This window comes from Ambystoma mexicanum, chromosome 3p, assembly GCF_040938575.1.
Source record: "Ambystoma mexicanum isolate Mex_15411 chromosome 3p, UKY_AmexF1_1, whole genome shotgun sequence".
Lineage (NCBI taxonomy): Eukaryota > Metazoa > Chordata > Amphibia > Caudata > Ambystomatidae > Ambystoma > Ambystoma mexicanum.
Window position 1 is genome coordinate 843,381,171 of NC_090925.1, and position 144,179 is coordinate 843,525,349.

The 144,179-nt window shown below is 45.8% G+C and overlaps 1 protein-coding gene across 3 annotated transcripts; it reads left to right on the forward strand.

The window, feature by feature from the left end:
* Positions 1 to 11,837: 11,837 nt before the first annotated feature.
* Positions 11,838 to 79,193, forward strand: LOC138580979 (beta-2-microglobulin-like). 3 transcript variants are annotated; one of them, XM_069651953.1, is made up of 4 exons: positions 11,838 to 11,982; positions 65,755 to 66,030; positions 68,890 to 68,943; positions 78,727 to 79,193. In XM_069651953.1, the coding sequence occupies exons 1-3, from the start codon at positions 11,916 to 11,918 to the stop codon at positions 68,901 to 68,903; spliced, it is 357 nt and encodes a 118-aa protein (XP_069508054.1). In that variant the 5' UTR covers positions 11,838 to 11,915; the 3' UTR covers positions 68,904 to 68,943; positions 78,727 to 79,193. The 3 variants fall into 3 exon arrangements, with proteins under 3 accessions (XP_069508054.1, XP_069508056.1, XP_069508055.1); XM_069651955.1 differs by lacking the exon at positions 11,838 to 11,982 and adding an exon at positions 13,122 to 13,317; XM_069651954.1 differs by lacking the exon at positions 11,838 to 11,982 and adding an exon at positions 14,523 to 14,670.
* The last annotated feature ends 64,986 nt before the right edge of the window (positions 79,194 to 144,179 follow it).

Below are 144,179 nucleotides of genomic sequence, written 5' to 3' on the forward strand. Positions count from 1 at the left end.
CTTGCAATTCCGGTCCCGGTCCCTCAGGCCCAGTAGTTGGTCCAGTCCTAGGGCGTCTGGGTATTGAAAGGGAATGATTTCGGGGAAGGGGGCTCTCCCATAGATTGGCAGATGCTATTAAGAGAGACAAGCGTCCGTCTACCCTGAAATCCTATTCCTGGCACTAGGGGGTGTATCAGTGCTGGTGTTTGCGGCATGAATTTCTTGCTGCCAGTTGCCCCATCGTGGGAGTTCTGCCATACTTACATGATGGGTTTGATATGGGGATGCCAGTTTCTGATCTGAGGCTGTTCGAGCCTTTCGAGGCCCCTCTGGTTTCCCTCCCGCAGATTGCTCCCTGGTGGCTAGATTATTGAGGAGTTTCTCCCTGGAGCGTCCTGTTCTAGCCTCGGGGTTGCCCCTGTGGGATCTTTCCCATGTCTTGAAAGCCTTGGAATCTGCTACTTTTGAGCTTCTGGGGGACATTTCTCTGAAGATGCTGTCCATTAAGACTGCCTTCCTGGTGGTGATTACTTCGGCAAGGAGGTTGGGGGAGAGTTGTGCTCTTACTTGCAGGCCCCCTTATTTTCTTGGTCAGGAGCATGCATTGTGTCTCTGTTGTGACCCTTCCTTCCTCCCCAAAGTTGTGTCAAGTTTCATATGTCTCAGAAGGTGGTTCTTCCTGCCTTCTTCCCAGATCCTGTCTCTCTGGGGGAAGTAGGCTGGAGTCATCTTGACGTACGGCGGGCTGCCCTTATTTATTTGGATCGTTCTTGTGCCTTCAGGAAGGTTGACAATCTTTCTGTCATCTTTGGGGGTAAATGGCCTGGGTCTGTAAACTCTGTCCCCACTGTGAGTCAGTGAATGTGCAATGCAATGCCATCTCCTTAGCCTCTCAGTTCTCCAGTGTTCCTTCTCCCCTGGGGGTTCAGGGTAGGTCCACATGGTCAGTGGTGGCATCCTGGGCAGAGAGGCAAGGGCTGTCTCTTGATGAGATTTGCAGGGCGGTCAATTGGGCCAACTCCAATACGTTTGTGCACTACCTGAATCTTCACAGGGCAGGTGAAGGTGCCTTTGCTACTAGGGTTTTGGGGGTTTGTACAAGATGGAACCTCTGTATTGGCACATTGTGGCTCCCAATAAAGTGGTGCTGGGTGGTGTGCACATTATCTCATTGGGCCTCATTACGACCCTGGCGCTAAGTGAAAAACGATGGCGGTAAATGGTTACCGCCATCGTTTTCCGCCAGGTCCGATCATGACTCGTGACCGTAAACTACGATGCCAATAGCGGCATCGTAGTTAACGCTGCCGCTAACTGCGCTAATGGTGCGCGCACGCGACCGCCCACACCGTACTTAGCGCCATGGCGGAAAGGTACGCAAATGCCGACCCAAGCGGACATGCACCTAACGCCATCACCGAGGCCGCTAAGTACCTTACCGCCATGGTGCAAATAACGCCATCGCGAACCAACCGTAAAGGGCCATGTCAAGTGAATGCAGCTGCCACAGGTGCACAGAAACAGCACAGGTGAAGGCAATACAGACTCAGGGGAGTACAAAAAGAGCACACCCCACCCCTACCCACACCCAGTCACACTCCACAATGATGCCAATACGACTAGCAATGTTGGGGCTGGAGGACCTGATAGCAATGCATGTGCTACTACAACAGCAACAACAACAACAGGCAGCACAGAGGAGACGCAGGAGGAGAAGCCCTCCTCAAGCACACAGACGACCACATCTCATTACCACGGACTGCCCAGGAGATTGCAAACACCAAAGTGGGTTTCCATGCACTAGCCAGCATACCCGGTTGCATTGGTGCCATCGACTGCACCCATGTGGAATTGGTGGTTCCACGTGCCATGGAGGTACCGTACCGCAACCGGAAACAGTTCCACTCTATCAACGTGCAAATGGTCTGTGACTCCAACAAGATCATCACACATTGTTGTGCCCGATTCCCCGGATCAACCCATGATTCTATGGTCCTGAGGAACTCCACAATACCACGCTACATGGAGCGACATGCAGGCCCAAGATCCTGGCTACTCGGTGAGTGCAATGTCATGGAAGTGGGCATGGGAATGACGTACCAGTGCATACTCCACCTGGCAGAAAGGGGGGGGGGGATGATGCATACTCCACCTGGCAGAAAGGGGGGGGGATGATGCATACTCCACCTGGCAGAAAGGGGGGGGGGGATGATGCATACTTCGCTCTCTTCGGCGCAGGGGTGTCCTGGTCCTCTGGGTGTGATTCTGTGCCTGTGGTGGAGCAAAGGTGGGAGGGCGTTATTGATGGGTCTACGGACTTTGGAATGACAATGGTTGACATTATTTTGGCCAGTGGATGAGGCAGATTTCAGGCAGTGCCATGCAGGTTGTCTCCTTTTAGTGTGGTATGTGGATGCAGGTATGCGGGTGCCAGCAGTGTATGCAGGGTGGTGCTCGCATGTGGCTATGGGCAGTATTGATTTGTGTTGCATTTACACTCTAGGGCAACCTTGTGCTACACATGATTGGACTGCTGTGACTATGGCATGTCTTGTATGAGGCACCTACCTTCATCGCCTGATGTCGGGGCTCCCCTTTCCATCCCTCCAACGCCTTCGATGGATTCCATGCCGATGGTGGTTGCACAGATCTCCTCCCACGGTTGGAGTTTCAGGGGGGATTCCGACCCTCCACCGGTTCCCTGGGCAAGGTTGCGGTTTGCTGAGATGACGGCTCTGACCCGTATGCGCAGGTCATCCCAGCGCTTCCGGCACTGCTGTGGGGTGCGGGGTACGGTCCCCACCGCGCTGACGTGCTCAGCCACCAGGGCCCAGATGGCCTTCTTCTTCCCGATTGCTGTCCTGGTCATTTCAGGGGAGAAAACAACACCTGCGTTGTCCTGCAGGGTCTCCGCTAGCATGCAGAGTTCCTCCCGGCTGAATCGCTCCTGGCGCTGGCGGTCACATGCCTTTTTCACGGATTTTGGCATTTTCGGGAACTTGGATGGGTGGGTGTTTGGTTGGGACAGGTGTCAGGGTTGGGTCTGGTGTTGTTTGGTAGGATGGCGATGGATTGTGTTTTTAAAGATGGCCGACGGGCTGCTTCCCGTTCCGGCGCGATGACGCTATTTCCGGTTTTACGGCCGCCGCTAATTACGGTGGCCGTAAATTACGGTGGCCGCTACTTACGCTGGCGGAAGGGCACCTTGCTCGCTTAGCGATGCCGGTAGGGGCCTTTTCCGCCATGGCGTTAATTGCATTACCGCCATGGCGTAATGCTCGTGCGCGATGGGTCGTGATGTGGCGCTCTTTACGCCATCGTCCCACGGCGTAAACGCTCATTACGCCATGGCGGTAATGGCGGGCGATTACCGCCAGGGTCGTAATGAGGCCCATTGTGTGTTTATTGCTCCTATTCAGAACGTCCAGTTTGTATAACTCACATTATGTACTGGGGCGAGGAAGAGGGACGTGGAGGTAAAGTGGGGATTACTTACTGGTAATCTATATTACTCTGAGTCCTACTCTTCCTCGTCCCAGTACCTTGTCCTACCTCTCCCGCTTGGCCTGGCTGAATGGGTTGTGGCTTGGTTACATGTAACTGAGGTCGAGTTGGGGGTGTGGGGATTATATCACCAGGCTAGGGGGACACAGGGTAAATAAGAAATAGAAAAGGCTTCCTGGGCGGGGTAGGACACCTCACATCATGTACTGGGACAAGGAAGAGTAGGACTAGGAGTAAGGTAGATTACCGGTAAGTAATCCCCACATTGTCCAGCCCGAGAGTTCATTTAGCTGACCTCCTGAGAGTTCATTTATGTTGCCATACATCCCAAATATACTGTTAGGCACTAGAATAGGCGCTAAAAATACTGTTAGGATAATAAAGTAATTGTGCTATGAAGATCCACAAGTTGGCGATGTTGGAAAAGGTAGAAAGGGTTAAAGCACCGAATGAATACTAAGCAAATATTGAAGTGAAAAGGGTCCATTTGGTGTAATACAGTGGTGTTGAAACTTGTTTATAGCGAGCCCCCCATGAGTAAACATTTTTCTGCCCCCCCCTCCTAATGGTTGGCCCCCCATAGGGCCCAAAGGATGTCCAGGGGGCCCCACGCTCTTTAAAATATAAGCATATTTTCTACTGCTTATATTTTCTATTAAAAGCAGTCATCTTTATCAATTTTTTAAATATTAAAAACAGTCATATTGTTCCCATGTGAACGGAGGATAGCATAGGGGCAACGCGCTAACGCGCTTGTCATGAAATTACAGAACAATTGCTGGTTAATTACAGAACATACGGACGCACTTTTTAAAGTTAAGAATCTTTAACAAAGCATGTCATTTACAGAGGACTCTCAATATCCGACATTTCACAGGTCTCTTACCAGTGATTTCTGTGGTCTTGTGGTTAAGTCTCTTGCCTCTCACCTGTCCCACCTGGCTTTAAATCATGGCCGTGGCGTTATTCTTTAAAATCCTTAAACACACAGGGGACACAGCAGCTGCCCTTTCAAAAAAGTGGGCGAATGACATCCACCAGCACGGTATTTTGACTTGAGCCCTATACTCTAGAAGACAGGAGGCGTGACAAGAGGCTAAGTGTTGCTAAGTAGTACAGATGGAGGTCTCCCAGTGTCACAGTCACATGGAAAGCTAGGAAATACCACAGTGAAGAGTAAATAGTACACATATCCCTAAGCAAGAGATTTAGGCTGTGTCTCGCTCTCTGATTTGACCTCATCAAGTTAGGAGGAGGGCAACACATTTCAGTCGTCAGAAAGAGATTCTGACTAAGCCTCTTTTCTTTGCTGTGACCATTGACAGTGGTGGAAATGGACATTTTTTCACTGGGGGATCCCACCTACCGCAAGGGTCAGGAGCAGGGGTTTCTGCGCAGGGCGGGTGGGGCTATTTTAGTCACCCCCATAAACATTTTACCCTCAGTATATGAATCATGAACACCTGGAAAATAGCTGAATTTCTTATAATGTCAATAAATACAACATTTGCACACCTTTTAAAGCCCCCTGAAAATGCACATCAAAGTTTCTTGCACAGTGCAACATTGACATGGTGTAAAGGAGTGGCAGGGGCACTCTTGGCAGCTACCCCGATTACCAGCAAGAGGGTATTTGGGCCCCAACAAAATCAAGAATGGAAGACTCAACCATAGGGTAAGAAGTACTGTCTTTATTATCAAACAAAATGACAAGGATCACACTAGAACAGCATGTCATTTCCAGAGCTCTCATCCGCCAAACATGCGTCATGCCATTTTAACCATACATGACGTCACAAGAATAAGGTGCGTCCCCTAAAACCTACTAGGAAAGGGGATTGGCCGGTTTAGGAAAATGATATATATAATACAAAGGGGTTAGTTTGGTTATTGAATCGCCATATCTGGTGGGTCCTACGAGACCATCTCTAAATGTAACAAAACGAAAGTTGCAGGTTGATGGGGAAATTATTGGCTGCTGCAACATAACGTGCCTTAACGTGAAAGGTAGCTAAGGATTGGACAGAACATGTCTTCCCAAACTAAACAGACCCTAGTACTTAGGAGAGAGTGGTCTCCGTGGGTCAGATGTGGGTAGGTTTGTGCCACATAAAGCAGAAAAGCATGAAAGAACAATCTAGGAGGGATCTTCCATTCAGTCTCAGATTCAAAAACAATTCTAATGAAGTACTCCTCAAAGGTTGTGTGCAGGTAGGGAATCATGTATTTAAAGCAGTCCTTTAACTTTCATGATAAATACCTAGTTTGAAGAAAAGATAGTGTGCCTCATTTAATTGTGCGTTTTGTCCTTCCCTAACTCTAGCCATGGACTGAGTCAATCATTGCTGTGCTTCGTCTCCTTCTTTCATCAAATCGTCTTAATTCTGGCGGGAGAAGGACTCACCTCGACAGGGCTTGATGTCTCCAATATAATTCAAGGCCTTTTTGCCACTCAGCTTAACAGTGCGATCAGTGGCCTGCTCAATGAGATGGGGTGCAGCGAACCTTGGCTTGAACCAAGGCCTGACATCATTTTGCAAGAAAACATTGTCCCCTGGATAAAGTACTGGTTGTTTCAACAGTTCATGGTTCGTTTCTGCCGTGTTGTCTTCCTCAATCTTCTTCGACCCCTCCCGCTGGGATTGCAGCTGTCAAGACACAAAAGAGGCACTAGCCATCATTGAAGCAAGGCACTCATGCATTTCATCTCCTAAAACAACAGCAGAACTGTGGGCATATGTCAGTGCTCTAGTGGTAGGAGCAAGTGGAAGTCGCATGTGTCGCCCTGTCACCACCGAATGAGGGGTTAAATGGTGGTTGCGCAATACGATGAAAGCTAGGAGCAGGCAATGAAGCCATCCCTTTTTCAACATGGCTTTAATTTTGCCTATTTTCTCTTTCAGCAGGCCTTTGAGGCACTCACATATTACATTCACTTATGGTTAATATGCACAGGAGAACTTGTGCTTGATCTCCAGTAGACCTGTTATATGCTCAAAGGTCTCATTCATGAAGTGAGGTCCATTGTCAGACCGCAAGACCTCTCACACCCCTATCATGGGAATACCTCTCTAACGAGGAATTTCACAGCTCTGAGGGCATCAGGGTATCAAGAGGGAAAAGCTTCGATCCACCGGGAAAGTGGGCATACAGCTACTATCATGTAGAGGTAGCCTTGGCATACTTGGATCATGTCTACATAGTCTACATGGAGGTGTTGAAAAAGTCCAACTTGGTGGGGCATTGCGACTCACACTACGCGTAGTGTAAGGCTCACAGTGAACATTTTACAGACAGTAGTTTTCCATAAATGTGGCTATATGCTTGGCTTTATTTGGACAGAACCACTCTTCCCCAATGTATGTGGCAAATACGTCCCTACCCAAATGAGTGGGATGATGCAATTGCGTGAGCACAATCTGAAACAATGCTACTGGGATCACTAACTTGCCTGTGCTCTTCGGTGACCATAATGCATCTGTAGAGGATATTGAACAACCACTCTTCACCCATAGTTCCTTTTCTTCTACCAGTGTTTTTCCTTGAAACTCCATTATTTGCATGGCAGGTAGTGAACTATACCCTTCCTCCGATATCATATTGCACACATGTATATGTGTGTTGGATGGAGCATCAAACTAATTTATTTATGCGAAATATGGTGTGCGCTTCGCGTCTGCGTCTGGGGCTTCATTCCCACTGGAGACTAGGTCCTTCCACTTCATGTGTGCTTGGTACTTCATGACCGCTATGGCTGATGGGAGTTGTAGCACATCTATGAGTCTGCCCAATAGGGGTGCGTGATGCACCGGTGTGCTGTTACGACAGTCCAGCATGTACTGTAGACGTCACATATGTCGAATTGGAATACACTGTAACTTTTTTGACTTCCAGTGCTTTTAATGCCATTATGAGAGCCACTAGATCTGCTGCTTGCACTGAAAAATGCAAAGGCATTCTCATGCTTGCTACTACTTCGGCTGTCCCATCTGATTTCAGTCTCACCACTGCTGTCCCAGTATGCCTTTCTCCTGTTGTCTGGTATATAATTGATGACCCATCAATGAAAAGCATATCTACCCCCTCAAGGGCATTCTCCCCCACTTCAGAAATGTCCTCATATTGTTCCCCATGTATGTAGTACAATCGTGCACATAGTCTCCCTCTTCCACTGGTTCAGCTAAAAATGTCACTGGGCTTACAATTCTGCATCTTACTAAGTTAGCGCTGGATTTGAGATAATTACCTCATATCCAGATGCTATCTGGGTGGTCAATGTGCTTTCAGGCTTTTCGAGGATCACAAAGAGGGCATGCTCCACATAAAGTGTGGTGCTGCACCCCATTGTGATACTAACCGACGTTTCTACTGTGAATGTAGCAGCTGCCAAAACTTGTTTTCAAGGGTAATGTTCTCTCATCACTGGGTCTAAATGTTCACTATAATAGGCTATTGGTTTGTGTCTTAAGGTTGTTTTTTGTGTGAGCACCGCTGTCATCACTACTCTGTTGGAGTGTGAGAACAGGTAGAATTCATCATGGTAATTGGGAATCCCTAATGCTGGAGCTGTGCATATTACCTTCTTCAACTCCTCAAATGCTTCAGTGATTGCGTGTGCCCATAATAGGTTACCCTCCCATCTTTGTGCTTCACGAAGCCTGCTCAATAACGGTCTTTTATCTGTGCTGTAGTCAAATACTGGCTCTCTGCAATAATTACAGAGGCCCAGAAAGTGCTGCATCTCTCTCACTGTCTTTGGCATCAGTGTTCGGAAGATCGCCTCGGCCCTTTTCTGGAGTTACCTTTTTGGCCTTCCAGCAATATCAACTATCCAATGTACAACACTTTCTCATGGCAATATTGTAGTTTTGCGTTATCTACCTTGTAACCTTTCTCTGCTAATACCGTCAGCTAGTGTACTGAGTCATTTCGACACTGCTCTTCAGATTTGCTGCAAATCAAAATGTCATCTAGATACTGAATGGCGGTACTCTCCATCTGTATGTTGCTGAGGTCCATTGGAGGACCCTATTAAAGATAGAGGGTGACTCGCAGAACCCGTGTGGTAATCTTGTGTTTTTCCACTTCTGTTTTCTATATAGGAAGGAAGTCACGCCCTGTGTCTCTTCATGGAGTGGTATAAAGAAGAAGGCGTGATTCAAATCTATTACTGTGAAATGGGTAGCCTCCGGCGGGATACTACATAAAATTGTCACTGGAATGGGAACTAACGGAAATTCTGCTTCAACTATTTAGGTCAAAGCATGTACATCTTGAATTAAATGCCATAATCCCCCTGTCACGTTCTTCATCGGGTATATAGCGGTGTTACACTGTGACTACGAAGGGACTAGAATGTTTTGCTTTACTAAAGCGTGACCGTCTTATAGATGCCTTCGTCTGCCTCTCTTGATAGGGGATATTGCCTTACCCTCTGTAAAATAGCCTCTGGGCTGAGCTTTATTTTAACATTTCCTATTCCCTTTAACAAGCCCAGGTCATATGGACTGCCAGTCCATAGAACACTGGGTACTTGCCCCAAGTCTTCCTCGAGAAATGGTGGTGGTGCCTTTTGCAACAAAACCATTCTCTGTGGTACCTCCCTGCAATGTATCCTCACCCACTGGGTAATGCTAATGAAAAACACTGTCTCGTGATCTGAGCGATTGTCTCAAAATAGTTCCTCATCTGTCAAGTTAGTCAGCCTGTGCCGTTCCCCCATTGCGATTAGTGTCCTCCATGATCATCCCGTGCGTCAGTCTCATGTAATACTACTCTCTCGTCCTTTACTTTAACCGCTTCTAGTTCCATTGGTATCACTTGTCTTTCCTTCTCGTCTAGGGGAAGCTATGGTCTGACTAAAAACTTGTTGGGTATACGTAATAATTTCCCTTGTACCCCTGGAAGCCATGTTATCAGCACTTCCACTCCATATTGAAAAAGCTTGAGATTTGCTGGCACCCTCCTCTGTACAGTCTGCCCGCAATATGCTTGGATGAGTTCCCACATTTTTATGTAGCAAATTCCTGCTGTCGAGCACATTATCCCTTTAGGGTCGGACTGAGGCATCCAATTGGCTCGGGCACCAATGAAAAAGTGGCCCACATTCGCAAATGCAATTCAATCTTTTTGTGGTAGACTATCTGAGCAGTTCCCGGGTGCAGGGGGCAGGATGCGGGCATAAAGTGTTTTGTTTATAAGTGTTGCAAATTTGTGCATTTTAAAGAAAATGTGTTCAGTAAAACTGGTCAAAACTACTAGCAAAGTTGAAGTAACTCATTAAACTGGCCCACTTTGGCTCAGAAATGGGCCCACTTTGGCTCAAAAACTGGCCCACTTTGAACAAGAAAACTGGCCCACACAAGCATGTTGGACCTTCAATTCGGGCATTGCAGTCTGAACCTTAATCCGTTGGTTAGTGAATGAAACGGTCATGATAAGTCAGCTCATCATCTCCCTACCCATTATGTTTACTGGTGTCTGTCGGGAATATAACAATGGCATAGTCAGGTAGTGTTCTCCTAAGTAATTCGAAAGCTTGTCAGGGAAAGTAACCAAATCTGTAACCCCAGAGAATCCTTGCACATTCATGGCAATGCCTGACATCGGATATCTTCCTTCCCTAATACAGGATTGAGTCACCCCGTATCTATGAGAAAGGAGAACCTCTTGTCACCCCTATACGTGGTTCCTCGTTCAGGTTGGGTGTAACGGATATGATTGAACACATCAGGTTTGTCTGTGGGCTGTCCTATAACAGATATAATGACATTACTGTCCCTGTAAACGGATTTCTCCCCACTGCAGTCTCACCCCTCCCAGTTTTTGTACGGGAGTCTGCATCATGAATCTGTATGTGCCGTTGCAACAATGTTCTGCTGTGTCAGAGGTGGATGCATGTGTTCCTGTGCTTGCGGTGCATGTGTCATGGGCTGATATGGCTGCACTTGCACGTTTTGTGTGTGTATCGGTTGTGGCACGTATGCCTGCGCTTGTGTGTGATCCTGGGCATAATAGTAGGTTTGCTCTATCTGATATGCTGGCTGATGCGGCATCCCCCCATTCTGTTGCATTCCTCCCCTGCTGCACATTCGAGATATGTGGCCTATCCTTCCACATTGCCAGCCTTGTATTTGACCCCCCCATTGGGCTTAGCTGTGCCCATTAAATCCATCTCCACCCTGCTGCATTGGGTGCCCCGAACCCTCTTTCTCAGGGCACTCCTTCATTTCCCCTTGGCCAGTGGTTTGCATCGCCCCCTCCCTATGAAGCCTCCTCCTATTGGCTGTGGTGGGCTTTGTATATTCTGAGTAGCTACTCCCTCTACACCCATCAACATCACCCCTTCCATTGTGCCCTTTGATAACTTCTCTGCTCTTACTTTGCCTATTCCTGCTTTCTCTCCTCCCGCTTCGTTGTTGCATTCGCAAAAACAGGTGTAGCCAAAATAAGTGTTCTGCCTAACTTGTAGCTAACTCCCTAGCACCAGCTACGAGTTAGGCAGAGCACTTATTTTGACTACATCTGTTTTTGCACATTTAGCCATAGGTTGCTGCCTCACATGGCTATGGACATAAGTCCTTTCAGAACTGGATGTATTGTTTAATCGTTTGAGTTAGTCATGGTGTCGCCCCCCCCCCTTTTGTGTATTTTCTGGATATATGTGATATTTTTTCACGATTATAGGAAAATGCAGTTGTTCCTTTGTCAGGATATTGATACCTTTTTGTGCAACACACATATATATATACTATTTTGTCGACAACCACTAAGTAGGTCGGATTATTGGAAGAACAAGTTGAAGCCAAGTGACGGGCAGCAGCATTAATCTTTTTTAATCAGGACAAAGCAGCAGCATTCTGAAACAATACTCTGACAGAATTATCTATCTCTGTCATTCACCCATTTATCAATGCCTACTTTTGTATTATTCCATCCACCTCTTGCACCCCCCGACTGTCTGCTTTCACCTCCACATAGCCCTCATTTACCAAGTGTGTCTGCGTGCACGAGTTCGGAAAATATTTTCAGCATACAGCCATCAAAACTTTTGGCGTTGTCAATGCTTGTTCCGAATATATTCATTCCCGGATTGTTGCACTTGCTGTCTCTTCTTGAGCAGTGCAGTAGGAAACCCCCTTCTGTCCTTGGCGAGTCCTCCCAGACCTCCTCCCCTCTTCTGTGGTCGCTTCTAGAATCCTATGAACCGAAAGTGAAACTTGGGTTTATAGTGTGCCTGCCTAGGCGACTGAAACGCCCAACGGGCACTGAGCCATCTCACTCTAACGAGGTGAGCGGACTGCTTTGTTGCCAGAGACAGGTGATGCGCCTGGCGCTGCAGCCTCTGATTGGCCAGTGATGCGAGCTTATAAAAGTGCTGCGGTCGGACCAGAAGGCTACAGAAGGCTTATGCTGTTTGGTCCGACACCATGGCTCGTGTTTTGCCTCTCGCGGTTGTGTTCCTGTCGCTGTCCGTGCTGTGTAACGGTGTTCTACGTAAGCATTGTCTCCTCCTTCCTAGAACTCTGCCTTCTAAAAAAAACCCGAAACTATTGCTGTATTTTTAATGAGGCTTTACTTGAAAATACGTGTTTGTGGTTATGGGATCGTGTGCATCTGTAAAAGTTGTTCGTGACTTGCAAGGGGGATTTAGGGCGTACTTTGTATCTACTTGGTTGCATACAGCACTGCCGCTCCACAATACTTTCTCACCCCAGCCCCCTCTCAAGGGGTTCACGTGCTTACAGCAGGAAAAATGGGTTCCAGTGTACTGGCGAAGTCTCTGAAACGGGGAGCGTCGAGTGGTATCTTATTTTATTTCCAAATGTTCCCACAGGAAATGGGTTGCGATTGTACATGCGGAAAATGTTTAAGATAGCCACTTTGAACATTGTTTCCAGGGCCTCTTTTGGTTCCCATTCAATATCAATAGCCCTGATTGCAAGGTGAACCAGAGAAAGGGAGGGGGAGTGGGGGGGGGGGGGAGAGAAAGAGAGAGAGGGAGTGGGAGGGGTGTGGGGAATAGAGAGAGAGAGGGAGAGAACCAACCTCCATCTGGGTGTTGACGATTGTCTAACCAGGCAGCCCCCATAGTGTCAGTAGTCCATTAGTACTCTACCCTCAACCTTGGGGTTGCCACAATAAAGTGCATTTAATAATGTTAAAATGTTAAAGGTATTTGTACCGCGCACCGTCACCAACGGAATTCGTCCCCAGGCGCTCTGGCGGATCTGTAAGCGATACGGTGGGATGGGTTAGTAAGGTGAAGAGGGAGTAGGATAGTGAGAGGAGTGGTGCTCTGTTGGCAGCTTCAACTCGGAATACACCGGGTGCTGAGCTTTGGTGTGGGTATTGGATCGGTGTCAGTCCGCGTGTGCTGTTGCTAATGCCTACCCATAGTTTGTTCCGAATATATTAATTCCCGGATTGTTGCATTTGCTGTCTCTTCTTGAGCAGTGCAGTAGAATCCCCCTTCTTTCCTTGACAACTCCTCCCAGACCTCCTCCCCTCTTATGTGGTTGCTTCTAGAATCCTATGAACCGAAAGTGAAACTTGGGATTATAGTGTGCCTGCCTAGGCGACTGAAACGCCCTACGGGCACTGAGCCATCTCAGTCTAACGCGGTGAGCTGACTGCTTTTTTGCCAGAGACAGGTGATGCGCCTCTGGCGCTGCGGCCTCTGATTGGCCAGTGATGCGAGCTTATAAAAGTGCTGCGGTCGGACCAGAAGGCTACAGAAGGCTTATGCTGTTTGGTCCGACACCATGGCTCGCGTTTTGCCCGTCGCGGCTGCGTTGCTGTTACTGGCCGTCCTGTGTAACAGTGTTCTACGTAAGCATTGTCTCCCCTTTCTTAGAACTCTGCCTTCTAAAAAAAAACACGAAACTGTTGCTGTTATTTTTAATGAGGCTTTACTTGAAAATACGTGTTTGTGGTGAGGGATCGTGTGTATCTGTAAAAGTTGTTTGTGACTTGCAAGGGGGATTTAGGGCTTACTTTGTATCTACTTGGTTGCATACAGCACTGCCGCTCCACAATACTTTCTCACCCCGGCCCCCTCTCAAGGGGTTCACGTGCTTACAGCAGGAAAAATGGGTTCCAGTGTACTGGCGAAGTCTCTGAAACGGGGAGCGTCGAGTGGTATCTTATTTTATTTCCAAATGTTCCCACAGGACATGGGTTGCGGTTGTACATGCGGAAAATATTTAAGATAGCCACTTTGAACATTGTTTCCATGGCCTCTTTTGGTTCCCATTCAATATCAATAGCCCTGATTGCAAGGTGAACCAGAGAAAGGGAGGGGGAGGGGTGGGGGGAGAAGAGAGAGAGAGGGAGGGGGAGGGGTGGGAGGAGAGAGAGAGAGAGGGAGGGGGAGGGGTGGGAGGGAAGAGAGAACCAACCTCCATCTGGGTGTTGATGATTGTCTAACCAGGCAGCCCCCCATAGTGTCAGTAGTCCATTAGTACTCTACCCACAACCTTGGGATTGCCACAATAAAGTGCATTTAATCATGTTAAAATGTTAAAGGTATTTGTACCGCGCACCGTCACCAACGGAATTGGTCCGCAGGCGCTCTGGCGGATCTGTAAACAATAAGGTGGGATGGGTTAGTAAAGTGAAGAGTGAGTAGGATAGTGAGAGGAGTGGTGTTCTGTTGGCAGCTTCAACTCGGTATACACCGGGTGCTGAGCTTTGGTGTGGGTATTGGATCGGTGTCAGTCCGCGTGTGCTGTTGCTAATGCCTACCCATAGTTTGTTCCGAATATATTAATTCCCGGATTGTTGCATTTGCTGTCTCTTCTTGAGCAGTGCAGTAGAATCCCCCTTCTTTCCTTGACAACTCCTCCCAGACCTCCTCCCCTCTTATGTGGTTGCTTCTAGAATCCTATGAACCGAAAGTGAAACTTGGGATTATAGTGTGCCTGCCTAGGCGACTGAAACGCCCTACGGGCACTGAGCCATCTCAGTCTAACGCGGTGAGCTGACTGCTTTTTTGCCAGAGACAGGTGATGCGCCTCTGGCGCTGCGGCCTCTGATTGGCCAGTGATGCGAGCTTATAAAAGTGCTGCAGTCGGACCAGAAGGCTACAGAAGGCTTATGCTGTTAGGTCCGACACCATGGCTCGCGTTTTGCCCGTCGCGGCTGCGTTGCTGTCACTGGCCGTCCTGTGTAACAGTGTTCTACGTAAGCATTGTCTCCCCTTTCTTAGAACTCTGCCTTCTAAAAAAAACACGAAACTGTTGCTGTTATTTTTAATGAGGCTTTACTTGAAAATACGTGTTTGTGGTTAGGGATCGTGTGTATCTGTAAAAGTTGTTTGTGACTTGCAAGGGGGATTTAGGGCTTACTTTGTATTTACTTGGTTGCATACAGCACTGCCGCTCCACAATACTTTCTCACCCCGGCCCCCTCTCAAGGGGTTCACGTGCTTACAGCAGGAAAAATGGGTTCCAGTGTACTGGCGAAGTCTCTGAAACGGGGAGCGTCGAGTGGTATCTTATTTTATTTCCAAATGTTCCCACAGGAAATGGGTTGCGGTTGTACATGCGGAAAATATTTAAGATAGCCACTTTGAACATTGTTTCCATGGCCTCTTTTGGTTCCCATTCAATATCAATAGCCCTGATTGCAAGGTGAACCAGAGAAAGGGAGGGGGAGGGGTGGGGGGAGAAGAGAGAGAGGGAGGGGGAGGGGTGGGAGGGGAGAGAGAGAGAGAGGGAGGGGGATGGGTGGGAGGGAAGAGAGAACCAACCTCTATATGGGTGTTGATGATTGTCTAACCAGGCAGCCCCCCATAGTGTCAGTAGTCCATTAGTACTCTACCCTCAACCTTGGGGTTGCCACAATAAAGTGCATTTAATCATGTTAAAATGTTAAATGTTAAAGGTATTTGTACCGCGCACCGTCACCAACGGAATTGGTCCCCAGGCGCTCTGGCGGATCTGTAAACAATAAGGTGGGATGGGTTAGTAAAGTGAAGAGTGAGTAGGATAGTGAGAGGAGTGGTGTTCTGTTGGCAGCTTCAACTCGGTATACACCGGGTGCTGAGCTTTGGTGCGGGTATTGGATCGGTGTCAGTCCGTGTGTGCTGTTGCTAATGCCTACCCATTTTTTTGTTTGCCCATGGCCTTGCTAATCCCTATGGCTATTACCACCTAGTTCCTGCCTCTCCCAAAACAACACCTCATGAGAATTCTTTGAGCTCGCTTTAATCAAGCCTTACCATTAAACTTTGCACTCAAAGTGCCTGCCAGTTTTTTTTCAAAGCAGTGTTGTGGGAGTTAATGATTTAATTGAAATAGTTGGGCTGATATCGTACAGTTTGGACTGACACCATGACTCGAGTTTTGCTGCTCGCAGCGTTCTTGTTACTGGCCGCCCTGTGTAACACTTTCTACGTAATCATTGCCTCCCCCCCCTTACTCAGAACTCAGCATTTTAAAAAAGTAAGAAACAGTTGCTTTTCTTTTTTATTGACGCCTTTTACAGCGGCAATTTACAAGTAAAATTAATTAATTGAAAATACGTGCTTGTGGTATGGAATGGCGTGTATCTGTAAAAGCCGTTTATGACATGGGAGGGGAATTTAGGGTTATCTTTATATCTTCTTTGTTGTGTACAGCACTGCCGCAGCAGAGGGTGTGTATGTTACTATATATATAACCATGTAACCAGCGCCAGATGCCCCTGGGTTTGGTGAGCTTAACAAATGCCTAAATAAATAAATATTTCGTGGCGGTCGCCACACTAAATTTAAGGTGTGTACCTAGTTCCTTAGGAAAATGTTAACATTGAATTGATAATAACTTTTGAATCGCAGGGTGGATTTGGCTGATATTTTACAAACAAAGTTTGTCCCGGGCCAAACTGGACATTTTGGTAAAGACTTGTCAAAAAAATTGAAAAGTTATTAAAGAAAAAAAGGCTTTTTTCGGCCTACTCCCATTGAGAAAGTCAACATGTTTGCACAGGGCAAACCTCGCTGGATGGAATTGGACCAAATAGGAACCACTTGGGCACGAAGCGTTGACTCGATGTCCAGAAGGGGCCTGGAGTTATTCCATCCAGTCGTTTTTAAAGTATTTGAGGGGGAAGGGGATGCCCCTTCTCCCACAATTATAGCTCGGTCTCCCATGGTGCTTTGCAGCAGAGGCCTTGCAGGAATGATAATTCCACCATTTGTTTTTGCTCTCGATGCGAGCAATTACAGAGGTACTATCATCAGCCTAATTGCTGGAATTTGTGCATTGCCTTCTGGACAACTGTTCTTGCAGGTAGATGTGACTTTTAATTCCCCAAAATGTTTCAAGACTTTACATAACACAGATAATTTGCTACTGGTTATTGTAATTCGCCTAATCCCAGACTGTGGGATACAATGTATGTACTGCACATACTATATGTATGTAATTTTTCTACAAACCCTATGTAACTAAGTTCATTACCTGTAACAGCACCTCGATGCCCTTGGGCTGTATGCGTGCTTTATACATTTAAAAAATAAAAATAAATAAATAAATAAGGTGGATATGTATTTATCCACAAATGCCAGAAAAAGAGCTGTGCTCACATAAACTAATCTATGCCAATGGGTGTATCTCATACACTGGCTCTCGCCACCTACATCAGCCAAAACAAATACTCGTTGTAGACTCACTTGTAATTGGCTAAAGATGCTTGTTATCGATTCCTTGCCTGACCTAAAAAACACCTGAAATAAGTAAAATAATACATGTAAATCAGCCCTCAGTCCTTCAAAATGTCCTTAATTCCCAGGGAGACCAGCAAATGTAAAATGACTCCACACCACTTTTAGACGCAAGATTCCGCTCCTTCCTTCTCTTAACAGGACAGGGAAGCTATAGTACATGTAGATAAGGGCAGAAAAGGCTGGGCAGCCCGGTCTAGGGCATTGCTCCCAGAGGTGCCAATGTTTATAGCCCACCCTCATTTAGAAAGACCCCTTATCTCCCCCAGCTTAACTGCCTATAGAACCTTGTTGTCTGGGGCGTAAGACGTGGTTAGGAGGGTATGTACTTTCCTTTCTCCAAGTCATTGCCTGAGCACAGCACCAGTGGCGTATTTAGGCTTTTTGCTGCCCTAGGCCCAAATAAGTGCATGCACCCCCCCAACTTTACTCCACCTCTGCCAGACTCTGCACCTTCACCAGATTCCACCACTTCAACAAACTCTGTCTGCTTTGTACAAACTACACCCCATCACCCCCATTTTGGCTCCATAACAGAAGGATGTTTTTATGGTTGCAGGGATTAGAAACGTATTGCTTCCTCTCTATCAATTCAAGCTTGTTATCTTCTATGTTATGTTAGTTGAAAGAGCATAGGGGGTCATAAATAATGGGGAAAATTAGATGTTTGCATCGTATGTGGAAGTTACAATTGCGGAACCCTATTTGCTAGCGCCTCGTTCCGCAGTAGTAGCTCCTGGTCACTGGCTAATGCTGGATAACCAGGATCTTCTTTTAGCTCCTGCTTGTCCAATTAAACTGTGAGCCACGCAAATGCTGTGATCCCATTGAAATCTTCACAAAGGCCACTGTTCTAACATTGGCCTCCATGTCGGACCTCCTTACTGGTACCAGTGTTCGAATTCTGGAACCCCTCTGACATCCAGGGACCACTGTTCTATTTTGTACTTATTTGGTACCATCTAAGGGACCATTTTCTCTAATTCTGGCATCTATCTGATATGGCAGAGGGCACTGTTATAGTTCTTTGCTCCCTGCTTAACATCGCTGGGACCCTGTGGCACCATTCTGGAACTCTTCTGACATCCCAGGGACCACTAAAATGTCCCTCTGTTTGACAGCACTGGGTCTATTTGCTCTGACTCTAGGATCCTTCTCACATCCAAGTCACCCTCCCTGTCTGACACAACTGTGACCCTTTGTCCTGTTTCTAGAACCCTTCTTACATCTCTGGGACCACTGCCAGGCTCTCTGTTGGGCATCACTGTGACCATTTGCTCTAATTCTGGATTCCCCCTGACATCTCCAGGACCTCTGTTCTTGTGTGGTTCTCCCCGTTTCACACATTGGGGACCTTCTCTCTAATTTCTGAAATCCTCAACATTACATAGACCAGGGTTGTCCAATTCCAGGCCTCGAGGGCCAGAAATCTGATGAGTTTTCATGATATCCCTCATTAATACTCCTGAGGAAAAATGTGCATGGATTTAAAATCCTTGTATGTTTATTTCATGAATATTAATGAGGGCTATCATGAAAATCCGACATGGATCTTGCCCTTGAGGCCTGAAGTTGGACAACCCTGATGTAGACTGTAGTTCTAATTTTGCCCTGCCCGTTTGACATCACGAGGGACGTTTGTTGTTTGCTTATAAAATTGCTTGAATCGATGGAGCCGTAGTTCTAAATCTGGCATCCCTCCCACATAAGATGCGCCCTTGGTTGCCACATAAAATTGTCGTTACAGTTGGTGCTAGAGGTCAAATTCGAGAAAGCTGCTGGGGACGTTTTCTTTGTCTTTCTGCAGGTACTTTCCACAATGGGATGCCACGCCTTGCCGTGCCTGTCTGGCTGAACCTGTCTGGGCAGGTATTCAATCGTTCAGAGTATTTATTCCGTGTGGCGAATGTGGTGTTTCCTCTAAAAACAGTCCCACCGCACCATTCACAGTGGAAAGATATGGAGCTTGAAGTGAGCAGTGGTGGCATGAGAACATCTGTAACCAAAAAAGGGATGGGAAGAAGGTTTTGCATTGATCTTAAACCAATGGCAGTGCCCTGGGCAGCCTTCCACATCTTCATTTTTTAGCCCATCTGCACCATTGCCGATGGGGGATCAGCAGCTGCGTTTAATGGGAGCAGTCCAGCATGCTTGCCACATCCCCTCTACACGGAAACACAAGCACCCCCAAAAATGTTGCGGCCTTGTTTGGCCTCATTAGAGAGGTGCAGCTTAGTTCCCTAAGGCGCAGCAAGCAGTAGACCCACCTCTTGGCATACCCCCACCCACGTGAAGACAAACTATATAAACAAAAGAAGTGATGGGTGGAAGGTTTGGAATTAATCATAAACATTGGCAGTGCTCTGGGCAATCTTTCACACCATCATTTTTTTACCACTCTGTGCCAATGCAAATTGGGATCAGCCACAGAATTCCTCGGATATCAGAGGAACGGCAGTTCTAAATCTGGCTCTCCCATGCATGACGGCAACCCACTGTGGCCACATCAAATTGCTGCTACAGTTGGTCTCGGTCAAATTCAAGAAAAGCTGGTGTGGAGGTTTTCATTCTTTTTTTGCAGGTACTTTCCACACAGAGATGCCACACCCTCTTTTTCCAGTCTGGCTGGTCCTATCTGGACAGGCCTTCAATCTTTCGGATTAGTTACCGTGGCGAATGTGTTTCCTCTAAAAACATCCCACCGCGCCAATCACAATGGAAGTATATGGGGCCTAAACTGGCCAGTGGTGGCAGTAGAAAATCACTGTGCAGCGGTAATTGAAGTGTAATTTATATTTTCTGAACCACACTGAGTTGCCTCTATTTGTAGAATAAATAATTTATTTTTCTCATCCTCGAAGCTGAGAAGGCCTCCTAGGGGCTCAAACCCATGGTCTGCACGTGAAATGCCGACCTCTGTAGGGGAGCTGCAAGTCATCAACTAATCCTATTCTTTGGCCAATGGAATTTCTGCTTGCTAGTATTATCTTCAATGGCAGTCTAATTGCCTTCTGTATACATTGGGAGGCAGCAGCGGACATAGTAAATTCATGCTTGTTGTTGATAAAAGGTTTAATTTACTGGAGGCCTTTTCAGGCTTGCAATTTATATCATCTCGGCATAGTTATTCCCTGAAAAACATCATAATACATCAAAATAAATCTTGACACGCTCCCTCTGAGAACAGTAACAACCAAGACAGAATGCCATTGTCCCCCCAACACCATCTTTTGTTCTCCTTCAACCTTCCTCAAACTTTGATCTCAGGTCCACCAGGCCTTGACATGGCCTCTTGGCCCCTTTGTCTAACGTTTGGTCGCATTTCCGCTTTCTTTCCTTAAATCCACCTATTCTAGACGGAGCACTCCCCTCTGCCACCTCGCCTATTCATGGCAAGTCTATCACTTTTCCCATCCAATATTTTAGGGTTTTACTTTTTAACTTGAATGTTAGCCTTTTAAGTAATCGCCTCATGAAACCTCCCTTGAGATGATATGATAGGTTATTTATAACGCGCTTAATACCCAGAGGTTTCTAAGCGCGGACCCAAGGATCGAACCTGCGTTACTCGTGTCGTCTTGCTTCCCCCCCCATTTGGTGATCTTTCTGTCACTCAGAAAAAAACCTCGACGGATGGTGTTATTTCTGGTCCCCCTTCGCCAAATAAAGTTAGCTTACCCTTAATAAATTCCTGCCACCCAATCAGTTATCTTATTTATGTAAATCTCAGGCCCTAGTTCAGAGCTATGCAAAACTCGCTTGAATGCAAATGAAACCCAACTTCCTTTACCAGTGCCTTATTTCCCTATCCATCTTCCGGGGAGCTCTTAGTCGCAGATGGTCTTCTAGCACCTTTCCAAAATATCATTGGGAACAACACAGACCCAACTACTAACTATCTTGCCCCCCACCCCACCTCAAACCTTCATATCTTTTCTCGCCTCCCTAAACATGCATCCAATCGTTTTCAACTACATGTATAATAAGCATGTCTGGCTCCAAGGCATTAACTGTCCACAATGCACCCCCCACCCTCTAACACACTGTTACCTCACGTGGTCCATCCATAACTTTGCCCCAGCTGTTTCCCATAAGACTTTGCGTCTGCGTTCATGCCTTCTCGCGTGACGATGGCACGGCTATGCATCCAGATCAATCTCTTTGGTGACCTCAAGTACTTTTTCTGCTGCTTCTATCAAAATAAAAAAATGAGACCTTCACCCGTGCACAATAAGCCACTCAGAACCACCTCCTACCCTCCTGACCTCTCAATATTATTATTCCATCTCAAACCCCTAATCTGCCTGATCTCCGTACCATGCCTTTCTAAACCTAATCCCTCAGTGGCCGTGCCCACCTTAAATGAGTGTGTACCAAAACCCTTTTTTAGAAAACCCCAGAAATCCTTCACATGTTGGCAATACTATTAGCACCTATCTGCTCTTTACCACACTGCCATCCTCCTGCAACAAAAACCTGCCATCCACCAAACCTGTAAATATTCCCTTACTGTCCTGGTATTACCCAAATTGACCTTTTACAATTGACCTTTTGTCCTAATTGACCTAATTACAGTGGTCCTAATTGACCTCCTGCACAATTGACCTTTATATTATTTTATTATTGTATATATGTAGTGGGTTGGTTTTGGATTATAAATTATATAAGGAGATTGGGTGGGGTGTTGTGAGGTTTTTTGGATTGGGGGGCGTTGCGGGGGGTTTCCCCTCGCATATATGTACTTATTGACCTTTTAAATTAGGTCAATTCTCCCGAGGTCAATTCTCCCGAGGTCAATGGTGAAAAGGTCATTTAGTATACATCGACTGTCCTTACTGGACAGATCATTTTGGCTTAATGCACAAAAAACCCAGACTCGTTTAAAAGTGGAAAAGGTCGCTTTAATGTGACAGGCCAAAGCTTACAATCAAATGCTTAGCTGGCTCCATGGCCTAACAAACTAAAGGAATATTTTAACCACCACTTAAATAAATTAAACATTTTCATTTTCCCCCCAACAATTAAATAATTAAATAACCCAATTCCTCCCTAATGATCCCTTGGATCCTACCGTCTCCTTGCCCCTTTTCCAGGCGTCCCGCTTTCTCCCAGGGGCCATGCCCCTCCAGGCTCAATACCTGTTCCCCCGGGGTGACCTGCTTGTGCAAACAGCGCCACCCCATCCTTTCCCGTGTCATTCCCTCATTGTGCTTCCCTCCCCCCACATCAAAAGGGGCCATGCCCCCGGCGCCCCGACCCACTTCAAACACCCTTCAAACTCCCCTCTACACCAAACTCCCCCTTTCTATCACCTGCAGCCAGCCTGACCTGCCACATCAGCAACATATATTACACACGCTTTCACAATGCCCTGACCTGTCACACAAAACCACCAACCCTACCTTCCTAACAGACCCCAAAACTCATGAAACTCGCCATGTCATCTAAAAAACCCCTTGCATAATCCCATGACCAATGGACCCCCCCATATTACATAACCAGACCCTATCCTAACGAAAGTGAAAAGGGGGTGGGAGGGCGGGACAATCATCAAGTCCTAACTGTCGCCTGCCTCCCGAACCTTCCCTGAGCCATTAAATACCCCCCCCCTGCGGCGCTCTGCCCCACGGCCACTCGCTGGCCATGTGCATCGCCAAAAACTCCCCGGGGGGAAACGCTTTGCGTTCCCCCCGGGGCCCCCCTTTTGGCTTAATGCACAAAAAACCCAGACTCGTTTAAAAGTGGAAAAGGTCGCTTTAATGTGACAGGCCAAAGCTTACAATCAAACGCTTAACTGGCTCCATGGCCTAACAAACTAAAGGAATATTTTAACCACCACTTAAATAAATTAAACATTTTCATTTTCCCCCCAACAATTAAATAATTAAATAACCCAATTCCTCCCTAATGATCCCTTGGATCCTACCGTCTCCTTGCCCCTTTTCCAGGTGTCCCGCTTTCTCCCAGGGGCCATGCCCCTCCAGGCTCAATACCTGTTCCCCCGGGGTGACCTGCTTGTGCAAACAGCGCCACCCCATCCTTTCCCGTGTCATTCCCCCATTGTGCTTCCCTCCCCCCACATCAAAAGGGGCCATGCCCCCGGCACCAGAAAAACCCTCCCCCGAGGAGTTCTTTCTGCCCCACCCCCCCCCAAACTTTTCTACCTCAAACTTTTCTACCCAGTCTCCCCGCCCAGAAACTCAGAAGAGCCACCCGTATCCCTCATCAGATCATTTTCCCCAGCAAAACTAATCCCCCCCCCATCTGAAGGCCCATAGCTTTCCCTCACCCCAGCCAACCTAGGACGCAACTAATCCCAGCCCAGCCTCCCAAACCCGGACATCTTACCACAACATCTTATAGTTGCACCCCGGTTGCCCGCCAACAACCCTTTTCTCAGCTTCTTTCCCCGCCCACTTAACCCTAGAATGTCCCAAACCAATATTTTTGACATCTGACCGGACCTCTTAGCAGCATCTGAAAAAGAAATTACAAAATCACTTACAAATCAACAACATCCTAATAAATGCAACACTCTTGCTACCTACTGAAAGAATACTATAAAGACATTCGGTTGGCCCCGGTCCCTGACATACCCTTTGTATCTCCCTTACTCCCAGCGTCCCAGCCTATTCACCTACTCCTCTTAATAGCCCAGCCTGCTACTTTCAGATGCTGCACCCCTCCTGAATGAATGAGTTCCAACCTCCCACCTTTCCCCACCACTAGTAACACCTCCTCAGTACCCCATCCTCTCTGGCCATCTCCTTAACCTACTCCGCACACACCTCAGGTCTTCTCCTACCGTCCCCCAATATTTCGCCCCTTTTCCTAACCTTTATACCGTATACCTAAACCCACTTAGACCCCCTCTTTCCTCTAAACTATTACCCCCTTGCTCCCCCCTTTTGCCCCCCACCCTCCATCACCTTATTAGTCTTGGCCCTGCGTTGCCCCCCCCCCTGCACCAGGGGCCCACGTGCACCCCCGTCCATGCAGGCTTTTTGCTTATTGCTCCTCCCGCCCCTGCACCAGGGGCCAAACCTGCACCCCCGTCCATGCAGTCCCTTCCTTATCACTCATTTCCAAAATCCTCACGTCCATTACCACCTGTTTCCCCCTGCACCAGGGGCCCTAGTGCACCCCCGTCCATGCAGGCCCCCTTTTTTTTTTTTCTCTCCACCGCTGCACCAGGGGCCAAACCTGTGCCCCCGTCCATGCAGTCCATTCCACATAAATTCCTCTTCCAGCACCTTGCTTCGTTGCTCCCCGTCTTTCCCCCAGCTGCACCAGGGGCCCTAGCGCACCCCCGTCCATGCAGACCCAGCTCATCACTCCCTCTAGCTGCACCAGAGATGCTCCCGCACCTCCGTCCATGCAGCCTGAAGCTTACTCACCTTGTCGTGCGGCAAGCGTGAGAGCTTCGCCACCGTTGTCCATGCCCTCTAAACGACGGCTTCGCCCCTTAACAATTTCCACCGTTACATCCCCCCTGCGGCCCTCCTCTACCTACGCTTCTTCCTCCTCACCCTTCTCCTACCCCCTTTAAGTCAACCCCAAAAACCTTTCAACAAACCTTGTGCCCCCCCCTCCTTTTAAGTTAACTGAGCCCGAAGTACCAGCCCGCCACAATTTACCTGTCCTGCGGTCCTTCCCCCCCACCTCCTTGCCCCGCTCCTCGCCCTGCCCCACTGTCCCCTGCCTGAAAACAATCTGTAACTGGATGCCGACCCGCACACTTGCTGCACTCGTGTTTAAATTTGCACATCCACCTCGTGCAGCCTTCTTTATTGAACGCCCAACATGCTGTCGAAGGCTGTCCTCCGCCCCCTCCCCCCGCCACCCCATGGGCGGGGCGACCAAGAAAGGGCCGGTAAGGCACAGGCAGCCCACTTGCTGTGTGCAATGTCGGGGCAGGCCTCGTTGGGGCCATCCATTGCAGCCAAAGATCCATATCTATCTCCCCCCAGACCGCCTGATTGTCCTCTGCCATTCTGGCTCTAAATTCCTCATCATACCTTACCCAGGCAAAGCCCCCAAAACTCGTAAAAGCCTTCCTTATTACATCCATATATTTAAGCAGGGCCACGCAACGCTCCGGGAATTTTTCGCAATACACACTGGCATAAATGATAAACGCCGACGTCCAATTCTCGATGGTCACCGGGACCCTCGGGCGAGAAGCCAGTTCCCTCTCTTCCTCCTTAGACCCTTCCTTCGCTCTCACCTCCCTATGTAGCAATTTGAAAACATCCACAAATTCCCCTGCCTGGATCTTCTCCCTGGTCGCCGCCATCAAGTGTGCCCCCAATGGTTTTGTTATCCCCATGTATGGCAATTTCTTCCCCTTTTCTTTTACTTCCACCTCTTTATCTTTACCCGCCTGTACTCCGAGCCCCAATGGCTCCACCTCTTTGTCCGTTTGGACCTCCACTGAGCAAATGTTCCTTTCCACCCCTTCGGCTCCAATGGCCTGCACCCCCACCTCCTTCATCACACCTTGAAAACCACCCCGTTCATCCCCCAACCACCTATTTGTAACCCCTCTCTGCCATGCAGATGACCACTTCCTTTCCCGCTCACCTCTTTCAACGCCTGCCACCTGCGGCCTGGCATCCACACCGGTGCTACTCCTCTCCACTCTTAGAGGGCTCCTGTTGCGGGGACAAAACATGTCAGCACAATCACCCAGCCAATAGTTCCCTTTACTCCTTCCACCCCGCCCGCCCTGTACTTCCCGTTCCCTATCCCACCTTGCACTTCTTCTTTCATTCCCCCTTTCCCTTTCCGCCCTGTAATCTTCAAATTCTAATTGCCCCCCGTATTCCTCCCAACCAACTTCATCACCCCTTAAATACCATTGAGGATGCAAGCTCCTGCCCGCGATGCTTTGCTGCTCTTCTCGCGAGTCCGGGGCGTACGCCCCGCCACTCCCCTGAAGTCTTCTCGGCGGGGTTGTGGGAACCTCTGCCTGGTCCTCTTCTCTTGGGCGAGGCGTTCCGACCTCCACCCTGACATCCTCGTTGCTGGGGGCCGTGCTGCACCCTCCAGGCTCTCATTGCGCTGACCGAGGAGGGGCCGTAACAAAACCCTCACCCTCCATCTGTACCGCGGGGGCTGCGCAGCGCCCTCCGCCCCCACTCCTACCCGGGGGGGCCGTTCCGCGCCCCGCCCTCCCCTCCTCACTTGACGGGGACCTCTCCCTCCTTCTCCCACCTGCGCTCTTCTGCAGGTATTTACCCCCTCTTCCTCTCTCCCCTTGGTCCCTACCCTCTTCCCTAGCGCTATCATACCCTTCCTCCCTCCCTGGCTGCCCCCCTGATCTCCTTAATCCCCCGTCCGCCCTCCTGTCTATCTCCCTCCTCATCTTCCTGCCCCTAGCTTCCCAAATCTCCCCTCTCCCTGCCGTAGGGGTGCAAGCCACCACAGCCGCCAATGCACCGTCTGCCGCCGCTCTGCGCTGCGGCCGGCCCCCACCGCTCTCCTCCTCTCCCGTAACTTCCCCTACCCCCTCCTCCAATTGGGCATTAGTTGCCCTGCTAATGATTTCCAGGGCCTTCTTCAAGGCCCCAGCGTCCACCAGCCCCTTCTTGCTCGCCCCCCGGCCTGTCATAGTGCACACTAAACGCGTGTGCCCAAAAATATGCCCCTTTTACTAAAACTACTTACTCTACGCCCCCGAGCCGGGACCTACCTGAGGAAAAACACCCTGGCCCTGCGAAAACCTAACGCTAAAAACAACCAGCCCCCAAAACAAAAACACCACCCGAGTGAGTACCCGAAAATAACCTCCTTAAATTTAAAATAATGAGAGAAAAAGTAACCCAATTCCTACCTAATTACCAATTATTACCAGGGTTGCCGCTATGCTGCTTTCCTTACACTAAATTGAAAATTTAAATTTTTATTTATTTTTTTTTTTTTTTATTTAATTACCAAACTTTCTTATAAAATCCCTCCCTCCCAACTCCTAGCAAAAACCCCGGGAAAAGGGGGGGAACAGGAACACACTATAAAGAAAACAGCACTAATTAGTGCTTGCTCCCTGTCGCAAAGCGCTGCCCCCTGGCGGTGCCCAGACAGCACCGCACTTCACTAAGAGTGAAGGACACGGCCCCTTTAAGCCCGCTGCCCGGCCCACCAGACCGAGACAAACGCTCGCTCGCAGCAGGCACACCCACGTAAAGAGCCGCGGAGAAGCCGCCGCCGCTCTGCTAATCCTTTGGCCTGAAGCCAACTCGAATCACGCTCGCGGCACGGATTGCCGCTCCCCCCAGATCCCTGCTCACACCCCCCCCCGCCCACGGGATAAACCCGGCTGAAAGTGCGGCGGCCCGAAGATAAGGTAAGATGTGAGGGGTGTCTTATCTACGGCACCCCTCCTATGTAATCCGAAGTAACCGACACTTATCTTCTTTTTTTTTTTTTAACTTAAACTCCCTCCTTCCAGATACTCCCCTCCTCACCTGCTCTAAGTACTCCACCTAGGCCCCAGTCGCTACAGGGAAGGCTCGGGAGCAGGCAACAGGACCTGACAATCATCAAGTCCTAACTGTCGCCTGCCTCCCGAACCTTCCCTGAGCCCTTAAATACCCCCCCCTGCGGCGCTCTGCCCCACGGCCACTCGCTGGCCATGTGCATCGCCAAAAACTCCCCGGGGGGAAACGCTTTGCGTTCCCCCCGGGGCCCCCCTTCCCTCCCTGGTCTTTCCCAGCAGTCTAACAATCCTTCCCTTTCTGGCCAGTTTTGGGGCGCGTTAGCACTATCATCAATTCCCTTGCCTTATGTACAATAGCCCCTATCTGTAACCCCATCCTTTTCCCCTACCAGTTTCAAAACCGAAATGCTCTAAAAAAATTAAAAAAAAATAAAAAAACAATAGCTACAGCAAACAATGTAACTTCAAACTGGAAGAAGCAAACTTGACCCAACACTCCCACCAACCTTGTCAGCAATGGAACGTGATTGCTTTCCTGACAGGTTTCTTCTCCCTCTAGCTCTTGCCTAACCATATAATATCCTCTTTCCCATTTCTCATAACCCAGGAACCACTTATCACAAAATGTCTCCACCGCCAACTTGGCTCTATTGGGGACTTGGGACATTCCCCTGTTAACCAAATCCAGTAAACATCTTGTTCCATCGTCCCTGTCCTCTGTCGTTCTGATTCCAGGGCCTCTAGTCTTCCCCCTACCTGCAAAAGTAACTCCCACCCCTGACAGCGTGTGCTTTGGATTGTGCCAGTGATTCTTCAAGGAACTGTACAGCCCTCAAATGCTTAGTAGCCATCTTCAGGCGTCTTTGCTGGCTCCCAGTTTCATTTAGAACCAACCCATGGAACCTTGACGACTGAAAATGAGGGGAGGGGATGAGGGGTTGTCAGAAACAGGTGTTTCTATCCCAGGCACAGATTTCTATCCGTAGCCTTCAACAGCACAGTCCAAGGCAACAGCATGACATCGGACTCAACACCGATGTGTCCTTCTTTGACTGTTTGTACACAATTTGCAACACACTCTCGTTGACTACATTAAAATGAATTTTGGAATGCAGATACTTGTTTGAGGAGGGTAATCAATACTCACACTGTTGGAGTGTTGAAGGAGGGTACTGGAGACTTAAGTTGCTAGTTTGCTTGAGGTTGATGGTGTTGGAGAATGCTGGAGACTTCTGGAGGGCGGCACTGTGTAAACATGAAGGTGTTTGAGCAAGGCATTGGAGGTGTAAGGTGTCGGAGGGCAGGGGTGGGTGGCAGACATTTAAAGCTGTTGACAAAGGGCCCTTAGCGACTCGCAGTGGATGGTGGGGTGCCCATGGTGAAAATGGTCTGGGGATATTCAGTCTCTGGGTGACTGGTGGGAGTGAGTTGCTGTGCAATGGTTCAAAGTGCACAATTGACAAGAACATTCCTGCGCATTTTGTCCAATTGTAAAAGCATGAAGTGGTACAGCTTCTTATTGTCTTCTGGTTGGACAGTTGCTGTTTTCATTTTGTGGACAGACACTTGCCAGGCACTGGATGTCTGCGCTTTCGGGTTAAGACCTCTTCAAGATGCTCTATGTCTGTTTACAGTTTAGCCCGAGTGATGTACAGTAGTGCAGGTTGTTGTGTTGGACGTTTGCTTACATTTACAGTAATTTGGTAATATAGGCCTATACACACTGATAATAACGCTACATATGGTGATCCATTCTTGTATGAAATGTATATCATATTACAGTGATATTGTAACCATATTTTTCTCAGTGCTTTGAGGAACAATGCTATGTGAGTCCACTTCCTGTTTTGTCAAGGGGTGAAAGGTTGTGTGCCATCACTTCCCATGATGTCACTTGGGGGTGGTTTCAAATGACATCACTTCCTATGATGTCATCAGAGGTCAATGGTCATGCAATGTCACCTCCGCTACCCCAGGCATTTTGGTGAAATGACATCCCAGCTGTAGGCGACAACTGCTAGCATCAACAGAGGTTTAGAAAGGGGTGAAATATATATTATTGTCAGAGGAGTCTAGCCATACGGCCCAGTCGCCACAAAGGCAGAGTAGGTAGGAGTAGCATTACAAATCAATTTTCACATAAGGCCAGGAATGTCATTTAGGGGGCACCTGGGGTGGCACGTGCGACCCATGAGGTCTCCCTTACTACCCCTCTTGTCTTCCCTGCTACCCCTAAAAAAGAATACATTTTTTTAATTGATTCTCCTGGGCTGTGGCCAGCCGCATGTGGCTCTTTGTTTCTGGAGTGGCTGGTTTTCTGATAGCTATAGCCGGTAAGATAGCTCAGTGGGTTGATTGTTCGCTGCTTCAAAATGTATGTGATCTGCAGGTTCGACTCCCGGCAAGGTCGACTCAGCTTTTCATCCTGCTGAGGTTGATAAATGAGTACCAACACAGTTTGGGTGATATATATATATTTGTTCTAAATGAAACGCTTAAGCTTAAGTGCTATATAATAACACATCATTATCGTTTGGCCAAGAAGTAAAAATAAAACAGCAAATGATTGTAAGTAGCCGAGACAATGGAGCAACATCCCAGTGTGTGTTCCCTGCATGTTCGCGACCAGGGAGCCCGCATGTGGCCGGGGCTCTCGTGGATCTAAAAGCAAGCTGCAGTGCCATGGCACAGGGCCAGGTGCTTTCCTTGAAATCACGTGTTTTCTGCCTTTGCTCATGTGCTTTCAGTTTCTACAGCACAAAGTCACGAAGTGGGCGGGCTGAAGCTCCGATGCAATCATGAGAGGTCCTTCCTGCTTAACTCTCTAGACGCCAACCCCGTGCACACCCCAACCACCGAGAAAGCCAATGGGACTCTTGCTGTACAGTGGGGGAGAATAAATATGCTTTTCTGGCATGTTTGTAACATTATGTCCAGCGAAGGGGGTTCTACTAGAGAATTGTCTTGGCACACAGTCCCGTCGCCCCTTTACTCTCTGAAGCGGGTCCAGCGCCCTGCACTTTTTCTGTAAAGCCCAGCCATTCAATAAATGTCCGCCAACATTTATTCTCATCCCATTCCTTAATCTTGAAAACGAACTGTCTTCCCTCAGGTCATTTACATAATTGCTCGTCCGCTGTATTTCACTTCATTTCTCTACCAAATTTGCCCACAATCCTCCTGCTCTTTCTGTACTCGAGACAGGGGTTCCCTCAGGCATCTGCTGGGCTTATTTATGTATGAGATCACGTGTTTTTGCGACGCCTGCATTTTAGGCAGCAGTGGCACCAGAGGTTTGGGGTGCCGGGCCCGGGTGAGTATGTCTCCCCAGGGACTGACCTGGTAGCTGGACATCAATGGAAACATGCATCCCAACATTAGCCATTCCATTTGCGAGACACTACTCCAGGTTTTACCTTTGTATTCTGGGTTTTGTAGTCCTGGGTTTCCCCATTAAAAACCCAGCACTAAACTCTGGTAATTCCAAAAAAAATCCCCAATGGAGTCCTATGGACTCCAGAAAATGGGGATTTACACCACCACTTGTAATCCTGTGGTAAATCCACAGGACCACGTTGTGGTAACTGGAAATCCTTTTGGTGGTATTTCAGAGTCTGAAATACCTCCAAACTCGTAATGAGGTCCATTATGTTAGGGACATCCAGTTGCCAACTGCCGGGGTGAGGGGGTTCCTTACCCACACGCACTATGCAACCTTATTACATTGCTCACCTGATCTCCGCGACAACCCCCCTTTATTTTTCGTGTTGTGCTATTACCAGAGAAGATGTGGCCTAATGTAACCCATAAAGGCGCAGAACTTACATCGCCTGATGTTTTTGATCTGCCTCCTCGCACCCATACCATGCCGCTGTGGTGGTGGCCCCAATTCGAAAGGAGTGTGGGGCAAACCCTAAGCTCCCAAGCTCTATGCCCTCCAAAGACCTCTAAAAATCTTCCTGAACTGAAATTTGGATAGAGAGGAGCCGTCCCTACGCAGGAATAGCGGGCCACCCCCATCTCCCCTGAGCCCCAGAAATGTCCTCCAGTTTCACAGGGCATGTTTCTGCCAGGGCATGCACTGTTTCCATAACTGCGGCCCCCTTGCCCGCCTGGTCTGCTTTGGACTTCCTCACTGCTCATAGATTGGGGGATAAGAAAACAAAACAGAAATGGCGCTCCAGGCGACATCGTAGCTAAATTCCATGAGTATCTGACCAAGGAAGGTATCCTGGCTATGGGGGGGACATCAAGGCAACATTGAGTTCGGACATCTACCAGGTTCTATTGCAAAAAAACCTAACCAGGCGTAAGGTGGTGAAAGCCATCCCTGAAGAGTTAAGACCGATTGGGTGTAGCTGGACTTACCCATTCGGACTCCAACCTAAACTCAACGGGAATGTAAGCACCAGCCTGCCACTGGGGTTGGGGCCAAGGTGTTAAACAGAAAACGTTATGCTCCGGAGATTTCGAAGGGGACCCCGCCTTGCACACAAGTGGAACACGGTCTGGGCAGCTTTGAAGGCCAAGAAGAGGGGAAAAATGGTTCAGCGAAATTCAAGGTGCCCATCTGTGACTAAAAACAGTGTGACAAAATGACTCCCGAGTAGGGTATAATACCGTCAGCGGCATGAGTCATGAGAGACCAACTTGCAATAAAACGACGCCAGGCGGTTCTGGCTATGAATTGTATATATCCCCAGGAGCCGCCATGTCAAACCAGACATGCCTTATATTAATATTAATCAATTTGTCGCCAGTCCCTGGGGGTACAAATTTGGATCAGGGGTGCCCATGGTTATAAAGGGCGGTTCTATGTTTTTTCAACGGAAACAAAATGGCAGAATTTTATGACTAGATTATTTCATTCTTTTTTTTGCCACAATATGAGGCAGGAGTATAGATTCGAGTGTAGCAGAATTAATTATGTTCTGTGACTTAGCCTTTTGAAGTTGAGCAGTGGGAGTTCGTTGGAGTTGAATGCAGTTACGCTATCAGGGAATCATCCAAAATATCCGGGAGAACTTGAACGAATGGGTGATTTGGCCGAATTTCGGCCGTTTGAAATTTCAGAAAGGCCGTAAAGCATAGCTCTCAACTCACACGCTTTTGGCGGGTGTCACCCGCCTTGTTAACAGCTGACTCACCCGCCAAGCCTCCTGCACGCCCATTCGTTTCAATGGGCCTCTCACCCGCCAAACATAAAATCGGGTGTTTTCACCCGCTTTTGCGACATAAATGGTTGAGAGCTATGCGTAAAGTTCGACCAAATCACCATGCAATGGTGTTCCCCGCCCCTGATCCTGAAAAAGCCACAAAAAAAGGAGGCCTGCGGGGTTGTCCCTGCACCCTTGCTCACTATATTGTGTCTCCCGCAGCTATCCCAAAAAAGCCACAAAAAAAAAGAAAAGGAAAGACCCTGCGGCGCCGGTTCCCCATCATGGAAGTGAAAGGGAACAGGCATTGCAGGGACACTGTGAGTCAGCGGCAAGGTAAGTAGAGGGGTGTGGGGAGGTGTGGGGGGGGCGGTGGCCAAGTCAGAAATGTTCAGGGGAGAAAAGACAGATGGTTATTTCGGAAAAATAATCTTCGGTCTTTTCTCCCTCGAATATTTGGATCTCTGGCTTTCAACCCCAAATCGGCTATGAGGACCCTTATTACACGTTCTTAAGATTAAAGGCAGAAGAAAGGAGGGAGGGTGGCCGGGTCCTTTATATTCTGAATGAGAGGAATAATTAGGTGAGTTAAAAACAAACGAAAGTCCACAACTAAATAGAAATCGAGCCACAGGGTTAGAGCAGATGAGATGACAAATCCTCGTGGGATTGCAAAACTTTTCCATATCAAAGGGAGAGAGGAGGGTGGGGCCTTACCTATTAAAAGCACTGCAGCAATGATGTCATTGGAGAAGAGGGTGGGGCTGAGGAGGGGTTGGGGAATATGTTCACCGTCGGCAGAATGTGCCACACTGTAACTACACAAGATGTAGAAGGGAAGACTATCACATGCTGTAAGATGCAAAGGAGTCTGGGAAACCTCACGATTTAGTCAAGATGGTGGTGAATAACATCAGGGAAGCGGTAGGTCCCAAACTTTGCTATTTTTAGACCAGAGGATTTAACACACAGAATGAAAGGGTGCAGGTGAGCAGGTTAGCACTTCAGGAAACACATTTCATTAAATTAGACCAAAAGTGCTGCATTCTAAGGATTATTTTAGTTAGAGCCACAATTCTAAAAAGTGCAAAAAATCAGGAGTCTCACTATTGTTTCCTAATAAATTCCCATTTGTCAGGAAAGATTTTATAGGAGACACAGATGGAAGATGTGCGATTGTGCAGGGAATGATAAATGCACGGTCTTAGACTTTTGCATCTTTCTATACGCTGACATCCTCAAATCATTGGCCCTCATTACAACACCGGCACTAAACCATGGCGCTATTAGCACCATGGTTGGTGCCGGTGTTGTAACGAGTCCGCCATGGTGAAATACCGCCCCATTCCAAGGTTGGTGGGGCGGTATTTCCCCATGGCCCTTCCCCATTCCCATTTTTGCCCCATGGGGCTCAATGGGAATGGGGAAGGCGGCAATTACGGTACCGCAAATTGCGGTACCATAATTGCCTGCGAGGTCCCTTTGCGGGTCCCTATTTTAACAGCTGGTCCAGACCAGCCGTTCAGGTCGGTTCCCGCAAAGGGACCCCGTAGTAAGGTGCTAAGTGGTTAACCGCGCCGCAGCCTTTTACGGTCCCGTTAACCACTTAGCGCCAGGGTCGTAAATTCCGAAGGTGATAGGCTCACAGCAGGGCATATGAATCGTGCGTTGATAACCAGGGTCAGGACCCGGGCTCTTTCCCAACGGGTGGGTTCTTTCTCGCCCCTAAGGCATTTCCCATTTATGAACTTTCTCTTATTACAGATAAGAAAATGGATCCTGGCCCCACCCCTGGACTAGCAATCGGTTTGGTTTAGCAATTAGCCCCCTCTGTTATAGATTGTACTTTGGAACATATTCCTGCTGAGGGTGATAAGCTTGGACCCTTGTAATTGGTGCTCAATCTGCAAAGAGTCAATTGCTGATATTGAGGGTACAATGGGGAAGATTTTGATTTATTTAACTAATATTTCTGCATACCTTGAGGAGGCAAGAGAGGAGGCTAGTGTTAAATCCGATAAGAGTTATGCCCCTCCACTGCCTAATTCCCAACGCCTGGTTGGTAGTACTCCCTCCCTCTGCACGTTTCTTTCCTCCTGTATAGCAGGGAAAACAAAATGGCGAAAGGGCCATACACTTGAGAAATACTCATTGAAATGGAAATGCAAAATGTGAAAGCTGTGCAGTAAGATATATTGGTAGAGAGGACCATCCTGAGGGTAAACTAAGACCAAGCAAAATACCGGACCCTACCATGGGACCTACTCTCTCTTGAATGGTAAGACCAGCTATACCTGTACCAACATGCCCGACTTCCCCAAACTCAGACCCCACAAGTCCACGGACCCAATTAAATGCAACTGCAATGTATATGACAAATGTGCAGAAACTACATCAAAGTACTCATGGAAAATCGTGACTCCCACAAAAATACAGTTCTGCACTCGATCTGGCATGTCAGAGGATGCTTCTCGGTGATCCATTCCGACATTACCATCATTTCCAGACACCCGGATCCTATAGATTCGGATATTACTATGATAAAGGAACCCTCACTGCAAACCTTGTGAGGGAGTAATTACTTTCTGTAGAATATCAAATATATCTCCCAGCAGACTGTTATCTTCCTGAGACCAAATCCTCCCACGCTCCGAGTGTTACCTCGGCTACACATCAGGGACAAACCATAGATAGGAGATCTTATTGACCTTACGGTGGAGCCTGTCAAAACTGACAGAGTAAACCACGCCCTGCAACTAAACCAAAACACTATCCAGTGTATCCCTGCTAAGATTGATGTGGGACACGCTATACAATATTTAAAAAATGAAAATTTATTTAAACATATATCAAACAATATTTAATAGCCATCGCGTACTTGCTGGTGGTGCAAGGCTGAAAACATATACAAAACTCTTCTAATAAAGCAGAAAGATACATAAAAAAGCATAAAAAGACCATGTCATCAAAAGGACTGGAGCGATGCATCTGTCCATATTGAAAAAGACTAGTGGTACAAAAAATGGTTTCTCTCTATGGAATCACTATACAAGAATTTTCCCCAAAAATTTCTAAAAACACACATCACTTTCTATTGTGTAAATCTCATTGTTACACGTAAACGGCACTATAGCAGTCAAACACAAATGCAAACTACAACAGAGACTAAATCATTTTTCAGTCTTCTAGGATTGTCAGCATGTTTCGGCCATGATTCTTAATGAAACATCATCCCTGGTGTCCTTTCCAGTTGTTGACTGGCCTTCGTCAGGACGTATATCCACTATTATGTGCTGTGTTGCAAACATCTTCTATGCCCACATGGTATGGCAATGGTCACTTCATAAAGGTGAAGCAGTTGTTCGCGGAGCACCAGCTTCAATGGAGTAGGAATAAAAGTCTACTCTCTGCCTGAGTAATCAGGACCTGACCTCAAGACCTATTCTCATAGTCCGATGTCACCGGAACTCTACGTAGAGTAGCTTTGCTTGATTCTCCTGGAATAATGTAAAGATGCAACTGGTGTAATAAAAATGTCTTAGCCAGGTCTGGCTTCAGCCACTCGATTTATAAGTACTATGCATGTCCTTCACTGAAGTCCTGTTAAAAACAAGCATTGGCAAAGCCAACAGTTTTTACTTGTGTATGCTATTAGATGCCCAGGTACTCACATCATTTTGCACCTGCTACCATCAATGGCCAGTTAATACCGCTAACGCAGTGCTGGGCAAGTGCCTTTTCCATGCCTACACAAAAGCCCAAACTATTGGCATTGCAAATGCTTGCTAAAAAAGCCACCCTTTTCCTGGAGGGCAGGGCAGGGCACCGTGCAGTGCCCTTTCCCTCAGTTTATTTGACATGCACTGTTAAAAAACAATATTTCCTTTGTCTGATTGCTGCCCTCCAGTTTCACCGACACCCACTGTTTTAAGTGGGCTGGGGTTAGCCAGAGCAGAGCCCCGGCATGCTTTGAAAATTGTGTCCTAGACGGGGCCCTGCAGGGGCTCCCTGCAGTCCCCTGCTAACCTCAGCCCACTAGAATCCAAGGCTTTATTTCTAAACCCTGAAGCGCTCCTGTACATGCAAGTGCTTCAGGCTTTAGAAAAAAAAAATCCTTGCCTGCCTTTTCATGTGTCACGGACACTCTGCCAGACACTACTTTCATTTGAAATGCGGGGATGACGCTCACGCTCCAGGTGCCAGGGTGATGATGATCGATGCATAGTGGTGCCTGGCAGGGAGGGGGTCGGTTCTGCAATTAAGCGGCAACACTCACCTTATCTGAATGCCACCTGCACGCTAAGGCCCTTTTGCAAAATCATGCTGGGGCACCTATGGGGGCGGGGGCTACCAGGGACATTCAAGTGTGGGAAATGCTGCATTCTAATTGAGACGCCTAACCCCTGCCATACCACTACCGTCCCGCTCTCCTCCCCACCCCGGAGCCCTTCATGAACGTGTTGGTCAAACAGAGGGCTAGCAAGGAGCAGGTGGTCGCGGTAACGGAGCTGCCCTGTGTCATCATGGTTCACACAATGGCACTGAATGCATCAGCAACAAAGAAGTAAAAACAAAGCAGCACATGATTTTACAAACGCGAGACAATGGAGCAAACATCACTGTGTGGGCTTGTTCGCGCGCCCACACCAGGTAGCCCGCTTGTTGTGGCCCGGACTCTCCGCTGTTGTATTTCCAAGCTCCACCTAGCGGAGCTTAAAGGAAGCTGCGGCGCCTTGGCACGGGGCCCGGTACTTTCCTGGAAATCACGTGTTTTCTGACTCTTCCCCAGTACTTTCAGTTTCGATTTGACGAAGTGGGCGGGCTGAAGTCCGGATGCGTCCACGAGAGGGCCTCAGCCCAAGCACTGAGAAAGCCAATGGGTCTGTACAGTGAAAAAGAATGAATATGTTTTGCAGGTATTTTTGTAGCTTTGTGTCCCGTGAAGGGAGTTTTAGTAGAAATTAGACATGGTGATAATTAGCCCGGGTGAAAGCAAGAATTGTCTTGGCACACGGTCCCGTCGCCCTTTTACTCTCCGAAGCAGGTAAAAGGCACTCTGTGAGAAGCGACCTGCACTTTTTCTGTAAAGCCGAGCCATTCAATATGAAATGTCCGCTAACGTTCATTCTCATCCCTTTCCTAATCTTGAAAACGAACAGTCTTCCCTCAGTACATTTAAATAATTTCGCTTCCTCTATAATTCACTTGATTTCTCTACCCAACTTGCCCACAATCCTCCTGTTCTTTCTGTACTCGAGACAGGGGTGCCCTGAGGCATCTTCTGGGCTTATTTATGTATGAGAGCACGTGTTTTTGCCACATCTGCATTTTGGGCAGCAGTGGCACTGGAGGTTTGTGGTGCAGGGCCGGGGTGAGTGTGTCCCTCCAGGGACTGTTCCGGTAGCTGGGCATTTATGGAAACATGCATCCATACTTGGCACCCCTACTGATTTAGGCAGTAGGCTACTGTTTTTTTTTTATTATTTTTTTTATTTGGTTTTATTGATTTTTAACATACAAAACAATTCTCTCACGTTCGAGAGCAAACGAACAATGTGTAGTTATACATGCTCCATTATACATCAGAAAAAACAGTGAAAAAGAAAAACTGAGATAAAGAGAGCACAGAGAAAGGGTTGTACCTAATGGTACCATACCCTCATTTCGTATTTTCACAGTTCGTTCTTGCAAATAAGTCAGACAAGTCACAACAAAGTACTTCTCTCGTTCCCCTTCTACTGGGTTCCCCTCTCCCCTCCCCCCGGGCTGGGTCTATAGTTCACAGTAGCAGCACGGGTTCGTGCGTTCATTCGTGATCTTGTGTGACGACGGGTTTTTCCTTGACGTTTTGGTTCATTTGGGGTCTCCTTTATTGGGGGGTGTTTCTATGCATTCCATTCGATTTCCTTGAACTTTCACTGCGTCATCTGGCATGAATTCTTTGGGGTCGGGGGAGGTGAGACTATTTTACTGGGGGTGTATGTGTTTTAAACTAGGCTTGGGTATCGTCTTCTCCTTGTGTTACATCAGGTGCGTATTTGTTCAGGAAATATGCCCATAGGATATCACATTGTGTCGATTTGCCATGTAGAGATGCCGTTATTTTCTCCATGGTGCACATGTTCATAGCCGCATTGACCCATTCGTTTTCGGAAGGAGTTGTGGCAGATTTCCATTTTATTGCTAGTAGCGCTCGGGCGGCAAGCGAACGATGTGGGGCAAGTCCCTGTACTCTTCTCCATTCATCCTCGCATTCTTCAAACCCAAACAAGACAAGGTGAGGATCCGCAAGTCTCTGGATGCCATCTATGTCGCTGATCCATCCCAGGACTTCGTCCCAATAGACCGTAATTCGTGGACATTCCCACCACATGTGCAAATAATCGGCGATTTGCCCACATTCACACCAACACAGGGGGTTAGCTGTTTGATACATTCTAGATAGCCTACTTGGGTCATATTGCCACCTATGTAGGAGCTTGACGGCATGCAATTTATATTGGGATGATATCAAGGTTTTGAATGTTGCACAACACATTTTATCCCATGTGTCATTGTCAATGTCTGTCCCCAGGTCCGTTTCCCATCTCACTCTGAGATGGTCTGTGTTATCGCTTCCTGCCTCTATTAATGTTTTGTTCCTGATTGATAATAGGCCCTTCATGTTTGTTCTGGAGTCGAGTAACTTTTCAAAGGGGGTAAGTTCCTTGCTCAATTTATCCTTCCATTCCTGTTTGGTCAACACTCCTTTTATCTGTAGAAAGTGGAATGTGGACAGTACTCCTATTCCTAGCGCTTCTGTTAGTTCCGGTAGTGTTATGGAAGGATTTGCTCCGCACAAGCTGGCCCACCCTTTCCAGCTTTGCCTCGTACCAGGTCTGAAATCTCTCAACATTGGGATATGATTGTTTATACCCGGGGACCGTAAGTGGCTTAATGGTGATGGCCATGTGGTGATCTTTCAGGCTACTGCTTTTTAAGCAGTCCTACCACCTACACGTTTGGGTGACAGATCGTACCGCTTTTTACAGTGGCAGGTAATCCTGGGTCCAACTAAAGGTGTCTGCTGCAGAGCCCGACGGGAATATAGTGTGACGCATGTGGGTCCCAGTGAAGAGGAGGGCGCAGTAGAGTTCAGCAGTGAGAGTGTAAAACAGTGTAGAGACAGTGTAGGGGATTGCCTCTTTGTGCAGCAGAAACCAGCAATGACAGTGTGCAAAAGGGCAGTGGCGTATGGAACGGGGGAGGCAAGCTGCCTCTGAGAGCCTGACCGGGACTTTTGTCAGTGGGACACCTCTCCCGTTGGGCACCTCAATGAGTGTGCCCAACGGGAAAGGTGTACCAATGGGAGGACAATGTGTGCTGTGCAATTCCTGCTCAGCACGCCTATTGTCCTGGCAGCAGGACACCTTACCCTTTGCGAACGGGAGAGGTGTCCTTCTGCCAGGACAATGTCCCAAGGAGCTCCGTACGCTAATGTGAGCCATTAGGCACTGATCGGAGGCAGCGGGACATGGGGGGCTATTAGCAGGGTATTTTGTCCCCTGAGAAATGTGCATGGGAGGGAATGATCAGAAATGAGAAGGGTGCATAATGCTGCAGGCTTTACAAAATAATGACTATGGCTTTACCCAAGGGGGATTTGTTAGGCTCACATTAATCTGCATGATGCTATTGTGACTTTGCATGCAGGATGGGGAGAATAAAACTAAAGCCATCCTCTCATTGCTCAACATGTTTCTATGATGATAAATATAGGGCCTCATTACACGGTAGGCGGTAAGGGTTTACCGGTACCGGTCAAGGAGTTTACAGCAGGGCCCTGTAGTGATAATGGTGGACTAGAGAGGGCACAATGGTGATGTGCATAGCAGTCACTTAAGGGAAGTGTGGGTCATGGTTTTCACCAGTGGTAGTGGGGAACTTATTCAGGAAGTGTGCAGCAGAGCCCAGCAGTTATAACCAAGTAATTGTTCATATAAAGCGCTTAACGCCAAATTCCTCTTCAGAGGGCCGTAATAACAGGATGTATTATTACAGGGCTGAGTCGGTCTTACTGCAGGATACGTACTTTAGAAATATGAAAGGGCCCTTGTTTTAGGCAAACACATTGGTGTAATTTTAGGGGGAGACAGGAGTGTTTGCCCCCCCCCCCAACTTTCATGGCACACCATGTCCCAATTGATTTGGCTTGGGCACCTTTTCTTCAGATGTCATGTCCCCCACAACATTATCAGCATAGTTACTCCACTGGGCAAACACTTAACTTGTAATTCATACACAGGGAGTGATGGAGTTTGCAGCAAAGTCCATGAGTGATGGTGTAAGACAGTGTGGGCAATGAAGTGTGAAGCATAGTTCACCCCTGTTAGTGTGTGATCAGTCTGGGCCGGGCAGTGTGCAGCAGAGCCCAGTATTGATAGTGTGTGGCGTAAGACAATGGTGGGGTGACAGCGTGCAGCATTGATGTTATGCGACTCCATCGAGTGTGCGGCTTGTTTGTTGTGTCCTAGGTTACTTGCATAGATGTTATGATCTGTGCAAGGCTGCTTCAAACCTAACACTATCCGTGTTATTATTGCAGGATAGGGTGGATTGGCCTGTTGGGAACTCTGGAGATTTCCCAGTAGGCCTCTGCACCCTAGGCCTCTTGTGTGTGGTAACCTATTTTATTACTACATTTTCTCATAGGAAAAGCGTTGGGCTTCTTGAAATGTGTACTATGGGACCGCTTTGAAAATTATTTCCCGGGCTTCTTTTGGTTCCCTGTCAAGCACTGGACACTTCAAACCTGTAAAAGAAGTGAAGGCTAGAATTGTTCATACAGCGACACAAAGGAGCAAAAGCACTGTGTGTGCACACGCAACAGAGGGACCTGCTTGCGGTTGGCAGGCACGCAATGTCATTGAGCTGACCACCCCCGAAATGTTAGCTGAGGGGCGGGGCATCCGTGCCCTTTACCAGTTCAAAGGATCAGGAACATGCTTCTGGGTGCATTTTGTTTCTTCTGAGGCAAATCTGCTCGGCTCGGATGATCAAGGGCTGCCCGTTTCCCAGAGTCACAGTCCACCTGAGACACACAGGCTGCGTCCCTGGCTCTCTAACCTGACAACACGTTTCGTTTGTCATCAACAGCAGAGGCTTTCTTATGCATAATGGTGAATTTCCAACTGAAAGACCACCAGTCACCTTGCAAATCTGTGACAGTTAAAGAGCGCAACACAAAGCACACGTTGAAAATGTGTTCATACCTATAACGTCTAATAGCTTGATATGCTAAAAAGTAAAGTTTGCTTTGATGTCCTTAGTTGAATGTTCTTAAAACCATACTTAACAACACGCTGGAGGTATGTGACAAATCTAACCTAAGTGAGTTTATTACACAACTTATTTTATTGTGTGTCTTAAAGTGCTGAAAATAAAGTGGGTAAGGAGATATTTTGCCTTTTGCATCTCATAGTTTTCCATTCAGGATATGGAAAATAAAGGAACACTGATATTATTTTGGCCCAACATGCTGCTATAAGGATTTAAATGTTGTCATGATGCTTTACTATGCAATTTGTGCATTTTGCAAGTAAACTCTATAGGACAGTATTATTGTAGGCCTTGACACCTGAAACTTAAATATTTGTTCCAGGTAAAGCTTGGAAGAAGGTGGCCGTGCACAAATTGCAGAATGGGTTAAACTCCCTGCTTTGCTGTTTACCGCAAGTGTATGATCCTGGGCAAATAATGTACTCTCACCCCGACTTCACCTGCAAAAAAAATTGGAGTGCTTATAAGTGATTATGTTTAAACCCTTACAGTAGGACAGTTTTATTAAGTGTAGGGAAAAATTGGCGTTCCCTCGTGCTCCTCTGCTTGTGGCTCTAATACTGTCACATAGAATTGCATTATTGCTGCACTGACCCTCCCCCAGTCTCGTTTAGCTTGATTTGACAGGCAGACATAGTCTCAGCAGCCAGTCAGTGCACCGGAAATTCTAGTATAGCGGACTCTGTGGTAGAACCAACATTACCCTTTCTCCCCTGTTTCTCCCAGCCACTGAAGTTGCTTGGGCCATCCAGAGTACTGCCCCACACTGCAATGTCCTGTTATGCTATGATATTGAGTCTTTCATTGCACACCATCTGCCATTTTCACACTTTCTAGGACCTTCAGGGTCTGCAAGAACTGGGTGTTTTCAGACTTAAAGTCGAGAGGTAACTGATTGTAACATTGATGCTGCATTAGAATAGTATCATTACAATGAGTAAAGAAGTTAGATGCCCCTACACAAGTAAGTTTGCCACTCCTCCACCGTCTCTGAAGTTAGCACCTCTACCAACATTTGAAGGGTTAGCCCTCGCCTACATTTTAGCCTAGGTGCACCCCTAGATGTGCGCACTTGCATTTTGTTAAGCAGAGAGGTGCGGGAAGCCTTTTCCCGAAACTGGCGGTATTAAAGTTTTACTGTGTTTGTTCAGAAAAATGTACTTGAACAAACGTAGTAAAACTTTAAAGCTGCTACTTTCAAGAAAGACTTCAATCGCCTCTCTGTATATTGCGCTTTAAATTATACTATTTGATAGTTGGTCCTCACACCAGACCATGAGGAGTAGAACAGTGGGGGCGGAGCCTTCAAGTTTGCCCCGCCTATTTTCTGAAGTGGCCCCTCCCATCACCACTTATCCCCCCCACCCCGAAATGTAGGTTTCATTGCGCCCCTGGTGGTTGGCACATCAGCTGCTGCATCTCCAAACAGCTCATTGTACATCTCAAAGCTGCTAGCACAACCTGCCGCACAAGGCCAGGTACTTTCCAGGAAATCAGGTGTTTTCCTGTGCTGTCCCGTGCTTAGAGTTTCAACATTTCGACAGGCCAAGTCCTGATGCAATCACAAGAGGTATTAACTCTCTAGAGTCTGATCTGGTGCGCAGCCCAACCGCTGATAAAGCCAGTTGGACTGCCGTTTGTTTGCTGTACAGTGAACGAGAATGCATGTGTTCCACATAATTTTGTAACATTGCGTCCCGTGAAGAGGAATCTACTAGAAGTTAAAACGTTGTTGGCAGCAGCCCCAGTTGAGAAGACCAGGTTTGTTTTGGCACACCGTCCCGTCTCCTCCTTTCCCCTCCAAAGCAGGTACATCGCCCCCTAGTGTGAAGTGTGAGAAGCTACCTGTAATTTTCAGTATAGCTGGTCCTTCAAAAATTATTGCCTCCACATCCGTCTTCCTCATCTCTTTAATTAATCTTGAAGGAGAACTGTCTTCCCTTCAGCCACTCCCACAGTTCTTCTTGCTCTTTATTTCTCTATACTACATGAAGACCCAATTTACCCACAATCCTCCTATTTTATTTTAGCCCTCCAGACATCTGTTGTGTTTATTACTGTATCTGAGCAGGAGTTGTTCCCTCTCCTGTTGGGTTGAGTGGGGGCTCAAAGATTGGCTCTGGCACTGGAGGCTTAGGGGGGAAGAAAGGCGGGTGAGTATGTGTTTCCCAGGGATTGATCTGGTAGCTGGCCAACCTTGGAAAGTATCAGCCTATGGAGGTGCTGTCCGGCGGATGGGTGAGGGCAGAGCTATAACGTGAAATGGAGCGCTCACTCACCAGTGGAGGCACCAAAGACTGTGTTAACCTAAGTCTTGGCGGTTGCAGGACCCGGAAGACAGTAAGGCTCGTGGCAGATGTATTCCGTGTGCACACGGGGGACCAGTGTAGTCTCCAGAGCAGAGCACTTACACAGGCTCAGCCAAGGCCATGCTAGGCATTTCAGTAGCGTCATTGTTGCCTATGCGCGACTCGGAGTAGACTGTGGAGAGCTTTGAGGATTCCTGCCATTCCTTGGTTCTTCATTGTGTTGCAATGGGCAAGCATTCTGCCGTGAGGAAGCGCAGGGACATCTCCTCATCCTCTGGTTACTTCTCCGATCCCCCTCCACAGAAGAGGGCCATGGGGAGGAGATATAAATCTGACGAAAGACTCAAGAAGCTTATGAGGGAACCCCCCCCCCAGAGAGGAGGAAGCAGCCGCCCACAGACGCAAGAGGGAAGAAGAGATAGAGGGATCTGCCTCCCCCTCATCTTCATCTACTCATTCAGTCCTCAGCAGATGGGTGGGGATAACCCAAGTGGATGCACCTAGATAGTAGGCAGTAGCCAAGGTCATGGCGTATGTGGCTGGTCCCTGAGGAATCAGCCCGTCAGGACTGCATTGACGGGAAATGTCATTCTTAAGCTCTCATCTCCCCAGGCACACTTGAACACATGCCTTTTATACTCTGCAGGCATTCTCGGAAGATGTTTGGATGCTGTATAACAATCTGGGGGCGGTCTCAGACTGCTCTAGCCTCATCAAGGATGTGCATCAGCAGACTGCGTTCCTGTTCGATGTGGCTCATGACACGGGTTGAAATTAAGATTGGGTAAGCAGGAGCTAAAAGCAGGTCCTGGGTATACAGCATTAACCAGTGACCAGGAGCTACTATTGGCTAACAAGGACCTAGTACATAGTGTTCAGAAAATCTTACCTTCACATAAGATGTAAACCTATCATTTTGACCATTATCTATAACTCGCTATGCTTTAAATGTTGCATTGATATGCCCCAATGTTTATTTATAGATTTTCCCAAATGCACAGAGTTAAATTCAGCTAGTTGTGTTCTGTTCTGCATCAGCTGACATGGGGAGCCAAAAGTAGCTCCTGGTCACTGTTGGTGTCAAGCTAACTAAGCTATTCTGGCCTACAAGCAGGAGCCAAATAGCTCCTCTCGCCACTTAATTTCGAACCCTGTTATCATAGTGTACACATGACTAGAACATCAGACTCAAACAGGTCCATGTGTGGTGTTGAAAAACGGACAACCCTCAAAAGACGGTGGCCCTCCACATACCTACCATTCCAAGTTTCCAAGCTCTTTAGGGATGAATTTGAGGAGAGGGACAAACATGGGAGAAGAATGTGGAAGAGGTGTGCAAGAAGAGTCTTTCACATCTGTAGAGGTTGAAGCCTGCCCAGTCCAACAAACCTTGTTACAGAGGCAACATGGGCAGAGGGAGCCTTCTCTTCCAAGGCAGGCGTAGGTATCCTCCATTACCCAGGAAAAAGCAATCTCCTGTGGAGATTTACCATTTCTGGCTACACCGGGGAGCCTTCTGAGGTGGGCAGGCTGAACCACTTCAGTCGGCACCAGGGGAATGCAGTTACAGATTCTGGGGTCTTAAATGTTCTAAGGAATGGCAATAGCATAGAGTTAGCAGCCGTGCATGCCGTCACAGGGACAAATCAAAGAAGGAATACTTCTAGGGGAGCTGCAGAATCACATGCAGAAAGGAAGGATCCATCATAGCAGTACCTGTGATGGAGGAATATCTAGGGTGCTATTCCATCATCTTCAAGACGACGGGAGACTTCCGACCAGTACTCAGTCTGAAGGGAGTCATCGGGTACATTAAGGAAATAACAAGACAGAGGCCCTCCACATGGCGATTTCCCTCCTCTCGCAGGGAGATTGGATGGCATCCCTGGACCTGCTGGATGCATAGCATCGCGTTCTGATTCAGCCTGTGCATCTGCAGAGCCTACAATTTGCAGTAGGGCAGAGACATTTTCAGTTGATCGTTCTCTCTTTTGGATTTCCTTCACCCCCACACGTTTTCACAAAGATAATGGTCCTGCACGCGAGTCTGTTGCATGAAGGAGCATCCGTTTCCCCACATTTGGGCAGGGGATCTCCTACCTACAGTTACAGGAGGAAGTGGGATTGGAATGCAAAATGCTTACCATCTTGAACCACAAAAAAATCCCATCTGCATCAGGAACAACAGTATATAAGCACGATCTTCCATATAGAACCAGGCATAGTCTATCTTCCAGGAGACATGTGCCGCACTTCAGCAGAAGAGGGGAAGCTGTGCAGGGGAGTAGAATCACCAGTAAGAATTGAATATGGGTCCAGTGACTGATGATAGCCACAGTATTTGTGAATCCTTGGGTCCAGTGGCACCTCCGACTCTTGCAGTCTCATCTTCTTTGCAGTTGGTCACTAGCCGCTCAAGAGTTTGGGTAGGTGATTCTGATGACATGCTCGGGGAACAGCCGCTGTAGAGCGGGGAGCCAGGAAATCATCTGAGAGATGGAGAATTCTCCTGCAGATGCACTCACCCACTCATTCCTGACCTCAGCGGCGGGGCCGTTATTTAGGGGTCACCAGAGGTCGCAACTGCGACCTGTGAGGTGTCACTTGCGACTTCTGAGGTCTCCCTTGTGACCTCTAAAGCACCATGTGGCTTTTTACTTCTGGAGTGGCTGGATTTCTTGTTCAGGCCCCTTAAAAAAAGAAGAAAAATAAGGACAGGGGTGCCACATGTCTAACACTTTCAGCACTGACCATACATTATAAAGAATAGGAATACCAAATAATATGTCTTTCTGGAATTCTATACAATAATTGCTAGACTCATTAAAGGTTTATTTCAGGCACACTTCAGGGGGAGAGTCACTGAGTTAGTCTGTTAAATGCCTCAACTCAGCCTTTCATCCTTCTGAGGTTAATAAATGAGTACCAACACAGGTTGGGTGATATTGGGTGTATATGTTTTCTATATAAAGTGCTTAAGGTGAGTGCTATATAATAACACATCATTATCATTTGGTTATGGACGTCTGCTTGCACTCACAGTAATTTGGTAATATGGGCCTATACACACTGATCTAAACAATACATATGGTGATCCATTCTTGTATGAAATGTACATCACATTATAGTGATATCGTAACCATATTTTTCGTAGTGTACAATGCTATGTGATGCCACTTCCTGTTTTGTCAACGGGTGAAAGGTTGTGTTCCATCGCTTCCCGTGATATCACTTTGAGGTGGGGTCAAATGACATCACTTCCGGTGATGTCATCAGGGGGGTGAAGGGTCGTGTGATGTCACTTCCACTACCCCAGGCATTTTGGTGAAATGACGTCGCTGCTCAGCAGAATGGAGTGCAGCACATTCTTCTGCATGGGGAGGAGCATCTCATGGCCACTCTCTGTTAGTCCCCAATGTATGGCAGGGGACAGTTTCAGGAGGAATCCAGGTTAAAGAGGTTGGAGGTCCCACTAGGCAGACCCCAAATCCCAGAAAGAGTAAACAAACACCCAGGATCCCTGCTATTTAGTCTTGCAAACAAGATACGTTTTAGTGTTACTGGTGAAGAGTGTCCTGTGGTGCAGAGTAACTCACTTCAAAGGCCTACAGAAATCCTCTCTGAACCTGGACTTCCTGTGAGTGATACGATCTTGACAGTTCACTAATTACCACCAGTATTTTCACATGCAAAGGATACAATCTTACCAATTCATTATCTTTTGGCAAAGTTTTCACTTGCACGTGATTAAATGTTGCAATTTAACCAAAGAGAATTGTTCCTTTCAAGGATTAAAGAGACTTGTAAAAGATTTGCCTTCATCACTTGCACCCTCTGGGGAAGCAGGGGACTCGGCTTCTCAGCAGTGCTGCGCTGGGAAGGAGATTCAAAGATGACGATCGTGGCAGTAAAAACCAGAGTCAGCTCAGGTGAGTCTACTAGGGGCAGCCAATCCCAGCCCCTCGCCAATTCTAGGACATGGGCGCAGGCACTCAAATAGAGAACAGCCCTGGAGGAGGGAACATAAGGCTACAAAAACCCACCAGCCAAGTCTGGAAGGGTGGGTGTTGGGAGGCAGAATGTTTGAGTCTGGAGAAGGAGTATCGGGACTTCTAGAGAAAGGTTTGGTAGAGATTGACAAACAAGGAGCACACACAGAGTAGGTTGGATGAGAGCTAACTGGTGATGGATAAACCTATAAGGCTTAGGATCCAATGAGAACACAGATGGAGACAATACAAGAACCGGATGTGAAGAATTATGTCCTCCCAAACTTTTTCCCTGTGATCAGATCCTAATCAGAAATTTCACGAGGAAATGGCACGAGCCGCACTTTAACAGCCCATTTTCGTGGCGGACATGACGCCATCAGCAGTAAAGGTGCTAGGAAGACACGCGTGGATATTTCTTGGAGAAGTAAAAATCTACACAGGAGAACCCCCTTCAGCCCCTCCCCAGTCGGAAGCAAGCATCGGGTAAGAGCCTCAGTAGATGCAGACTAGGTCTATGACGAGGAAGAAGGACAGAGACTGTCTAATAGACAGACAAAGATTACATTGGACTGTGGCTTGTTTCGGGACACTTTTAAAACTACTAAAAAAGGAGTGATAAAAAGCTATATGTTCTTGAGTCACAGGAGCTTGCTTAATATTGGACTGAGACATGTTGAAGTCTTGATCGAGAAGGAAAGAATGCCAGATTTGCAGTTCCTTTTTGATGACTGGAAGAGGGAACACTAACCCGATTCCTTTCTCACTGAATTTCTCTTCGCGGGTGGACAAGTTGATGCCCAATGGCAACATTCATCGGATCATCTTTGCTGGTCTTTTCTACATTCTTCGATCTTGCCCTGCACTGGTGGGGAGAACCTTTGACACTCATAATTTCTTGCAAGATCCTAAGACTGGTCAAATCTTATGGAGATTGCTCACAGCAATAATAGAGCAAGTTCTCCAGATTCCTGAGTACAGTGTGGAAAACACAGATTCCCCTATCAGCTGACAACGCTCAGAGACTAGTTGGGATGGTCTTCTATTATTTGATTGAGGAATGCCCACATCTTGTTGGAAGATAAACAGACGTTCGCACTTTCTTGAGAGGTCCGAGGAATACGGTGGCACTTAATGAATTGCTACGAGATATAATAATACAAGGTAATCATTCTGAAAGAACACTGAGAACGTCGTAAATGAGGCTTTTGAGTGCAGACATTGAGAACATACTTTCTTTTGTTTTCTACTATCTACTGGAGAAATACCTGCATTTCATTTGGCGAAAGGACGACTTCTTTGTGTACATCTGGAACCCTGCGAATCGTCCTACAACCAGTAAGCTGATCGAGGAGCTTGTGGAGCAGATCCAACAGCTTCCAGAATATTTCATGATGTTGCCCGAATAAAAATTGTTTTTTCCTTCCTTATAAAAGATTAAGAATGGGCAGCATCAATAGCAATAATGTCATAGCAAAAAACGACCGACCTCCATGATGTGCAAGAAGCTAGTGTTGTGCTAAGTGGACCTACCTTTACGTCATTTATACATTTATTTTGTTTATAGTGATCTGACTTACAGTATGTACTGCCTATTATGTAAACCCAAATAGTACAAGGATTCCTGTGTATCTTCCTATGCAGAAGGAGGATACAGATGTGGCAGCTACTAGACAGCCGAGACCTTATGTGATTGTCCCTACACCGGCGGTGCATTTGAAGGTGCCTAGTCCTGTGATAGATAAATCTAAGCTTCCTTTTGGAGGGAGGTCATGTATGGAGATAATACGAGACTCCCTGTGGCTGTCATATTATGCTGCTATAATGACGCTTCAGGAGCTTCCTCCTACACAAGTAGTACAAGTAAAAGCACCAAGTCTACTGACAAATGATACTATGATTGGTCCAGTCAGAAGAAATTATGCTGACATATTTCATGAGCTGGTTATAGAAGCTCATAAGAAAAGAAAGAGACCTAAGAGAAGTGCTAGGGAGGATGATCAGGAGTTGAATGATTACCTGGATAGTACAGCACACTTGGGGAATAACATATGGTATGAGCATATGAAAGAAGTGGGAAGTGGGAAGGTGGACCTCAAAGGAGGAATGCTTTGTATGTGCACTCCTGCCTTATAGCATGGGGAAGTCTAAGATTTCATAGCTATTGAAATAGACGTCCAGACTGCACATTGTCTATCACACATAGCATTCTGCCGTGCAAGAGGACAGCGCATGGACCGAACAGCCTATCTCAAATGGGCAACTGAATGGACAGATCCAGAAGAAGATGATTATGTCCAAGACACAAATACGAGATTAAGACCTCATAACAGGAATTATGTGATCAGATACGAAAAACCTGGAGTGAAAGGAGCTGGAATCAGATGGGAAGTAAACAGAATACTGGAGAGTCCAGGAAAATCTGCAGAAGAAATTCGTAGATGGAAGAATAGAGGTCAGATGCAGATTTGAGGATCAGTACTTTCACCAGATGGTTGGGAAGAAGGTGTGGTAATCTGCAGAGACTGGATAATAATGGGTCACTAACAGTCAACTATTGAGAACGCGGAAATGCTGTGTAAACCTTTATGGTCGAAACATGCTAAGCTACTGACATGGGTTGAAGATAAAGACCTTTGCAGATAGTGCCTTTGGAAAGTACAAAGCTGTGCTTCAGAAACAATGGCACAAGAAAAGACGGAGAGAACCAGAACTGTGATCAAATTTTTGATGCACCAGGAATGAACATTGGGACAGCAGTGATCATGGATCACTACTGGGCTTGTGGATCCAGAGCTTATATGAAGCTGCCCAAGGACTGGGGAGGACAATGTTCCATAGTAAATGTTCACGTTCCAGCATTGGTGATTCCTAAAAGTGACTTAAACATTGACAGTTTTCCAAAAGCAGATGCTCACCTAAGGAAGAAGAGATCTGTTGAGCTGATGAATTGAATGAAAAGAGAACTATTTTTCAGCTAAATCAATAAAAGATTTTGATGTCATTCCATATGAACACAGACTGTTCAGCCAGACTTCGTCGATATTCACGATGATCTTCATGCCAAGGCTCCAGACTGCAGCAAATACTAAGTGGCTGCAGATTACCAGATGGGAATCGTTGCATACAATCAACACTACCATAAAAGGATTCAATGCTATCAAGGAAAAGCTGAGAGCAATACGACTGATGACTCTTCAGAATAGATATGTCCTGGACATGATCACAGCTATGGATGGAGGTGTTTGTGCAAAAATTGGAGAATCATGCTGCACGATTATACCTTCTCATGATGACGCGAATGGTACCTTGACAGAGGCCATAGAGATGCTGACGACTCTACACGTCCAGATGGTATACGAAAAGGGAGACATTGCTGATGATAGCTGGTTTGGATCACTCTTTTCGTGGGTTACACAATGGATGGCAGACATGTTCAAGTTTCTTGGAGCCCCATAATAATGGGATTGTTTAGATTCTGTGTGATTAGGATAATAATCTCACAATGCAAGAAGACAGCAAAGTAAACCATAGGGATGAAGATCATGATTGATGTTGAATCAGGATGGAAGACCAAAGAGTTGACAGATGAAGAAATCAGAGATTTAGTGAAAGCCAGCATCCATGCATCTGAGGGAACGAAGTTCCTGTATCCAAGGAACCATAAGAAGTATGTGGGAACGTGGATCTATTGCAGCCCAAGTGGACAGTGCATGCTCATGACTTGGAACAAGGATGATCATGTGAAATCAGCCTGATGCCTGAGAGGAGTCATAAAGTTATGGATCCCAAAAAAGCATTTCTTTAGACGATGATGTCTAGATGTGAAGGATCATGGGAGAGTGGTTGATGAATTGCCCAGAGGGGGGAGTGTAAAGAAGGAGCCAAGTACCCCCACCTTACCCATATTGCCTACATGTTGGGAATCAGAGTGTGAAACACATGCAGTACCATTGAAAATACTGATACCAAGGAGAATCCTGGAGGCAAGGTTCCCATTGAGAAAGCCATACTTGCATACACGAGAGTATGATGGCCATTTGAATCAAATCCCATAACAAACAGGACAAATGAATGAAGGAGCAGACTGGTGATGTCACACGAAGCCAGACTGACGTGCACAGAAGAGATGCATTCAGCGAATGCAGGTATTCTATAAGGCATCAAGAAGGTATCGAATGATAAGTGACATCTCGGGCTCGAGATGAAGAGGCTTATGCTACAAAAACAATGAAGATATCAAGTTATTTTACACGTGTACAGATGCAAAGAAATGCAAGCAGATGAAGTATTCTTGAGGCTAGCTTTGTAGTGAATAGATTGCGGCATGCGCCAACATATACATATATAGGAGTAAGTAAAGAATGGACAATTCCACTACATATTATAGCAGGACTGGACCAGAAAAGGAAGGCCTCTTTTCCAGTGTGTCGCACTTAAGAAAAGAAATCGAATTACAGAGGTGATCTCAGAAGGATGAGGCTGGATGAGCACCAAGACGCCAATGTCGCTCAGGACTGGGATGAGCAGAAATGAGTTACAATCGTGTGAAAGAATGAAACTCACGTTCTGAAGACATGGACGAAAACAAGGAAGACATCAGATGTTCATTAAATAATAGTATTTTAAATGCACTAGAGTTCGAATTTGTGGTCTTCGGTCACGTGGGGGGATGAGGCTGGACAAACACGATGAACCACACCTACACAGGGAGGCAGAGCGTGCCTCTACTCCTCTGAATTCTCCAGAGCAAGGAACATTTCCAAGGCCAAGTTCAAAGCCTTAATTGACGTGCAGACTGATGATAGATGATATGCTAATTGGTGAGAAGCTATGGTTATGACCAGCTCACCAGCACCTGGTAGTCCAGCATGCATGCTGCTAACATGGGTGGAACAGTACTGACGAATGAAAGAGTGCTAACCAATTATAGGGGGCTGCTTAATTAAGGGCCCTATAGTTTGTGGAACCAATGGAACGTTGTGTATTTAGTGACGTTCATAGTGACCTGTTGAGGGGAGTGCTTAGTTGCCCCACTTGATGTTGAAGAGCCTATCGCTTTCTTAGATTAGTATAGAACATATACTTAGATGTTCCTGTAAGCCTATCACATATGCCACTAGGTTTTTGTAGTTTAATACGTCGGATGACGTTAGCAAATACATAGGTTGACGTCAGCTATGACAAGTTTTTGTTATCAAAGTAAAGTTTTTTATGAAAAGCATTGAGACCATGCGGTGAGATGTCCGTTGTATTCCCTGTTTTAGATAATTTACAATAAAACAGTCTATCTTTTGCCAACTTCCTGAGTCGTTTTTGATTATTGATGTTTGAGTGTCTTCTGCATCCCCATTCATCTCAAAGTATTGCTACCTCATCTTAAAGGGCTGGGGTCGGCTGTCCCGGTTCATTTCCATTAGTCCTTCTTTAGCCAATCTACCCTCACTACCATTACCTCCCGATGTAACCGCTCCCTTATCAACTATCCAACCTCCAAACATATGTTTAAACCCATCTCTGGCCCCCTTGCCCGGCCGAGGTTAGTAAATCCCTCCTTACTCAGTCTCCATCTAACAGGCCTTCTTTGAGCTGCTTTTTCAAAAGCCACAGCCCCAACAAACATTATCATCCCCTACCCTTTACCCCAGCCTTGGATTGCAGCTATTCATTTTAGCTCAAAACTAATATACAGCTTCACCTCCACTTTTTAAGGAATGCAGGAAAACCCTCCTTAAACTACAATAACTTTGGACACTGCCAGGCGCAACTATTTCCCTCACTAATTCTCCTCATTTTTGCTTCCACCATCACAAACTCTCCTCTACCCTACAAGCCATGCTGGTTCCCTCGCATCTTTGGGCTGTATCTTCTTCCCCTTCAGCAAAGGACTTTGTTCTTTCCTTTTCTTCTAAGATCTCTCAAATCTCTGACACCCTAATCTCACTCCTCTCACTGCCTCCTCCCAACATCCCTCCCCCTCACTCACGATTACCTCTTCTAGCCGTTGCACTTTCTTTACCACCTCACCAACTGAACTGGCTACCATCCTCCAGACAGCCAAAGCTTTGTGCACACCAGTGGGCCCTTTGCTATTCAAATGATCAGAGGGTATTCACCAGTAACCAGCTCCCATCTCCCATACTTCATCAACCTCTCCCTCACTACTTGACCTTTTCACGCATGCTTGAAGTTAATCACAGTACTACCTATCCACAAGAAGTCTTCTTCTGATGCTAAGTGCTGTGCCAACTAACGGTAGAGGCCTGTCCTTCTCCTCATTCCAAAACCATGATATGCGAAGTTTGCAAGAGGCTCACTAGTAACCAGAAGTCTGATCCATGCAACCTGCTCCTAACTGGAGTCCTGCATCTCTCACTTTCTGTCCTCGGCTCACTGCTCTATGCTCTCCTCCATATTTATATCCTCAGGAATCACTGCTGCCTTTAGCACTGGTGCCCACCATTCTTTCCTCCCAAACCTCTCCATTACTGGCATCCAAGACCCTGCTCTCATCTGGATTGCCAACTGCCTTGCTTGTTGTCCCTTCTCTAGATCCTGCAGCACTGCCTGTCCCCTCTGATCTTACACTTCTACAGGTGGGAGACCCCCAATGCCCCCTCCTCTTCACGCATTGCACCTTAACCCTCTGTAAACCCATCTCCTCCCTTGGGTTCTCTTGTAACCTTTTTGCTTATGATGCCCAAATCCGCTTCTTCACCCATGACCTCTCCCTGAGGATCCCTGACTGCTCCTTCACCACCCATCATTGGATGGCACCTCGTTTTATTGTCCACTCCTCCTCACACCCTCGCCAAAGGCACACAACCTTGAGGTCTCCGTGTAGTGATCTAAAGTTCCAACACATAATTAACATTACAGCCAATGTAGCCTAATATATACAAAGGCCATCCCCTCTTCAACTACCATTCTACTAAAACTCACATCTCCACCATGATCCTCAGTTGTTTCCAGAAGAAGCACCACTCTGTCTAAAAAAACATGACACCCACAAAGCCACTCTCCCTGCCACCACTGCACTCACTGTCATCTAGCTGGATATATATATTACAGGGCCTGCAGTAGCGGCCCCCTTAGTTATGCTTAAGTTGCTCAACTCATAGAAAGAGCACTTTTTGGGCGGCTTACAACTCATCCACCCCCTGCACCCCAGATGAATCCTCACCAATCTGTGCAAATAAAGTATATGGTCACCCCAGAATGATCCCACTGAGTTTGGTGTGGTTTCATCCAGGGTGGGAAAAGTTATAGGTGGGTCCCAAAATTGTGGAAAGCCTCATAGACGCAATTGAAAACAAAATATGGTCACACCTACTGCCCAAACCGCTGGACGGATTTTCACCAAATGTTCACCAGGCGCAGAGGCTTGGCTCCAAAAGTGTGCTTTTCAAAATTTGGTCTAAATCCGTCCAGTAGTTCTTTTTTTAAACAATTTTATTTTAGACCAGTTGCAGATATGGAGACAGAAACGTATACATGGAAAATGTAATAGCATGCTGTGACTGTGTCAATCCCTTCCAATTCCCCGTCCCCCTCCCACCTCTCCTCAGTTCCCCGTCTCATGTATCCCCTTAGTCTGTCAGCCCGCAGTGATTGGGCTCTGATTCGATTCAGTCCTGTAGTTCCTGCTGTGCGGAACGCAGTTTATGTGTTTGTGAAGGAAAGTTCCGATCATATTCCAAAATTGGGGCCAAAATGTCTGACCCTATGCAGTAAGCCTGCCTTGGCCGCTGTGATCTTTTCTGCAATTAAAATGTCCCACACATTTTATCCATCACATGATCACTGAGGGGCCTTCTGCGGTCTTCCATGTGTGGGCAACCGTGATCCTTCCTGCAAGTAGAAGTTGTGTGATAAACGCCACTGACGTCCCTGATCTTGCGTATGACCCAGGCACTGGTGCGCCCATGAGGACCACTTCCGGCTCTTTGGGAAGCGCCACCCGGGTGATCGTTTCTATAGCAGCTATGCAATGGGCCCAGAAGGTTTCTACGGTGGAGCGGGTCCACCACATATGAAAATATGAACCGAGCTGGCCACTTTTACGCCAGCTTTTGGGACTAAGGGATTTTTTTAATTGATGGAGGCGTACTGGGAGATAAGTAGGTTAAAAAAATGTGTGATATCTGGGTCCGGTCCACAGACTCACTTCTCTATCTGGTCCGCGGACAACCCCCTGGACAAATCAGGCTCCGGCGTGATGTCTGCGGACATCGTATGCGCCCGCTAATTTGTCATTTAAAAATTGGACGTGTGCCATGTTGGATTCACGAACAGCGTCTATAGTCCGCAGATATCGCTGTAAAAAACATATTAAACACAACATTGCACTTGTCAAACAAATTAAACAATCTCTGGGGGCTGAGGGGTGATGAGGATGGGATGGGATAAGGGCAAAAAAAGCCAAAATCAGGTGGTTTGTTTTCTCCGATGTCTGCAAACATTTCTGATGTTCGTGGGGCATTCCTGTGATGTTCGCAAACATCTGGGATGTTCGGGGACATCATGCATATTTCTGTGTTACAGGATCGGTGAAAAGCAGTTTTTAGATGGCTTATAACTTTGGTGCCACTCAATGAAACTGCATGAAAGCATGGAAATTCACAACATCATTTTATACCTGACCCGGCATGGTTATGCAAAGTTTAATGCTGGTTCGCCAAGAGGGAGGGTCATAAAATATTTGAAAGGCTTATACATTTGGTGCTGTTTGACGAATCCGCACAAAAGTTGTAGAAAGATGTTAGACCCATATTTAAATGGTTTCACAAAGTCTGGTGGAATTTTGTCAAGAGGGGGCAAAATTAGAGGGGGGTCTCAACATTTTTATATGGCTTATAACTTTTTTACCGTTTGACAAATCTGAACAAATGTTTTCAGAAAGATTATATATACTTTGAATGTTTGTGAAACGTCTGAATGGATTTTGTCAAGTGGAGGCTAAGTTATATGATTATGTTTTATACGCATATTTTGACAATTTTCAAAAAATAAAACACGGACGGATTTGCAGCAAACGCGTGCAAGGAGCATTGGCAAGGACCTGAAAGCATGGTTTTGCAAATGTGTCCGTGTTTTATTTTTTGAAAAGTGTTTTAATGTAGGTGCAAAAAATATTGATATACATTTGTTGACCCGGACAATCTGGCTACTGGCCATGACCACGAGTGACCAGCAATGGGGTTAAAGTGGGCATGGTCATCAGGTGGTAAAGGTTTTCGAAATTGGGATGGATTTGAATGGGGAAAGAAATCTGCTTGTGGCTATGGTGTGAAGTGCAAACATTCGCGAGGAGCATCAGCAAGGACCTCAAAGCATGGTTTTGCAAATCTGTCCTGTTTTATTTTTTCTAAAGTGTCAAAATGTAAGTACAACAAATTGTGATATAACTTTTGTGTCTGGGCAATGGGCCTGGCCCTGAGCAAGGACAAATGTGCACTTTGCTTATTGGGGCATGCGCCATGAGCAAAGCCCTAGGTTTGAATGGGAAAATATATTCTGCTTGTGGCTACAGACTGAAGTGCGGACGGGATTGCATCAAAGTTGGTGAGGAGCATGACCAAGGACATGAAAGCATGCTTTTGCAAATCTGTTCCGTGTTTTACAAAATGTAAAGTAAGTACAAAAACATTGATATAACTTTGCTGTCTGAGCAGTGGGCCTGGCTCTCGACAAGGACAAATGTCTTCTCTGATTTGTCTATTGGGGAATGCGGCATGGCCGAAGCCCATGCCCCATAGATTGTGGAGACTGTCCATGGCTGCAAGCCATGAGCACTGTCCATTGGTCACATAATGAGGGTATAGTGGACACTGATGCAGTGGATAATAGGGGTGGTTTGGTGGGGTTGGGGTCATGGACGAGCCACATGCCCTAGGCAATTCAACCATGACTTGCATCCCCGCGTGCGCTGCTGATAGCGACACACATCAGTATGCGTTGCAAAAATATATGTTTCTTAAAGGAGCTTTACAGTTCTTTCATATATGCTAAAAGAGGAATTAATAATAACTTATATACAGTGATGTAACATTATGAAACATTTTCATTAATAAAATAAAAACCTATGAAATGCAGTGAAAAAACATTGTTAAATGGACGTTATGATTACAAGTACAACAGAAAACCCCCAGAAAGTCACCAGTTATGGTAAGTTAAGCAACCATAACTTGCACCACCACCATTCACTGCTAAGACTAACACCCAGGATATCAAAGATTACATCACAAATGTCATTGATGGCATCATATATGAAATTTATTTTGATGAAAAGTCCCTATGTGGGGTGTATGTAAAGGCCCCAAACAGAGGTGCCTTTCACATGAATGGCAGGCATTTAAAGACTGCAACAAAAATGACCTGCACATGTGATTCCAAATAAAAACGGCTTTAAAAAGCCAAAATGGGGAAAATATCACTGCTCACATAAAAATGTCAGGAAAGCAAAACATGATGTGTGGGCTGACCAAAGCAATGTATATTATGTTTCACCCACCAAACTCCAGTGACATGTGGAGAGACACTTAGTCTTCTGGAAAAACATGTTCTGGCTGAGGGCAAAACCGTCACAAAGGAAAGCCCCACTTCAGCCTGGATGTCACATCTCACATCTAATAACCACACAATAAAATGTGGTCCTGCTAAAGGCGTCACAATTCTTTTTCCTCCAGACCTACTGCCTAGGGAAGCAAGGACTTCAAGAGAAAGCCATCCTTCGCTGGAGCATGACTAAAAGGTGTGAATCCTTGTTGCCCCCACTTCAAAGAGACTCATAAAAACCTCGGTCACAGGCTAACCCAGGGTGACAGATGGCTTTGGGGGATGAAACGGCCCTCTCCTTTGCTGCAAAGGAACACTCACAATTAATTTAAGAGGCTATTTTCCTTTTAGGCGTATTGCACAGCAACCATAATGTGGATTTATTTCATTTTACACCATTTTACATGTAATTTCCAGGCGGTTTCGGGGGTACAAACCACATCTACCTGTGACTCTGGGAACTGTAATGGCCAGTTAGACTAGGTTTCGGGCTGTCTGAACATGTTACAAATGTGAGAGTGAATGAAAAGGGGGAAAATGAAATTAGGAATATGCTTTATCATTTACATATTCATAACTGTTGTACATATTATGAAAACATCAAAAATGTGACACATGGCCATGCTACATCGTACAGATTTGGTGATGGGCTTATCTAAATTCCCATGATCAGCTAAAACAGAAAATATGTTTAGTATGGCAGTTGCTAGTACAATTATGAAGTTGTGATACATAACTAGATTTTGCCAAAAAGTTGAAAGGAGAACAAGGGACAATGACAAATGGAAAAAGACAGATGTTGCTCCAAACCCCTAAACCAATCCTGACTGGGGCGGAGAGAGAGAGAGGGTAACTGTCCAATTCTAGCGGCAGGGATTATTGCAGGGTACTTCCCCTAGATTGTAAAATTAGTGATGTAATTTCTGCTATATAACGGGGACTGTACTAGGACTCAGGACACACGCACAAAAACGGGGAGACAGAAAAAGGAGGATGGAGAGAAGGCTGCTGAAACTTACCATCTTTGAGAGTGGAGGTACCAGACCCCTGTCCTATCTTTCCAGAGTGTCCTGAGATGCAGCTGGCTTTCCTGAACCTTAAACAAAGGCTTGCTATGTAAGAAGCAATAACCTCAGCCCTAAATTGCATAAGCCCTTTATTCTTGGAGCATTGCATCCAATATTTCCCCATTGAAAATTCCCCATTGAAATTCCCAATTGCCAGTGCATTTCAGTCATCTACTCATTGAAGAATCTCTTGTTTGCCCGTGTATTTCAGTCATCTCCCCATAGAAGAATCTCTTGTTTGCCTGTGTATGTTAGCAAATACCCTTGAAAACCCCCTCATTTGTAAGTGTAAAACCTTAGTATTTTTGTAAGTAAATCAATGAATTCCCCCACTGAATTTCACAGGATCGAGACTGGTGGAATTCAAAACCAGCAATCCTTTTCCCAGTTTTTTTGTCAATTGTTATAGTTATAAAGTGTTGCCCAAAATGATTAATTCCAATGTGATCTGAGAAACAGATTTGTCAATGTGTTTAAATTGTGCCCTGATAAACGAATTTCCATTTGCCACTTTCATTCCTTTTTGCATTTGTCATCCTGAACCAAAAAAACGATTTCCCTGTTTTGAGCTTACCCCTTTCCCAGAGCCTACCTGTCATTTGCAGCCTCAGTAAAAAACTAATTCCATTTGCATTTTCTTTTCCATTGAAATTAAGCTTAACATCCCCAAAACTGATTTTCCGCTTTTGTTCCTCTTTCCTTATTGTGTGGTCAAAACGGTTTTTCATTTGTGCTCTGAAAACAGATTTCCTCCTGCTTTGCTGGCTCCCCATATTGTTTCTGTGGGCACCACACCAAACATATTCCCCCCTGTATTCTTACTCCATGTTACTGCCTATAATTCAAAGGAATCAAGTCCAATTGTTGTTTGGGGGCTTGTGTTGCAGGGGGAGTGCTTACCGCTAATGCTATCGTTGTGTGGTAAACTTTTTATTTCTGTTCTGCCTTTAAAAAAGAAAGCAACTGTGATGGTATATCTTAACCTGGTTGTTTTGTAGAGATTATAGCAATTTATGTTGCCACAACATTGGTGGCTGTTGTACTTGGTGGATTTTCCTTGGACATAAATAATAAATTAATAAATATCTTATTGATACACACCGGCCTGGTTCATACTCCATTTTGACACGGGGTGTTTGTGGAGTTTGGGTGCGAGACGGGTAGGAGTCCTACTCAAAAAGAATCTGTAGTGTAGTAAAAAAATAAAAAGCGTTATATTGTGCTCCACATTCATTGCAGGGGAAGGGGTTCCCTGCCTTGCATGTGCCGTGTAGTACGCCGTGGCACCTAAAAGGGGTGTGTTTATAATGTTGGTAACAAGATGTCAGGGGTGATCGGGAACCTATCATGAACTACTTAATGCATTAAATACCATACTCATCTAAACAAAACATTATATTGGAGTGCTGTTAATACAGGAACCTAATAATGCATACATATTTGGATAGTAAAATACTGAATGCTACCTTATCAGAGGTTTGAGTAATGTTAAATATGGAATAAATAGCTAATAATTCAAGACGTACAACATAGCTGTGTTAGTACAAACAATACATGTGAAGACCCACAATGCATACAATTAGAAGTGCATACAGGGAAGCTGAAGTAAGGAAGAAAGAAACATCTCCAGAAAATGTCAATAATATTAAAGTTCATCTCCATGTATACAAATGAATTGTGTGTTTGAGGCCTGCTTATTGCCCCATTATGTGCACCATGAGCTGAGATCAAACCGTAAGGAAAGTACAAGAACATACAAGAAGATTAAGGTCTAGATATATAGCACCTTTTCAAGTTTCATATTTTGAATGTCAGTGAACAAAATCACCTGGCTTACATATGTCAGTGAACAAAAACAAGATAAGTGATGTCATCAATGCCATTTATGATAGCATCTTTGATGTCCTGGGTGTTAGTCTTAGCAGGGCATGGTGGTGGCATGAGTTATGGTTGCATAGCTTACCATAACTGGGGAATTAACAAAGTTTTTTCTGTGAATGTGTGTGTGTATGTGTGTATATATATATGAAAACAACGTGATTAGCCAAGCAGTAAGTACAGAGCCTGCTCGTAGCTGGTGCTTAAGGGTAAGAAAACTGGCTCGTTTCCTTAAATGTCAACAAAAACATACATAACTCGAGAGTTGTAACGATATAAACCTAAGTATGTACAAAAATAACCCAAGCACACAAGACCTTACTACTAAAAACAGTCTTTATTTCAGCATCTTAATGCAAAATACACACTATGGGGAAAGCACAACATCATGTGCTTGCCCAAATATTAGACAGGTAAAAAAGTCACTCAACCTCCTGGGTGAATAGAGCCCCGCGTTCCATTTGCGTTCCGAGCTTCGCCAGGCTTTGTGTTTCACAATTGCTTCCAAACACTCAATTTTTAAAGAAAAACCGAAAGGAACACCAAACACGCTACACTCCTCCACCGAATCACGTGATGAGTGATCATGTGATCGGGAGTTACTACAGCCAGTGCCTGTAACACACCTCTTCCATGTTGGAGTGACATAATGTAAGACAAATGGGAGGTCATTTCCCTCAGCTATAGTGCAGCGTAAGTCGGCCCTAGAATTATAATATGTAAAATTATGATGGGGGTTGGTGGAACCTGTTTGGTCTACCTTGTAAAAATTGCAACTTTATTGATCATAATATGTTGCAGTGTTTGCCAAGACGCAAGTGCGCTAAAATAATCATGCAGAATGGTGCAGCACTCAAATGGCTATGCACCATATGGCACAGCATCCACGGGAGGGAAAAGCAAGGACCTCTTAAAGCCACACGAGCAGAGGTAAATTCATGCTATTGACAAGTGTTCATCATCAGAGGGCTATCGAAACTGATGTAGTACCCATCTTCCACCACACGGTGGAGTGTTTGTCAATTTACAACCAAACGTGCCACTGATGGGCTCCAGTTGAATTCTGGTAGATGTTGTTTTATAACTCAACAATAAAGTGCAAGTGCCATCACATAATTATTAATCAACCTGAGAAAAAACATTAAAAAAACCCCATCTAGAAGTGACCAGGAAAAAGTTAAAAAGCAGCGCGGCAACAGTATTTCATAATAAAATCTTTGTATAGCAACCATTTTCATAAAAACCAACGCATTATGTGCATATAATTTCAAAGAGCAAGATGAAAAACATGCATGTGACCATTGAGCAGGGATCTCTGATATGTCATGATTAGTGCCACAAAATGTGGGACCTGTATGAATATCGATGTTAATGATATGACTATATTTATGTCGCATATTTAATTGACTACTACTGCCTCATAAATATAAAGTGCTAGTGCTTACAGTACTCATATTTGTACAAAAGAACTGCTTTTATAAAAGTGCAAGTGCATGTCAAATAGAGTCTTATGCTAGCCACATTCTACCTCATGACTCAGTAACCAGTAGAGTGCTCCATTCATGTTGTCACATAACTATGCAATATTCAAAGTTCAAAATAGCCTATGTCTTAATTCATTGAAGAAACAAATATAGTTCTGAATCTGTGTTTAATCCCTTCGGTCGCAGGGTGTCAAATTTACAGATGAGCGAAGCTTCAAGTTGCCACAATTTCAGCTCTCTATTACCCAACCTCTTGTGTATGGGGACATCGGCCAACCCCAAAAAGGACATATCATTAATATTCCTTTGATGTTTTTCCAAAAAATGCCCTGTTAGGGGATAGGTTAAGTCTTTGTTTTTGATGGCTCTGTAGTGTTGCAATATTCGCAATTTAAGAGGTCCCATAGTTGAGTCTATGTAATGCAAATTGCAAGTGCAAATTATTACATACACAACACATCTAGTCAGACATGTGATTTTATGTTTGTTTCCACGTGTGTCCATTAGAGCTGATAAAAGGTTTTCTGGAGACAAAATTACACATCTTGCAATGGGCACATTTCCGATATCCTGGTTGCTGCTCTTCCATAAGAAGATTAGTTGGAGCAGCAGTTCCGTGCTAGGTGACAACAGCGTTTTTAAAGTTGGAGCCTTTCGATGGGTGACATTAGGCTGTTCCCCAAGCACTTTACATAGATCAGAATCAGTTAGTAGGGCCTGCCAGTGTGTTTTCATGATATTCATAACCACCTTGGCTTGGTGATTAAGACCTGTGATGAATCTGATAGTATTCTTGTTATCAACATTTCTGGCTTTGAACAGGTCATCTCTATTCATTTTCTCTGCTTTTTCATAGCAACCTGTTACAACACCTTTGGTGTCGCCTCTGGTAATGAATACCTGACCAATGTGCCTAGCTTCCTTCTGATAGTCTACGCTTGCACTACAGGCTCCTTTGGCCCTCAAAAGTTCCCCATATGGAATGGAGTTAATAAGGGCTTTAGGGTGATGGCTTTTGGCGTGGAGACTCAAATTGGAACTTGTGGCCTTTCTGTACAATTTAGATGTGAGCAAATTGTTTGTGACTATAAAATTCACATCTAGGAAAATTAATTCCATACGGCTATTGACCATGGTAAGTTCTAAATTCAAATCGTTCACGTTTAAAATGCGAACATATTCTTTTAATTCAATTTCTGTGCCGTTCCATATGATGAATAGGTCATCTATGAAATGGTAGCACACAACAATATGCTGTGTGAAGGTTTCCGAGTCCTCTCTCCATGCTCTTTGAGTCTCCCACCACCCCATATATAGGTTGGCATATGTTGGGCCATACAAGACCCAATGACTGTCCCCTGCGTTTGTTTGTAGATTAAGTCCTCATATACACACTCTCCTCATACAGTTAATGGCCCTCATTACGACCCTGGCGGAGTGGGTTTCCGCCAGCGTTATTCGCGGCGGACCCCTCCGCCCTACTACGAGTTCCCGTAGCGCCATGGAGCCTTTCTCCGCCTGGTTTTACCGGGCGGAGAAATCTATGGCGCTAAGGGACCTCGTTGTTAATTACGCCACCGTACTTTACGGTGGCGTAATTAACGCCTTCCCCACTCCCATCATACCCTATGGGGCAAGAATGGGAATGGGGAAGGGCAAAATGGGGATTGGGGATTTACCGCTCCGCCAAGGTCGGCATGGGGTGGTAAATCCGCCAACCCCCATGGCTCTATCGGCGGCTTTCCGCGGTGCATTTAGCACCGCGAATTCCGCCAGGGTCGTAATGAGGGCCAATGTATGTTACATTCTTTTTATTCCTAGTTAATGATCTATTTAACCCCATCACCCACTGCCCATGATTCTTTTTGCAATGCACCTGCTTGCAGGATTGCCCAGTCTACTGTATATTTCTGTAATTGTTTCTGTTTGAGCCAAGATGTCCTTAATATATACAAATACATTAGGCCCTTTTATTTAGCCAGTTTTCAAAAATGATGTGTGTCTCTGAGTAATGCATATACAAAAGACCAAACTATTGCATCATTCGAATGCTTGGTTTGTTTTATGTCTTTGTTCTCCAAACTTTTTTCTTTTCCTGTCCTTTTTGTGTGCTCTATTTCTGGGGAAGGGTGTGTCTCATGGTAGAAGTGGAGATGTGGTAGCTGGGGTGGAGAATTGCTCACTGGTTTTCCGGTTTTCCTTCTGATGCTCTCGCCTTACAGTCGATGTGGAGGTTACGGAAAGCATGCTGTGGGGGGTGGGGGCAGGGGCGTGGGAGGTCTCCCTGGTGCTTTGGCCACAGAAACGTAGATGTGGGTGATGTTCCGGGGTGCTCATGATTTATTTTCATACCCGCCGATACAGGTCCTCCGACCGTGAATGTGTACACCACTCACCCGGTTGAGGATGGAAAAAATAACACTGTAATCTGCCACGTCAAAGGGTATCACCCTCCTAACATCGAGGTGGACCTCTACTGGAATGGAGAGAAGATCGACCAAGTGCAGGCAAAGGACCAGACATTCTCGGTTGACTGGAACTTTGAGTGGATGAAGTTCTGCGAAATCATCGGCGACCTGAAAGATGCATACTCCTGCCGGGTTAAACATGGCGACGCAGATGCCAAAGAATATATGTGGGGTGAGTTGCTCTTATGTACATTTATGTTCTGAGTTTAGCTCAAGGGTCTGCAATTTACTCTTGAATAGTGCTACTCTAGAAGCAAAGGTCTTTTAATGGGAGGACCACAAGCAAGAGGTGGCCGTGTGAGATTGGGGTGTAAGTGAAGAGGGGAGGAGGCTCATGTATATGAGGTTATGTGTGGTGAGAGTAGAGCACGAGACCAGCAGGAAACCTGGGACTGAGGTACAAATTGAAATGATTTAGGCTGTACTATTTCTCAGTGTGACTTTGGAAGTCCAGAAGTAGTAGGCCAGGGATCAGAATAAGGACTTGATGATCAGGAGCTAAAAGCATCTGCCAGATAACAAACATCGCTCAGTAAACAGGTTCTACCATTCAGGAGTGTCGTGCGAATTGAGCTTCCAAGTGAGTTGAGCGCTCGCTGCTGCGATCTGAGCGTGATCTGCAGGCCGCAGGTTCGAATCCCAACACGGCCAACTCAGCCTTTCATCCTTCCGAGGTTGATAAATGAGTACCAATTTCGGTTGGGTGATATTGTATGTAAATATGTGCTCTGTAAAGCGCTTTGGGTTTAAGGCGCTATATAAATAACACATCATTATCATCATTATAAAAGGGGACACTGTGCTTTACATGTTTTTTTTTGTATGTGTCTCAATGCCATCTATAAACACTCCACACACAGATTGTGTATGATTTGCTATGTTTGCATGGCACCCTTTGTTTGGTCTGAGGGATCAAATGCAGCTTCTGGCATCTGTTAGATTGACAGTAACCACACTCTTCCAATCCCTAGCAATTTTGAATTCTGAAGGGCACAGTAAGGGTTAAGAATCAGGAGTAGAGTCAAAATAAGAGTAGAGAGGGGAGGCTGAGGAGTGACATGGCATGGTGTGCAGGGGAAGTAGACGTTCAGAGGGTGAAAGTGGATGATTAGTAGAATAGATTTTGGTGACGGGACGGTGCAGATGTACGCGCCTAAAGTTGGAGGGTGCATTCACAGTAGATCTGGTCGGTTTGGGACTGCCTAACGTCCTTGACCTCTTTCCTTGAGCTTGGCGGCCAGATGTCTGAGACACTAGGCGGAAAAAAAGAGCTCCACATAAAGTCAGCATAGGAGTAAGCTGCTGATGGTCTGTTACTGGCCTCTGGACAAGCGGTGCTTTCTCTTTCTGATAGCCCTGCTGCAAAGCTAGGGGCGTGCAAAGATTTCTCTTGCAAAGTTCCTAACTTCGCAGCTGTGCAAAGTTGCATAGTTTCCTGGGTTTTTCCAGTTATGGCAACAGTGGAATTGTTTCCCTGAACCCATTCCCGGGCTCCCTCACTACGGATAGATCCTGAAATCGTTTTGTTTTTTGCATTCTTCTGGCGCCATCATGTGGCCAAAACGTGAAGTGCGCTTCAGTCTTTTCCCATGTGCCAATGCATGGAGCAGCAGGCCCGCATGGGGGCGGTCTGCACTGTGAAGAGTTCATTAATCTGTATTCGTTTGCCCAGCCCAGAGAAGGCTTGTAGGAGACAAAGCAGAGTCCTCAGCGGTGCAATGGGGAGCCATTAACACATCAGAATGAAATCCCCACCTGCTGCCTGATTCTGTTAGCGGATGTGGACTGCATACACGCGTGTATGCAAGTTCACTTTCAGCTAACAGCATGTGATAGCAGGTGGGGACTTAATTCTGACACCTTTATTCTCCCCGCACCACCGTCCCATTATATTGCTGAGGACCATGCCATTTCGCCTATTGGCAGCAGTTATTCACTCAGGGCTGGGCAAACAAACACAGATTGACTTGTGCCTCTGCACCGTGCAGGCTTCCCCACATCAGGCTGCTGCCATGCCCAGCAACTGGGCAACGCCTGCTTCTTAGAGCCCCCCCCCCCTCGATATCTCATCCCACTTTAATTCTTTAATTTTGTCACACCCGGTGCTTGAGTTACCGACATGAGCTAAACACCTTCTATTAATCACTGGGTAGTGTCCTGTATTCCGCCTTCAGTGGGTGACCCAATCGCTGCCTTTGAGGTCTAGGGATGCTTCTGATGTTTTCCAGCACCTTGTCCCTTTGGATAGCCACTGTGTGACTGTCACGTTGGCTGCTCGCCAACTACTCCACGGGATTGGAATATGTGCAATCTGGCTCTCCAACAACATGCTCTCCACCGCATATCTTTGGTTGAAATGTGTTCCGGCTCGCACTTATCAGAAATCTTATGGCTTTGGAATCTTTCCATGGGTCTGGAGTATGGGGAGGAGTGGGGGACCTCAGGCTACGTGTTCTAGTAACTCCTGGTAGGCCCTTGCATCATTTCCCCAAGACGACCTCCCTCTCCAACCCACCACCACTTTGTCTTTCAGTATGGACAGAGGGAGAAGGAACTGAGGTACAGGAAGTTGGTGGGCACATACTGGGTTGGAGGTATGTGCCCACAAACACACTGGTGCCTCTTTCTTCTTTTTCAAAGAACGTTCAGTTTTGTGGTCATGCAGTTAGATTGTCCCATGAGTCAGGTGAAAGGGGCCTAAAGATTTTTTCCCCCTTCTATCCCCGTCTCGTCGTAGGTTTTTTTGAATATATTCACCAGTATCGCTAGATTTATTTTCTTCATGCCCCCGGGTTACAGCGCTCACTTCAGTGGGCATTTTGGTCTCGGGAGGATAGCTCAGGGGAAACATGCTCTCCTTGGAAGCAAGACGACACGGCGCAACACAGGTTTGATCCCCGGGTCTGCACTTAGATAGCTCTGGGTATTCGCATTATAAATAACCGACCATATCAGAGATACGTTTTTCTGAATAGTATTTTATTTAAATATTGACATCGTTTGTTGACATTCTCTTCTCTTTCTCTTTCAGATCCCATGTTTTGAACCCCAAAGGTGGTGCAGGCCCAAAGGAGAGAAAGGAAAGGTTTGTACCTAGACAGTCTGGCTTGTGTGAGTCTGTTCACAAGGTGTTGCACAGCTGCTGCCATTCCAAAGACAACGGGCCTCCTTCTGAGCACGGCGGCGATGTGAAAAAGTGGCGGCAATAGAATTACTGACATTTATTCTGCACCGCCATATTGCGAGAGCTCCAAAAACTCAATTGAATTATCCAGGTCTCCAAAGTGGGGACTAATACTGCCTAGGTTGGCCAGCTGTCCCGTATTTTGTGGGATTGTCCTGTAATTGGGGACTCTGTCCCGCAGTCTGCAGGGTGGCTGTTTGGGACGCAGGTTGTCCCAACTTGCTTTGTTCCCTGGAGTGTGACTCTCGGGAGACAGCAAGTCGGGACAACCTGCGTCCAGCACAGCCACTCTGCAAACTGAAGTGTCCGTGTACACAGCACGGCGCTGCCGTCTGCTGCTTTCTTTCTCTGGGCGGCTCCGCGGCCCAGGCTCCTTTTGAGCCTCCAGGTCGAGCTGTAACGCTCTGACACCTGGCTTCATTCCAGTGGTAGTGCTTTGTTCCTGGGGTCCTGATGATCATGTTTGCAGTTAAAAACTGTGACCATCACCTCCCAAGGACTAACCATTTGCATTGAAATTAAGCCAGGTGTTAAGAGCTATTAACAAATATAAATTACAAATGGGGCGGGCCAAACGTGAATGAATGCTGTGACGTCATCAGTGCCTTGTGGGCAAGTGTCCCGCAAAAGGATATCAAAAAGTTGGCCACCCTAATACTGCCACCTCACCACTTACCTTGGTAGATTTACCACCAAAAAGAGTCACAGTAAGGGTAAATGACTATGGCGGTATTTCCTGGGAAAATATTTGTCACTGCCGTGCTCCTAGTAAACCCAATATCCTGATGCATGGCACTCGGATACAACACAGGTGGTAGACAGACACTACCATATGTTGTGAATACCTGTTGCGTACCACAGCTCGGTATTATGCAAGTGGCCTGGAATCTGAGGTGGATGTGATGACGCATAAGAATAGAGAAGCGTGCTAGGGCCCCTTTCGCCTGCCTCCTCTCAAGACTGTTGCAAATTTGGAGGCCCGTGGCCCCAAAACATGAGCCCCCGGGTGAACTTAGCAGAAAATGTGAGTATATCCAAATTAGTAGTTGGGATGAATTCTCCTCCGATGAGTCTTATTTTTAGTTTTGTCGAGTAGTGGCACAATGTGTCCACTACGGGCAAACTATTGTATTAGTGCGGCGTGTGTATTTTTGACATTCCTGAAAACCTGCTCCGTTCGCTTCAACTTTGTGTTCATACTCTCTTGTGCAGCGTTTCTACAGCCAGGCCCTTGGCTTTGCCTTGTAACTTTCCATTCTCTGTGGCACGGATCAGCCCAAGGACTGATCCACTAATGCCGCTAGGGGGGCCAGGTCTTTACAGTCACACCGAGCCACCCCTCTCACTATCTGCCTTATGCAGCTCATTCCACAGCACAGCATCTCTTCAGAACGAAAGCATACAGCACTGAGCTGCAACCCATCATCAAGCGTGCCCTATCCATTGGATTGGTCCCCAAAGTGCTGTGTTCCCCCCTACCCCCATGTGGTTGGGAGAGGGCTGGGCCATGCCTTCAGATAGGCACCAACAGCCTGTGATGTGTGTATCTCCTACCGCCTGCACCTAAACTGAGAGGATGGCTATGATTGGTCAAGGACCGGGGAATGCATGGCCACGCCGGTTGAACATGGGATCATTACCCTGCTGCTCTTGGACTTACCTTTTTTTGCCCCATGATCCATCCATGGTTGAGCAGAGGCCTGGCCGTGCCCTCTGCCAGACTCCAAGAGCCCGCAGTATAAGACGCTCCCAGTCCTCTTCACCCACCTGCGCCCAGAAAAGCAAGGCGGGCATCAACAGCCAATTCCCGGGGAACATTAGACCAGGCCAATCAGCATGGGACCATCACCCCATTACTCTGTGTCTTGGTGTTCAATGCCCCATCCTCGAGTACTGGATCTGTGAGCCCTCAGCCCTCCTAGCCTGCTTCTTGGGCGGTGCTCACCGCCTCCTCCACTGGGCTTCTCCACCCCCTTCTCTCGTGTGCTGATTCTCTGTACACTCACACCACCTCCTTCTGGGCTTGTTCAGGGCTCATCCCTCCTCTCCTGCACTGGCTCTCTGTACCCTCACCTGCTCCTCTCTTGTGCTGGTTCTGCGCCCCACTCCTTCATTCCCTTCTCCTGTGATAGGTCAGTGCCACCCATCTCCTCTCATGTGCTGATTCCGTGTACTCCATTCTCCTGGGCTGGTTCTGGCCCCATTTCTCTCTTTTAGGCTAGTGTCGCACCCCGCCTCCCTGTGCTGTGACTGGGTACCCCTTACCCCTTTTATCCAAGCCATTTCCTCTTTTGTTTCTGTTCCTTCTTGCTCCGACCACTCTTTGAATTATAAAGCACTATGGCGGGTTGACTGAATTCCCCATCCTAAGGTTTCAGGGAAACAAAACCACCAGGCAGTGGGCTGGTGTGTTTTTGCTTGTAGCCAGCCAAACCGGAGCAATGGACATTTATTATTTTTCCCCTGTTATTCTTAGTGGAGCAGCAGGGAAAAGCTCCTGAGGCAAGGGTATCTGCTCAGTAGAATCGGGAAGCAAGCAGCGTGATAGGAGGGTAAAGGGACGGTATAGGCCTATGAGAAAGCAGGAATCCTCGGGATGGTTGTCCATGATTTAACCGAATGGCATCATTTTGAATTAGAAATTGCTGAATGCGGCAATCCCGAATTCGAAATCCGCGCCACGGCTAAATCACGGTTCCCCACCCGCCTCCCTACTTACAAGTTGGTGGCACACCCTGTTGTGTGCCACCTACTCCTCCATCCCTCTGCAACGCTGGTTCCCCTAATTTACGTCGTTGGGACCCAGCACTGCAGCTTTTTTTTAAATATCTTTATTGTATCAGGAGCAGAGGACACCCAGCAACCTTCAATGCCTTTACAGTGAGAAAGGGGTGGGGGAACTCACTTCTCCCCTTGTTCACTATAATGGCACTGAATGGTATAGTTATTCTAAATGTTCAGCTATTCGAAATGTTCATACAGCCGAAATGCAAACAAATATGCCATTCGGTTTTTTAAATTCGATTAATTCTATGGAAACCCATAGGGAACACACAGACCTCGCATCACATTTCTTACTAAAGGACACAATCCCTCACACCATTCCGACCCCCACCTTGTCTGAGCAATCTTTAAGGAGACCTCAGAGGGTCCTCAGGATCTTTAGGCGCAGGAAGTACTAGCTGGAGTCTTGAGGCAAGCGGCAGGCCTCGGCACACCAGGAAGAAGGGTTGGCCTTGGCTGACGGCATCCAAGCACTGCAGAAGTCTCCTAATGGAAGGCGCAGACCAGTTTCCCACTCTATGGTGGAACTGCAAACCAAATGCGGAGTGCAGAACAAGAGTAAAGGAAAGCAAGCGGAAGGGGAGGCGCTTTGGAGTTAGACTGAGCCGACTGCAAAATATACGTTCTGTGGCAGAGTTTGTTAGTGCCTTATCCATATTTCTCTTTTCTGTTTCTACATCTGAAAAAGGTGGCTTTATCAAGCAGAGCGCCATCTTGAAATTGAGTTTCTAGTTGGTAAACATGCACAAACGTAGCCCAGAGGGCATCAGTAATCCCTTTGCTTAATACTTCTAGAGCAGTGGTCTTCAGTCAAACTGTGGAGCTGGCCTGCCTAGGGAGGCCCAAAGCTTATCTGGGGGGGCAGGAGGCTCTTTGAAAAAGGATTACAGTGACTGAACCAATCATAGCAGGACTCTTAGAAACCAATACATGGCAATTTTTAAAAAAGCCCACCCCAGCCCAGACAAATAAGAGGTAGGAAAACCTTACAGGAGACAAAAGACTGGACAAGAGCGGACGTGCTTCTTGGTGACCTCTTGATACACAGGGAAACTCTAACCCTGCTGAGGTAGTCAAGATTCCGGAGGCTTTAAAAAGGATCCTGTGGTTACCGAACCCCAATAACCTAACAACAGGGCAAAGTGGTCCATGAGGCGCAGATCCTAGTGGAAGGTCCTGGAGAGTAAAGTCCAGTTCTCAAAGCAAGACAATGAGTTGTCCCTTCCTTGAAGAGCCAAAGGAGTAATCCTGGCAGGAGGGTAGCATAATAATGTCTGCCTGAAATGGATCCTAAATTGGGGGAGTTAAATACCCATTCACCAGGAAGGGAATGTCTGCGAAAGTCCTGATGGGAATGCTGGGAAAACCCCAGGTCTTGGAGTGACCTACCGGATAGACCCGCTGTGATTGCTGAGAAGCCCAAAGGCTGGGGGGAGCCCACAGGGGACTAGGTGCTGCCAACACTTCGGTTGGACAAGGCTTTGGACATTGAGATAGCCAGCAGGCTAAGGACTCATTAAGAGGATTTGAGAACATTTTCTGCTGGCCACTGCGTTGAACCTTATTTTGTAGATTAGGCAGTCTGGGGAAGAACAGACTTCTAAGAAAAGGTGGAAGCTATTTGTCCTCACTTTTGGGTTGCCTTATTGCTGACAATGTTCTGTATTTCTAGTTGCTCCCTTAGTTCCTATAGGCATCAGACCAACCTTCTTCTTAACAATACTGAATAAAAAATCCGCGTGTTAAGACACATATTCATGAGAGCGTCACATATATCATTCCTCAGCCGTGCCAGAGCACCGAGAGTTGGCTCTACAGCCATCATCCTTTGACCTTTGCAATGTGTTTTTGTTCAAGGCACATGTTTCTGTTTTCGTCAATAAATCCAAAAGAGTGACTTGGATTTTCCAGAAGAGTACCTTCTGCCTTGGGGAGGTGTGTATTGTGCAAGGGCCGAGTAATTACACAAGTGACACAATTTGGTGATTGCTGGTTGGGTCAACACTCGTTGGGAAAACACTATAACCAAAAAGGGATTATCTTAAGCACAATTTTGCTCAAGTGATCTGAAAACAATGGTTCGTCTGCTCCTAGGTGTCCAGCACCTTTAGTAGTTCAGCCTTCAAATTATAAGTTCAGCTCCAAATCTTTTGAGTCCTTGTCTCCCCTCTAAACACCCTAATCTACAACAAAGTTCCAAAGTATGTGGCCAAACAAGTTCAAACTCCTACTCTGTTTAAGTACCATAGTATCGTGTCTTCCTTAATTTAACAGCATACATGTTACAAGAATTGGCAAACCAAAAGTTAAAAAAGTATTTTTGAAAGGTCCATCCCTATTCTATTGCAACAAACAAACAAACGTGCTCTGGGGACTCTTCTGGCAGCAGGTACTCGGTCTGGTTCATCTCTGCTTCCACGTGCTTCTTGAAGCCTTCTTCCAGGGTTTCAGATTTCACAGTTCTTTCTCTGGTCAGGATTTTGTTTGCTTTACTACTTCTGCTTCTGGGCTTCCTCCAGCGCATTGGATTCTCTCAAACTCTCAACAGGCCCCCCTGGACCTTGACTTTCCAAGGGTTTACTACCGGTCCATCCTGGACTATGACTGTCTCTAGATTGACAGCAGGTCCCTCATGGGCCTTGTTTCTTTTCCGTATCCAAGCAGGAGCCTCCTGCACCTTGGCTTCCTCTCAGGATTCAACCAAGTCCCTCCTGGACCTTGCCATCTTCTCTCCAGTTTCCAAAATAGCAATGGGTATTTCTCCCTCTCTCAATAGGCTCCTTTGGGCGTTTTGAAACAGTATTTGCTTCCTGTATAAGTGCCTAACAAGCGAACAATAAAAACATAAATAAAGAGTTCATCTTTTCACCATCCTGCCTCGGGTTCTCCCTCTTTTACCTCCGGGTTGTTGGTGGATGGGTTCTGGCTTTGGCCTTCCAATTCCCTTCAAGGTAGGGAGCAGTTCAGCACCCACACTGGTTATCCTCCTTCTCCAGAGTGTACAATCCTGTATTGTCTTCAGCCTGCTTGCTTCCAGTCTGCTCAAGCACAACACCCTGGTCTTCCTCCAGGTTGTAGTTACCTTCTCTGCAGGAATCTCCCGTTGTGCCAAAGGGGCACCTACGGGCACACCTCCGTCCTCCGGGATCCCAAGTCTCCTTTATACTTCCAGGTTTGGAACTTGGTTTGCAATCTCGCCCCGGGTTGGTTATTTCTCTTTGTCATTTGAATTGTAACAGCCGGTTGGTTATTCTCGTAATTGATTTTAGTATGCCTCAGTACCAATTTATTAATGGTTTGGTACTGGCTAATTGTTTTGAGGTTTTTGGCTGTAAGTGCGGGCCTGCAACGCTTAGAAGGTGGTTGCACTCTTGCAATCTTGGTGCCATCTTGGAATTCTCACTGCTGCTGAGAGCATTTCTGCATTGCTCTTCTACTCTGATCTGGCATGGATCTTGTTTGGCGTTTGCATGCTCACTCTTCTTTCCTTGTAGCTCTCCAAGTCAACAGGTTTGCGAAATAGTTTTTCTTTGCCGATTGCCGTTTGTTCCTCTGAACCGTTGAATAACATTGTGCTCCTCAGTGGTCTTTAGGAAATGTAGTCTTGATGGCTAAAATTCTACAGTGCGACACCCATTGGGGTAACTGCGTCTCGGGGGGGACAGCAGTTTGGCGGATTCTTTCCCCTTCGACCCTCTGGGAGGCACATAAGATAGTGGGTAGACCACCTATTTCCTGGTGGCTTGCTTCCCCCACATACCAGGATAGGGAGTTCAGACAACTCACCACAGGGTTTACCCCCAAAATACCGTAAATATCATGGCGAATGCGCCTTTATTGCGCATACGGCATGATACAAAATGCTGAATCCCAGCAGGAGTTGCGGGGCGCCCCTCGCGCCCCCTAGTTCAGCATTATGGCCTTGGGTGGGATTTCAGGGGTGTTCCCTGCATACAACAAAGGGAAAGCGGGGGACAAACAACCAAAATACGAAAAAGCTGTAGTCACAATATGCAAACAAGTGGGCTTCGCAATTTTGTAACTCAAGCTTTTTGTGTTTGGTATTGTGACGTAGACTCCTCACCACACTATGCACCTGCTACACCTATGGTGGAATGCATCTTTCAAGTGAGCACCAATGTGGACATCCATTCGCCTTGTCAGTGATTATCGTGGGCCCTTCGTTGCGAGTGTACATCGATTCCCCTTTAGTCTGTTCCTTCAGATCTTTTGCTTCTGGGGATGGCTTCTTCTATGGGCGTGTCTTCCGCTCGATCGTAAGCCTGGGGGCTTCCCGGTCTGGTTTATGCTGTTCCGCTTCTTGGTCTGCGCCCCCTTTTGTTATTTTGTGTTGGCTGTGGATGGGGGCTTTGGGTGGTATCTTCTCTTTTGCAGTTGCACTGGTGTGTGCATGTATGTGGCTGCTGAGGTGACATTACAGGGGTCCAGTTCTGGAGTGGTGTTTTTTTCTGTGCGGTTGAAGGAAAGGTGCACAGTTTGGTGTCCGCTGATTTCATGGGGTGAGAAAGATGATGACGGGGGAGGAGGGTGTTTTTTTGTACTGTACAAGAGTGCCTGTCTCGTGATAGTTAAGTAGTTGGGAGTAAGAAGGTAGGCTTGAATTAATGAAAACCATCAGTAAGTATGTAGTTTGAATTTGCTATCTGGCCGTATTAGAAATTGCATAATCGGGAGCCATTTCAACACATTTAGGGGCTCTTGTTGCATGAGCAAGTAATGCATTTGAATGATGTAAAAGCCATAAGGCTTTTACACCATTCATTTATGGTGCGGCTCATAGTCAATCATTTGTATGGGGAAGAGGAGGGGCGGAACCAGTGGTGGAAATGGAAAAAAGTTGGTGGGGTATCCCACAAGGGCTGGGATGGGGGTGGAGTTTGGGGGGGAAATCGGTGTCCGAGGAGGCGGGGCTTAGAGGGGGCAGAGTTGGCAGTTGACCTCCGATCAAAGGAAATGTCCAAAATAATAGTTTAAACAGCAATATCAAACATTCTGGCACAAAATGGAAAAAATGGCCATGTGCAATTGTGGGCCACTTTTCAATTGGAGCGGAAACAATTTTATGCCCCAGTCCAACCCTGGCAGCCAGTATGAAGACGCATAACATTTGCCTACAGCATCACTCGCAAACCACACTTTTACTCCGTGCATGAACCTAAACAAGACAAATTACACAGGGTCACCAGAGCCAGCGCACATTAAAATCTGGCCTCTAAAAAAGGCAGCACATCACATAATATATAGCCTATCTGATGTGCTGCATTTTAGAGAGGTCAGATTTGAATGTGTGCTGGCTCCGTGTGTCTCTCTAGGGTTTGTTCTTGGTTATACAAATAAGTATAACCAACGAAGAATAAACACCAGCGAGACAAAGCTAACGGGTGCACAATGAAAATTAAAGCACCCAAAGGGAGAGTCCAAAATAACAAAAATACTACATGCAATGTGCACAGTCCGCTTGCTGTGCGAGCACTGTGCATATTAGATCGGGTGCTCGACAAGGAGCTGCTCTGCCCCCCCCCCCACCCCCCCCGCCGACGCGGGCGCCCTGTTTTTTTTAAAGTAACCAGTAACCCAGCGCAAAGTATGGGTTTGGGGGCTGACTCTGGCCGAATCCCGAGATCCGGCTACACATCTCGTACCGGCCCAATGACCAGCGCTGGGCGGAACACACTTTCAATATCCGCTACTGCCCTTTTCTCCGACCATACAAATTATCCAGCATCTGCGCCGGCATGGATTTTCATGCCAATGCAAATGCTGTAGATCCCTATGGGGTCCTAAAGCAGGGGTACCGCATAGGAATCCATTGTACACGCTGCCTGCCATGCGAGCATGTCATGAGAGTTTCATTGTAATTGTGAATAGCGGCGCTCACAATTACAACTAAACACTGTCTGGCATGCGAGCATGGCAAGCGGTGCTCACAATTACATGCGAGCATGCCAGCCAGTGTTTACTTTGCACTTTTGCACCCCACCATGCAAATGACGAAAAATTGGCGGCGGGGAGCCGTTACATTGCAGTGCAACGGTAACTGCTCCCGCCGCATGGGACCTTCAAAGCATTGTTGTGTTCTGCCATCTTGTGGCCATTCCTGGAACTTCAGTGAATATTACGCTGAAAAAAAAGTGTGACTACTAAGTGCGTGAGGGTAAAATTGGCAAGGTTCGTTTTCTCTGCAGAAAAAAATGCTGCATTCTGGGTCAAAATATACCAATCACCATTTTGCCCATGGACCGAAATTGGACATTTCACGCCGTTTTTCCCACTCATTGGACAGAATTTTGCATGCCCATAGCAAAAACGCCCAAAAAATCCTAATTTGCCCAACCAAAAGTTGCAAAACCGGTAAAAACAATCTACTCCAGCGCAGTGTGAATAGAGATAAATTCCACTAATTTTGCTTCGCAGGTGGTAATTTCATCCAAAATTCCTTTCACGTATTGTAGGAGATATCTGGGGATCTTGCAGCCTTTATTATGAGTGGGCAACCAAATGATCTGAGCAAATGGCCACACAGTCCTTTTCTGTCACCACGTCCCTGTCCTTATCTACCATTGCAGTCATTATCTGCCACCACGTCGCAGTCCTTATCTGCCACCTCGTCCCTGTCCTCGTCTGCCACCTCGTCCCTGTCCTTGTCTGCCACCTCGTCCCTGTCCTTGTCTGCCACCTCGTCCCTGTCCTTGTCTGCCACCTCGTCCCTGTCCTTATCTGCTACCTCGTCCCAACATTAATTCTGATGCGGTTTCTCCTGGCATATTTTTTGTCGTTTGCATGATCTGCTGAATCACATGTCGCTGATCTGATTGCTGATGGGGCCTGTATAGACTACTGCTCGCTGATTATGATTTTGGGTTTTCTCCTTGTTTTTAGATGGTATCACGCATTATCTTCAAATTGCTTCAGCTGAATGAAATCAAACCTGCTTCAAGAAACACTGCAATATTGTCTGTCCTGTGTCCGAAGGTTTGGCTCAGCCACGAGTGGGAATCCTGTGTCTGTCCAGTGCTCTTTGGCGGCCCTGTAAGAGTTGCACGGGTCATGCTGCTGAACCAGAAATGAGTGGGCTTGTTACCACACCATAAACTCCCTGTCTGAGAAGATGAGAGCTTCAGAATGGAAGGCCAGGGGATCTAGAGCAGACGATACTTCCCGGGAGCCTCCCTTCTTCCCACCAATCACTAAGAAATAATCCCTGATCCCGAGTGGTTTAATGTTGTTTCTGTACTTTTCTGCTATTTGCTGTTGAAATGTTTCTTTCTGTGCTATGCTAATTTTGCTTGTTAAAAATCACAGCTGGAAAAAACTTCTCTCCAAAATAAAGGGAAAAAAAATATTTATTTTCGTAGTCTGTGTGCAGTGTGAGAACATTATTTTCTGTTTGCATACGTCAACTCTATATTTTTCCATTCATCCCGTGCTTTATTTGGACCTAGGAGTATCATTTTTTTAACGTATGTGCTTGTGGACATTTAATCACACTTCTTTTCTCTGGTGTTTAAAAACACAGACAGAATTCCCTATCCTGAGTTGCACTTCCGCGCACTTTTTTCAGATTTGAAGTAACCACCAGCTGAACCTTTGGGAACACAATAGAGTTGTACAAATATCTCAGCTCGCCAGAAAAAAAGAGTTATTGAATTTGCTGCGGCGAAGAGAAAAATATTCCAAAGGATATCTGTTATATTAGGCTTCCCTACAGGAAACCTGCCTCAACTCTGGAGGTCAGGAATGTGTGGATTCCCACAGCTCCACCCCTTGCAGTCTGCCATTCCTACCTCTGCCATTTCCCCCAAATCATCTTTTCTCTGCTGCTGTTAAACATTTTACCCCGCTGCTTCATCTTCCCCTGCACTCTCCAGTACCACTGCATTCGATAGGATATTTATAACGCGCTTAACCCAGAGGTTTCTAAGTGTGGACCCTAGGATCGAACCTGTGTTGCTCCGTGTCGTCTTGCTTCTAAGGCGAGCACGTTGCCGTGAGCTATCCTCCCGATTGCTACTGTGCATTGTGTCTCTTATCTGCTCCATGCAGAGAGAGGAAAAGAGGCGGAGGAAATGCAAGTTGCGTTCGGCCCCTCCTCTCCGACATAACAAGGAATGAAAATGGAGTGTGACGTAAATGCAAGGCAAAAAAGCCTTATGCAAGGACTTGCATTAAAGTTACACCCCAATGAAAATAAGCTCCTGCAAGTCCTTCCGCCCAGTCTCTTAAAAGAAGTGCCAGGAAGATAGCTCAGAACAACGTGCTCGCCTTGGAATCAAGACGATGTGGAGCAACACAGTTTCGATTCACCAGGTCCCTGCTTAGAAACCGCTGGGTATTACGCGCGTTATAAATAACCTATCATATCAGTGTTCCCACCTCTTTATAGTATGTCTCCTAGCTGCCATCTTGGCATGCTCCTGCCGCCTCCCACTTCTGCCCTACAGTCTCTCCCTTTCTTTATAATCTCTCGGTGTAAGGCTCACAGGCAGCGTCTCCTTGGTCGCGTATGCCTCGGCTGCAGTGTGCCTTTGTCATCCAGTTGATCTCTTCCTGCTACAGTCCCTCACTCGTGCCTCGAGCAGCTCGTTCCTCTGCCGTCTCTGGAGCTCATTCTGATTGGGGTGTAATGTTGATGGAAAGCATAACAGCCTTGCGTAAGGCTTTTACGCCTTCTATTAACATTGCATCCAATTTTCATTCATTTCCATGGTGGAGAGGAGGGGCAGAATGCGTATTGCATTTCCGCTGCCTCCCTTCCTCTCCGCCGTGCCGGTATGTATTTTCATGCTGATGCAAATGCTGGGGATCCCTCGCGTTTACTTAAGTAGAGTGCAAATGTACAGGGCAGAAGGAGGCATACAAATGACGATGATTTGCTGGTAAGGAGCCACTTACATGTATGTCTACACATAACAGCTCCCCACTGCCAAATTAGAGTACAGCCAGAAGCAAAATGGGCTCCTCTATTCCCTTCCCCTTTTTATGCAGCATCCTATCGTTTCCCTGACATTCCTTAGTGTACATCTGCCCCTGTAGTCATTTATCCTGGATGGAAAAATGCCCTCTTGTGTCTGAGTTGTCACTTGCAAATCCATGCAGACTGAAAAAAGGGAGACTAAAAAATATCCCCACTGAAAGCGCTATTCATTTTTACTCCTTTTTAGAAGACATAGGGAACAATTGTCTTGACCTTGTCAGTTTTGAGGTGTTCGGCAAGCTCTAGCTTTTTGGTTCAAGTCATTCTGAGGTGATAGGATTCGAGGCAGCAGGTCGGCACTGCTGGTAACAGCCCGATGCCCAAGTTAAGGGCCTGAGCAAAACATTATGTTACTGTCTCTATGTACTATTAGATTGCAAAGCCGATAGTCGTGGACTTTCGGACCTAACTTGCTGCTGCTGCCACACAGCTTATTTCGTTCTTGTAAAAATCAATGCAATATTTGAAAAGAACAAAAAATGGACTAAAGATGATTTCTGATACTGTGCCACCCCAGGTCTAGGGAGGTGTCACATCACGCAGATGGATTTACTGGAAATGTTGGCGGCTGCCTTCCTGTTTGGGTCTATCACTTTTACGCTGAACGCATGCCAGCGGTCTAGTGTTCAACCAAGATGGCCGCCATACGATTTCTACATGGCACTGATGCGTCACGGAGCATTGCAGCCCTCTCAATTAGCTATTCCCAGGCTAGACGCTGTTTGGTGCTTCCATTCGCAGGTGTGCCTTTCCACCGCATTGCTTTCCTCTTCCCTCCTGGTTCCTTCCCTGTTCCTCTCTCTCCAGTGAAGGTTTTCACCACACGGATGGCCTGCCTTGCCGAGTGTCCTTGTCTGGTTTTCTTCCTCCTATTCCTTCGGTGCTGTGAGAAATAGTACTGGAGTCTAGTTTCAATTGTTCCCTTACGTAACTGCAGGCAAGGGTTTCCGGGTTTTTTGTGCTGTGAAAGGCTTTTCCCCCATCCAGGCTGTCTCCTTGGGATCCACGTTGCCGAGGTTGTTCCCCAACCGGGTGCCGTGGCCTCCAAGCAAGACAGACCCTATCCCTTCACTAAGAAGAAAATGATTAAGGAAACAAAGAAGACGAAGGGAAGGGAAAAATCTCGTAAGGACTCACCAAAATCATCAGGTGAGGAGGTAGCTCTCCAACTCGAAAGTGCAGAGAGTGAGTGTGATCCAGCCTTAACTGGGCAATGTGAACCTTCCAGTTTTCAGAGGAGGCCGCGGCCCAGTTCTCACACATCAGGGTAAAGGCTCAGCTGAGGCTTGCAGCGCAAGAAGGAGGTGCGCAGTAGGGTTTGAAGTTGACCGTGACATGTGGAACGTGTCACATGCCACGTTCAGTTCCAACCACTTCTCTTCCGGCATCCTCAAGACTTATACAAAGGAACCAGGAAGATGCACAGAGGAGCTGAGTGTTGCCTGGAGTGAAGGACCGAAGCTGGAAAAACAGGTATGAAGGTTTTTTTTAGTTTGATGTGTATTTTGCACGTGTGAGATGCATGTCAGATGTATGTATGCGCTATGGGTCGTGGATGAATGAGAAAAAATGTGATAGTGTGTGTGTTTGAATGCTCTGAGTGGGTGGGTGCGTGCCTGTGTGGAGGATGTAATGTGAGTGAACGTGAGAGAAGGTGTATGAGTGCGACTGGAAACAAAGGTGTTGGACACATTTGAAGGTTGTGTGCCATCACTTCCCGTGATGTCACTTGTGGGCGGGTTCAAATGACATCACTTCCTGGTGGTTGTCAAGGGTTTGTGGGATGTCACTTCTGCTACCCCTGGCATTTTGGTGAAATGACATCCCTGAGGTTACTCATGAAGATTAAGCACTTTGGGTCAAACAGATCAGTGGGCAGGAGTGCCAATATCAAAATCCAGACCAGCAAAACCAAGTAAGTGCACAAATAACACACCCTGAATGCTTTCAAAGTGTGTTTCGCCTACTTTTTTGCTAGGCACATTTTATTTCGGAGGCTGCAGCTGTACTTGTTTGATTTATTTTTGGGCATAGCCTCTATTTCTCCTTCCTCTATCACTTCACCTTCGGTTTCCAGTTGGGGGGGGGGGCGCAAAACAGTTTCCTGTACATTATGGATGCTGCCCTTGAACCCCCACACTGCGCCCGACACCTAAAGAGAAGGAACTGGGAGAGATGGACTCCTAGCAGAGGGGATGCAGCACTTGAGACAGTGATTTTCCTCCAAGCGCGAGGTTGGGATGCCATCTCCACGAGAATCTGTATATTAGGTGTTTATAGTCAGGCAGCACGCTGCTTAGTGGTAGCAGTTGTGATAAAAAATGAAATAAGAAAAATATTTTCCACCATTCTGAGTGAGAGTGGCTGTGAGTCAGCCTCATTTTAAATGAGCAGAGCGGTAAACCAGGGCATAAAAGAGAGATGTAATGCTTTTACACCTTAATTTACCACTCTGCCTCATTTTGCAGCCGTGGCGAGAGAGTGGAGATAAGATCTCCGCTGTGCGTTCCTTGTGCATTGCGTCAGTGCGTTTCGTTTCACGTCTGCGTTACCGTTTCATGCGGGCGTGAAATGAGTGGATTTCTATGGAAATACGCCTTGGAACAGCGCCTGCTAAAGACCAGGCGGATTGCATTGGAATCCATTCACAAAGGCCGCCTTAAAGTGCAACTTGCCGGCAACATTTATTCCTTCATCAGGCGGAGAGGGAAACTAAAGAGTAAACAGGAATACGCCAGGTTTACCCTTTTCCATGCGGGGTACCCCGCAGAATGCAAGTTTGACTGTTGGCCCCTTGCAGGTGGTCACTGTGTCTAGCCGAAGGGTTACTTGGTGAGACCAGACAGGCACATAAAAAGATGCGACACAATGGCCTGTTGTAGGCTTTTTATGTGTTCCCTGCTCTACTACCACTCACACACATGGCTTGGTAGCTGCTCCCTGCCCCCATCAACGCCTGCCATTCTCTTGTGCCCAGAGGTGGGCGCCACTGATTTATCATGTAAAGCGATTTTGTATAATCAGTGCTTTAAGTGGGGTAAGACATTGAGGGGGCGCCCTCATTTGGGGGCGTAGCTTGTCTGTGGGCGTGGCCTAAAACTTGAAGGCGTGGCCTAAAACGAGCATGTAAAAATGAACAGGGGGGTTCTTGTCTACATAACTAAGCGCATACTGCAACACTGCTGGTACAATAAGAGGAGGCCTTCTGATATGGCTTTCCACTTGCGATGGTCATGGACTGGGGACCTGGGGAACTCTTGTGTACCCTCTCCAAGCCTGGACACACCTGCCCCCCCCCTCCCAGAATCACCCCAGTACAGTACCCATCACCCAGACTTCACCAAGGGAGTTTGCCACAGGCAGCTTGCTGTCATGTATGACTTAAGAATCTAGTATCCGAAGTCGTCAGCTTTTTGGAGCATTATGGTTCAAACGCTGAATTGACTTTCACAAAGCACGCTATACGGCAAGCATACCTCGTGTATTTGTTGTATATGCACCCTTTGATAATGAGCAAGTTTGGGACTACACTAGATGCTAACATCTCTACACAAAATTTATTTCAAAATGTAAATAAATGCGCCTTCTTCATAAACAAAGCATAAACACCCTCCAACCTTTCCACAGAACATTTGGCATTCAAACGGTCACAGTGGTGGTTCACAAGTGCAACTCAGCAATGAACTGTCAATTAAACGAAAGTTGAAGAGAGCATAAGGAAGGGAGACGTGAATAAGTTAGTTACAGTTGGCAACCAAATCACTTCAAGACTCCTCAGACTTCCCTCTACATCAAGCTCCCCCTTCCTATGACCTGCAGCCAGTCTGACCTGCCACATCAGCAACAGAAATTTTACATTACAACTTCACTAGTGCCCTGACCTGTCACACAAAACTACCAGATAAATAGCTCCTTAAAGAGACCCAAAAAACCCTGTAAAAAAAATAATAAATAAACTTGACATGGAAGGCAAAAAACCCGCAGAACCCAAGTACATGCCCCCCCTTATAAATAAAAACAGATACCAGACCTAACCCAAAAGAAAGGGGTGGGAGGGCGGGTCAATCTGAAAGTCCAACCGTCGCCTGCCTCCCGAACCTTCCCTGAAGGCTTAAGTACCCCCCCGGGAGGCGCTCTACCCCCCATGGCCACTCGCTGGCCGTGTGCAGCGTCAAAATACACCCTGGGGGGAAACGCTTTGTGTTTCCCCCCGGCTCCCCCTTTTGGCTTACTGCACAAAAACCCAGAATCATTTAAAAGTGGAAAAGGTTACTTTACTGTGACAGGCCAAAGCTTACAATTAAACGCTTACCTGGCTCCATGACCTTACAGACTAAAGAACTATTTTAAACCACCAATTAAATAATTAAACATTTTTATTTTCCCCCGACAATGAAATAATTAAATAAACCACTTCCTCCCTAACTATCCCTTGGACCCTACCATCTCCTTACCCCTTCTCCAGGCGTCCCGCTTTCTCCCCGGGGCCATGCCCCTCCAGGCTCAATACCTGTTCCCCCGTGGTGGCCCGCTTGTGCAAACAGCACCACCCCATCCTTTCCCGCGCCATTCCCCCATTGTGCTTCCCTCCCCCCACATCTAAAGGGGCCATGCCCCTGGCACCAGGAAAACCCTCCACCGAGGTGTTCTTTCTGCCCCACTCCCCTCCCACCAGTTCTCCTTACCTGCGACTCCTCAACCAATCTCCCAGCCGAGAGCCCAAGTCCGCCAGATAATGATTATTCCCCAAAAACCGGCAAGTGTACACCATCCTCTCTAAATCTCATCAATCCTTCCTAAACTATCTCCTTACGGTCTAAAACCTGTACCGCCACCGATGCACAAAATTCTACCATCTCTCTGTTTATCCCCTTCCTTGCCCGCTCTATCGCTCCCTCATTTCTAGCTCCCCTCCAAACTCTCTGCGGCAAACACTTAGTCCCCACTACAGTTGCTTGAGGCCACACTCGTCGGACCCATAACAAAACCCTTTTTATTTTCCTAAGAAGAGCAACACCCGTATCCCTTCCCAGATCATTTTCCCCACCATGAATAATCCCTCCCCCATCTGGAGGCCCATAGCTTTCCCTCAACCCAGCCAACATAGGAAGCAACTGATCCCAGCCCAGCCCCCCAAGCCCAAACCATCTTACCACAACATCTTTATAGCTGCAACCCAATTGCCTGCCAACAAGCCTTTTCTCATCTTTTTTCCCCGCCCACTTAACCATAGAATGTCCCACAAACCAGATTTTTGACATCTGACCCTCCTAGAAGTATCTGAAAAAGAAATTACAAAATCACTTACAAATCAACAACATCCTAATAAACGCAACACACCTGCTACCTACTGAGAAATTCTTTAAAGACATCCCATTTGCCCCGGTCCCTGACATACCCTTGGAATATGAATCTCCCCGAGTTTGTTTAGGAGCACAGACCTGTTTCTTTGGTGAGCCCATAAGACACGACATGGAATATTGAAAGTTCAAGACCTCATTTGGTTGTGAAATAATGTTTTTTTTCTCAAATAGTTTGATTGTGAGTTAGCGCAATTAGAGCCCAGTGTAATATACGATGGGCTGGATTAGGAACTGCCAACTCTTGATTGGTGAAATCTGGTGTTTCGGGTGGTTCTCTTTTTCTGTTCTTTTTTCTTTTTCTCTGACTGTGATCCCTACTTTATGCTGATCTAGGATCTGTGTTCGGGCTTCTGCCATATGAAGAACTCTTTTGGGGGTTCTGTGATTGACTTTCTCCCCTTTTGGTTTTCCACCTACCCTAAGGTTGCTAGACCTAGCCAATTCTCCGGCATTATGAGATTCAGGGGGATGGGAACCTGAGCTATAGCTGTCATTTTCTGAAACTGCTGTAAACAGAGCTAACTATAAGCTTTGATATATCGGGCATAAGAATTGTGATTTGCCTTTGATTCAAAATGTTTTGATACATAGCCGAGAATAGAAATTGATAGACTGTTCTACTGTACCGCTTTCTTGTAGGAGAAGAGTTTGTTTGAAGCCCTCTCCCTTGATTTTCTACGAAAAACACAGATTTGAAAATCCACCACGCAAAGTATTTAAACTTTGAAGGGAATAACCTCAATTGTGGCAACAGAAGATTTTGATCACTGCTATGATGCAATGATTCAATTTTTCCTGCCCCTGAAGAATTTCTTTGGAATTACCCGCTAATAGGAAAGAAACATGTTGGGCTTGTTTTTATGATTGCTGAAATTTACTGATTGTGTATGAATGAATAACGATTCATGAATGAGTGTGTATGGTAAGAATGATGATGAGTGGGATAGTAAGGAAATTAATTTTATCATGCATTATCACTGGGTATAAGCCACTTAACCATCTAGGTCCCCACCTTTGGGACTTAATTGTGGAATCTTTTAATGGAAGTGCACTTTAGTGTTCTGTGTTTTATCTTCAATTGCTGATTTATAACATGCTAGTGAATGACTGTAGTTTATGAGAAGTTACCTACATCAATTTTTGTATTTATCACATTTATTGTATCTGTATGAATAATAATTAAAATATGCAATTTTTACATTTTTTGAACTTCTTTGTTTTCCATCAGTGATGACAATGGTGTTTATTGAGGACATGCACTAACATTCTCTGACTCTACAGGAAAGTGGCACTTTTTGAGTCACAAGCTCTTTTGTTGTTTTCAAGGGTTCCACCCTTAATGTGAGGGTCTGCTTGTGATTCTCAATTTTCCCTCAACCTCCTAGTGTTTTGTTGTGCTTCGAGTACGGCCCTTTGGTGGTGAGGTTTGGTAGCTCATACAAGAGCTCAGTTACTGTTGGTTTCATTTGATCTTCTGGCTCAGGGTTCTCCCCTCTGTCTCTTTCTTCTTTCTTTTTTTTCTTTTCTTCTGTTCTATTGATGAAGACATCTGACATTTCTTCAACAGTGATCTTATTCTCTTGTTCAGTATTTGTGGGTTTCCCTCAACTGTATCTGTTTCTGTTCCACGCATTTGCGATACTTTGACCTAATTGTAACACCGTCACATTTACCATCTCTTACAATTTGACATAGTTGTCATTTTTTTGGTAACATCATGGCTCTTGAAAGGTGCAAGAGTTATGATGACAAATATGTTGCAGACCTATTGGAGAAAGCCTCACTATTAGGCGGTACGTCTGACACCACGATTAACATTACTAGGTGGGATGATTTAAGCAATCTTAAGAAACGACTGATTAGGATGGAGTTGCACGGTTCAATTATGTTGGAATATCTATGGAAGGGACCTTGCCACAAGGTTTAGTGGTACGGAATGAGCCAAGGCTCTTCTTGGACAATCCTAACTTCATCCTACAATGGAGCTACATCGCCAACCAATGTGGCCGTGATTGGCTGATCCTTATAATCGATACAGCCACTGAAATGACCGAGAAGATCTTAGTCGACTTAAGTACTTTAGAAGACGAAATCAAAAAGGCGGTCCCATTGGAACTGTACAAAAAACAACTAGATAACCTAATGACCGAGATGCTAGCGTTTAAAGAGGATTCCGTAAAGGAACGTGTACGAAGAATGAACAAAGATCTTGTGAATTTTAGTCACGAAAAAACATTCCCGTACACGCAAGAGAACTACCAACAGGAACGCCAAGCAGCAGCTTTTACAGCTAATGGTGCTCGCGGTCAGAGAAAAGTCGTTTTTGCCAATACCTCATTCAGCTCAAGCGACAGGAGTACGTATGGTTTGGCTTCCACTAATCGTGGAAGAAGTAATTACCGCAAACAAAATAGAGGCAACATTTCTAGAGGAAGGAACAACTCCAATAGAGGTCAAATGAGAGGCAACCCCGCAAACAGGGGTAATGCACAACCTTTTTTAGAACGGAGTCCGGAGGCCTGGTACTTGGAACCCAGAGTGACCACGAGGAGTAAGCAGGCATTGTGGTAAATTTTTCCTCATACATACCCACACAGATCGAAATGAGATTACTCGAAAGGGATATGGGTTTTGTGTATACAAATCTACACAATCCACTCAAATTCCGACAAGAATTTAATCAACTGATGAGAAAGATTTATTTACATCAATTCTTTCAGAATAATGCCTGTGAAATAGAACCCTCTGAATCAGGCCTCCAGAACAGATCAAATTTTTGTGCCCCCCAGTTCCACACATAGTCCAGAAGCTAGAGTCTTCGAACATAGGGTCCTTAAAGACCTTGAGCAACTGGAACAAACCCCCAAAAAAACTACGTTCCATAACACAAGCACTGCGGAGACTCGAGCAATGAATGATCTCCTGAACAATCATGGAATAATTGTCCGCAAGGCAGATAAGGGAGGTGCAATAGTCCTCCTAAATCGGGAGGACTACATACTAGAATGCAATCGACAACTATTGGATCTTACATGTTATCAACCTCTTGAAGAAGATCCAACGATAAAATTGGCTAAAACCATTACGAATAAAATCACAAAACCAGAAGAAAGAGGGTGGATAACCAAAAAAGAAGCAGATTTCTTGGTGAAGGATAAACCAATAATCCCCCAATTTTATGTGCTTCCTAAAATCCATAAATCTTTAATTCGACCTCCATGAAGACCTATTGTGTCCGGTGTGAATTCAGTCGTAGAGCCCTTGTCTCATTTTGCGGATAAATTCTTACAACCATTAGTGAAGTACATGACTTCATATGTTCAGGACACAACACAGATCATTATGGAAGTCGAGGGTATGCCTTTTGATTCACAAACTGAACTACTATTGAGTTTAGATGTGACAGCATTCTATACGAGTATACCGCAACAGGCTTCACTTGAAATGTTGGAGGATAAATTGCTGAGGGACCACACTACTGTCAGGACACCCATATCTTTCATTTTATGGTGTGCCGAAATGGCGTTGACAGAAAACTATTTCCATTTCAACAGGAATTTTTTTAAACAAATTCAGGGGACAGCAATGGGAGCCACACTAGCACCTTGTGTGGCTAACCTGTATATGGAGTTCTTCGAGACTGGAACAATCATGACTAACACTAATCCCTTTCGGGACAATATGAGACTTTGGCGTCGTTATATTGACGACATCTTTGTTGTTTTGAGAGGCACGTCAGCACAATTGGAAGAGTTTTTGAAATGGTTGAATCAACAGAACGTGTTCTTAAAATTTACATCCTCATATAGTAGTCAGGCGGTAGATTTTTTGGATATTACCATCATGTCAGACAACGTCTTACATAATCTTTTTGTAAAACCATTTAACAAACCAACTATTAAGAACTCTGTTCTACACTATGATAGTTTTCATCCCCAGCATATACGGGACAATCTTCCTCTTGGACAGTTCCTGAGATTGAAGAGGACAGTTCAAGAAGAGGAGATTATAAAACAGAAGCCAACAATATGCAGACACGCCTCCTGAAGCGAGGCTACCCAAAGCACATTGTGAATGTCGCTCGGAAGAGAGCTGAAAATAACAATAGAGAATCCCTTCTTCAGTACAAACAGCAGAGGAACGACAAAGTCAAAGATGATCGTCTAGTGTTTGTTAACACCTATAGCCATATGTCTAACACCATCAGACGTCTTATTTGCAAACATTGGGAGCTATTGGAAAAGGCCTCCAATCCGATTGCCAGACCAATCATAGCTTTCAAACAAAGCCGTAATATCAAAGAAGCAATAACCCGAAATGACATCACAGTAAGGTCTACAACTCCCCCCTACTTTGACACAACTTTGGGGTCTTGAAGCGCCTAAAGGCCATCTTCCATGTGGATCCTGCACGTGTTGTGCCTTTACTAAAAAAAGTACATCCATAGACATTGGCCTAAAAACCCCCTGGTTACAGAAGACTCTTACAAACTGTAATACAAGTTGGGTAATTTACATAATATGGTGCCCGTGCAATAAAACATATGCAGGGAAGACGGAGAGAAAAGTTAAGTTGCGCATGAGTGAACATCAAAGTTGTCTGAAAAACCGGACCAAAAATGCCCCGTTGGTAGACCATTGGGTAGAGAGTATTCACCAGATACAGGATCTCTCTTGGTCGGTGATCTACAAATTAAAACCCAGCAATGATGTCAATCGGGATAGAATTGCTTTGTCAAATAAAGAACGTTAATTAATTTACTTGACTAAAAGCATGACACACGGTCTCAATGAGAAATTTGATTGGGTAGCATAGACTTGGTGATTAGTGTCGAGGAGTCATGTTAAGAAATCACAGGTCTAACGTGTTGTCTTTCTCAACAAACGTATCTACATCAATACATAAGTACCCAAACATACTCCTTATTACTCGGGGGGGTTCTAATTTGTTTTCACTATCTATGGCTGACACGTGGTTCTCATTAAGCATGCACATTTGGATTCTCCCATCCAAATTAAAACCCAGTAATGATGTCAACCAGGATAGAATTGCTCTGTCAATTAAAGAACGTGAACTCATTAATTTGACTAAAAGCATGATGCACGGCCCCAATGAGAACATTGATTGGGTAGCACAGACCTGGTGGTCATTGTCGAGGAGCCATGTTAAGAAATTACGGGTCTAACGTGTTGTCTCTTTCAACACACGTATCTACATCAATACATAAGTACTCAGACATACTTCCTATTTCTCGGGGGTCCAATCTGTTTTTACTGTCTATGGCAGATATGCGGTTCTCATTGAGCATGTACATTCGGATTTTCTCATTCAGCGCGCACACTTTGTCTCTTTTCCCCTACCCGACGTCAGTTTGTGGACGCATGCTTTGGGCCAGTTCAGAGTGTGGCGGGTGGGCACAACGCGTCAGTGATGTTGCTTTTTCGGGTACGCCCACGTTGAATGATGCTGTCACGTGATTCTTTGGATTCACGTGTCAGTTACGGGAACGCCAAAGGGCCTTTTTTGATTGGCTTCTATTTCGGCATCCGGAAGCATTTAAACACGCTCCGATACACGGCTAGTACAGAGGTTGTTTTCGTGTCTGGCCCGGACCGATATCACTCGTAATGTGACCTGCAGCGTAGCAGTTTGTTACTGATTTAATTGAAGGTAAGTGAAGCTCTCGCCATCGGGTGTTCAATTGTGTTGAGTAGTTCACTCACCGCACGAGCCTAAGGGGCATCCTAGTGTGAATTAAGGAGAAAGTGCCAGTTTATGGGGAGTGACTGATAACGTGGGATGATTCAGTTAGCTTGCCGTAGCTGTTAGACTTTGTGTAGACCTTGAAAATTAAATGTACACATGAACGGACAAAATGCATGCTTGGCTACATTCGAATTATATTTTTGAACAATACGCACATGTAATACTGTAAGTTTCCCTTATATAGTGCTACACATAAGGACACCCGGACGAGGTGCGAGTGAGATCGTAATAACGTGAGCTCCAATCTGTTGTGGCGCGGGACATTCTGCCGGTTAAAGCACGAGACAGAAAGTTTGTGGCTAATCTAAGGGATTTCTTCTCCTACCTAGTTGTGGGTAAGCCTTAATGTTTCACCATTTTTTACCGACTGGGCTAAATTGTCTTCTCTGATTGGATGTGGTCAATTAGAGTTCGTGACCGTAGAGGTCTTGTTTTACTGATTTCATAATCGAGGTATGTGGTTGAGTTGATGCTCCATTCGAGTGAAATGTGCTCCCGTACCTTGAACTGAGCACTTGCCGGAGTTGTATGCAAAGAACCGGAGGGCAACCATTGAAAAGGTGTACCCTGGACCACATTGGAATGTGAATCTCCCCGAGTTTGTTTAGGAGCACAGACCTGTTACTTTGGTGAGCCCATAAGACATGACATGGAATATTGAAAATTGAAGACGTCATTTGGTTGTGAAATAATGTTTTTTTCTCAAATAGTTTGATTGTGAGTTAGCGCAATTAGAGCCCAGTGTAATATACGCTGGGCTGGATTAGGAACTGCCAACCCTTGATTGGTGAAATCTGGTGTTTCGGGTGGTTCTCTTTTTCTGTTCTTTTTTCTTTTTCTCTGACTGTGATCCCTACTTTATGCTGATCTAGGATCTGTTTTCGGGCTTCTGCCATATGAAGAACTCTTTTGGGGGTTCTGTGATTGACTTTCTCCCCTTTTGGTTTTCCACCTACCCTAAGGTTGCTAGACCTAGCCAATTCTCCGGCATTATGAGATTCAGGGGGATGGGAACCTGAGCTATAATTGTAATTTTCTGAAACTGCTGTAAACAGAGCTAACTATAAGCTTTGATATATCGGGCATAAGAATTGTGATTTGCCTTTGATTCAAAATGTTTTGATACATAGCCGAGAATAGAAATTGATAGACTGTTCTCCTGTACCGCTTTCTTGTAGGAGAAGAGTTTGTTTGAAGCCCTCTCCCTGGATTTTCTACGAAAAACACAGATTTGAAAATCCACCACACAAAGTATTTAAACTTTGAAGGGAATAACCTCAATTGTGGCAACAGAAGACTTTGATCACTGCTATGATGCAATGATTCAATTTTTCCTGCCCCTGAAGAATTTCTATGGAATTACCCGCTAATAGGAAAGAAACATGTTGGGCTTGTTTTTATGATTGCTGAAATTTACTGATTGTGTATGAATGAATAACGATTCATGAATGAGTGTGTACGGTACGAACGATGATCAGTGGGATAGTAAGTAAATGAATTTTATCATGCATTATCACTGGGTATAAGCCACTTAACCATCCAGGTCCCCACCTTCGGGACTTAATTGTGGAATCTTGTTGTAATGGTAGTGGACTTTAGTGTTCTGTGTTTTATCTTCAATTGCTGAGTCATAACATGCTAGTGAATGACTGTAGATTATGAGAAGTTACCTACATCAATTGTTGTATTTATCACATTTATTGTATCTGTATGAATAATAATTAAAATATGCAATTTTTACATTTTTTGAAATTCTTTGTTTTCCATCGTTGATGACAATGGTGTTTATTGAGGACATGCAGTAACAGTCTCTGACTCTACAGGAAAGTGGTAATTTTTGAGTCACAAGCTCTTTTGTTGTTTTCAAGGGTTCCACCCTTAATGTGTGGGTCTGCTTGTGATTCTAAGTTTTCCCTCAACCTCCTAGTGTTTTGTTGTGGTTTGAGTATGGCCCTTTGGTCGTGAGGTTTGGTAGCTCATACAAGAGCTCAGTTACTGTTTGTTTCATTTGATCTCCTGGCTCAGCGTTCTCCCGTCTGTCTCTTTCTTCTTTCTTTTTTTCTTTTCTTCTGTTCTATTGATGAAGAAATCTGACATTTCTTTAACAGTGACCTTATTCTCTTGTTCAGTATTTGTGGGTTTCCCTCAACTGTATCTGTTTCTGTTCCACGCATTTGCGATAATTTGACCTACTTGTGACACCGTCACATTTACCATCTCTCTTACAATTTGACATAGTTGTCATTTTTTTGGTAACATCATGGCTCTTGAAAGGTGCAAGAGTTATGATGACAAATATGTTGCAGACCTATTGGAGAAAGCCTCACTATTAGGCGGTACGTCTGACTCCACGATTAACATTACTAGGTGGGATGATTTAAGCAATCTTAAGAAACGACTGATTAGGACGGAGTTCCACGGTTCAATTATATTGGAATATCTACGGAAGGGGACCTTGCCACAAGGTTTAGTGGTACGGAATGAGCCGAGGCTCTTCTTGGACAATCCTAACTTCATCCTACAATGGAGCAACATCGCCAACCAATGTGGCTGTGATTGGCTGATCCTTATAATCGATACAGCCACTGAAATGACCGAGAAGATCTTAGTCGACTTAAGTACTTTAGAAGACGAAATCAAAAAGGCGGTCCCATTGGAACTGTACAAAAAACAACTAGATAACCTAATGACCGAGATGCTAGCGTTTAAAGAGGATTCCGTAAAGGAACGTGTACGAAGAATGAACAAAGATCTTGTGAATTTTAGTCACGAAAAAACATTCCCGTACACGCAAGAGAACTACCAACAGGGACGCCAAGCAGCAGCTTTTACAGCTAATGGTGCTCGTGGTCAGAGAAAAGTCACTTTTGTCAATGCTTCATTCAGCTCAAGCGACGGGAGTATGTATGGTTCGTCTTCCACTAATCGTGGAAGAAGTAATTACCGCAAGCAAAATAGAGGCAACATTTCTAGAGGAAGGAACAACTCCAATAGAGGTCAAACGAGAGGCAACCCCGCAAACAGGGGTAATGCACAACCTTGTTTAGAACGGAGTCCGGAGGCCTGGGACTTGGAACCCAGAGTGACCACGAGGAGTATGCAGGCATTGTGGTAAATTTGTCCTCATACATACCCACACAGATCGAAATGAGATTACTCGAAAGGGGTATGGGTTTTGTGTATACAAATCTACACAATCCACTCAAATTCCGACAAGAATTTCATCAACTGATGAGAAAGATTCATTTACATCAATTCTTTCAGAATAATGCCGGTGAAATAGAACCCTCTGAATCAGGCCTCCAGAACAGAACTAATTTTTGTGCCCCCAGTTCCACACATAGTCGCTAGAGTCTTCGAACATAGGGTCCTTAAAGACCTTGAGCAACTGGAACAAACCCACAGAAAAACTACTTTCCATAACACAAGCACTGCTGAGACTCGAGCAATGAATGATCACCCGAACAATCATGGAATAATTGTCCGCAAGGCAGATAAGGGAGGTGCAATAGTCCTCCTAAATCGGGAGGACTACATACTGGAATGCAATCGACAACTATTGGATCTTACATGTTATCAACCTCTTGAAGAAGATCCAACGATAAAATTGGCTAAGACCATTACGAATAAAATCACAAAAGCAGAAGAAAGAGGGTGGATAACCAAAAAAGAAGCAGATTCCTTGGTGAAGGATAAACCAATAATCCCCCAATTTTATGCGCTCCCTAAAATCCATAAATCTTTAATTCGACCTCCAGGAAGATCTATTGTGTCCAGTGTGAATTCAGTCTTAGAGCCCTTGTCTCGTTTTGCGGATAAATTCTTACAACCATTAGTGAAGAACATGACTTCATATGTTCAGGACACAACACAGATCATTATGGAAGTAGCGGGTATGCCTTTTGATTCACAAACTGAACTATTGAGTTTAGATGTGACAGCATTGTATACGAGTATACCGCAACAGGCTTCACTTGAAATGTTGGAGGATAAATTGCTGAGGGACCACACTACTGTCAAGACACCCATATTTTCCATCTAATGGTGTGCCGAAATGGCGTTGACAGAAAACTATTTCCATTTCAACAGGAATTTTTTAAAACAAATTCAGGGAGAGCAATGGGAGCCACACTAGCACCTAGTGTGGCTAACCTGTATATGGAGTTCTTCGAGACTGGAACAATCATGACTAACACTAATCCCTTTCGGGACAGTATGAGACTTTGGCGTCGTTATAGTGATGACATCTTTGTTGTTTGGAGAGGCACGTCAGCCCATTTGGAAGAGTTTTTGAAATGGTTGAATCAACAGAACTTGTTCTTAAAATTTACATCCTCACATAGTAGTCAGGCGGTGGATTTTTTGGATATTACCATCATGTCAGACAACGTCTTACATAATCTTTTGTAAAACCATTTAACAAACCAACTAATAAGAACTCTGTTCTACACTATGATAGTTTTCATCCCAAGCATATACGGGACAAGCTTCCTCTTGGACAGTTCCTGAGATTGAAGAGGAACAGTTCAAGAAGAGATTATAAAACAGAAGCCAACAATATGCAGACACGCCTCCTGAAGAGAGGCTACCCAAAGCACATTGTGCATGTCGCTCGGAAGAGAGCTAAAAATAACAATAGCGAATCCCTTCTTCAGTACAAACAGCAGAGGAACGACAAGGTCAAAGATGATCGTCTAGTGTTTGTTAACACCTATATCTATATGTCTAACACCATCAGACGTCTTATTTGCAAACATTGGGAGCTATTGGAAAAGGGCTCCAATCCGATTGCAAAACAAATCATAGCTTTCAAACTAAGCCGTAATATCAAAGAAGCAATAACCCGAAATGACATCACAGTAAGATCTACAACTCCCCCCTCTTTGACGCAACTTTGGGGTCTTCAAGCGCCTAAAAGTCATCTTCCATGCGGATCCTTCACGTGTTGTGCCTTTACTAAAAAATGTACATCCATAGACATTGGTCTAAAAAGCCCCTGGTTACAGAAGACTCTTACAAACTGTAATACAAGTTGGGTAATTTACATAATATGGTGCCCGTGCAATAAAACATATGTAGGGAAGACAGAGAGAAAAGTTAAGTTGCGCATAGGTGAACATCGATGTTGTCTGAAAAACCGGACCAAAAATGCCCCTTTGGTAGACCATTGGGTAGCGAGTATTCACCAGATACAGGATCTCTCTTTTTTAATTAAAACCCAGCAATGATGTCAATCGGGAAAGAATTGCTTTGTCAAATAAAGAACGTGAATTCATTTACTTGACTAAAAGCATGACACACGGCCTCAATAAGAAATTTGATTGGGTAGCATAGACTTGGTGATTAGTGTCGAGGAGTCATGTTAAGAAATTACGGGTCTAACGTGTTGTCTCTTTCAACACACGTATCTACATCAATACATAAGCACTCAGACATACTTCCTATTTCTCTGGGGTTCCAATCTGTTTTTACTGTCTATGGCAGATACGCGGTTCTCATTGAGCATGTACATTCGGATTTTCTCATTCAACGCGCACACTTTGTCTCTTTTCCCCTACCCGACGTCAGTTTGTGGACGCATGCTTTGGGCCGGTTCAGAGTGTGGCGGGTGGGCACAATGCGTCAGCGATGTTGCTTTTTCGGGTACGCCCACGTTGAATGATGCTGTCACGTGATTCTTTGGATTCACGTGTCAGTTACAGGAACGCCAAAGGGCCTTTTTTGATTGGCTTCTATTTCGGCATCCGGAAGCATTTAAACACGCTCCGATACACGGCTAGTACAGAGGTTGTTTTCGTGTCTGGCGGGGACCGATATCACTCGTAACGTGATCTGCAGCGTAGCAGTTTGTTACTGATTTAATTGAAGGTAAGTGAAGCTCTCGCCATCAGGTGTTCAATTGTGTTGAGTAGTTCACTCTCCGCACGAGCCCAAGAGGCATCCTAGTGTGAATTAAGGAGAAAGTGCCAGTTTATGGGGAGTGACTGATAACGTGGGATGATTCAGTTAGCTTGCCGTAGCTGTTAGACTTTGTGTAGACCTTGAAAATTAAATGTACACATGAACGGACAAAATGCATGCTTGGCTACATTCGAATTATATTTTTGAACAATATGCACATGTAATACTGTACGTTTCCCTTATATAGTGCTACACATAAGGGCACCCGGACGAGGTGCGAGCGGGATCGTAATAACGTGATCTCCAATCTGTTGTGGCGCGGGGCATTCTGCCGGTTAAAACACGAGACAGAAAGTTTGTGGCTAATCTAAGGGATTTCTTCTCCTACCTAGTTGTGGGTAAGTCTTAATGTTTCACCATTTTTTACCGACTGGGCTAAGTTGTCTTCTCTAATTGGATGTGGTCAATTAGAGTTCCTGACCGTAGAAGTCTTGTTTTACTGATTTCATAATCGAGATGTGTGGTTGAGTTGATGATCCATTCGAGTGAAATGTGCTCCCGTACCTTGAACTGAGCACTTGCCGGAGTTGTATGCAAAGAACCGGAGGGCAACCATTGAAAAGGTGTACCCTGGACCACATTGGAATGTGAATCTCCCCGAGTTTGTTTAGGAGCAGAGACCTGTTACTTTGGTGAGCCCATAAGACATGACATGGAATATTGAAAGTTGAAGACCTCATTTGGTTGTGAAATAATGTTTTTTTCTCAAATAGTTTGATTGTGAGTTAGCGCAATTAGAGCCCAGTGTAATATACGCTGGGCTGGATTAGGAACTGCCAACTCTTGATTGGTGAAATCTGGTATTTCGGGTGGTTCTCTTTGTCTGTTCTTTTTTCTTTTTCTCTGACTGTGATCCCTACTTTATGCTGATCTAAGATCTGTGTTCGGGCTTCTGCCATATGAAGAACTCTTTTGGGGTTCTGTGATTGACTTTCTCACCTGTTTGGTTTTCCACCTACCCTAAGGTTGCTAGACCTAGCCAATTCTCCGGCATTATGAGATTCAGGGGATGGGAACCTGAGCTATAATTGTCATTTTCTGAAACTGCTGTAAACTGAGCTAACTATAAGCTTTGATATATCGGGCATAAGAATTGTGATTTGCCTTTGATTCAAAATGTTTTGATACATAGCCGAGAATAGAAATTGATAGACTGTTCTCCTGTACCGCTTTCTTGTAGGAGAAGAGTTTGTTTGAAGCCCTCTCCCTGGATCTTCTACAAAAAACACAGATTTGAAAATCCACCACACAAAGTATTTAAACTTTGAAGGGAATAACCTCAATTGTGGCAACAGAAGACTTTGATCAATGCTATGATGCAATGATTCAATTTTTCCTGCCCCTGAAGAATTTCTATGGAATTACCCGCTAATAGGAAAGAAACATGTTGGGCTTGTTTTTATGATTGCTGAAATGTACTGATTGTGTATGAATGAATAACGATTCATGAATGAGTGTGTATGGTATGAATGATGATGAGTGGGATAGTAAGTAAATGTATTTTATCACGCATTATCACTGGGTATAAGCCACTTAACCATCTAGGTCCCCACCTTCAGGACTTAATTGTGTTTTATCTTCAATTGCTGATTTATAACATGCTAGTGAATGACTGTAGTTTATGAGAAGTTACCTACATCAATTTTTGTATTTATCACATTTATTGTATTTGTATGAATAATAATTAAAATATGCAATTTGTACATTTTTTGAACTTCTTTGTTTTCCATCATTGATGACAATGGTGTTTATTGAGGACATGCAGTAACATTCTCTGACTCTACAGGAAAGTGGTAATTGTTTAGTCACAAGCTCTTTTGTTGTTTTCAAGGGTTCCACCCTTAATGTGAGGGTCTGCTTGTGATTCTAAGTTTTCCCTCAACCTCCTAGTGTTTTGTTGTGATACCCTTTTTATCTCCCTTACTTCCAGCTTCCCAAACTTTTCACCTACTCCTCTGAATAGCCCAGCCTGCTACCTTCAGATGCTGCACCCCTCCTAAATGAATGAGTTCCAACCTCCTAACCTTTCACACCACTAGTAACACCTTCCTCAGTACCCTATCCTTCCTGGCCATCTCCTTATCCCTCTTCGAAAACACCCCCGATCCTCTCCTTCCTGTCCCCCTATATTTCGCACCTTTCACCTAACCTTTAAACAATACACCTAAACCCACTTAGCCCCCCTTTTTCCTCTAAACTATTACCCTCCTGCTCACCCTTGCCCCCCACCTTCCATCACCTTATTAATATGGCCCTGTGTTGCCCCCTGCACCCGGGGCCCACATGCACACCCGTCCATGCAGTCCATTCCATATAACTAATCTTCAAGCGCCTTGCATCCATTACCACCTGTTTCCCACCTGCACCAGGGGCCCTAGTGCAACCCCGTCCATGCAGGCCCCTTTTCTGCCTTACTCCTCTCCACCGCTGCACCAGGGGCCAAACCTGTGCCCCGTCCATGCAGTCCATTCCATATAAATTCCTCTTCCAGCACCTTGCTTCGTTGCTCCACTTTTTTCCCCCCAGCTGCACCAGGGGCCCTAGTGCACCCCCGTCCATGCAGACCCATCTCATCACTTCCCCCTGCTGCACCAGCGGCGCTCCTGCACCTCCGTCCATGCAGCCTGAAGCTTACTCACCTTGTCGTGCGGCAAGCGTGAGGGCTTCGCCACCATCGTCCAAGCCCTCCAAACGACGGCCACCACCCCTTAACAATTTCCACAGTTACATCCTCCCTGCGGCCCTCCCCTGCCCTACCTACATGTCTTCCTCCTCACCCCTCTCCTATCCCCTTTGGATCGCCCCCAAAACCTCTCATCAAACCTTGTGCCCCCCCTCCTTTTACGATAAACTGAGCCCGACCTACCAGCACACCCCAATTTACCTGGCATGCGGTCCTTCCCCCCCACCTCCTTGCCCCGCTCCTTGCCCTGACCCACTGTCCCCTGCCTGAAAACAATCTGTAACCGGATGCCGTCCCGCACACCTGCTGCACTCGTGTTTAAATTTGCACATCCACCTTGTGCAGCCTTCTTTATTGAACGCCCAACATGCTGTTGAGGGCTGTCCTCTGCCTGCTCCCCCCACCCCCTCATGGGCGGGGCGACCAAGAAAGGGCCGGTAAGGCACAGGCAGCCCACTTGCTGTGTGCAATGTCGGGGCAGGCCTCGTCGGAGCCATCCATTGCAGCCAAAGATCCATGTCTATCTCCCCCCAAACAGCCTGACTGTCCTCCGCCATTCTTGCTATGAATTCCTCATCATAGCGTACCCACGCAAAACTCGTGAAAGCCTTCCTAATTATGTCCATATATTTAAGCAGAGCCACGCATCGCTCTGGGAATTTCTCACAATATACACTGGCATAAATGATAAATGCCGATGTCCAATTCTCAATAGTCACTGGGACCCTTGGGCGCGAAGCCAGTTCCCTCTCTTTTTCCTTAGACCCCTCCTTTGCTCTCACTTCCCTATTGAGCAGCTTAAAAACATCTACAAATTCCCCTGCCTGAATCTTCTCCCTGGTCACTGCCATCAAGTGCTCTCCCAAGGGTTTTGTGATACCCATGTGCGGCAGTTTTTTCCCCTTGCCTTTCACTTCAACCTCCTTTTCTTTTGCAACTTGCACCTCGAGTACCAATTGCTCCACCACCTTGTCCGTTTGAACCTCCACTGAGCAAATGCCCTTCACATCCCCCAAGGCTCCAATGGCCTGTACACCAACCTCTTTCCTTACCCCTTGCAGGCCAGACCCTTCATTTCCGTCCCCCTTTTCGTGTCCCCTCTCTGCCATGCAGATGACCATTCTCTTTCCCGCTCACCTCTTTCCACACAGCCCGTCTGTGGTCTGGCGTCCACACCACTGCTCCTCATCTCTTTTCTTAGAGGGCTCCTACTGCGGGGACAAAACATGTCAGCAGATTCGCCCAGCCAATGGTTCCTCCGACCACCCTGCACCTGTCTTTCCCAATCCCACCTCAAACTTCTTCTCTCCTCCCCCCTTTCCCTTACAGCCCTATAACCTTCTTCCTCCCACTGCCCCACATAATCCTCCAATCCAGCTTCATCACCCCTTAAATACCATTGCGGATGCGAGATCATGACCGAGTTGAGTTGATCTTCTTCCTGCAAGCCCGGGTCGTCTGTCCCGCCACTCCTTTGACGTCTTCTTGGTGGGGCTGCAGAAACCCCTGCCTGGTCCTCGTCTCTCGGGCGAGGCGTGCCGTCCTCCACCCTGTAATCCTCCTAGCTAGGGGCCGTGCTGCACCCTCTAAGCTCTCTTTGCGCTGACCGAGGAGGGGCCGTTCTAAAACCCTCCACCTGAACAGCGGGGGCTGCCCTCACTCCTCCTACCGAGGGGGGCCGTTCCGCGCCCCTCTCTAACCTCCTCAATTGATGGGGACCTCTCCTTCCTTCCCCCACCTGCACTCTTCTGCAGGTATTTACCCCCTTTTCCCCTCTGCCCTGTCACCCCCTTCTGTGCCCCATCACCGCCCCCAAAGTGGTAGCCTTGACCACCTCTTTTTGAGCACTCCCAACCTCCCTCGGATATCATTGACTCCCTCCCTCTCTGGCTCCCCACCCGAAATCATTTCTCCCTCATCTTCCTGCCCCTGGATTCCCAAACCTCCCCTCTCCCCGCCGCAAGGATGCAAGCCACCACTTCCGCGAGAGCCCCATCTGCCGCTGCTCTACGCTGCAGCCTGCCACTACTTTCCTCCCCTTCTTCCGTAACCTCCACCACTGCCCCTTCCAGCTGGGCCTTCGATGCCCTGCTAATAATCTCTAGGGCCTCCCTCAGTGCCTTGGCATCTACTAACCTCTTCTTACTAGCTCCCTGTCCCACCATCCTTAAGCAGTACAGCTGCACACTTGCGCAACGCCCGCTGAAAATCCTACCTAGCCCGAGCCTTTCCCCCCTTTGAAACAGAGAAAAAAGGTGGGTTCTGTGCCAGAAGTATGCCGACAGCGGCCCCCCACAGATAAAGCTGAACAAACTTTGCAGCGAAAAAAGTGGCAGGTAGCCAAAATAACAGGCCTGCCAAATTAATGTATTGTATCTTTTAAACTTATTAAATTGTTTATCCCCTGTAACAGCCTGCCCAGACCGAAAACGCAGAAATAGGAGAAAATAGTAGATAGTAACCCTAACTGAATGTCACAGAGAATGCTAACTGTCCTAAAATAACAGATGCTAAATTAAGAACTGTTTTATTTATTTTTTTATTTTTATGCCCTAGCCCCCAAAAAGGGCAAAACTGATAAGGATTGCCCCTTGAAACCCCACCACCCGAAGGCAGCTCAGCCAGAGCACGGAGGAGCCAAAACTGAAGACTCCCTAAAAGGAACGCAGCTCCTTTAACAGGGCTGCACTGCCTCTCCCGGACACAGCAGTCACTGTGTGAAGCTGCAGCCCGTTGTAAACACGGAGCTAGAAGACTTCCTCCCTGAACTTTACCCCTCGGGCACAGCAATTAGCAAATTGCTGTTTAATCTGACAAAAGCCCTTTATAACCCTCCCACGCAAAGAAAACCTGTCACATAGAGTGCCTGACACCCGAAAGGAAACCCAATCACACTAACCTACCACCCCAAGAAACAGAAAAACAAACGTTCCGCTCCAAAGTCTACACTTCAAAGCTTGGAATGCAACCCACCCCTGCGGGACACGCTGTGGCTCCAGAAAGCGGAGCGCCTAAACTAGTAAGAAATGGAGGTACCTTATTTAAGATACCTCTGCTAAAATGCACAAAATATATATATATATATATTTTATTATAACTAACTGCCTACCCTAAAACCCACAACAGCTACTTTGCTCCACTCCTCACCTCCAAATCCCCCCTCGCAGGCCCAAATAGAGAAGGCTCGGGAGCAGGCGACAGGACTGATCAATCTGAAAGTCCAACCGTCGCCTGCCTCCCGAACCTTCCCTGAAGGCTTAAGTACCCCCCGGGAGGCGCTCTACCCCCACGACCACTCGCTGGCCGGGTGCAGTGCCAAAATACACCCTGGGGGGAAACGCTTTGCGTTCCCCCCGGGACCTCCCTTCTGATTCATACTTTGAACTAAAAGCGGTAAACCTCCACCCTTTTAATTCTGTATGAACGCATCCCACTGGCCCAGAGCATAACATTTCCAGCCTTGAAGAATGGAGAGCAATTAGGAAAGCTAAAAGCTGGTCTCCACCATGGGGTTAATGGGTCTCCACTCCTGTTGTGCTGTTACATTGCAGGGCTGAAACAGAATTCTTACTCTCAGCCTTATGCTGTAAAAGGCACAACAGGGAGTGTAGACAAAGGGGTGTTAATGGTGAGGTGCGTTTCCTGAGCTGTGACTAACAAGTGCCAGCCAGCCGTACTTTTGCCCAGCACTTCTGTCAGTCACAGTTGCCTGAGTTGATGACGGCGGGCTCATCTTCCATCGCGGCTGTGGCCGTGGCGGGACAATGACCCGCCGTGAATTGGTGGGACCGAAGGGCCCCAGCAGGGCCCCTGCTCAGCCTCATTTTTTGGAGACTGCCAGGACCCAGACCCAGCAGGTCCTGGCCCACTTAAAGCACTGTGTATAATTCATCAAAAGAAAGTGGTTGAACCCCTGTGGAAGACCCGCTTCACTGCCATTTCACACAATTGTTAGATACTTTTCTCATTGGAGCAATGCTCAGTTCACATTAGTTAAAAAAAAATGAATCTTTAGTTGGAGACAGTAATCATATGTCACTCGTCCAAAGCATTCTGGGTATGTCCGTCTTTGAGGCATTTCTCTACTGTGCCTTTTTGTCAATGTAGAAGGGATACAATGCCCTGGGATCCTGCGAATAGCAAGATGAATGCCACTGGGATGCAACTCCATGGACAAAAAGCAACGTGATCCGTGACTCATCCCTCGAATTACAAAGTCAAATGCTCATCACTCCACACATGCCGAAACCATGGCACGTGCGCACCCACGCTAACTGCTTGAGCGCCGGAAGGAAGCTGAGGAACCAGTGGAATTTAGCATCATTTCCATTTTGATGTGACAAAAACGCAAAGAAACCCATAAAAAATAACAACTGTAAAAAATGATGTGAAGACCCAATTTCCGAGGTGAATCGTGAGCAGCAGATGGTGGCGGCGGAGATGGGATTGCTCCAAACTATGTGGCACCGTTACGGTTGTATTAGAAACGCAATTTACACATTTCTGGGTTTTGTGGTGCACTCTTATGACGCCGTAAAGCAGTTTAATTCGTTTTATGGGGAATGTTATCGTGATCATCTATGTTTTTTCACTGAATTTGTTGGATCCGGCAGTGACAAAATCAAAGAGATTACATTTGATTAATAAATATATTCATATATGGGGTTCCAGTTTCTACCAACGACGAATGTTTCATCACATAGCAATGGGAAAAAGCGCAAAACAAATGACAAATTACATTACATTACTTGCTGTGATCTACTCATAATAACTCCTATTAAGCAGAGTGGATTGAAAACAATTCACAATTCCAACTATCCAATGGGGGTAACAGACTTCATTTCCCAGTTTCGTGACATCATTTTGTAGTTTTAGTTCCAGTAGTCTAGTGCTTTGCCATTGAAACATTTCCCTGGTAATCTACATCCTTGAATGCTGTTTGCTTCATGAAATCAAGATGCTGCACATCCGCCCCCAGGAGGAGAAAAATGGTACTGATCCATAAAAACGCCTGGAGGAACACTCTTTCTAACCATCGACTTAAAGTGCTGAACAATCATATGTGACCACTATTATGATAAAAATCATAGCGATGTTAATGTTAAAGGTATTTATTTTGCACACCTTCACCATATAGGTTGGTCTCCAGTCGCTTAGGCGGATCTGTAACAAGACGGCGGGTGGGGGTAGGTTAGTCGGGTGAGGAGGGAGTAGGAGAGTGTTAGGCAGAATCACTTTGGGAACACGACACACAATTAAAATTACAAGTGTCAGTACAATTTCACCTTTGGTACAAGCCTGTACTACACAGTAATGTGGTAGCAGTGGCTGAGCAGCCAGACTTATCTCAAGAGTAGAGTGAGCAGTAGAACAAGTTACACATAGGACCAACAAATACAGTGATTCAAACAAACACTTTCTCAAGGTTTCTTGGTAAAGGAATATACATTTATTTACACAGTCATTTGGAAAACATTCCACTAGCAAAAGGAGCTCAATATCACACTCTTATACACTACAATACACAACCAATCAGTTTCTGAACAAGTTCAGCTCCCCTCAAGTGGGAGCAAAATGGCACTTCAGTTACTTTAAAAAGGGGTAAAAAGACAAGGTTATAAGAATCAACAGCACAAATACTATCATTGGCAGGGCAAAGGCTTTCAGTTAACTACAACTAGCAATTCAATTCAATAGGCCTGGGCCAAAGTCAATGGTTCAGAGTCTTGTATAGGATAGCACCGTTCTGGTAGTAACGGTTAAGTCTTTGCCACGGATCTTAGAAGAATTTGGTCAGATGAAAAGTTAGATGTTGGTTTAGGGAAGGACAAGCCTTCAAAGTCGGGAAAGTTTCACAAACTTTCACCGCGGCCGAACAGAGTTCTGCACCGCACTTGCACAGTCCCTTGTAAGTGAAGAAAAGCTGTAGCTGAGGCAGTTGTTCCTGGCAGTTCCTGCAGATCTCGCTGTTCCTAAGCTTCAGTCGTGGGGACAAGGAGGACGTCGGGAGGTTCCTGCACTGCCCAGGGAAGAGGCCAAAAGCTTGGCAAAACGTCGGTTTAAGGTGTGAGTGCCTTGAAGACCACAAACTGGTATCCTTCCCACTTGCTATCCGGTTTTCCACAGCACTCTGCAGAAAATTTGACCAGTATGGGGACGGTGTCCAGGCGGCTTACGAGTTGTTTGCTCCTATCAAACTCAAGGGAAGAAGTTAACCTTGAAGGGCTTTTCAGTCGATGGAGTTTCAGACAATTCAGACCTGCAGCAGGGCTTCACCCGTGGACCAGGAGTTGCAGCAGTCGTCTTCCTTCAGCTCGTCTTTGGTTCTTTCGTTCCAGTTGTCGACTCTGCTTTCTAAGTCCCAGAGGCCTGCTTTTAAACAGTTTTCCCCCATCCATTCCAGCCTGGCTGTCACTCACACAGCAGGGTGGCTGTCCTTGCCAGACAACTAGCTGGCCGATCACACCAGAGTTCATTCAGGTCTCCTAAGAGACTAAGCACAGGGAGTTTCGGGCACCTCCCTCACATCCTGTCCACCCCAGACACTCAGGCGCCAGAGGAGGGCTTCAGCACTGAAGCCCGCCAATGAACAAAGGGACCAAACCTGGTTTGGCACGCACAGACAAACACAAGAAGGACCTTTTCAAAAAGAAATGGTGAAAAAAGTTGACCAGAGTCTGTTTTTACAGATAGGTCTGGGGCGCCATATTGGAAAACATGGCTGACCCGATATTTAACTACCGGTGTTCGCGGTCAGGAAAAATCATGGTAGTTTGTTTAAAACCACTGCCACCAGCCATTTCAAGTGGGAAAGGGTAACATTTGACTGTTACATGAGTGTTTAGACTCAGGGGAAGCTAGGCAACCCCTGCAGCAGTCTATATTAAGATAGTGTGTGCTGGGTCTGTAAATTTAAAAAAACTAGTAAAGTCAATTTAACTTTACATGCTCTGGGAGACAGTAGTCAGTCCCAGAGAAGGTATTTAAACCTTGGGGAATCTGCAAGACACCCCTGTGCCACTGCACTGAGGGTGCTGTGTGACACACAGAAAAAGATGATGCCTATGGAGTTGTTTTAAAACTCCATATCCAAAGAACACAAAAGTAAACACATTGAAAATGAAAAAATCAAAGTCCCAAAGTATAGCAAACGAGCTGGAGGGCTCTAAGGTAGAGGGAATTTAGCACTTGGGTGAGAAATCTCCCTAACAGAGAGTAAGAGAAGTGGTGGGCTGTTGGTGGCTTCAGTTCGGTTTGCACTGTGCACTGAGCTTTGGTGTAAGTATCGGATTGGAGTGAGACCTTGTGTGCTGTTGATGCAGTTTTATGTGTTGTTTGTTGTTGTTGCGGTGTGGTGTGGTGAAGTGTGTGCGGTTTGCTGGGTGAGAAAAGGCTGTGCGGGTTTTCAGGTCAATTAGGTATGCAGATATTTGAATTTGGGTTTGTGGGTTGTTTGTCCTGGCTCTAGTCGATCTTGTTCTATTTAGGTAGTATTCCTGTGGGTACGCTTAGTAGCTGGTTACCTTTCTTGGCCAAAAGCATGAGTATAGGTGTGCTGAGACAATAATCGCACTCAGTGCTGTTTTAGTTAAACAAATTATAAGAAGAAATGTAAGTCCAATGGTTAACTCTTGTTGCAATTTGAAAGTCTGAATAAATCTTTCAATATTCAAATCTGTTGTGGTTAGGCAAATTATATTTATTTCCAAAGTCTCTGGGCAAACAGCCACTAAGTGTATCGACCAACTTGGTCGTTCTCAAGGCTGTACATTTACAAAGTACCCAATGTATAAAAATCAGAGGCACATTGATTGTATAATGTCAGAGATATAAACAAACAGATGAAATCATATGAATTCCCAACATGGAATGAAGAAAGAAAAAGAAAAAGTGTCACATACCATAGAGGATGTTCGGATTGTGGGAAAACAAACGTCATGGTCAATAATTGGAAAGAAAAAATAAACAAGAAAAATAAATAGTACAAATCAACATCAACGTTGTTCATTATCTCATTAGCTAATAATAGTATGCCATTGCTTGATAAATTTTAATAAATAGCTCGAGGGAGTTCTTGTGTGCAGAGGCAAAGAACCATTTTGCATATGGTGGAACATGAATGGTGGTGCTGACCAGTTGTAGGTTTATTGTGGTCACCAATGGTGGATGATTGGAATTTGTTGATGATGCATGCATTGTTATGCTAAAGTACACATTCACCCCCTGAGGCCTGTGTCATCCATGAAATTGGTGGAGGGAAGTGCTAAGATTAAATATCACCAAGTGCACCTAAACTGGAGAATGTTAATAATATAATTACAAGATAACAGGGCTTACCCTGTCCGTTACATCTTAACTCCTATGTAAAAATGAGATATAAGCATTCATTGAGCATGTTGTACGGCTTTCAATGCAAATTGATGTCAAAACCACTAAACAAATTGTTTTCTAATAAAGTCTGTAAATGACACATACCTCAGGGAGAAATCCATCCCATTTAGGTTGTATTGTTCCAAATTTACAAGTACCGTCTTGTTAGGAGGGTATTGGAGATTTGCTGTTATGTACATGCAGTCGAATTGTCTTCAAATTGGCATAAAATCTTAATTTATATGGTTTCTTGAAGAAAAAAGTAAAATGGGCAAAGAAATTCAGATGGCCATATCATTCTGTTATTTAGACCCCCTAAGCATTTGTTGCTCTTATTTACGTTAAATAGTAAATGACACAGACAATTCTCACGTGATGTCGTAAATAATACAAAATATATTCAAATTACGTCTATGGAGACTCTGGCCATTAATCTTCAATGAGTATTTAAGAGTAAAGTCGTTGGAACGAAAAGGTCTAAACAAATGGTTGGCCCCAAAAAGTACAGTGTACTCCGCGATATGAACAACTGCAGAATAGTCTGTTAAACCTTACCAGAAGATCAATCAGTTCAAAGGGTTAGATCCCTAGCATTTAAATCCATCCGGCATTAAAGAGTGTGTGAAATCACTGCGTAGTTGCGTTCGAAAGTAAAAGGAATTGAAAGTAAACCTTGTTAAAGGGTGTTGACGTCACACGTAATGTGCGTGTGACATCGTATAAACAAAAAACGTCAGCAAGCCGCGACAAATCGTGTGTTGCACTCGATATGGATATAAAGGAAAAAGAATCTGATGTATATTAGAAGTTAGATTTAAATACTGTAAACTCATTGCTGATTCTAATCCTCAGGTATCTCCCCATTATAATAGGATATGGGCAAATGAAAGGAAAAGGAGTAACTTGGCATACAACCCGCTAAATGTGTTGTTTTTACCTTTCTTGGTGATCTAACAATTAGGTTAGATGTCACTGTGCGTTCCTGGTTGTGTTGTAAGGATCTTAGGTTGATGAGGCCGTTTATGTCTAGTCCCCCTTTCCTGGTTTTGGTGCTGTGGATTGGCCACCCCCTATTCCCTCGCTGTCTATATTGACAGTGGTCTGCTGGGTTTGGGTGTGATTTGGCCTAGTGTAGTATTGATGAATCGTCTTTGACCTTCCGTCTTGGTCTAACTATGTATTCGATCATTAGTGTTGTCCTGTTAGGGCTAACTCTCAGTTTGTACTTTGATACATCGTAGAATGTCTTCCTTAGCTTGTCTTTGTAGTTGATAGATTGTTGGGATCCGGGATCAGTGTCTTCGCGCATCATTGTTAGCAGGTATGTGTGTGCCCCTGTGGGCGTTCTTTTAGTTATGCAGTGAAGAGCCATGATTTGAGCAGCTTCCTGAATAGTAGGTGGTTTATTAAGTTGCATTTATTCTTTGGTAAGTCGTTCCACATTTTTGGTGCGAGGTGAGAGAAAGAGTATCCTCCGAGTTTTCTCTTGTTGTAGGGTTTTGGTTCCAGGCGAATTTCGTTGCTTGATCTGAGCGTTCTTGTTGGGTGATGTAGGTGTAATTTGTCTCTCAAGAATTTGGCGCATTGGTTCTAGATTGCGATAAAGGATAGAGATAAGTGATGCCCCCCGCAAAATGCACAACTACACTTCACTACAGAAGTCGCCTACGGGCCGCCGAGGCCCTCACACGTGGGTCATACTGCAGGGTGACAGCACAGACACTCTGAAACTGCAGTTAGGCAAGGTATGCCACTTGAGGAGGTGACAAAGGAAGCCTTTATGTGTCAAGTAATAGCTGTGTTTTCACAGTAGAAGAATGATGAGTAATAGTGTGCTTGAAATGTACATTGAACTACATGGACAGCCATGTCTCTGAATGCACTACAATGTGTTTCAATGAAAAATGACTTGGCCGTTCTATGTTCATTAATCAACAGATTTAATTTCACAGAGGTTTTTGCCAAAATGATTTCGCTGAAAAAACAAATAGAATTTTTTATTTTTTTATTTTGGGGTTTTACCCCTCTAAACCCCAGTTTCCCATTTATTTATTCTCTACCCTCCAACCACCCCTACCTCTTATATGCTCATACCCATGCTGAGCGAAAAACAAGGGTGATGAATGAACATTGTGCCAACGCCACAGTGCTGGACACTTTCTCAGCTTTGAACTTTGGAACCCCTCAAAGCCAAGTTTCCTTGGCTCACACTTTTGCCCTGTGTCTCTTCTTGATGCCTGTAGTTCTCCCATAGTTAGCATTTTTTAAGATTTCCTGGCACCTGGGAGAGGTGGAAGATGCTCCCACATCTGACCTTGTACTGCCACCGTGTCTACTTGTTTGTCAACTCAAATGGATTGCCAAAACATCTATACAATTTGATAAAAGAGACCATTGTGCAAATAAGACATCAATAGACACATAATTGCCTGATAAAACCTTGCACAAGATACATCAGACTTTTTGAAAAAGCATTCATTTTTAAGAGGGGTTTCCCATTGAAAAACGCTAGTTTAAATCAGGCCTTATGGTAATTAAATGCATATTTAGAGAAGAGCCGTTTGAAGTAGTGGAATTACCTTATTGGGTTGTAGGCAACAGAGGAGTTAGTAGTTGTATGCAACAATAACTTCCGAGTCTTCAATGACAGAAATAACTAAGCCGAACACCGAGCAAGGAGAAACAACAATGTTGTCAAGGATGAAGAGTTTTTGATATTTTTTAAAAGCAGGGGTGGTGTCTTGTGCAATTCCCTGGAGACACATCAATACATTGCATGCAGAGGACGTTTGTCTCCGACGTGCACTAATGGCTCGACAAGGGGCATTGCAAGTCAGCTTGACTTGCTGATGTCACATAAAAGGGCGCATGCTCTGATTTATTGCTGGTAAGGCACTTGAATTTAGGGCGATCCCGCAATGGATTAGATTATCACAAGATGGCGCTTGTGGACCTGTGTGGTTCGCAGATATGAATGTCACAAAATGTCACGTAAGAGGCACCAAAAGAAAATTATTAATAGATCGATACATAATCCAAATTACATTTATTTGCGATTGGTCGATTTTAATACCTGAATGCACCCCTCCTTTAACCGTAACATCTGAGTCACAATGATCAACTCTTTAATATATTATTCTTTTATTTTTCTTCTTGCGTATTTATTTGAAGAATATCAATGTCAATTTTGATCCGAACTTACTTAAAATAACACATTTTCAGATGGCGGAGGCATTACCCAGAAGGGTGCCTTTACAACAGCACAAAGATGAGAACGGCGGGTGAGCCAGTTTATAATGGCGTGAGCAAAGTGGATCATAGACCACTGACAAAACAAAGCACAAAGATATAAGGAAAAAGTTACTGACAAAGGTAACATTAAACTATTGGGGCAAGCTAAAGAGGAGTACTGAACAAATATAAACAATTACATCATTATGAGGCCCTGGAGGGAGTAAGGATGCCCGAGGGAGTGGGAGGAGTGCCCTTTTTGGCAAGTAAGCACAGTTTAAGATGAGCTTTGTAGAAATTCACATCTGGCTGGCTTTGATTGTGATGGACAGCGGGATCCAATGGACTGCGGCGACGAGGGAGAAAGAACACAAACGAGAAGAGGCACGGAGTAGTACGGAACTGTGTGTGCAGAGTGGGAGCGGAGGGAATGATATGGTGAGTAGACAGAGATACAGACAGCCAGATACTGAGCAGCAAGACCTTTGATAGCTTTCTAGATTCGAAGAAGGAATTTGAAAATGGAGTGGGTGTAAATGAGAGCCATCCAGCATGGTGTCGGTAGACAGAAGTGGCAGAGGATCTGGGTAGGTTGTAGAGAGTGTGGGTAGCAAAGTTCAGGACATTGTCTAGACGGAGGAAAGAGTAGAAAGGAGTTCCAAGTAAGCGGCATGAGCAGGAGTCGAGTTTGTGGAGCATGGGGTGGAGGGGTAGAGTTTTCATACAGTGGTAATAAACCGACTGTTAAGATGGATTTCTGAACTCTGAACTGGTGGGTAGAGGTTCAGAAGGCCAGCCTAGTTTCTTGGAACAGGGTAACCTTCTGGACAAGCCAGACCAATCAGGGTAGCTATGGCAGGCGGTCAAGACTAGGGGCCTCATTACACGGAAGGCGGTAAGGGTTAACGGTCACCGGTAATGGTACCGGTGACCGTTAACCCTTACCGCCTTACTATGAGGTCCCTTTGCGGGTAGGTACTTTAACGCCTGCTGTATCGCAGGCGTTAAAAACCAACCCGCAAAGGGACCAGGGTGCTTATTACGGTACCGCAATTTGCGGTACCGTAATTAGAACGTTCCCCATTCCCATTATGCCCTATGGGGCAAAAATGGGAATGGGGGAAGGGGGAATTACCGCCCCGCCAACCTTGGAATAGGGCGGTAATTCCCCTTTCCTCCAAGGCGGTGCCGGTATTTTACCGGCATGGACCAAGGTGCTAGTAGCACCTTGGTCCTCCGCCTACCGTGTAATGAGGCCCTAGGTCTCAGGAAGGGTGAGGGTGACTGAAAGACCTCAATGAGCACACAGAGTAAAGGACACTTACAAATCACTCCCAGTCAGGTGTATATATATCAAAAATACAAATACATGTATTCAAGGCATTTGCGTTTCAACAAACAGTAATAATCAAAAGTAATACTTTTAAACCAACACAATCCTACTAAATTGCCTATATACAAGACCAAGTGGCCTAAAGGGTTAATGCACGAAATGGGTCCACAACCTAAAAGGGGAAGGAAGCAGGCAGTGCAAAGAGTCTCTAGGCAATTCTGCAGTAATCACAATCCTAACTGAAAGGCAGCCCAGTCCCTAAAAAGAGGGGAGTCTATTTCTCAAATGTACTTGTAATGCTGGCGTACGCGGTAGAGCAGATGGGCGAAAACGGGGTCTCTTGTAGGGTCTGTAGCAGCTCAGAAAGGTGGTTGAGGTGATACAGAGTCAGACCATAGTGTTTGAACAGCAGCAAAAAGTTGGGGGGTAAACAAATGGAGGGAAAACTTTACAGAAATGGGAATCTTTACTCACACCGACGAATTTCCAAATATTGAGAAAGTTAATATGAGTAGTACAGGCAGTGGTAGTGATGACTTGTTGCAATCTGAGTTTGCTATCAAAGAAAATACCACTGTTGTTAGCCTTGGGTGAGGAAGGAAGAAGGTCATGCAGGAAGGATATAGGACAGAGGAGGGGAAGGATGGAGGTGGAAGCTGGGAGAAAGATGACTTCCAATTTTGTACGCGTTCAGCAGGAGGCAATGGGGAGGTACCAGTGATGGATTGTAGTGAGACAATTGGTAATCCATTCCAAAATGCCTGTGGTGAAGGAGAGAAAAGATAAAAAGACTTGAGTGTCATCACCAAAGAGGTGATGGTGAAAGCCAAAGTATGAGATATGTATTGTAGAGCAGAGGTATAGAGGATGAAGAGCAGAGGTCCAATGGACTGATGCTTGGGGGACGCTGACAGGGAGAGGGGTAGGTTGAAGAGGTTTCTGAGTTCCAGGCAGTTTTGAAGGCGAGACCTTCTAGGTAGGAGGTGTTAAGATGGATTTCTAAACTCTGACCTGGAGGGCAGAAGTTCAGAAGGCCAGCCTAGTTTCTTGGAACAGGGTAACCTCTGGACAACCAGACCAATCAAGGTAGCTATGGTGGCGGTCAAGACTAAGTCTCAGGAGGGGTGAGAGTGTCTGAAAGACCTCAATGAGCACTCAGAGCAAGGACACTTACAAATTACTCCCCGACAGGTATATATATCAAAAATATAAACACATTTAGTACAAGGCCTTTGTAACTCAGACCATAGCAAAAGAATCACAGCAATACTAAGTAAACCAACACAACACAAGCGATACAATATATACACAAGACCATTGGGGTCTAAAGGGTTAACTGCACAAAATATGTCAACAACCTAGATGGGAAGGAAACATGCAGTGCAGATAGTCTTTAAGCCCCTTCGACATCAGCAAAACAACTAACTAAGAGGCAGTCCAAGCCCTAAGAACAGAGTGGCCTTGTGCTTAAAGGTACATTCAATGCAAGTGCAAGCGGTTGTTTCAATGGGCGAAACAGGGTCTCTTCAGGGGTCTCTAGCAGCTCAGGAAGGTGGATGAGGCGATGAAGAATAAGTTCCCACTATTCAGGGAGGACCTCCACTTGAAGGCAGAGGCAGTTCCAGAGTGCGGGATGGGGTCGCTAGTTCGCACTAGCAGTGGAAAGGAGAGGGACCCTCAGGGGCCACTCATGTGTAAAAAGGGGCCTTGGAGCTAGGGGCCACTGGTTAGTGTTAGAAGTACTCACCGGTCCCAGGTGCTCTCTGACCCAAACTTCGCCAGTTCAGTCCACTTCGCTTGCAGTTTCGAATGCGACAAAAAGGACGTCTCTGCGGCTTTCCGTTCCTGAGATACAGTGAGGATTCTCAAACGGGACAGTGGCGATTTCTCCACTCTGGGTGGATGAATCGACCTGGTTTCACTGCAGAAGGCTTCAGGGGCAAGAGGGTCACAAATGCAGCGCAATTGCAAGGGTCGTTGCTGCGGCAGGGCAACACGGTAACCGCATATGCTCCGGTCCTGGCGCACTCGTCTCACTTCAGACCTGGGAATGCCAAGTGTACGAAATTCGGTGTGAGCGTGCCGTGGACACAGAGCTAGCAGTATACCAAGTTTCTTCAAAAAAGCGGCAGTGACAGAGCAAAGCAACTGGGTAAGCTGGTCAGTTCACTGGCTGGCCCAGGGACACTTCCAAGAAAGCTTACTTGCAGGTATGAATGAAGGTGCAGAGAATAGTTGGTCCCACTATTCCAATGGGTCGAAGCGTCTTCGCAGACCTTCTATGACGACCAGATGGAGAGGGGTCCCACGGGATGAAAGCGGGCTCAGGGTGCCAAACCTTCCAGCGGGTCACCAGCGGTTCCTCGACTCAGCTTCGTAGTTTATCCTATCCTTCGTTCAGTGAGAACTCCAGAGATCAACATGGTATGGGTGTTTTCAGCCTCCTCTTATCCAAAGTTCCCTTTGCGCCACAACGGAGAGGACCCAATGGGAGATCTGCTCACAAACACACACTCCATATGTGCACCAATCACGGACCACGGTGGTCCCAGTCATTCAGGGCACTCCAGACTCTCTGGCACCCAGGATGCGTATTGGACTCAGACTGTCCAGCCCACATCATGGAGGCACACACACAATGCATGCAGAAGCCTGTGAAAGCAGTGTGTTTCGCGGGGAAAGTCATGACCAAATAAATCAACTCGACCTGGGGAAGGTGAAGGGGCAAGATGGTCAAAGGACAGGACAGAGAACCTCGTGGCATGGGCATTTTGTAGCCAGGCCACCTATTCGTGCCAAACCCGGTTAATGCGGTTAACATAGCAGGAAACGGTTAAAAAAAGTATGCAAAATGATAGCTGCCACCAGTCCTGTCGATGGCACATCTGCACAGTTCATAAAAAGTTCAGCGAGAGTATCTAGGGCCTTGGGATAATGACTATAGACCAAGTGTACTGTATGGTAAAATACATTGCACACTTGTTACATGTTGCACAAAAGTTGCAACACAGGAAAAGGACTAAGGAAACAAAGTCTCCCAGTACTGACTGTCTTAAGGGCATGTCAGTTTCTCCATAAAAAGTGAGCGAAAGCCCAGAGGAGTTCAGCTGAGGGCTGTGCTTCTCTGGCAAAGTCAATCAATGGTGTCTAAACAGCAGCAAAAAGTTTGGGGGTGTACACATGGAGGGAAAATTGCATACATTTATTAAATCTTTCCTAACAGGAGGCAATACAGGTGAGAGCAGATTTGAAAAACCTAAGGCCCTGAAGAGTGTTGAGGAGAGTGGAGTGGTTGACAGTTAAGAGGGGCAGGGAGGTAAAAAAAAGGATGAATATAGAAGAGAGTTTGGAGGGGTGAGCACCAGAGAGAATGTTGGAGACCTGCACGAGTACAGTCTCAGTGGAGTGTTTAGCAATGAAGCCAGATTGAAGTGGATCTCTGAGGCCGTTATCCTCAATGTACTTGGTGATACAGTTAAAGACCACCTATTCAATGACATTTCTATAATGAGGTCAGAGGGAAACTGGGAGATAGTTCACCAGGACCTTTGGGTCAGCAGAGGGTGTCTTCAAAGGATGTAGGACAGTTGCAGATTTGAAGGAGGGAGGGAAGAGGCCAGAGGAGCGAGAGCGAGGTTAAAGAGCTCGGCGAGATAAGGGCAAGTGATCGAGACTACGTTTGTGACATTTGAAGGAGCAAACACATCAATAAAAGCACACAATGGGTTGCTGCTGCAAAGCATGGGTGCTAATTGGATAGGAGAGGTAGGGGAGAACTAGTCATGAGTAGAAGGGGTGAGGGGGAATGTGTTGGACAGAAGGAGGGTAGGGGTAGGAAAGAGAGTAGGGATGTAACAGTGTCCTCAAGTTCAGAGGTTTAAGAGGGAAAGTAGTGAGATAAATCATAAGCAGAGTGGGAGGAGGAAAAGGATACTGGTTTGGGAAGTATGAGCAAAGCTTGGAGGGTAGATGAAAGTTTTCACAGGTGATTGTGAATGGGGAAGATTAGATTTGTGAAATGGGAGGATTTAGCAGGGTCCAGTGCAAAGAAGATGGAAACGCGCACCTTTTTGTAGGCTAGGGGTTCAGGATTTGCACCAGCATGTCAGGTCACGCACATGTTTGTTTTGGAGTCTGGATCCCAGTGGTGACCCGGAGCAGAGGACAGGGTCGAGAAGGTATGAATGTGCGTGCAGGATTGTGCTGGTCAAAGTGATTCCATCAGGGTAAGGGGTAAGAGAGTATTGCTCGAATTTCTTTCCGGTCATTGAGGAGGGGAAAGAAGAAGATAGGGTGGAGGGACCAACATGTTAAAGTGAACAATTCCGTGATCAGTGTGAGAGGGGTCAAATGGAGAGGCCAGAGGAGGGGAATGAATCAGAGGGAAAGACAAAGTGCCCATCAGAGTGTGTAGGCTGGTCATGGATGGCGTAGAGGGAATGGTTAGATAGGAGGGAGTTAGGTTCAAGCCATGTGGCTGTGCACGACTTCGGAAGGGTAAAGTGCCCCATCATGACCACAGGGACAATGGGACGTCAGTTGGAAATGCAGACGATTAATGTCAGCGACGAAGGGGTTAAGAGATCCAGGGAGTCGATGCAGGGACAGAAAAGTGAGAGGAGTAGGATGGAGGAGTTGAGTAGTGGCATAATTAATTCAGGAATAAGTGATGTCCGAGGGGGGCACTGGTGCAGCTGTGAGGGTCTTATCGATAAGCAACCCCACCCCACCAGCCTCCCCAACGTGTTGTGGAAAGTGGGAGAAGATAGCAGAGTCAGTGTGGAGAGCTGATAGTTTAGCAGAGTTATAAGGGATGATCCAGGTTTCTATTATAGCAAGAAGTGAAAGTTGAGGGTGATTAGAGTCAAAGGGCCTCATTACACGTTAGGCGGTAAGGGTTTACGGGTACCGGTAAGGGCACCGGTACCGGTAAACCGTTACCGCCTTACTCCGAGTTCCCTTTGCGGGACCCGACCTTAATGGCTGGTTTTACCAGCCGTTAAAGTAGGGTGCCGCAAAGGGACCTCGGTGCTAATTACGGTACCGCAATTTGCGGTACCGTAATTAGCTCCTTCCCCATTCCCATTATGCTCTATGGGGGCAAAAATGGGAATGGGTAAGTGCCTTGGTGAATGGGGAATTACCGCCCCCGCTCACCTTGGAGTAGGGCAGTAATTCCGCCATCCACCAAGGCGGACACGGTAAAATACCGGCGGCAACCACCATGGTTACCGCCTACCGTGTAATGAGGCCCAAAGTGATCAGTGATGTAGGAAGACATGTTGCAGAGGGATTGTGCACGCCAGAGGCCAAGTGATAGGAGGTCGGGGGGGAGGATCAGGTGCTGAGCGATAAGTGAGGGTAATAGTTGAGGTTGGAAATCCAGAGCGAACAAGAGCATCAGGTTTAAGGGAGGTCGATGCAGAGGGAGAGGAGAAAGATGGGGAGTGGTAGAGTGAGGTAGATATTAAACTGAGTTGTGAGTTAAGCCTACGAGAGGAGGGGAGGAGAAGAGTGTGTTATAAAGGAAGGGATCAAGGTCAATGTGCGTGATGGAGGGTAAACAAATTTGGCAAGTGAAGACAATGGATGGAAGGAGCAATCAAAGAAGAGGTGGGTAAGAGGAAGGTTGGCTGCAAAGGGGCATCTATGAGTTCTGACTTGGGCTACATGCAACCAAACGACAGTTACCAGGCACAAAATAGGGATGCCTCTCGCTACTTTGAGGTAACAGACAGTGGCACCAACCCACCAGCACCCTTTCCCATTAGGAGCCAATGAGCCAGCCCAGTGCAAACACTGAGAGCTTCCTCGGCTGCTTTTTGCAACTGAGGGATCACTCCTGGACTGACTTGAACTGTCAAATGGAAGCGTGGTTTCCCGTTGACAGATCTGTTCACCATTCACTCATTCTAAACGATCAATCCAAGGCCGTGGGCATTGTTCTTCCCCAGCTTTGCATAGTTGCTGGGGAAATGCATGTTTGTATGTGTGAGGAGGCTCTCCGTCGAGGATGCTTCTGCTCCTGCATGCTGGTGCAGGATCCAGGAAACACTGGCTTCCTGGTTCCTATTCGTGCTACGTGGGAGCTGGAGCACTGAGAGGAAACCTCAGGACAGGAGCAAAAGGTAAGTTCATTTAAATATGTATAGGGATGTATGTATGCTTGTGTTGTGTGTAATGGGTGAGTGTATGATGCTGGGTGCACATGTGAATGAGCGAGTGCATGCTGCATGAGACTGTTGTGTGAATGTGTGTAGTGCGCGTGTGTTTGTACTGGGCCTGGGAGCTGATTTGGCAAGTGGGAGGGAAGGGGTGTTGTACAACAATGGCAATTAAAAAATCCCTTTATTGCGCAACCTCCATCCCCACAGCCAAAATCAGCTCCCATATGAGAGGCGCTCGGGGGCCCAGGGGGCAGGCATGATGTTTCTTTGTTGGCCATCTATGATCGATGTCTAGTAAAACATACCATGCCTGCCACCCTGGGCCCACCATAACCTAGCATACACACATAATCACATTGATTGTGTGCTTTTGTGAGGTGCAGGGGGGCCCAGGGGGCAGGCTTGCCATTTTTTTTTACTGGGCATCGATGATAGATGGCTAGTCAAAAATACCATGCCTGTCCCCTGGACCCCCCAAAGCCTCGCTTACACACACAATCACATTGATTGTGTGCTTGTGAGGCACTTGGGGGCCCGGGGGAAGGCATGGAATTTTATACTGCACACCTATGATAGATGCCTAGTAAAAAATACCATGCCCCCACCTTAACCCCTGAGCGCCTCGCAAACACACATAATCACATTCATTCTGTGGCACTGAGGGACTCAGGGGGGCATTTATTTTTTACTGGCCCTCTGTGATAGTTGCCTAGTCAAAAATACCATGCATACCCACTGTGCCCCACAGTGCCTTAAATGCACACATAATCACATTGACTGTGAGTGTGAGCCGCTGGGAGCCCAGGGGCCAGGCATGGCATTGTTTACTGGATATGCCCAGTAAAGAATTCCATGCCATTCACCTGGTATTCACAAAGTGCCTATCATGCAATGTCATGCCTGCCCCCGAGCATGCACTCATAATTGCTTATATGTGCGTGGGAGGGGTCGAGAGGCCCAGGTGTAAGACATGTCATTTTTTTATTGGCATCTATGATAGATGCCCAGTAGAAAATGCCATCCCTCGGCCCCTTAGCATCTTGCACTCACACAATTGATTATGTGTGTCAGCGAGGTGCTGGGGGCCCCAGGGGACAGGCATGGCAGTTTTTACTGGGCATCTATGCACAGTAAGATATGCCATGGCTCTCCCCTGAGATCCGAGCACCTCACACACACAATCTGCCCCATTGTCCCCCCAGCACCTCGCACACACACATAATAACATTCATAATTAATTTGATTATGTGTGAGTGTGAGGCATTGGCGCCTACCAGGGGGCAGGCATTGCATTTTTCTACTGGGCATCTTTGATACTGCAAGCATGATAAGAATTATTACGTGGCTACACTGGTATTTTGTTGCAGCCAGTCTATCCTTTGTTTACTGTTTACTGTCATTTTGTAGTGGGCATCTTTGACAAAGCAAGCATGATAAGTGTTATTACGTTGTTAGACTGGCATTTCGGCATAGCTAGTGGAGCAATTTCTTACTATGACATGCCAGTTTGTATTTGGCATCTTTGATAAAGCTAGCATGAAAAGTGTTATTATGTAGCTAAACTGGCATTTTGATGCAGTAAATCTAGCCATTTGTTACTGTGGCATGACATTTTGTATTGGGCATTTTTTTTCACATATGCCATGATTTTGCAGCCATTTGTCTGGCACCAATAGATCCCTGCGCCCTGCTGGCCGCGGCCAACGGGGCGTGCCAATAGGGCATCTGCAGCAAAATAGCCGTGCCCAAATGGATGGCACCAACGAAGTCACGCCAAAACATCCTGCTTCAAGATTTTCTCGTAGCAGCACATTTTTGCTGTGAGTGTTTCAACACCGGCCGTCTCAGCGCAGCGTGTTGGGGCACTGGTCCTTCTTGGGCGCCCTGGTGGCTGCGGCCAACAGGCCACACAGGGACCTAAGCACTGTGTATTTCCTTAAATATATAGTCATCCCCAGCGCTAAGAAATGTAGTGGTTAGTAGGCCAGTGACAGTAAATTTAAAGAATACACCACACACTCAGTGAATAGAGCTGTACTTTCAATGCAAACTCGGGAAACATAAACCTATGTGTGACTGGAGTGTTCAGTTAAAGCAAATGTACTGTCACAGCGCCCAAACACTGGCGCTGAAAGAAGGTGCACCGAGACTTTCTAGAAGTAATGAATTCTATTGTTCTGTACCTCTATTTTTCTCTTATGAAGTAAGCCCATGAGAGAGACAGGCAAAATGGCGCACATTATTATAAACCTACCTTGACACCTTGACAAAAAGCCATTTAAATCTATTGGAATGATTCTAAACATTTTAGGATGGAACGAAATAATATTCCAAAGATTGAAGCCCAATTAGCTGGCCCAAGACGCTGCGAAATGTTGACACATTTTTCTTTTATTCTTTAAATTCTGTAGGATTGGATTTCGTTTTTATTTAATTTCTATTGTATTACTTGTGCTACTCTGATATTAACAGTTGTTCCAGCCATGCGGAATCGCTTTGAATTTGATTTGAATTGTTAAGCACCATTGGGGCAGACTGGGAACCAAACATGGCCCTGGCCCTTATTACACCAGGCACACGAGGCAAACGAGCACAGCAAGCGAGCCAACCCGCTGTGATGTAGCTTGGAGGGGGCTTGCTCCCCAAGAGAATTTGGAAAAAGTGGGTCCAAATGGTGAATTGCAGAGAAAATGTATCCATACACAGGGATTCAAATGTAGTGTAACATATAACATAACATCACATCTGTTTTTTTAGGAGTGAGGAAAAATATATTGAAAGCGTTCTAACAATTCTTTAAACAAGCGGCTGTGAGAGATGAGCAAAGGGTGAAGGAAGGGGGATGGGGGATGACAAGAGGAGCCGGGTGGGCCACAAGGGGCTTACCTCTGAGCAGAGTTCAGCCGTGCGCGAGAGGGTTGAGTCTTCGCGGGCCGTGTGACTACACTATTTATGTTGCCATGGGTTGGCGCGTGGTCACGTGATCACGCGTGCCTGACTCTGGGATGGCCGTCCACAGAGGGAGGCTGCGGCCATCACCAGGTCAGGCACCGCGGACCGCGGGTCCCCAGGAACTTGACATCAAATGTTATGAGTGGGAAAAATCCCCGAATTTCATCATGATGGCCGCAGCCTCCCTCTGTATAGGAGCTTTGCACCTCATAGTGATGTGTTATAACTTTGTTTTCTAGGGACTATCACTTATTTTTCAATGCCTTTAACACTGTTACCCACCCTCAGACCCAGGGCATTCAAAGGCTCTGGTGGGCAAGACCAGAGCATAGGCCCATGCTGGGGATGCCTGTGGCCACCAGAGAATGACGTACACTCAACTCATTGATGCAATCACGTGCCGCCATGGAAATACAGAAGAATCTCTCGCCTGCAATGCGTATCAGAAAAGTCTTTCTCCATTTTGTAGTTCATTATCCATGTTGGTGTCTCATGTCTTGATCAGTGTTTGAAACTACATTTCTGCTTTAGCAAGTCACTTCCTACTTATTGGTGAAACTATACTATTCTCAGTCTCCTCAAAATCAGTCAGAGTAAGTGCCCGATTCATGGAATTTTTTGCACGGTTCAAAAAGACTTTGCACTGATGAAAAGTGACTTTGCACTGCCGACACAAACCCTGATTCATGGAACTGTGCAAAGTGTATTTTTGCAGGGCAAAGTCAGTGCAAAGTCATTTTTGCAGTACAAAAGGAACTTTGCACTGACTTTGCACGCACAACACCAAGAAAGTTATGGTGGGCTTAAAAAGGTTTGAAAAAAAACCTTTCACCAAAGATGTGAACATAGTAAAGTCCATTTGACCAAAGTCACACATTCCACAACGCCACCTAGTAGCCATCGCTGGAAGTTCACCTCCAGTTCAGAGTCACAAGAGTAAAGCATTATGGGTATGCAAATTAGCTCAAATGCAAACCTTTTCCTCCAGGAAATTGTCTTTGTCTGAGAGGGCAGTGCTACTTTATACATAGCTTAATCAACCCAAGACAGACATTTGCAAGGCTGCCAGGACAACCACATACCTGGTTTCACCCTTATTATGGCTCATCAGTGTAGTATAGTCCTGACAGCCTTGGGGTTGGAGCATTTGGCCAAATGTCTGTGTTGGGTTGATTAAGCTATGTATAAAGTAGCACTGCCCTCTTTGACAAAGATTGATACTGTGACGTTTGGTGAGGTTTCGTCCGGGGGGGCAACATGTGTGGATTTTACCATAAACGCAATGGAAAAGAATTTGCTCAGGCCACAGCCCAAACTACTGGATGGATTTTCACCAGATTTGTGGCAGCAGCGGCGGCTTGGTCCCGAAAGCAGGTTTTTATAAATTTGGTGTAAGACCATCCAGTATTTTATTTTAAAACGGCCAAAAAGTAGGTAAAAACAAATTGGTGATATCTGGGTTGGGTCCACGAACTAACTTCCCTGTTCGGTCCACAGATGGGCCTTTGATTGGACCAGAGGTTGGTGTGAGGTCCGCGGACATTAGACGTGCCTGCTGATTGGATGGTAAAAAGCATAAGGTGCATCATATTTTTTGGAAACGCCCGCCATATTGGATTTGTGGACAACGCCCATGCCCACGAACATCACAGTAAAAAACATATTAAAAACACAACATTGTACTTGTCAAACTAATGAAACAATCTCTGGGGAGGTTAGGGATGATGAGGATAGGATAGGGTATGGCCGTAAGAAGCCAAAAAAACAGATGTTTTTCATCCCCAAATCCGGCGAACAGTCTGGATGTTCTGGGACAGCCATGCCTATTTCTGAATTACAGGGTTTGGCGAAAAGCAGTTTCTGGATGGCTTATAACTTTGGCGGCACTCAATGAAACTGCATGAAACCTTGCAATATCATTCTAGACCTGGCCTTGAATGGTTTTGCAAAGTTCGGTGTTGTTTTGCCAAGCGGGAGCAAAAGTAGAGGGGATGGCCAAAATATTTGAAAGGCTTGAACATTTGGTGTCATTTGACGAATGTGCACAAAAGTTTGCAAAAAAGATTTTAGACCCAGGATGGAATGGATTTCCAAAGTTTGGTGGGACTTTGTGAAGAGGGGGAATAATTAGAGGGGGGGTCCCAACATTTCTAGATGGCATATACCTTTGCTGCCATTTGACAAATGTGCACACAAGTTTGCAGAAAGATTATAGACTGAACCTTGAATATATGGGCAAAGTCTGAATGGACTTTGTCAAGTGGGGGCTTAGTAATATGATTATTTTATGTACATACATTTTGACACTTTAAAAAAAATAAAACATGGACGATTTGCCGCAGACTCTTGCAAGGAGCATTGGCAAGGACCTGAAAGCATGGTTTTGCACACTCTGGCTACTGGCCATGACCACAAGGGAGCGGCAATGGGGTTAAATTGGGCATGGCCACCAGGGACCGGCTATGTGGTAAAGGTTTTTGAAATCGGTATAGGTTCGAAAGGGAAAAATACACCTGCTCGTGGCTACAGCCCGAAGCGCTCGACAGGATTGCAACAAACAGTCGCGAGGAGCATCAGCAAGGACCTCAAGGCATGGTTTTGCAAATCTGTCCTGTGTTTTATTTTTTCTAAAGGGTCAAAATGTAAGTACAGAAAACTGGGATATAACTTTGGTGCCTGGGCAGTGGGCCAGGCCCTGAGCAAGGAATAAATGTGTACTCTGATTTGCTTTTCGGGCCATGCGGCATGGCAGAAGCCCTAGCTTTGACTGGGAGAAAAAAGCCTTCTTGCAGCTGCAGCCCGAAGTGCTGGATGGGATTGCAGCAAACTTGCGCGAGGAGCATCTGCAAGGATCTGAAAGCATGCTTTTGCAAATCTGTCCTGTATTTAACTTTTTTGAAAGTGTCAAAAAGTAAGTACAACAAATAGTGATATAACTCTGCTGCCTGGGCAGTGGGCCTGGCCCTCGGCAAGGACAGGTGTCTACTCTGATTTGCCTATTGGAAAATGCAGCATGGCCGAATCCCATGCCCCAAGGATTGTGGAAATTGGCCATGGCTGCAAGCCATGAGCACTGATCATTGGTCACATTATGAGGGTAAAATGAACCCTGAACTAGGATGCAGGGTCGGTGCTGTGGATAACGGGGGTGGTTTGGTAGGGCTGGGGTCATGGTCAAGCCTCATGCCCAAGACAATTCAACCATGACTTGCATCCCCTGCATGCGCTGCTGTTGACGACACACATCAGTATGCGCTGCAAAAAAATATGTTTGTTAAAGGAAGTTTACAGTTATTTCTTATATGGTAAAAAAGGAATTATTAAGAACTTATATACAGTGATGTAACATCATGAAACATTTCACGCATAAAAACCTATGAAATCCACAGAATCATCTTTGTTAAAGGGGCGTTATGGTTAAGTTGCACTAATAAAAACCTATTAAATTCAGTGAAAAAATGTTGTTAAAGGGACGTTATGGTTACAAGTAAAACTGAAAAACTCTTGAAATTCGGCAGCTCTTCCACATATACTGTGATATATTGGGCACCAGTTAATTACAAGAAAAGATTACCAGCACAGAATGTTCCTATTTCTCTAAAAGAAAAAAAGAAAACAACTGTTTGCTTTTAACTATCTACTATAGATAGGTGTTTAATGTGACTCAAAGCATTGGATTCGCAAATGAGAATTGGTCAAGATGTCCCACCGGAATGTGAGACAAGTGTAGCACAACACTCCTTCTGACATCATTTTATTTTGATGTAGCCATGAAATTCTTTTAAGGCATTGAACACATTGGTCAATTTTCTTATCAAAAGTATATTGGCTTGAAAGACATACCACAAGAAGCTCTAGACATCTTTATTGTTTGTTTATCAGGGCGACGGCAGACACAAACAACCAAGCTCTTCCCTCCGAAAGTCCACCCACATGTTGCATCCCCCTATCAAGAGCGTCCTACATGCAGCAGCATTGGCAAACAAGAATTGACAAGGATGTCCCACTGGAATGTGGTCCAAGATTTAGAAGCTGGCACAACAGCCCTCTTTTGACCACCAATGTGCTAATCAAAGGTATAAAAGCTCAGAGACATGCCACAATATTCCCACCCACAGAACTAGACATCTATACAAACAGTGCGTATAGTGGGGGTAAAGCCAGACAAATAAAATAGTGTGTATAGCGGGGGTAAAGCCAGAGAAATAAAATCAAAAAGGCAAAGAACTGCCCATCCAGGCTCTGCCCACATGTTGCAAAATTATGTGCAAGTCTAATGTATACAACAGCACTTGCTATTGAATTGACCAGAATCTCCCACGAGGTTGTGGGGCAAGTATTTTAAGTCAGCTCTTTACACCTTCTGGCTCCATAGTATCTTGATACCATCATGGAACTTTTTTATGCCATTAAGCACTTGGGTCATTTATTTTATCAAAGGTATAAAAGCTTCAAAGGCTTGCCACATTCCACTCATCAACACATCACCTGTCTAGCAGGACAAATGCAGAGGAAAAACATATACAAGAACCAAAGAAATCCCATCCAGCGCCTGCCCTCATGTAGGATAACCATGTCAAGAGCACAGAGTATAAAACAAAACTTGCCTCCAAAGTTCCATCATTACTGCATATTAAATTGGGCACAAGCTGCTACCCAATGAGTCTTTTTCCTTGACAGCAATCACTAAAAAGATTTAGCTTTTCGTCTCATTTCTGTAAGTGTATAAGATATGGGTACTTCCCCATTTCTTGTTTTCGAGGGACCAGTTCCAAGTAGGGAAGTTAAGACAAACACAAAATGTATAACAGGAAACTGGTTACACCTCTCTTTAACACTCGCACAATTTCTATTTCACCACTAAATGCTTAAATTACTGTCAGCATCAATCGACCAAGAGTTCTTTTATTCAAAATATAAATGTATTTTTGTTTTGTTAAAGAAATTATTTTTTGAATGCAGCATCCATAGTTAGTCACCTTTGCACAAAACAGACAAATTCAATACAACAATCTTTCAAACAAACAACAACACTCAAAAATCATGCCTAGGGGTTAGTAAGAGGTGACTTTATCAGTTCTGGTAGATCATTTTTTACAACATAGTTTGACATGTTTCATGATAGTCAAAAAAGGGAGAGAGGAGAAACCACACCGGGTCTGTTCTTCCACTTGAGGAAATTAGAACACAGATTTTAACCTATTCAGATTCTTTACATAGGTTTATTCATACAGACATACATTTTGTGATACTAGGACAAGAATATGTCCTTTAAGGAAAAAAGAGAAGACAAGTGAGCCCATGTTGTAAATAATGGTGTACCAGAACCGATAAAGTAACCTCTACTCTCGATTTCAAGTTGTTGTTTGTTTTAAAGATTGTTGTATTTAATTTGTCTGTTTGGTGCAAAGGTGTATAACTATGGATGCTACATTCTAAAAATATATATTTTATCAAAAACACATTTATATTTTGAATAAAATAACTCTCGGTTGATTAATGCTGACAGTAACTTAAGCATTTAGTGGTGCTATTACAAATTGTGCAATTGTTAAAGGGAGGGGAAACCAGTTTTTCTTTTATATATTTTGTCATTTCTGTAAGTGCTGCAGATTCACCAAAGTTTGTGTAGCCTTGCCGATGCTCCGTCCAGCTCATTCTCCATCTTGCAGGAGCTTTGGTGAGTGATTCCATTCTTGCACTCCCATCCATAATAATTTTAAAGCTTTTTCCATTGTGTGTTGACCTCGTTGTGCTCCCGCTGCATCGCAGCCTTTTCAGCCCTGTTCCTCCACCCTCCTGTTTCCCTCATGCCTCCCACCCCTCCTCAGACCCTTGATTGGGAATGCTGTCCCGCTTATGTGAACCCAGCAGGGCAGCCCTCGGCTTGTGCAGCCCCCTTGACTAAGGGCCCTGAAGCAAAGGGCAGCTCCTAAAGCAGCAGCTCCATTCTGTGTTTGCCTGTGTTCGCAGTGGGAGCATGCAGCACTGCCATCAACCAGCAGCGACTGTTAAGATAAGAAATGTCCGGGTAGGTGGAACAGCCATTACTGCTCCCTATTTTACTGTCCCCCCTCTCCTATTACTCCTATTAGCTTAGTTTGCATCTGCTGCACATTGCAGTTGTATGTCATCCATATCTGGCATTAGGTGAATAGTCTTAGTTAGCCATTGGGGATTTTTTTCCTCTATTTGGAAAAATCGAATATGTGTGTTTTGCATTTGCTGTTCTGCTTAAAAATTATGCTTATTCCCTCCATCTAGGAAAGTCGAATCTGTGTGTTTTTGGATTTGCTGTTGTGTTTAAAAATTAGGCTTTTCTCCTCCATCTAGGAAAGTCTAATCTGGTGTTTTAAATTTGCTGTTGTGTTTAAAAATTAGCCTTTTCCCTCTCTCCTTCTATCAAGGATTCTACTCTATCCAGAAAACTTGTGTCTAGGTGTCTTGCTTTTCTGCTGTATGATGTAACCTAGGTTTTTGTCCTATTTCCTGGACACTTGATTCTAGATTGTTGCATTGCGGTGTGGTGTACTTCAGTGTCGTGCACTGCAGTTTCTCCCTCTCTCCGTCTGTCCTTTATTCTCTCTGTGCTGTACCTCAATGGTGTTCTCAATCTCAACTATCTTCTCTAACTGCAATTCTATCACCTATCCTATCCCTCTGTCAAATGTCTGGAAGAAAAAGGTTTGAGAAGGATCTCCTGGTCTCCAATCCAGGACTGCCCATCACTGACAACTATGTCACTGCTTCTACAAGGCAGACTGTCACCGACATCCTCTTTGTTGTTCCCTCTCTGGACCTTTAGATTCCCCATATGGTCTCAGTGTTCTACCCTTTCTCTTCATCTCCCATTAATTGTGGCACCCATTGGGAAGTACTCTTAGCATCTTTTCTGTCCTCTAGGGCATCATTAATGTCTACCGTAATGACACTGTCATGGTCCAGGGTACACAGCCCAACCTCCTCCTTCTTGATATACGTCTTCCATCTCTCATCAACTTCCTCCCTTCTCTTGCTTCTCCTCCCTCTGCCACCCCTCTGGCCCCTTTGACACCTCCCATGGGTGTACCACACTCCTGTACCGCTCCTTGGAAGACCTTCAAAAATGGCAACCTGCTCCACTTAGCTACCCTCAACTCCCTCTCTGCCGTCAAACACTCCTCTTACATCTGCCACCCCCTTGAAGACATTCACGCCCTCACTCTCACCGAGACGAGGTTCACTGCCAGCTCTGTCACGAGTTTTGATGCTTTCCTCCCTGAGGGCTACAAGATCCTCTCTCTGCCCAAGCCTGACCACTCCGGGGGCGGGTCACTGCTACTATCATACTCTCTCAGGCCTACTCCTCCTTTGAAAGACTCATCTGCAGGCTTGGTGTCTCTCCTATCCTCTCTCACACTCTGGCCCCCATCTACAGGTCCCTTGTCCAGGTCTCCCTCTTCCTCTCAGAGTGGGCTGACCTCACCTCTTCTCTCCTGGCCTCCACCTCCAGCTTCTCCTCCTCAGAGATTTCAATATTCACCTTGACTCCCCTGATGCAGCCTCTTTAATCTTCTGCAACCTTTGTGATTCTTTTTCCCTCTCCATTATTCTCACTGGTCCGGTGCACTGAGCGGTAATAACTTGGATGCTCTCATCTCTGCAGATATCCCTATCTCCAGCCCTCTCACTACTCCTCTCTCCTGGTCTGATCATGCTCGCCTGTCCTCTCACCGTCTAAGCCCCTGCCCGCACTGCCAGTCGACTTCTCCGTCATTCGACCTGTGAAGCGAATGTAAGTTTCTGCTTTTGCCACCACCTTCTTCCCCCTCCTACTCCTGACACTGGCTCTCCTTCTGACACAGCTCTTACTAACCTTCAACTCTCCATCTCCAACACTTTGGACATCCTTGCCCCTGTCATGGATATCCACATGAAGCCTGCCTCCAAGCGCAACACCTGGTTTGATTCCGACCTGGCCCCTCTGAAACGCAAGTGCAGAGCAGCTGAGTGGAAGTGGCAAGCTTTGAACACATCCTCTGACAAACTGGCCTGCCACCTGCTCCAAAAGCAATACAGACTAGCCATCTGCTGCAAGAAGAGGGCCTATATCCAAGCCCACATCTCTGGGACACTAACAACATGGTAGAACGTTCCAATATCTGCAAGGAACTCGCCAATCCTACTGCAATCTCCATTTCTCCTCTGACTTCTCTGGTCCTCTGCACTTCACTGGCCTCTCCCTTCATCAATAAAACTCAGGACATACTGCCCTCACTCTCCTCTACACGACACCTTTCTCCCTCACCTGCTCTCAGGCCTCCCTTGGCCCCCGTGCCCCCTTCCCTCCTACTCTCCTCTTTCTCTCCGATATCACCTGATGAGGTTTCCAGACAGGTCTGCTCTATGAAAGTCTCATCCAAACAGGTGCTCCCCTGCTCCTCTAGAACTAACAAGGACAATACTGTCTCCCTTGCTCCAGCATTGGCTGATGTCTGCACTCACTCCTTTGCCACGGGATCCTTCCCATTACTCCTCAAGGACACCCCTGTGCACCCTCTCCTCAAAAAGTCATCTGCTGACCCTTCCTGTCTGGCTAACTACCCCTATCTCCATAACCCCCTTCATGAGCAAACTCTTGGAGAAGCTGGCCATCTCCCAGCTTATCCACCACACTGAATCTGTTGGTTGTCTCTACGACGAACAGTCTGGCGTCAGAGCTACCAGAGGCATGGAAACTGCACTTCTAAACACCTGTGATCTCTATTCCAACTCTCCTTCCTTTCTCATCCTTCTTGACCTTTCCTCTGCCTTTTTTGATACAGTCAATCATGCCACCCTTATAAATCACAGACCTGGCTCTGGGCTGGCTGACCTCCTTCCTCTCTGACCGACCTTCCCAGGTTCAACGGGGCCCTTTTCTCTCCTCCATCTCACTCTCCACCTGTGGTGCCCTCAGGGCTCTGTCCTCTAGCCTTGGCTTTTCAACATCGACCTTGCCCCCTAGCCCATTTGATCTCTGCCTTCTCTCCTAACTTCCAGTGTTATGTGGACAATGCAACTCTCCTTCAAGCTTCCCTCCTCTTCATCCTCCTCTTGGCTCTCATTCCTGACTGTCTGCTATTCAGGCATGGTGCAATGCTATTGATCTCTGCCTTAATGGCAGTAATACTGAGATTCTTCTCTTTTGGGACCCCAGCTCACTCCTTCCCTCCCTCACTCTGGCTGCCCTCTATGGGCCCTGTCCCCTCACCCTCCTTTGAGGCAGAAAACCTTGGTGTCATCTTCGACTCCTCTCTCTTCTCACATCATGGACCTTGCCATGAGGCCCACTTCCAGCTGCACCTCCTCAGAGGCATTCTCCCTTTCCTCACCTCCCTCAGAAACTCAATGTCTCCAGAGCTCAGTTCCTCTCCAGGCTGGACTACTGCAACATCCTCTTCTTCAACCTGCCTAACTCCTCCCTTCACCCCTTCAACTAATCCAGAATAGAACTGCAAGACTTATCCTTGGCGTCAAACCCAGGGACCGCATCTCTCCAGCCCTAACATCTCTCCACTGGGTCCTGGTTGGTGCAAGGATCAAGTTAAAGGCCCTCTGCATCATCCACACGGCTTTCTGGGGCCTGGCACCCTGCTACATCCAACTCTCTCTCCCTAAATACCTCCCTGCTACACATGTTCGTTCTTTTAGCTCCAACTCTTTGCAGAACAGACGCTTCTCCGAGCAAAGAGTGGGGGGTAGATCTCTCTCCTCTGCAGGTGACTCCCTCTGGAATGACCTACTTGTCCCTCTCAGACTTCAGCAGGATCGCTTTAAGTTCCGGAAGATTCTCAAGACCCTCCTTTTCTCTTCCTCCTTTTCTCTCTTCCTCCCCTGCTAATGTCCCGCTCTGACTCTTGACTGGCTGCCTGGTTCCTTCAGATTCTTACAGGGCACCAGGCCCTCCTCGTCCAGTCTACCCCTGCACTTGGTCTCCTCTGACCCCAAGACCTCAAACTTGCACTTGCCCTTCCAGACTCCCTCCCCATGCACTAGCCTGGCAGGGCCTGCACCCCTTGAACGCTTCCATCCCTGTTTACTCACACTTAGCATGTGGACTTTCTGCCTCTGTACTCTTTTCTGTCCCCTGGCTCTGTCCAACTAGCATCCCCTAGCACTCGCCTAACCCACTGGCACTTCCTCCACCCCTCTCGTCCGCACTTCTGTTTACTGCACTTGCACAATCTGAATGTCACAAGGCCTAGTAGGACCGTTTTTGTTTTTGTCATCCCTGTCCCCCTACTTGAAACACATTGTGTACAGGCGCATTATAACTACCCAATAAATAGATAAATATAGTAAATACATGTAATAATATTCCTCTTCATTCATCCTGGTTATATATAAAAAAAATACAAACAGAATAATTTAAAGTGGGGTGTACATTACACATACAATTAGAATTGTGAAACTGATCACTTGGACTTTCGAAAGATGTACGAATACTAGTACCATTTTTTATATGGGATGGTCTAGTATGTATTATTTATTGCAAAATGACTTGTTTATTTAAATTCCAGAATGTGGTTTTGTTAGTAAAATGCCAGCTTGCATCATCATTGGCTCTGCCGGTATCAGGTAATAAAATCGCAGCAAAAATGTCGCTGGTAAATAAAATCACGACAATTTGCTGTGGTTTGACCCAGTAAAGGTGTACCCCATTATACCATTTAAGGGGAGCGGGAGTTGCGGGGGTGTCCCCGCATCCTTTACATGATTGTGGCGGCAAAACCACAGCATTATTGCTGCAATATTTTTTATTCACAGCCATTTTTGCCACCATTTAATGACATGGAACCGCTGTGCCACCATTACACATACTAAGAAGCCAGACACAAGACTACACGTTTCCCCCCCAGGATATTGCACTAATTTGACAATGGCTACGTAACAATGGCTTTCCACCAGATGACGTAGATAGGCATACTAACGAAATATTACTAGATAAGAGACAATTGATACCATGTATACATCCAACACATCCGCACAGTGGTCTACTGAATGGTGAACTCTACAAAGAAAGACCATCCCAGACTGACTAAGAGAGGATTTGCTACTGCTATACCAATGCTCTTTAACATCAGTATAGGCCAGCGAGTATAATACTGTTAATTGACGCGAGTCCAAAATATTGTGCTGTTGGATGTGTGCCTTGTATGTCTCAATTCCACCCTTTCCTCTTGACCCATTTCATTTCTAGTCTGGAGCAGGGGACAGGGTAGCCAGTGTTTTCTTGGTACACACCAACACATCGCAGTCCATGCAGGAATGCCGCTTGTAGCTGCGTTGTCAATTATCGATCTAGTGGAATGCATTGTCCCATCCCATATCCTCATGAGATAACTGTGCTTTTACTCTTGCCCTGATAAATTCTTTGTCTGTAGGAGGAAACACGGCTGCCAGTGCTTTCTCTGTACACCTTAACTTATCACAGTCCATGCAGGTATGCCAGTCACAGCTGCATTGTTGCATGCTCTCTTTGATTAAACCTCTGAGGAGGCATGTGATTTATACTACTGCACCCTAATATTTGTGCAATAGGGGCGATCTCACTGGACGCCACGAACAAGAGACTGAATCGATCTGTCCTCCTGAGTTTATTATATAGAATTTCAATATTAAGAGTTTTAAACTCAGGAGACTTTGATTTTGTTGAACTGCTGAAAGCAAAGAATGTTAACGGGGCCCGAGTGCATTGCTCAGTAGCCGAAACGATCCAGATGATTCGTACCCGCAAGGTTGCTCTCAAAAAGGATATTTATTAGACAATGAAGTATGTGTCCCCTTGATTGAGACAGGGTGTGAGAAGTGTACATTGGGGCAAATGTGTTATTTTAGGAGATGACAAAAGTACTGGATATGGTTTAAAACGTTTCTCTCCTCCAAGTGCATCGAAACGATATGATCTTGCACCATTGCGAGTTAGAATACTTGGGGGAATGCGCATCTCTTAGAGGGTAATGGTTCACTAGATAGCCTTGTAAAGTTTGATGTGTTCATGCTACAGGAAACATGGTTACCTTCTTCTATCTTTATTGAGGGTTTCCACTTGTAGCAGGAACACGGCAAACAGGGTGTGCGAGGCAGAACCTCTGGGGGTCTTATAATTGGGGTGAGACAGGATTTAAACTCATCCGTATTTGTACCCCGAGATATAAATGGGAATGTATTAGCCGTGGAGGTGGTGTATAGAAAGGGAGAAACTGTGGGAAACTATGACTTATAAATGTGTACGCCCGGAGGGGTGTAGCCCTGATCTTTCCGGAGTGGATTCCAGCCTCTATCATTTCCTACGCAGACATACCCCTCTTTCGAATGCCTCATCTGCAGGCTCTCTCGCTCTCCCAGTCACTCTCTCACTGTGGCTACTATCTACCGGCCTCCTGGTCAGATCACCTCATTTCTCTCTCAGTGGGTGGGTCTCTCCTCCTCCCTCCTGGCCTCAACCACTCAACTCCTCCTTCTTGGAGATCTCCTCTTCTGTACTCTTCCGTGACTGCTGTGATTCCCTCTCCCTTTCTATGCTCCCCTGTTGCCCGACTCACTCTGCAGGGCATACACTTGATGTCTTGATCCCCTCTGACCACCACCCTCTCTTGGAGCGATCACTCCCTTCTCTCCTCTCATCTCTCCCTCTCTTCCCCCCAGGCCATGCCTACCCCAACACTGCCACCTACCTTCTCGGACATCCGGCCCATGAAGCGTATGTCAGTTTAGGCTTTCGCCGCCACCTTCTCCCCCCCTCCACCTCTGGCTGACTCACATCCTGACACAGCCCTGTCTATGCTCTACTCTTCTGTTTCCGATACTCTTGATGCTTTTGCCCCTGTCATGAGGATCCGTTTGAAACCCAAAGCCAAGTGCAATTCTTGGTATGACTCTGACCTTGCTACACTTGAACGTAAGTGTAGGGGGGCTGAAAGGAAATGAAGGGCCTCTTGTTCATCCTCTGACAAATTGGCCTGTCGCCTGCTCCAACGGCAATAGCGACTCTCTGTCCACAGTAAGAAGAGAACCCACATTCAAGCCTCTCTGCGGCATCTAACGACTCAGCTGAACTTTTTAAAATCTGCAAGGAGCTGGCCAACCCTGCTGCAATCTCTACCTCTCCTGTTGCTTCCCAGGTCCTTTGCACTGCCCTTGCTTCTCACTTCCTCTCTAAAACCCAGGATATCCTGTCCACCCTCTCACCCCCCCCCCTCTGCTCCCCTATCCTTCCTTGATCTCTGGCCCTCTCCCCTGACGAGGTCTCTAGACAAGTCCGATCTATGAAAGTTTCATCAAAACAGGTCCATCCCTGTTCTTCCAAAACCATCAAGGACCACATTGACTCCCTTGCTCCTGCCCTGGCTGAATTCTTCAACATCTCCTTTGCCTCAAGAGCCTTCCCCGCCACTCTAAAGTATTCTCTTGTATGGGGGTATTGAAACTTCTCATGCAGGGTCACGTTTGACATGGCCTGAGTGTAATATAAGGAAAGCCACTACTGCCATTGCCCAGGCTGTCTCTGCTGGGGTGGCTGCCCTGGCCCATCTGTCTACAAATCAAATTGAGGCTTGGATAAGAGCACTTGCTACTGAAGTGGCGTCATGGTATAGGAGCCCACAAGTCACTATTAGGCAAGGGCCTCCTGAGGTATTTGATTTGGCGATTCATGCTAAATTATGGTGTAAGCTGCAGACTGTGGTGCAAGTAATTACATCTTTGCACATGAACACAAGGCCCCATGTTTGTTTAGATGGCGTAGGTACCATGTCGGAAAAAGTGAACATAAATAGGGGAGTCAGACAAGGATGTGTGCTGGCTGCCCCATTGTTTAACCTGTATCTTGCAGATTTACCTATTAGGCTGAATGGAAATCTATATTAGGTAGCGCCGCTGTCGTCAGCATATTATATGCTGACGACCTGGTGCTTTTAGATCATACCTTGCATGCAATGAAAAACCAGCTGCAGATACTAACAGAATACGCTCAGGAAACCAAAGGTATTGCTTGAGTTTGACAAAAAAATAAATCCCACCAGGATGACAGCTCTATTGGGGGCCACTGAGTATGTTAACAAATATACATATTTGGGGTTGGCATTGAGCGATGCCATGGACTATACCGAGATAGGAGAGGCTAAAATAAGAAAGGCTACGCAGCTAACTTATTTGGTGAATAATTTTTCCAAACAAACTGCGGGCTTCACTATTGAAGGAATCTTGATCTTACAAAGCAGCGCTTTAGCCCTGCAATTTTGTAGGGGCTGGAGGCGCTGCTTATGAAGGGCCTGGAATGGCTGGACCGTCTAGAGGGGTTCTTTTGGAGAACAATTTTAAAGCTCTCTCCCACAACCCCATGAGAGTATATAAGGTTAGAGTTAGGACTGTCCTCCCTGTGGGGGCAGAGCCTGATGAAAAGAGGGGAGTTGTACCTGAAGTCAAGAGCAGAACCAAAATGCCCCATGTTGTCCAGAATTGGGGGAAATAATAGCACAGAGCCCCGTAAAAAAGGAACACATTTGGTGGATCTAAATGAGGAATTTCTTGTAACCATTGACTGGGCTGTCCCTCGAAAACAGGCCAGTGATCACGCCAGAGTAAAAGGAACTTTTAAGAAGAAGGCTCGGCAGTGGGTCTGGATTAAAAACCGCACTCATTTGTCTTTGTTAAAGAACTATAAATATGTAGTTAATGTGATCCATAGGTTCTTGAAGCCACAAGTGTACCTGCTAAAAAGCCCTAGCCCTATCGTTTGTGATCTGATGCTTCGGCTCCATATCAACCAGCCGCCGGCCTTAATGGTAAAGGGTCCACAATTGAAAATTCCTCGAGAACTCAGGACGTGTAAGATTTGTAAGTCTGCTCACAGTTTGGAAACTGCAAAGCATGTGTTTACAGATTGTGCGGCATTAAATTCTGTTTGCCTGTGCATTTTTGTGTAAATATGACTCGATCAAATCCCTGGACCTTTGGTGCTATTGCTTAAGTTCAGACTCTGAATCATTCCACTTGTGACTTTATCACCTATGGCGACACATTGAGAAACTGCTTAAGTAATACTGGACCTGTATGTATGTCTTTGGTGTGATTGGGGCTTGTGATTAGATTGGCTTGAATTGGGTTTTCATTATAGTTAAGAATAATTTGGGTGAGGTTATTTTTAAGGTACACGTATTATGAGTGTATTGGAACGTACATTATGTATTGTTTTATAAAAGTTCAGTTGAACTGTATACAAATAAAAAACAAACAAAAAATAGCACAAAAAGCCATATGCAACAGCATTGCAAATATTACTCGGTTTTGTACATTTATTGTCCTCTAAGTCTAGTAATGGTGGTATGTCAGTTGTACTGGCCCTTTCACCAAAGAGTTCCACGAGACTGCAATAGAACTATTATTAACACTTGTCAAAGAAATTAAGCCCAACTTCCTGAACTTACACTCTTGAATAACATGTCAGACATTATGTTTGAATTATCATTATGTATTTCAAAAACGTTTTTATGTAGGCATACGCTTTTAATGTTCAAAGCATCATACCGTCATTCTCGTTTTTAATGTTATTCTTTTCCATACAGAACTAGGGAAAAAAAACAGAAAATCATAGACCACGCCACGATTAAGGGACACAGGCTGTCAAGCAACCTTTCTTTGGGAACATTTGATCTTGCAACAATCAAAACCATCAACGCGTTTACACAAAAATTATGCCTATATGCTGTGGCCAGAATTTGAGTTACACACCAGCACCGAGCTGTGAAACATTCTGACAGACCATTGCCACTTGCCAAATTCTCCCTCCCAGGATAATTTTTTTCCTGAACAGGTAAGAATGTTGTGCAAATTGGCATGTTTCGCAATTTATACCATCAAGTTCCAACGGCCATCGTCAAAAGACACATTTTCCATTATCACTGATTACACCCCATGCACCAGAAATATCATTCTTCAGAAGAGCTTGGAAATATTTTGTATAATAAAAGACTTGACCCAGGTACAGTAGCTCTAGTGTAGAAGGAAGAACTACCACATTTGAAGCAGAAGAAAGTGATTTACCAAACGAGTACCTTTTGTGGCAAACTAAATATATTGGGCCTCATTACACGGTAGGTGGTAAGGGTTTACCGGTACTGGTATTTTACCGGTACCGGTAAATCCTTACCGCCTTACTACGAGGTCCCTTTTGCGGATTGGGGAATTTAACGCCTGCTTTTTTCAGGCTTTAAAAACCAACCCGCAAAGGGACCAGGGAGCTAATTACGGTACCGCAATTTGCGGTACCGTAATTAGCGCCTTCCCCATTCCCATAGAGCCCTATGGGGCAAAAATGGGAATGGGGAAGGGCAATGGTGGAAGGGGGAATTACCGCCCCGCCAACCTTGGAATGGGGTGGTAATTCCCCTTTCCACCAAGGCGGTGCCGGCATTTTACCACCTTCCGTGTAATGAGGCCCATTGTTATTGCTTGCTGGACCTTTTACATTTGTTGAAAGGCAGTACATGAGTTTATGATGATACAGCTTCTGGCAAACCATTTCTTAATTTTCAAAATAATGTAATGGGAACCATATCACAAATTCAAGGGTCCTATGAAACGAACACTACAGCCTTTCTTGGTCTGCACAACCTCATCTTTGTAATGATGCAGCAGGAAATCTGCTTAGTTCATGTGTACTTTTGTTAGGTGGGTCAACCTTCACTAAAATGTCAACGTTTTGTGAGTGTTTTGGACAACGGTTCATGTCAAAGAATTCCTACTTCAATTACCAGAGGAAATACCTTTTCCCTGCAATAAATGAGGCATGGCAACAACAGCATGCAGCTTTGGCCAATGCACTAACAGGACAAATGCTTTGTTGTCTGGCAATTGTCAGTGTAACAGCCCAGAATGCAGTGCAGACTATTGCACTTTCATTTCCAGGATTTGGGCAAGAAATAAATCTAAGATTCTTGGTGGTCCAGGTTACAGAATATACTTCCTGTGTTGCGATGGAGAAGGATAGTTTTATAAACAATCAATTGAAATGCTGGAGATGTTTATACGTTAAACTTGTAGCATTGACAGACATGTGAGTATAGCGAGATAGGTGTTTACAGATCAGGCATCAATTCAACGTTTGGCATGCATCTACGTATTGGATGAGAAAATCAACGCTGCCGGGAAAATGAGTTCCGAAGAACTAATACATTGGTGACAGTCAAAATGTTATCATCTCTGGTGGCGTTCTCGCAATTGTGATCAATCCCCCAAAAATGTGTTGAAAAGTGGCAATCACTTCTGCACCATACTCCAACCAAACACACACAGACACTACCATGCTTGTGTACTTCTGCCATAGAGTGTGGAACAAGAGAGGTAGAAGAAATGTCTGGACCCTGGGTCACCACCTAAAGCAGCACTTGTGAAGATTGTATGTGACAAGAGGTTGGTTAAGTACCATGCTGAACGTTGTGACATAGGGCATTTAGAAGTATTCCACAAAATGCGTTTCACATACTGTCGCAAAAGATTGAATTTCACCATTGATGGAATGGAGGCAGAGACATGCTTAGCAGACTTGGCCCACAATGAAAATGTTGCTATGGAACAGGAAAGCACTGGTGCTGTTGCAAAAGGAAAGTCAGGTAGTGGCAAACTGTGTAATGGATTGGCCCTTACAAGTCAGTTTCCAAGTCAATTAATGAAAACATTTATTTTGAATTAATGTATAGCCTTGTATCATATACATCATGGCAATGGAGACCTCTGTCATTGAAACCTGATATAGACTGTGTGGTAAACTATTGCCACACAACTTTACACACAACTAATGTAGGTGAACATGTTGCATGTAAGTGAACATTGTGCAAGCTCTTCTTTGGATTAGGTTTTTGTAGTGGTCACAATTAAAACCCTCCCTTATTAATTAATCAACTAATACCTTCTGTGTACCCTGTACAAAATATTGCTTGCGTATTCACTAAACCAAATGTGTGTAGGGTTTTCACACATCATTGCGTAATATATTATCAAATGCCATAACAGGTTTTAGTGCATATTACGGAAACGTGAGTGCAAAGATGTTTGAGACAATAACTTGGTGGGTCAAGCACTTTCTGAGGTGATCTGTGTTCATGCGCAAGCCTACTGTTGTATCCTGCATTTCTTAACATGGTGGGACAGCAACATGTAGAGTTGTGGCCTGAGGATGGACCGGCAACATCTTTGTTAGAGAGTAAACGATGCACATGAACAGGGTGGCCCCCACCTGAGGGAGCCACCACATGGCTGCCGCTTTTAAAGACGTGGGTTCCCCACATTTATTTACAAAATCATAACCCATGTTATGATAATGTAGAGTGTACTGGTGAGGCTCTTAGCTCTGAGCCTGCTGCCTGGCTCGTGGCAACAGGTGCAGTCCAATCTGATCAATTCATCCTGCAGTTTTATACTGAATGCTCTTTCACTATAACCCAAGTTATGCAGAGTTTTCATCTTTCTGTAGGGAATACCTTGAACATGTGCAATAACCAACATTGAAATGCAGGTAAATAATTTAGAGTCCCACCTTTGTAGCTCACTGCGTTTAGAGATCTCTATTAATTCACCTTTCGCCGAACCAAATTCTGCATAGGCCCGCTCGTCCTTTCCTCTCTCTGAGGCTGATGAACTTGAGTGCATATATACTTTGGTGATAGTCGCCCCTACAATGCTACAAAACATGTACCAGCACCGGACAGCTCTAGTTATAAAAACTAACATAGCATCACTATTGTGCAGGTATAGAGCTCAGTTCCTGAACATAACAGTTGTACAAACCGGGAGCCACCCACAATGACGAACATGAAGTGTTATTCAGTTGACTTGATTAGGTAGCAAACTTCGAGAACAGGTAACCAAAGTGTTTGGGGTCATATGCCAGCTTTAACAGCTAACAAAACTGGGATCTGAATAAATCATCTTAGCTCGCTGTTTAGAACTTTGCATTCTCATGTGAAAAGGTTTGCCATTGCAAATTCTTGTGAATTGCTTTGCCTATTGGCTGATACTCCTTTTCATTTAAGCCATTTCAATTAATGGAGTCCTAGATACAAAAGTTCAGACCAAACGTCATGAGCCACTGGCTGGCTATATTTTAAGGCTTGCCCTTTCAACAAGAAAGCAGTTTGCTTTTTTGTACAATCTCAAATGCTGTTCTGCACATACTGAATAATAATTCACACGTCTCTGTTTTAAATACAATAATCAAAATCAGATGAGATATTTTAGGATCAAATCGATTATTATTCTGCTACTTTTCTATGCACTTGATTGCGGAGGAAATGAAGCAACAGTCATTCTCCTTGTGCATAACATGTTTCTGTTTGAAAACATATTGGCATGATGGGTTATTATGTGATTTGTATACTTCCCAAGTAATTTCTACAAAAAAGATTATTTTAGTTCATGTAGTCAAACATTCACAAATAATTGCGCCTTGTTGTAACAGGAACTGAGAGACAACATGGTAAAGTGCAGCAAAGGCAGAATGAGCTCAAATCCCGGCTTCACCTCTTCACCAAAGTGCTTGAGCCTGAGCAACTCATTCAATCTCATGGTTCCCAACCCGTCAACATTGCCATTCCCTAAATCTCTAAAAATCATCAGCCCCTAAGAGTGATTCAGAGTACAGTTCTCAGGGTACACTCTTCAGAAAGGCCTCACTCGTGGATTGTCTATCATGTCGCTTCATATATAGTAATAGCGTCCATTGAAATACTGCACACCACAAAGTAATGTGTTTCTTTACTCACTAATGGCAGCACCACCTAAACATTGGTTCTCTTCAGATCTCAATGTCTGCATACATGTGCTTTCCTGGTACCGTCTATTCTGTAGCCATGATCTATGATGTGGTATGTGTACCTTCCTCATGGCATATAATCTATCTTTGGTATCCAGACTTCATTATTTTGACAGTCTGGGAGGCTTGTAATCTTCTGTCTCTAGGCTGGAGTATGTGCGCCATTATTCTTTAGTTACTGTGACCTACATCTCAGGTGGTCTTCAAACCTTTTGATGCCAAATGCCCTCTTTAGGCAAACGTTTAAAACTTGGGCCCCAAGGTCTTAGAGATGGCTGGATGGGATGCAGACACAGCTTTTGAATGACCACCTACCCATCATCACAGGGGGTAGCTGTGAGTGGGTTGCATGCCAATTGACCCATGTGCACCCTCTCATTGATCGCGCTCATCCTCTTGAGCCTCCACGGGGAGTGAAATGGAGATGGTCCATTGAATTCAATATTCAGAATTTGTTTTGCTAATTCAATTGGTCCAATAAGAGTAACACTGTCCAAATGAGGAAGAGTCGTGACATCTGTTTTTGTGGCGGTTTTTGTGCCACAGAAACAAATGTCGCAACTCAGAAGTAGACGCTGGCTCCAGCAGCATTAGTTTGCTTGATACAATGCCCCCTGCACTCCCTCAATAAAATGGTGTAAAGTTGGTTTAATATACCTTTTGGGTTATAGATATGATACTGATACAGGTGCAGGGGAGAAAGGACTGCCCTGGCACATGGGCAGTGGATGTACATGTAGTTTTGTGAGTCCCCTGCACACTATCCTAGACTGGACACCAAGTTATTTTGTCTATATATTCTCATATGTATGTACAACAATGAATGTTTGAATTTAAAGAGAGATACATATTCATTTTTAAGAAAGAAAAACGTTTTAAGTATTTAGTGTAAACACACTCATTAATCCAATGAACAATACTGGTTTGTACAAAGGAGATATTTTTAATATCCAATTTTCAATTGTCAATATAAGGGAGCCCTTATATTGATCTGTCCCTTGGTTCACTATACCGTGGCTTTCATGCTCGCTCAGGATCACGGTCATGGCCGGTAACAGCTGCAAGCCCGAGCTACGGCAAGCCCGGTTGTGGGCCATTACTGGCCATGTCCGCCCCCATGAGCAGGGATGAAAGCCCTTGCACCCCAGGGTTCATCCAGGGTGCGAATGGCTTTCATTATTTTTCCCCAGGAGATTCACGCTGCTTGCGCAGCTGATCTCCTGAGGGAAAAAGAAGAAAAAAAGATGACTGCCACCATATGGAGAAGTGACTAAGTCCCTTTTCGATGTCTATGGCGACCGGGAGAGGGGAGGAGTGCCGCGACTGGAGAACAGAGCTCCATTCCTGCAGGCAAGTGGGGATAGATGGAGGGGGTGGGAAAGGGGATCAGGTGATTTTGTAGGGGTTGGGGCGGCAATAGGGAGAGGCTCTCTGTTGCCTCCCCACAATAAGAAAACAAAAAGAAATGGCGTCACCCGGGGAAGGGCCTCGGGTGGCTGGGACAGCGGGCAGAGAATGTCTATTCTCACCCGCTGTTCCAGCCACCTGATTTGCTGATGGCCCTTCCCTGGGTGCAAATTCCCATTTTGTCCCTTGGCTCTCTATCCTTAACATTTTGTACCTTAGCTCTCTATACTTCCCATTGTGTCGTTTGGCTCTCTATAATCCTGATTCTGCCTTTTGGCTCTCTACACTCCCCAG

Coding starts and splice junctions, on each gene's coding strand:
- LOC138580979 (XM_069651953.1), top strand. CDS start 11,916: ATGGCTCGTGTTTTGCCTCTCGCGGTTGTGTTCCTGTCGCTGTCCGTG. Junction 11,983..65,754: donor GCTGTGTAACGGTGTTCTAC/GTAAGCATTGTC, acceptor CCGCCGATACAG/GTCCTCCGACCGTGAATGTG.